The sequence below is a fragment of the Neovison vison genome, chromosome 2 (assembly GCF_020171115.1).
Source record: "Neovison vison isolate M4711 chromosome 2, ASM_NN_V1, whole genome shotgun sequence".
Lineage (NCBI taxonomy): Eukaryota > Metazoa > Chordata > Mammalia > Carnivora > Mustelidae > Neogale > Neogale vison.
The window spans coordinates 205576982-205698877 of NC_058092.1; the positions used below are offsets into that span (position 1 = coordinate 205576982).

At 38.0% G+C, this 121896-nt stretch overlaps 2 protein-coding genes and 1 pseudogene across 2 annotated transcripts; 1 reads left to right on the forward strand and 2 right to left on the reverse strand.

Annotated features, from left to right (window-relative positions):
• Window positions 1-11748: 11748 nt before the first annotated feature.
• Window positions 11749-12634, reverse strand: FGFBP3 (fibroblast growth factor binding protein 3). Its single transcript, XM_044236629.1, has one exon. The coding sequence runs from the start codon at window positions 12632-12634 to the stop codon at window positions 11879-11881; it is 756 nt and encodes a 251-aa protein (XP_044092564.1). The 3' UTR covers window positions 11749-11878.
• A 6846-nt stretch (window positions 12635-19480) lies between these two features.
• LOC122898974 lies at window positions 19481-20007 on the reverse strand (annotated as a pseudogene).
• Window positions 20008-23763: 3756 nt separating this feature from the next.
• BTAF1 (B-TFIID TATA-box binding protein associated factor 1) lies at window positions 23764-121004 on the forward strand. The gene is made up of 38 exons (XM_044240097.1): window positions 23764-24062; window positions 38641-38764; window positions 43638-43752; window positions 47241-47387; window positions 53050-53213; window positions 56349-56485; window positions 59165-59294; window positions 59543-59611; window positions 60882-60971; window positions 61651-61746; window positions 61844-62020; window positions 62999-63139; window positions 64337-64461; window positions 67407-67527; window positions 75853-75957; window positions 77232-77381; window positions 77661-77803; window positions 78061-78235; window positions 79736-79939; window positions 87074-87500; window positions 88601-88791; window positions 90425-90578; window positions 90657-90766; window positions 92311-92512; window positions 93584-93732; window positions 101095-101247; window positions 101471-101592; window positions 101684-101851; window positions 103695-103772; window positions 103909-104038; window positions 105211-105352; window positions 105440-105570; window positions 107900-108025; window positions 109739-109891; window positions 115820-116031; window positions 117234-117393; window positions 117794-117964; window positions 119454-121004. The coding sequence occupies exons 1-38, from the start codon at window positions 24049-24051 to the stop codon at window positions 119595-119597; spliced, it is 5550 nt and encodes a 1849-aa protein (XP_044096032.1). The 5' UTR covers window positions 23764-24048; the 3' UTR covers window positions 119598-121004.
• The last annotated feature ends 892 nt before the right edge of the window (window positions 121005-121896 follow it).

Here is a 121896-nt window from a genome sequence, read left to right on the forward strand (position 1 = left end):
GGGGCATGTTTGCAAAGTGCCAGGAGCTCTGCTTTCCATGAGCATCTCACTTAATTCCCCCAACAACCCTATGGGAAATTACTAGTATCTTCCTCCCTACTCTAAATGAGAGAAAACTGAGGCTCAGAGAGATGAATACATTGTCGAAGGTCACACAGTTGGTAAGTGGGAACCCCAAGATTTGGACCCATGCATATTGATCTCTGTCACCTAATCGCCTTTTGTGGTAGTGGAAGAAAAAATACCTAAATTATGCCTCAACCAAATGGAAATTGTTTCTTTTATTAAACTTGTGCGGCAGCTGTGGGGGATCACTGCTCAGATCTCCCCTTAAGTGAGAGCCCGGCATGAGTAGGGTAGTTAGCTGGCCATGTCCAGCAGCAGCGCCTTCAGAATCTACCACAGTGTTTACACGGAGAGCATGTTCCTCCCAGACTACTCCTGGCTGGTGGCGGTGCCTGCAGGAGAGCTAAAACCAGGCCATTCCTGTCCACTGTGGGGCTCCTCCAGTCTCTGTGTTGGGGCCCTGCACTGGCCTGGCTGAGGTCTCCTCAGACTGCAAGAGCCAAGGCTCTTCCCATCCAATCCTCTTTCCTTCCACTCTCCCTGCCTAGGATTCAGAGGTTTTCCCCAGCATGAAGCTCAAACTCAACCTCCTCAGAGATCAAGAGTAGCACAGCACGTTCCACTGACTGAGACAGCCAGGTGCCCCTGTAATGTCACTCTTTCCCCCTTTTTCTTTGTGTTGGAGTTTACTTTGTTGGACAGTAACCTAGCCCCTTGGGGTAGGCAGAATAATGGCCCCCAAAGACGTCCATGTCTCAATCCCCAGAATTTGTGAACAAGTTGCGTTCAACAGCTCTAGGGAATTAAGGTTGCAGACAGAATTGAGGCTGCTAATCAACTGGCCTTGAGATGAGGCAACTGGATAGGCCCAATACAGCCGCAAGGGTCCTTTTTTTGCCAGAGAGGGAGGCTGGAAAGTGAGAGAGCAGGAGATGTGTTAACGAAAGCAGAGGTCAGAGTAAGGTGATGGCTGACTTTGAAGATGGAAGGCAGCCATGAGCCAAGGCATATGGGCAGTCTCCAGAAACTGGAAAGGCCAAGGACATGGATTTGCCATTGTTTCTTTTTTCTCAGGTTGGCCTGACTGCCTACTGCTTCTTCCTTGACCTTTTTTCAAGGAATCTTGTTTTGTCTTTGAGCCTTGTCCTTTTGAAGTTTACCCTTAGAATTTTCTTTCTGTCATCAGAGTGCTGAAAATTAAGACAGATTTTTCAGGTGACAGTCTGCCCAGGTAATGAGATATGGTTGAAAGTTGGCATTTTGTGGGCCCAGTAATATTCCTGTACATATTTGCTTTTTGTATTGAAAATGCAGGGCAGGGGCGCCTGGGTGGCTCAGTGGGTTAAAGCCTCTGCCTTCAGCTCTGGTCATGATCCCAGGGTCCTGGGATCGAGCCCTGCATCGGGCTCTCTGCTCGGTGGAGAGCCTGCTTCCTCCTCTCTCTCTCTCTGCCTGCCTCTCTGCCCACTTGTGATCTCTGTCAAATAAATAAATAAAATCTTAAAAAAAAAAAAAGAAAAAGGAAAAGAAAATGCAGGGCAGACCAATGGAATGCCAAGTATAACATGACTAACCATTTCCCATGGGTGCCAAGCAAAATTACATCTCTAAATATCTCTTTCTAGTTAAATAAAATTGAGAGAGGAAAAAAATTAATCAAAACTGTATCCATAGGAAAAGGAAATATGTTTGTCTATAATAACAAAGGACTGATTTTTTTAAATTTATTTTTTATTTATTTTCAGCATAACAATATTCATTATTTTTTCACCACACCCAGTGCTCCATGCAAGGACTGATTTTTTTGTGGCAATTGAGGGGGCAGAGAGGTTTATCACTATATATAATGGGTTGAATTGTGCCCCCCCCATTCAGTTAAAGTCCTCATCCCCAGTGCCTCAGAATGTGACCTTATTAGAAATAGAATCATAGCAGTTGCAATTAAGATGAGGTCCTATTACAGGGGAATGGGCTTCTTATCTGGTGTCTTTTAGTAAGCTCTGGTATCCTTATAAAAGGGGACATTTAGGGGAGCCTGAGTGGCTCACTGGGTTAAGCCTCTGCCTTCGGATCAGGTCATGATTCCAGGTGCCTGGGATAGAGCCCTGCATTGGGCTCTCTGCTCAGCAAGGAGCCTGCTTCCTCCTCTCTCTCTGCCTGCCTCTCTGCCTACTTGTGATCTCTGTCTGTCAAAAAAAAAGTAGACATTTTAAAAAGGGGAGTACATTTAGAGACAGACACTTACAGGGAAAATGCCAGGTGAAGAAGGTAGGAATCTAAAAGCAAAGGAATGTCAAATACTACCAACAAAATGACCAGAAGCTAGGAGAGAAAGATGGAACAGATTAGGTCTTATAGTCTTCAGAGGGACCAAACTTGCTGATACCTTAATCTGGACTTCTAGACTCCAGAATTATGAGACAATAAATTTCTATTGTTTAAGCTACCCAGTTTGTGGTACTCTGTTATGGCTCCCCAAGAAAATGAATGTAATTACTATTTAAAGAAATGTAAGTGTAGAATATAACTTTATGGAAGTACTCAGGTGATTTCAACTTTGGGATCATTTCCTATGCAACTGAAGAGATTTAGTTTTTGTTTGTTTATTTAAATAACAATTTTTTTTAACAGCTTTTCTTTTTCTTTTAAGTAATCTCTATACCTGCGGTGGGGCTTGAACCCATAACCTGAAGATCTGGGATTGCACACTCCACTGAGCCAGCCAGGGCCTCAAGAGATTTAGTTTTGTTCATGAAGAGGGAAGTGGTTACTATGGAAAACAGTATGAAGATTCCTCAAAAAAATTAAAAATAGAAATACTATACAATCCAGTAATTTTGTTACTGGATATTTACCCAAAGAAAACAACACTGATTTAAGAAGATCTATACACTCCTATATTTATTGCAGCATTATTTATAAAAGCCAAGGTATGGAAGCCAAGATATCTATCGGTGAATGGATAAAGAAGATGTGACATGTTTATACAATTAAATATTACTCAGCCGTAAAAAGAATGAGATCTTGACATCTATGACAACTTGGATGGACCTAGAGGGTTTAATGCTAAGTGAAATAAGTCAGACAGTAAAATACCAATACCATATGATTTCATTTATATGTAGAATCTAAAAAAATAAAACAGAAGAACAAAGCAGAAACAGACCTATAAATACAGAAAACAAACTAGTGGTTGCCTCAGCAGAAGTGTGGGGGGATGGGCAAAATGGTTCAAGGAGCATGGCAGACACACGCTCCCAGTTATGAAATAAATAAGTCACAGGAATAAAAAGTACAACATAGGGAATGTAGTCAGTGATATTGTAATAGAACTGTATGGTGACGCATGGTAGCTACACTTGTGGTGAGCATAGCATAACAAAGTTGTTGAATCACTATGTTGTACACTGAAAACCAATGTAACATTGTGTGTCAACAGTACTCCAATAAAAAGAGGGGGGAGTATTAAGTACAACTATACTTATTTTAAATTCATACTTTGTACTACATACCAGTGAAAATGCCTGAGGTATAATTATATTCACATGTGCTCATTTAGAAACATCTTGAAAATAAAATTAAGTGAAAAGGAAATTGTGGGACGCCTGGGTGGCTCAGTTGGTTGAGCGGCTGCCTTCGGCTCAGGTCATGATCCCAGCGTCCTGGGATCGAGTCCCACATCGGGCTCCTTGCTCAGCAGGGAGTCTGCTTCTCCCTCTGCCTCTAGCCTGCCACTCTAACTGCCTGTGCTTGTGCTCTGTATCTCTCTCTATCTAACAAATAAATAAAATCTTTAAAAAAAAAGGAAATTGTAACATACTACATATAGCATGAGTCCATTTATGTAAGGAAAAAACCAGTATATTTGTACATACGTATATGCACTGATACTGAACAATTTCTGATACTTCACACATACCCTAGGTTAAGAACCCGGGACCACTTCTCAGTGGTCTAAATATCTATCACATCCAGAGGTGAAAAACAAAACCCTAGCGGTTCCCACCAAATTATAGCAGTTGGTGGTTACTGCTATGAAGAGGAAAGGGAGGAGAGAGACAAGCTGAAGAGATTTTCACATTTTAGTCTTTATACATCAATATTTTATTTTTAAATTATTACTATTTTTTAAGTAGGCTCCCTGTCCAATGTGAGGCTTGAACTCACAACCCTGAGATCAGGAGTTGCCTGTTCCACCAACTGAGCCAACCAGGCACCCCTACACATTTGTAGTTTAGAACATTTCAATGAAAATGTCTTTATCAGAATTTTGTTGGTACAAAGTTACAGAAGGCCTTTGAAAGGTCTCAATACCTTTTAAAGTCCTAAGGGCGGGGTTCCTGGGTGGCTCAATTAGCTGAGCCTCTGACCCTTGCTTTAGGCTCAGGTCGTGGTCTCTGGGTCATGCCCAGTTCGGTACTCTGTGCTCAATGCAGAGTCCACTTGGGATTCTCTGTCCTCTCCTTCTGCCCCTCCCCATGCTCACATGCTCTCTAAATAAATAATTAATTAATTAATTAAAAAAATTAAAGCCCTAAGGGCTTATGTCCTCATGTCCTTAAAGCCACAGATTCCATGTATAATAATTTATCTTGCAGGGGTAACTGGGTGGCTCAGTCTTTTGGCGATTGCCTTCAGCTCAGGTCACGATCCCAAGGTCATGGGATCGAGCCCTGCTTCGGGCTTCCTGCTCAGTGGGAGGCCTGCTTCTCCCTCTCCCCCACTTCCCCCGCTTGTGTTTCTTCTCTCTCTCTCTCTCTCTCTGTCAAATAAAATCTTAAAAAAAAAAAATTTATCTTGCAGATACAATTGCACAGGTGCACAATAAAATAATTTCAATGTTATTTTTATGTATTTATATTCGTTATCTATTGCTGCGTAACAAATTGCCACAGACTTAGTGGCTTAAATAACACATATTCATTATCTCGCACTCTGGGGGTCAGAGCCAGCTCTTTGGCTTCAGAATCTTTCACGAGGCTGCAGCGGAAGTGCCAGCCTGGGCCGGAGTCTCAGCTGAGGCTCAGCTGGGGCAGAATGTGCTTCCCAGTTCAGAGCTGTTAGCAGGATTTCGTTTCCTGCAGGTGGCAGATTGAGGGCTTCAGCTCCCTGCCGGGTCTCAGCTAGAGTCTGTTTTCAGTTCCTTGCCATGTGGGCTTTTTCTTTGGGTGGCTTACTTCATCAAATTCAGCAAAAGAGAATCAATAGAGAGTCTGCTAGCCAGAAAAAAAGTTGCAGTATTATGTGATTTGGTTATGGAAGTGATACTTCATGTCCTTTGTTGCATTCTATTGAGGCTGGAAGCAAGCCACACGTCCTGCCTGAGCTCAAGGAGAAAGGATGACACACGGATGTGAATCCCAGGAGGTGGGATAAATGTAAGTAAATATATATACTTATATGCTCATACACAGTCTGCCACAGTATATAACTCATAGAGTTGATAAAAAATAATATAAACATTTATTCCTATTTGAAGGATTTGGATTTCACTTTGATTTCCTTTAAATAGATTTTATTTTGTTTGTTGATCGTGGTCATAGGTGTTTAGATTGCAAAGACCAAGAACTTAGTTGTTGTTGGTTTTTTAAAGATTTTATTTATTTGACAGAGAGACACAGTGAGAGAGGGAACACAAGCAGGGGGGGAGGGAGAGGGAGAAGCAGGATTCCCGCTGAGCAGGGGGCCGGATGTGGTTCTTGATGCCAGGATCCTGGGATCATGACCTGAGCTAAAGGTAGATTCTTTTTTTTTTTTTTTTTTAAAGATTTTATTTATTTATTTGACAGAGAGAGATCACAAGTAGGCAGAGAGGCAGGCAGAGAGAGAGGAGGAAGCATGCTCCCTGCTGAGCAGAGAGCCCGATGTGGGACTCGATCCCAGGACCCTGAGATCATGACCTGAGCCGAAGGCAGCGGCTTAACCCACTGAGCCACCCAGGCGCCCCAAAGGTAGATTCTTTTTTTTTTTTTTTTTTTATTATTTTAAAGATTTTTATTTATTTATTTGAGAGAGAGAGACAGTGAGAGAGAGCATGAGTGAGGAGAAGGTCAGAGAGCGAAGCAGACTCCCCATGGAGCTGGGAGCCTGATGTGGGACTCGATCCTGGGACTCCAGGATCACGCCCTGAGCCGGAGGCAGTCGTCCAACCAACTGCGCCACCCAGGCGTCCCCCAAAGGTAGATTCTTAATGACTGAGTCACCCAGGCACCAAGAATTTATTGTTTGTTTGTTTAGTTTTGTTTTAAGAACTTGTTGTTTTAATATAATATGCAACTGTATGTTCCAAATGGAGGACCAAAATGTTCAGGATAAAACTATCCCACCTTGTTAAAAAGAAAATGAAAACTGAACTTCAAGCTTGGGAGTAAATAGTTGTCACATGGGATCCTTGCATTCTGCCAAGAAGTTTTTACTAACACCAACCAGTATTCTGACTCCCCACCCTCAGCCTGATTATATTTACTTATATACAGATATATATATATATATATATATATAAAACAACAATATATATATTTGTTGTTATTCGTTTCGCTTTATTTAACAGTATACCTATGCTAGTGTTGAATATCGTTTATGGTTTATGGAGAAATATTTATTATTTTTATTTTTTTAAAAAGATTTTATTTATTATTTAACAGAGACACAGCAACAGAGGGAACACAAGCAGAGGGAGTGGGAGAGGGAAAAGCAGGTTTCCCGCCGAGCAGAGACCTGGATGTGGGGCTCGATCCCAGGACCCTGGGATCATGACTTGAGCCGAAGGCAGACACTTAACGACTGAGCCACCCAGGTGCCCCAAATCTTTTGTTTTTAAGTGACCCCATAGTATTGTATTAAGTTAAACCATATAAAATTGTCATTTTTTTATAGGTCAAAGTGGTCCAATAATAGTTTCATACGTATTCTGTGAAAGTGAAGTGTATGCAAAATGACCTCCTGTGGGTGAAAGACCGTAAGAGGGGGGAAAAAAGGCCAAGAAGTCCAGTTTGACAACGAATGGCTTGTTAGGGGAACTTAACAGAAGCAAGTCTTGGGCTTTGCAAAACCAGTAGATCTCCTTGACCCCACATGCCTTAACACCTACTCTTATAGCCCTGGAGGCAGGGAGTACATGTGGGGGATCACCCAGGGGAAAAATGCTTTAAGAATAGGTGAGTGTCGGGGCGCCTGGGTGGCTCAGTGGGTTAAGCCGCTGCCTTCAGCTCGGGTCGTGATCCCAGGGTCCTGGGATCGAGCCCCGCATCGGGGTCTCTGCTCAGCAGGGAGCCTGCTTCCTCTTCTCTCTCTGCCTGCCTCTCTGCCTGCTTGTCATCTCTCTCTGTCAAATAAATAAATTAAAAAATAAAAAAAAAACTTTAAAAAAAAATAAAAAAAAGAATAGGTGAGTGTCATAGTCATATCTCCAGGGCAGAGCAAGGATGTTATGCCCCTAGGGTGGGCTTAAGGGTGTAGTTAAACAAAAGGAAAGAATGTGGGAGGGAAGGGACCTGTGCTCATGGAGTTCTCAGGTCACAGTACAGTCATTATGGTGGATTTGTCCCAAGATGGCTTTAGTTTGGTTCACACAATATGGTTCAATCTTTTTTTTTTTTTTTAATTTAAGATTTTATTTTATTTATTTGACAGAGAGAGATCACAAGCAGGCAGAGGCAGGCAGAGAGAGAGGAGGAAGCAGGCTCCCCGCTGAGCAGAGAGCCCAATGCGGGCCTCGATCCCAGGACCCTGAGATCATGACCTGAGCTGAAGGCAGCGGCTTAACCCACTGAGCCACCCAGGCGCCCCAATATGGTTCAATCTAACATAAATGAATTGCAACTTACTTAATGAATTTCCAATTGGTTGCAGTAGTTTCTAATTTTTTGCCAATATAAACAGTGTTTCCTTTTTTTTTAATAAGCTTTTTTTTAAAAAAAAGATTTTATTTATTTATTTGACAGACAGAGATCACAAGTAGGCAGAGAGGCAGGCAGAGAGAAAGAGGAGGAAGCAGGCTCCCTGCTGAGCAGAGAGCCTGGTGCGGGACTCAATCCCAGGACTCTGGGATCATGACCTGAGCTGAAGGCAGAGGCTTTAACCCACTGAGCCACCCAGGAGCCCATAAACAGCGTTTCTATTAATAACTTTGTATATGTTTCGATGTGTCCTTGTACTAATAAGCCTTAGGATGAAAATAGAGAACTCCCAGGTTAAAGAGTATGGATGTTTAAAATTTTGCTAAAATAAACTGCCAACTTGTCTTCCATTAAGGTTATACCAATTTATACTCCTGCAAGTGTTACCTGAGAGTTCTTGTTTTCTGGAGCCTTCTACAGTGTAGTATACATTTTTTCCTTATGCCATATTGAAGCACAGACATTTTTATGATTTGCCCAGAATGAGATCTAGAGGCAGAGCTGGGAGTTGGCTCAAATATTTCAGATTAATATAATTTCTTTTCATCATTTCATTTAGGGTTTCACACATTTTCTACACCTGTTTTTTGAGTTACATCAAAGTTTACCTCAATCTAACATCTTCTGGTGGGCTTCCCAGATAACCAAACCTACACTCACCTTTCATCTTTCTAATCTCTTACATGTAGAAGCCTAATTTCTTTGGTTGTTCTCATTGGTTTCTAAGGGTTTCATGGGGTAATCCCAAATCCCAGCTTGTTGAAGGCTACTACTCTGTCAGGGTACCCACTGTGGAGGCCAAGAAAAACTAAGGCCATCCCACCTCAGGTTTAGCTTTAGCATAAGTACAGCCATCTTAGCTCTGGCAGCCATCTCAGGCCCCTGTGTCCAAGGGCTGAACTTTCCCCTATTTTACTTTAGTTCTAAGGACCCCCACCCTGCTTTAGTAATAGGAAGCCCCACCCTGCTTTAGTTCCAGAGACCCCCCCCACCCTGCTTTAGTAACAGGAACCCATAAATACCCCCGCCTTAACTAAGCTTGGGATCCAAGTCCCTTCTCCGCTGTGTTGGGTATACTTGGGCTACTTCAGTTGTCTTTCTCTGGAGCTTTTCCAACTCTGTAACCTTTCTTGGGGTATAACATGTACTACTGTACACAGAGTAGTTGTTGATTCTCAAGTGCTATAAACACTATGCAAAATTATGTATAGGGTTCTGGAGTGCCAGTAGTATGTGGTAGGAACCTCAGATTTAACCTAGTCTAACTCTCCTCACTGAACACATTGGAGCCATTGGGTCTTAGTCAAAGTCATTACAGAAGCTGATGGCAGGATCTGTTGATTTCTCTTTCACTGCAAGCAGTTGGCCCCTATCAGTCAGTGTTCTGTTCTCGAGATGAAGTCCTGGTATGGTTCTTAAAGAGGAAAGGAGCAAGAGCAGTAGCAATCTGCACTGTGTCCTTGGGCCCGGAGTTTAGCTTTTCCTTCTTTTGTCGAGGTAAGTTCATTGGACTGTCACAGGGCATACAAGAAGGATTGACATTTGTCTTGTATGAAGAGGTAAAACTATCATTCTAGCTATGATTCTAGACAGTGGTGTTTCATTTCTAATACCCTTCTTTGGGTATTAGACACTCAAATTTTGCCAAACTTTTTAGAGAAAGTGTATGTTGGTCCTTATCTTTTTTTTTTTTTTTTTAAGATTTCGTTTATTTATTTGACAGAGAGAGGGATCACAAGCAGGCAGAGAGGCAGGCAGAGAGAGAGGTGGGGGAAGCAGGCTCCCCACCAAGCAGAGAGCCCCACGCAGGGCTCGACGCGGGACTCAATCCCAGGACCCCGAGATCATAACCTGAGCTGAAGTCAGAGGCTTTAACCCACTGAGCCACCCAGGCGCCCCGCTGGTCCCTATCTTAAAAGAGTGGTCTCTAACTACTCTGGACTTCCTCTCCTTGGCCAATATGAATATTATCTAATAGTCAATGTTACTCAGAATGTGACCTCATAAACCTGGCCTGGAACTACGTGCAATCTAAATATTTTGCCAATTGTATGAATACAAAAATGTACAGACTGGTAAGAGATAGTTAACATTACCAAGCAACTGGTCAAAGAGGAAAGAGTTCAGGAGATGTTTACTATCTGCAAGATTGTTGCATTTACCATTATTTAGAAGGGGAGGGTATGAGAACAGATGGTCAGCAAAAAGGTAAAAGCCTTATATATCTCACTGGCTTAAATGTCTTCTGGGCTCAGGCCTGTAATAGAAACGAATAAAGTTTACTGGTAAGATTTGTAGGAATCGTGGAGAACGCTAGAAAACATGCCTAATCTAAAGGGGGCAGCCAGTAGTCAGTGTCAGCCAATTGTTGCCATATGGGAAGGAACGTCCAAATGTTTATAGATCGCATTTTTCAAAAGAATTCAGAAATCTGAATTTTATATGAAATTATTTAATTTTTTTAAAAGATTTTATTTATTTATTTGATAGAAGACACAGCGAGAGAGGGAACACAAGCAGGGAGAGTGGGAGAGGGAGAAGCAGGCTTCCTGCTGAGCAGGGAGCCCAAATGCCAGGCTCAATCCCAGGACCCCAGGATCATGACCTGAACCGAAGGCAGATGCTTAATGACTGAGCCACCCAGGCGCCCCTGAAATTATTTAATTTTTAAATGTTGGCAACAAATCCAAATTGGGAGGGAAGACAAAGAGGAAAAATGAAAGAGAAACGTGGGTAGGCCAAGCAGAGCAATGATACAACCCAGGGTTTGCCAGTTTGTCACTCTTGCTTTATGCAGACTTCTTGTCTTTTCCTGTTAACACTTTGGGAGATGTTTAAACACTTACTTTAAGGTATATTCAGAACTTTATCATATGCAGCCAGAATTTCCATTCCCCTGCTAGTTCTTCAAATCTTTTCATAAAGTTTTTATTGAGCACCTAACATGTGCTAAGTTATCATTACATCTTACTTAAAATGAAATATGTTAATAATTAATTAAATAAAACAGATATAACTTGCATAATGATCCAAATGACTCAGAAATACATACTTAATTTCAGCTATTTTTAAAAAAGTGATAAAACAATAAACAAGTTTAAAAAAAAAATATGATCAAACACAAAGAATTCTTTTTAGAAACCGACCAGAGCACTACCATTCTTAAGAGGTCAATGGGAAAGTTTCAGAACATAAGGCCTCCCTGTATTTAAAAGTAGCACTTCTAAAAGAATCCAAGGGCAGCCAACCTGAAAATCTTCTAACTGGAGGTAATTTTGATATCTGAATGGCTTCTATCCCAATAGAGGTCATCTATGACACCAAGCAGTACCCAGGTTCATACTAATGCCAAAAGGTGGTGGTGGGGGGGGTAAGGTCGGAATCTTGTCATCTGACTGGGTGGGAAGTCACTAAACAATTCAGTCTGGCTCAGGTTACCAATTGCTGGTGATTACATTTTAATATAAGTGTGTTAAACAATATACATTGTATCCTGCTTCCCACATGAGACAACATAGCTTTCGTCACTTTTTCCCTCTTATTTTTTTTTTTTCCAGCCTTCCTCTGTACTCGCCTCTCTCCCAGTCCACAGTGTTTGTACATTTAAGGTATGCCTACTTCTGTTTCCACCATTTCTTCTGCTCTTCATCAGGATCGGACTTTTCAAAAAGTTAAATGTCTTTGCTATCTCAGAGATTCTCCGCACCCCTTACACTCCCAACCCAAGGCCCATGCCCTCCCAGCCCCCCCCCCCCCCCCACCCCCCAGCCCCCAGCCTCCAGTCCTCAGCCCCATTCTAGAACCTGGACTCTTCCCAACGCTCCATCCCTTATCTCTTGGCCTAAATTGCCCTTCAAGTCTCCTGCCCGGCTGCGTACCTTCCCCCACCCACGTTCTTCCCCAGGCTGGCAGCCTCAGCCATTCCAGAAATTGACAAAGAAGTTGCAAAGGGAGTGCCACTTCTCAGCACAGTAGGTCTCCGTGAGCTTCGCGTTCTCGCCCAACCCGTCCGGATCAGGCCGCGTCCCCAGGGGTCGCTCCTCTTCTGGGTCCGATGTCGCCTTCCTCTTGCCCGCTTTGGTCTTCTCAGAGGGCTTCCCTCTGGGAGACTTGCTCGCGGGAAGTCGGGACCCTCCTGCGGGACCGGGAGCGGGCTCCCGGAGCCGCCCCCGGCTCCTTGCTGGGGGCTCGGGATCCCGGGGGAAGACTGCCGCAGTGGGGCGCACGGGTGAGGACCCGTGGGGCACCAGGCGCAGCTCGGCGCCGTGACCCTTCTTGCCTGCGCACAGGCGAGCCTTGAGCGGAGCCGGGTCCTGGCACGGCCGCCTCTTCTTGCGCAGCCCGCCCAGCACCTGCTTCCAGTAGTGGGGGCCGCGGGCGACGTAGGCGGCGCAGCGCTCCGGCTCCCCGCGGTAGGCGCACTGCTGGAGCGCCCCGGCCGGGTCCCGGCAGCTCAGCGCCAGCTCGCTCCCCGCCGCGGGCCCTGGGGCGCGCGGCAGGAGCTGCCAGCTGCACGCGTGCCGCTCGGGGCTGACGAAGCGGCCGGAAGAGCCGCCGGTGGGACCCGAGGCCAGCTCTGCCGTGCTGCCAGCCGTGCCCTTGGCTCTCCGGGCGGCCACGAGGAGGCAGCCACCCAGCAGCAGCAGCAGCAGCGGCCTCAGAGGACTCATGGTCTGTGCTCAGGTCGGGTCTTCGGGAAGTCTAGGCGATTCAGTGGTGGCTGGGCCGGCAGAGCCACATCCCTCGGACCTGGGGACAGAGGCAGAGACTGCTGCTGCAAATGCGTCTTCCCACACCGTCTACCATTCCCACACGCTGGTGTGCAGTAGGCAGCAGCAGCCTGAGAAGAAACTCTCTGAGAAAATCGCTTACTGTCTAAAGAACCGTTTAATATCTTTTTGAAACCCGGTGCAAAGACGAAAACAAAGCGAGGCCTGAAAATTGCCACCTTCACCCCCTCCCTTCTTCACCCTCCAATCAACTACAAAATCATTTCAGATTGTTTTTTGGAAACATGCATTTTTACTGCACTCTGAACTTACCGAGTTCTAGGAGAGGTGGTGGAGTCCTAGCACGGTAGAGGGAATGACTGCATGAGAGAGTAGTCCGTTTTTGCCGGCTCCCAGTGAATGAACATGTAATGAATGGGACAGGAGGGGCCTCCCCCACTCTGCCCCTCCCAGACTTGTCTCCCACTGGGAGATTTCCCACCGCCACCACACGCAAAAACACACGCCCCAAATGTGTGAGAGAAGTGACACTGTGACATGAAATATAAATCTTGTATTTGCCTTCCAGTGTTTAAAAGAATCACGCAGATTTTAACAGGTCATTCTTTTCTTTCCAGTTACATATTTAATCATACAAACACGAAGTTAAACAGAAAGATCTAAGTTTTTAAGAGTTAAACAAAAAATGTCATATTAGAAACAAAACCACCATCCATATTCTCAGCCAGGCACTACATTCTCTTCATATCATTCTGAGTTCTGTGTTCTCAGCCAGACGTTGATAGTCTTTCTTATCCTAATAATGTAATTTTAATCCTAATAACTGCTAACTACTAATAAAAATATACCCTCATTTATTAACATATTATAGTGTCCCTCAGTTCATCCAGGGGTGGGCATTTGGGTTTCAGATTATTTTTAGATATTATAAATCAATTATAAACTACTTGCAAAAATTAGAAGTTTAAAAAATAATTTATTTAGATTATAGTTACAAGGTAACATTATCAATTCAAGCGGTATAATCTTTAAGAGTTATTGTGTTCTTGAATCTTGAGAATCTTATATTTAAGCAAAGCATAAAATATTCCATCATCTTTTAAAAAAATGTTCTCAGTAACAAATGTTTTTTTCATTTCAAGAGTTTTTATACTGCTTTACAATTGTTTTATACATGTGAGTAATTTCCTAAACTAATTACCCAAGATGTCAAGAAGTCTCGTTATATTATTTCCCAATGTTTTCTTGCAGACTATTTTCTATTACTGAACTCACTTTTAATATTGTATTTGAACAGTTACAATTTGAATACTACTATAAAAAACAAAATATTTCAGAATTAGAAGAACATATTTAAATATATATTAGCATATATTAAATATATAGTAGTGTATATTGACCTAAGAAAGGAAATTTTACTACTCTTGTGAGATTAGAAAGATTAAATGACTTACCAAGGTCACACATCATTTAGTGATAAAGCCATATGCCACCTGACTTTCAGTTATCAATAATCTTTACATTTCAGGGGTGCCTGGGTCGCTCAGTGGATTAAGCATCTGCCTCTAGCTTAGGTCATGATATCAGGGCCTGGGATGGAGCCCTTCATTGGGCTCCCTGCTTAGCAGGGAGTCTGCTTCTCCCTCTCTCCGATCAAGCACTCTCTCTCTCTCTCTGTTTCTCGCTCTCTCTATATCTCTCAAATAGATAAACAAAATCTTAAAAAAAAAACCTTTACATTTCAGCTTTGTATTATTACATCGCTATCATTTTCAAATGATATGTTTTTGTTACATCAAACTGATTTATAATGAAAAGCAATTAGTACGTATTAGGTTAATAAATAGTAATGTAAGTTTCATAAACAAGAGTAGTTCACTAATGTTCTTCAAAGATGCAAACCTTCTCCTTCCCAGAAAACTGTATCTGTGGGAGTAAAGGCACTGATGAGGAGAGTTAGAGGCTTTTGTCTGCTGCTTTGGCTTTACTTACTGAGATAGCTACCCAACTGAATTGGAAGAGTTTTCCAGCTAAAGAGTGACATCTTGTGACATTGCATGTTAATTACAATGAAAAAGTTCTTTACCTGGAAAGTCATCATCAAGAGGGAAATTACAGAGACCAAGTTTTCTGTCAGAAACATTGTTCTCTGAAGAAAGGGGACACACAGATGTGCTTTGCCACATCAGAAAGTGGTATGTCTTACCACAAGGTACATTTTAAGATTTTACTTATTTATTTTGAGAAAGAACTTGCGAGCGCAATCCAGTGTGGAAGGCAGGGACAGAGGGAAAGAGAGAATACCAAGCCGACTTTCTTCTGAGCACAGAGCCCAATGCAGGCTCAATCTCACCACCCTGAGATCGTGACCTGAGCTTAAACCAAGAGTCCAGCGCTCAACCCAGGGGAGACATTTTTAAAAATATTATTAATATTTTAATAATATTTAATAATATATTATATTACTTTATTATATTACTATATTATATAATATATTATATATTGATAATATATTAATATTTTAAAAATATTAAATATTTTTAAAAATATTATGATGTGAGATATGTAAGAAAGCATGAAATAAATATTTCAATATTAACTTAAAAATTAATCCTGGGGGGGTGCCTGGGTGGCTCAGTGGGTTAAAGCCTCTGCCTTCTGCTCAGGTCATGATCCCAGGGTCCTGGGATCGAGCCCCACATTGGGCTCTCTGCTAAGCGGGGAGCCTGCTTCCTCCTCTCTCTCTGCCTGTTTCTCTGCCTACTTGTGATCTCTATCTGTCAAATAAATAAATAAAATCTTTAAAAAAAAAGAAAAGAAAAGAAAAGAAAAAAATTAATCCTGGGATGCCTGGGTTAAGCGTCTGCCTTCGGCTCAGGTCATCATTCCAGGGTCCTGGGATTGAGTCCTGCATTGGGCTTCCTGCTCATTGGGGAGCCTGCTTCTCCCTCTGCCTACTGGTCCCCCTGCTTGTGCTTACTCACTCTCTCACTCTCGCTCGCTCTCTCTGACAAATAAATAAATAAAATCTTTTAAAAGAACTCAAAAAATGTTAAAAAAAAATCTCGTTTGCACCAACGATCCAACAGGTGTTTGGATTCATACCATATGCTACCTAATAGTTTACAAGAGGTGAATTTCGTGATAATTTTAGTGATTAATTTCTTAGTCCTGCCCTGTGAATAATAGGAAGGAAATATATTACCATAACAACTATGTTGCACCTCCTTCCCTTCTTCTAGAGAAGGTTAGCTGCAGCACCTGACCCACAAACTTCTATGGTGAATAGGCCTCCTGCCTCTTGGTCTTTCTTTCTTTCCCTTTCTTTCTTACTTCCTTTCTTTCTATCTCTATCTCTGCACCCATTGTGGAGCTTGAACTCACTCTGAGATCGAGAGTTGCGTGCTCTACTGACTGAGCCACCCAGGTGCCCCAGGTTTCTTAAGGCTACATAATTCTTTCTGCATGTAAAATCAGCTTTGCATAGTTCAAGAGTCTAATTTTCCTTGTTTCATCAGTATTTGCCTAATTGTGCAAATTATAATGTAAGCTTTTTAGGCAAGGATAACTTTTTTAGTTATTTTGTAACTAAAAGAACTCTTGTACCTAATACGATGCTCAAGGCAAAAAGCTGGTTGCTTGAACTCTCGCACACTGTTGGTCGGAGCGTAAAGTGGTGGAATCACTTTAGGAAACTGTTTGACATTCTCTTACGGAGTTACGTACACTATGATCCCAACCATCCTTCTTCTAGGTATTTACCCAATGCAAATGAAAACTTATGACAACAGCCATACAGGTAAAAGGATATTTATAGCACGTTATTCATTGTAATAGCCCCAAAGTGGAAACAACTTAATTATCCATCAACAAGTAGGTGGATAAACAAAGTATAATAAAAATCTGTTTTTTACTTAGCAATAAAAGGAATGAACTGCTGCAGCATGCCAAGAGTGTGACTTAATTTCAAAACCACTGTGTTGCTCCAATGAAGCCAGGCACAAAAGAGCCCATATTGTATGACTGAATCTATATGAAGTTCTAGAGCAAATGAAACTAATCAACCATGGAAAAAAATTAGAATAGAGGTGCCCTTGAGGGATGAGTGCTGCTTTGTGTTACCCAGGAAGGGATATAAAGGAACTTCCTAGGGGTTATATATGTCTATATATTATATATCTATATTCTAAATTTTCTGTATATATATATATATTTTTTTAAAGATTTTATTTTATTTATTTGTCAGAGACAGAGAGAGAGAGCACAGGCAGACAAAGAGGCAGGCAGAGGCAGAGGGAGAAGCAGGCTCCCTGCCGAGCAAGGAGCCCGATGTGGGACTCGATCCCAGGACCCCGGGATCATGACCTGAGCTGAAGGCAACTGCTCAACCAACTGAGCCACCCAGGCGTCCCTGTATATTTTATTTTGATAGAGGTTTAGGTTACACCTAAGATTTATACATTTTATTGTATGTCAATTTTACCTAAAAAAGAAGCCAAATAAATAATTATTCAACCCAAGTTAATGATATCAATGTTGAGTGTTTAGGGCTGAAGTGTATTGATGCTTCCAACTTGTTTTTTGTTTTTTTTTAATAAAAATTTTATTTATTATTTATTTGACACAGAGAGAGAGAGAGAGATCACAAATAGGCAGAGAGCAGGCAGAGGGGGAGGAGGAAGCAGGTTCCCCGCTTGATCCAAGGACCCTGAGATCATGACCTGAGCCGAAGGCAGAGGCTTAACCCACTGAGCCGCCCAGGCGCCCCGCAACTTGTTTTTAAATGTATAAAAAATCTGGACAATATGAATAGAGGGAAATAAATAGTAGTTATGTTATAAAGCTAATAGAGTAAAATATTAATTGTAGAATCTAGGTCATTGGCACATGGGTGTTCACTGCGTAATTTTTTCAACTCTTTCATATTTTTGAAATGTTTTACAATAAATGTAAAAAATAGAAAATAACAGAAACAATTTAAAAAATTATTTCCTATAATTAAGAATTAACATATATTAAAATCTTGTTATATTTGTGTTCCACATTCTTTTAAGGAAAGAATGTCACATAACTTTTCCATTTTCATTACCCCTATCAAATCCCATTTTCCTCCTGACCCACTCCCAGCCAGGATAACCTGCATTTTATCGTAAGTTTGGGGCTTATTCTTTCAATACACTTGTATTTTTAGATTGGTTTATGCACATATATGTAAAGCTCATGTCAAACATATTCATTGCAGGGGCACTTGGCTGGGTTCAGTCCATAGAGTGTGCAAACTCTTAATCTTGGGGTTGTTAAGTTCAAGCCCCACATTGGGTATGGAGATTGCTTAAAAATAAAATCTTAAAAAAAAGGATACTCATTTAACTTCATTTATAATAATGTAAAATTGGAAAAACCCAAGTATCAGTCAGTAAAGAATGAATAAATTATGGATTTTCATATAATGGACTAGATCTTGGAAACATAATGTTAATTAATTAACTATGAGCTTATAAATGATACTTTCTGTTATTTTTTTTAAAGATTTTATCTATTCATTTGACAGACAGAGATCACAAGTAGGCAGAGAGAGGCAGGCAGAGAGAGAGAGAGGGAGGGAAGCAGGCTCCCCACTGAGCAGAGAGCCCGATGTGGGGCTCAATTTGGGGCTTGATCCCAGGACGCTGGGAGCCTGACCTGAGCCAAAGGCAGAGGCTTTAACCCACTGAGCCACTCAGGTGCCCCAACTTTTTGTTCTTTATGGATACACATACATTAGCAAAATGATAAAAACATGGGACAGGAAGCATATACACAAACTTGGTAAGTTATACCTGGGAAGGTAGGGAGGAGAATGGTATTATGGCATTTTGCACCATATACATTAAGGAAAATTTGAAACAAAAAGAACTTTAGTCAAACTCTCTTCCTCCTCCAGCTTTATTGGATAGTTTAAAATTACATTTCTATTTTCTAGGACTTCAGTTGCTTTTTTCCATCTGACTTTTAAAAACTGAAACACAGTTGTCTAAGTGATATAGTATACAAAAATAACAGCTTGATTTCCGTGAAGATGCATTTCTCTGCAATTCCTGAATAATTCCAACTTATGCTAACTCTGAGCATAAATGTTTACTCTGGGTTTTAGATATAGTCTCTGAAAAAATGTGTTCTAAACCTTTGCCATCACCTTATGTATATCCAGCCTAATACTGTGATGAAGTTGTTCCTGTTTAAGCCTTTATCCCGATTTTTCTCACACAGCCATTAACACACATTTGTCTTTTTATTTTGTTTACTCCCACTCAACTGTATATTCTGTGTAGGGCCTGATACAGATGTTACTTGATATTATCTAATAACTACTGATGTCAGATAATCCAAGGCCAGTGTTATGCTAAAGTTAAAGTTATTTATGAAAACTCATAGATACTCCATAATTGGTTTACCTTCCTACATGGGAACATATCCAAGAAACCAAAACAGGCTTATTGGTCTGACTCAGCTCTTCCCATTCATCAATCCCTATTCACCAGTGGGGTGGAGAGGGGTTCTTTAACAAAGAATTATGCATAATACCTCTAGCAAACTCAACAAACTTTTTTGTTTTGTTTGTTTGTTTTGTTTTTGGTAGTTAAATGCAGACGTTGGTTTTTTTCCCCATCCTTTCTCTCCTTTTACATGGCAAGTAAAACTCACTGTCCTGGGAGTAGACTCTGCCAACCTTTGGCCAGTGAAGAGGATTCAGAGAAAATAGCGTGACCTTCAATCAGAAAAAGGAGAAGCAACAAAGGAAAATAATTAAGCTGTGGCTATAGTCATGCATTCCCGTGCAAGGTCTCCTCACTTGCCACAGTGGTCACGGTCAACTTCACTTGTTCTCCTGCAGTTGATGGCTTTGTAACCAGTCTCACCATACCTATCGCACTCACTTTGGGGCAGTCTTTTTGAATGTGTCCAAACTGTCCACAAGAATAGCGCTTCTGCTCATCCTTATGGTCACGGTCATGAGCCAGATGGCCTGGTCTGCTACAGCTGTAGCAGAATTGCTCTCTCTCTCAGGATCCTGGCAGTCCTTGTTTATGTGGCCACGTCTACTGCTATTATAGCCAGGCGTCCTCATGAAGACCACAATCATCTGCAAGATAACCAGACTCACCACAGTGATAACAGGTGTCTGGAAAAGATAAGGAACCAAACTGGAAACCTCTACCAAGGTTTCCACCTCTGCCATGGCTTCTTATTCCAAGACCACAGCCTCCACCTGTAGGGCATTCCTGGGCCTCATAGTCAGATCGTCCACACTGGAAATACTCATTACTGCTCATGGCTGCAGTTAGATCTTCAGTATCTGAGCAGGGCTGCAGTGGTGGACACTCAGACACAGGACCAGGAAGGCCTGCCATTGATTTTTTGAAACCACTTTTCTGGTGATAAAGTATAATAGCTAATATTTATTTAGCAGTTAGTATTTTTTAAGTGTATCATATCTTGCTCATTTAATCCTTACCATCACTTTACAGAGTACAGGTTCGTAATCCATTATTTACAATTCTGAAACTGGAAAGGGTCTAAAAACCATATTTAAAAAAAAATCATTTGGCAGCAAACCTGACCTGAACAACTATTTACAGTCTTTGATTTATTCATCTTAGTATGGCTGACTATTCATACCTTTTGCTGCAGAGCTATAAATGTATTTGATTATAGGATGCTGCCCTAGAAGCTGTTGGGGTATGATGTAATACAAGGTATATGAGCTGGATTACTAAATCCAATCAAAACCTAAAATTGAAATCGAAATCTAAAAGAATTCTTAATTCAGAAAACCACCTGGTAGGCATTTCAAATACGCATTGTGGACCAACTGATGATCATAACCATTTTACAGATGAGACACAGAAGTTAAGTCACTCACTCAAGATCATATAGTTAACCAAAAGAAAAATCAATGTAGTTAATAGTATTTTTGCATGTTTATTGTGACAGTCACTTGGTTAAATGCCTTTAATTCATTATCTCATTTAATACTCACTACCACAATAGGAGGTCCTATTATTTTATTTTTTAAGATTTTATTTATTTATTTGACAGAGAGAGAGAGAGAGATCACAAGCAGGCAGAAAGGCAGGCAGAGAGAGAGGGGAAGCAGGCTCCCCACCAAGCAGAGAGCCTGATTCGGTACTCCATCCCAGGACCTTGAGATCATGACCCCAGCCGAAGGCAGAGGCTTAACCCACTGAGCCACCCAGGTGTCCCAGGAGGTGCTATTATTATTCCCATTTCACAGATGAAGGAACTGAAGCTTAGAAGGGTACAACTCAACAGCTGTGTTAAATGTGGTGAGGAAGGATTTAAAAACAAGATAGACATCAATATATTTTATTATTACACTACCCTTGCAAACCTATGATACTAGCCATTTCCTGTCTTCTAAATGTTATTTTGAACTATATATCTACTTACCTCTGAATATTAAAGAGAAAGATTTCTTTTTTTTTTTTAAAGATTTTATTTATTTATTTGACAGACAGAGATCACAAGCAGGCAGAGAGGCAGGCAGAGAGAGGGAGGAAGCAGGCTCCCCGCTGAGCAGAGAGCCCGATGCGGGGCTCGATCCCAGGACTCTGAGATCATGACCTGAGCCGAAGGCAGCGGCTTAACCCACTGAGCCACCCAGGCGCCCCTAAAGAGAAAGATTTCTTTTTTTTTTTTTAAGATTTTATTTATTTACTTGACAGAGAGAAATCACAAGTAGATGGAGAGGCAGGCAGAGAGAGAGAGGGAAGCAGGCTCCCCGCTGAGCAGAGAGCCCGACGCGGGACTCAATCCCAGGACCCTGAGATCATGACCCGAGCCGAAGGCAGCGGCCCAACCCACTGAGCCACCCAGGCGCCCAAGAGAAAGATTTCTGATCAGATTATTTTATTCACATGTTAAAGCTCTCCTATGACTTCCTACTGCATCTAAGTAAAATCCAAATTCCTTACAATGGCCTCTACTAGTTCATCTCTCCACACAGCAGACTTCCCTTAGGCTTTTACACTTCCTCTACCTGGAATTCTCCCCAGATCTTCACACAGCTGGCTCCCCACTGTTTTTCAGGCCTGAGGTTAAGTGCCTCCTTGTTTTTTCCCTAATTACCCAGTCTAGAGTCTCTAATCATCCTATTTATCCCATCATTCTGCTTTACATGAAATATAAACATGACATTTTCTTGTTTACCTGTTTACCCTTTTTCCTTCCATTAGGATGTAAGTTCAACCAAATGAGTACCCTGAAGTTCCAATCTCTAGTAGAGTTTGGCAAACGGTAGGTATTAATTTTGGTTGAATAAATGAATGTAGTACACAATCAGTTAAGTAGTACCTGCTTTTTTGTTTCATTGGTGGGAAATATATTGAGAAGGGGGTGTGAGAAGACTGTGAAATGTGAAGATACTTGAACATCAGCTTAATTGGATTTTGTCTAACAGTACAAACAGTGCCTAGTGAAGTGTTAGACACAGAGCGGATGCCATATATATTTACTGAATGAATGAACAACAGTAAGTATTACTAACTTGGATCGTGGGCAAATTAAACTTTCTGAGCTTAGTTTCCTTACCTCTAAATTAAAGATTAATAGGGTGCTTGGATTGCTCTGTTAGTAGGGCATGTGACTCTTGATCTTGGGGTTGTGAGTTTGAGCCCCATGCTGGGTGTAGAGATTACTTAAATATAAAATCTCAAAAAAAAATAAATTGAAGGTTAAAACTTACTTTACCGGTTGGCCTAGAAATTATAGGAGATAAATCGTGCCAAATGCTTACCACATAGCATGAACTTGTTTGTTTCTTTTCCCTTACATTTATATACTACTTTATGCTTTACAAAGCTCTTGTAAGCTTTCCTAGATACATGACATCATTTTATTCCCATAACCTTCTATAGTACTTCTCACTAGCTTCATTTTATAGATGAAAAGCAGACTCATGTGTTGAGACATAGATTCTTCAGGTAATGAGAAGCCAGTGGGCAAATTTTATACCCAGAGTGACATGATAAAAGCAGTGGTTTTGTGTGTGTGTTTTAAAGATTTTATTTATTTATTGGTTAGAGCACAAGCAGGGAGAGCGGCAGACAGGGAGAGGAGCAGGCTCTCAGCTAAACAGAAGCCTGAGGTGGGGCTCATTCCCAGGACGCTGGGGTCATGACCCCAGCAGAAGGCAGCCGCTTAATCAGGCACCCCCAAAGCAGGTTTTTCTTTTTCCTTTTTTTTTAGTATATGTGCTGCCGAAGCGAGCACTTTCCTTTTTTTTTTTAATTCGGATCTGTTAGCGGCCTCAAGATGGACTTGACTTTAAAAGCTGGAGAAACAATACCTTAGCTACTATCATAAAAATCAAGTTTAAGATGGTAAGGACTTGCACTAAGTGACCGAAGAATGTTTAAAAGACTAATGAGTTAAGCAACTCAATAGCCAGATAAGCCGCCAAAAAAAAAAAAAAAAAAAAAGAAAAAGAAAAAAGAAAAAAGAAAAAAAGTCGTGGTGGGGGCTGGGAATTTTTACACGGGACTGAGAAAATCATCGTTTTTTATCTATAACATAGACAGCTGAGAAAACAAACTGGGTTTGGCAAAATAGCTGGCAGAAGACCTTCCCTATGATAGCAATGCAGAACTTCTGGCGAATATGGCTAACATTGGAGCCGTGCCCTAAGTGCCCCAGCAGATCTTCCCTGCTTTCACCCCTCCCACTGGCATCGCCCCCCTCGAATAGAGAACCTAAGGTCTTCGGGATCGTGTTTTCTCTAGCAGTCTGGTTGGATAAGGACCAGGACAGTAAGGAATTAGATACCAAGTTTTTTGAATTTCTAGAGTCTTGGCTAAATCGCCTTTCTTTTCTTCTCTAGGAAATAAGGGTACCCTTATTTATCCTTCCTGTCTCGTTAACGACAGATAACCACAAACTTTTTCTTTCGGGTGCACGCAGCCGAACAGAAACTACGCTCACGCCTTGCCCTCACTCGCACAGAGGAGGCCGTGGCGGGGAGCTGACGTCACTTCCGGCGCGCTGACGCTCAGTCCAGCGTGCCGACGCCTGCGTCAGCAAAGAGCGGGGCTGGGGGCCCCCGGTTTGAAGTCGTGCGGGTCGGAGGACTGCCGCCTCCGCCGCCGCCTCAGACCCTTGCTCCCCGGCCGCGGCGGGGACGAATTCGGGCAGGCGGCGGGGCAGATGTTCAAGGGCTCACGGCGGGACGCCCCGCGCCGCACCGGCCCTCTTCTCTGACCGGGGCCTGGGCCTTCGTCGCTCTGCTCTCTGGAAACTAGCGCCTCAGCGGTGCGGCGCGTAGCTCGCGGGGAGATCCGAACCGCCGGCGCCCGGCCATGGCGGTCTCCAGGTGGGTCTCGTTCCTTAAGAGAAGACAGGAAGGTAGCCCAGGCGAGGCATGGTCTCCTCTCGGTGCCCTCACTCCCAGAAAGGAGCGGTTCCCATTGTCACTGGGCTTGGGCGCCTTCTTCCACAGACTTCGGAGTTCGCTTCTCGGTCTCTGAGGGTTTGGGCTTCAGAAACGTCTTTTTCTTGTGCTCTGTGCCACGTTAGAACTAGTTTTTCTCTTTCCTCACCATGCTTCGCTTCTCTGGTTTCTCTTCCCCCTTTCAGTTCTAGAGCCTGTTACCTCTCTTAGTGCTTCTAAGGCTGATCCCTAACCTCCATTTCATGGGAAAACTTGGTAGTAACTGTCGAGGTCTGGGGGATTTGAATTACTATTATCCAAGTGAACTTCTAATTATATTAGAAATTATTTATGGCTTTAAGGATATGTTCTTTCCTGAGGACATTTTTCTTAGAGTATAATTCTTTTGTTTAGCAGTAAACATTCAGTCGTCAGCATTGAAATTTCTGGCAAGTTATTGTATTAGCAACGTCTTTCCTAACTAAGGCGTGAAAGATATCATAAATTTTGTTATTTTAAAATGTTACCGATCAACAGAAACGTCTGGGAAAACTGTAGAAAAGCCAATAAGACGTATAGCTATGGGAGGAAAGTCCTTTCCTCCAATATGACAAGAAGCGTGGGAAAACTTTTTGTTTTGATTGATTTTGAAAATGTCAGTAGGGGATGGTCCTTCTGATGTTACCAGTCAGGAATCACCAAGTTCGCTGGAGTTGATGAGGTAAGTGTTCATGGGAACTGGGTTTTTCTGTCAAATAGACTAAAGGAAGCAATGACAGTTAAGAAAATAAATAGTTTTCATTCATTTTTCACAATAAGTTGAAATTCATTCTCTTGACACAGTAGGTGCTCAAGCAAGCTGTTTTGCAAGCCAAAAGGGTAACCCATTCCTCACAGACTCACTAGATAACTGATGAAATAGTGTGTGGGAGAAGTCCATGGGAGTTGGTTTAAGGGGGTTGCTAGATACCTGTAGGAGAGAGCATCTAATTTTTATTTCATACATTAATTGAATCCAGTCATTGTGAGGAAAGTCTTATTTTGTGATATATAAAATTACCTTGAGAGAATAAAGTGGTAGTTTAACTTTTTGTAAATACTGAAAAGTGTATCTTCTCTAATTTGTTACCTTCTGTATAAATATATATAGGTTATAAATACATTGATACAGCAACTTAATATGAGATTTGTTTATTAGGTGATACAGTGTTTAAGAGAATGAGTAGCTCCTGGGACTCCACTTGGTGGAGCATGTGGCTCTTGATCTAGGGGTGGCAGTTCAAGCCCCATGTTGGGTGGAGAGTTTACTTAATAAAAATATTAAAAATCAAGATTAGCTCTTGAAATTCCTCTTAGAGCAGACTGTTTTCACAGTATTGGATATAGCTTTATAGAGACAAAATGAAAGTATTTAAAGAGAAACTGATCTGCTTGGCCTTTGCTAATCTATTTACAGAAGTTTAAGGCATGTAAATTTCTCAATGAATTCTGGGTTTTGAAAGCTACTGCCTTTTGTTCTTGACACTGGATTTCAAAGGGTAGTGCTCTTTTTTATGTAGATTTTTTGGCCAAAATTCTGTTAAATCCTAAAAAAACAAAACAAAGTCTGTCATGGTTTTAGGTAAAAGCTACTCCTGTGTATAATTTAGTAATATCAGGGTCCAAGAAAGACACTTTTGAGACACCTTCTGTGTTTTGGGGGATACTGTCAGTTCTCGCCTTTTTTTCATTTCCTTTTTCTTTTTCTTTCTTTCTTTTTTTTTTTTTTTTTAAAGATTTTACTTATTTATTTGACAGAGAGAGACACAACAAGAGAGGGAACACAAGCAGGGGGAGTGGGAGAGGAAGAAGCAGGCTTCCCGCTGAGTAGGCAGCATGATGTAGGGGTCAATCCCAAGACCCAGAGATCATGACCTGAGCTAAAGGCAGCTGCTTAACGACTGAGCCACCCACACGCCCTAGCTCTTATTTTTTTTTTTATTAGAAGATTCACTTCGAACAGCAAACTTTAATTTCAAGCTGCTCTTTTCCATACACTAAGCATGTTTCTTTACTAACTGAATTTTCTTTCTTATTGGTGTATGCTTGTAGAATACAGACTTATTTGAATTTTTTTTTTTTTTTTGACAGAGAAATCACAAGTAGGCAGAGAGGCAGTCAGAGAGAGAGGGAGGGAAGCAGGCTCCCTGCTGAGCAGAGAGCCCGACGCGGGACTCGATCCCAGGACTCTGAGATCATGACCCGAGCCGAAGGCAGCGGCTTAACCCACTGAGCCACCCAGGCGCCCCCTTATTTGAATATTTTATGCAGAATAGGTAGACGATAGCTCAAGAGATAAAAATTATATTTGCCAGAAACCAATCTAAAATATTTTTTTGCACTGTAATATTTTTAGGACCTTGTAAATATTTCCAACAGAAGGGAAGTGGTTAGTTAGTATCATCATTCCCTCAATTGCCAGGTTCAGGAATCTGGGAATAATAAATAATTTTTCCCTCTCCTCTTCCCGCCAATCCAGCCAGTTACCAAACCCAATCCTGTTAGTCTATTTTTCTAATCTTTCTCTGGCCAGTTGTCTTTCTTTCCATACCAGTTACCACAATCTTGCTCCGTGCCACCATCATCTCTGATCCAAGACACCTGCAAACAGCAGCCACTTGTTCTTCCTGCCTCCCATGGCATCTCTAATTTTTTCTTCACTTCAGCCATATTTTGCTAATATGCAAATGTAATGTCTTTTTTTTTTTTTTTTTGGTTAAAACCTTTAGATGTTTTCTTTTGCCTTGGCATATAGTCCAAATTCTGTAACAGACTTATCTTACTAGGTTCTTTGTGATCTGGTTTCTGCTTCACCTTGTGTCAGGTTCTCTCCATCTTTCTCCCTTTCATTTTGAATCTGTTCTCACCTTCCATTCTTTACGTCTGGAACATTCCTTTTTTGCCCTCCCACCACTCACCCCAAGTCTGGGTAACCTTAGTTTTGGAGTATAAGTTTATATGTCACTTTGGGAAGCTGTCTCTGGTTTTACCTCATCTGAGTTACTTGCACCAATATGTACTTCTCTCAGTCATTATATATTTCATAATTGCATAATTGTTCTCCCTGCTTGGATTTAGGTATGCTCTGGAGAGAAGGGAGTATGTCTGATCTTTCTCTTCCCAGGAGAGTGCTTGGGTCCTAGTAGGTCCTCTACACTCCTTTTTAAACGAATGAGTGATTTTGTTTCTTGTTTTAGTAGCTGTCATAATTTTACCATAGTTTATGAATGTAGTAGAATATTCCCAGGGTTTTTTCTGTGAGTCCTTAATAGTTCAGCTATAGTTTTTCCTTAGGAAGACAAACTTTCGCTATACCTTTGAATATTAGCCAGGATTATAATTTTAAAAAACACAATTTTATCAGAACTATTTTTAAAAAGTCTATAGCATATTGAATTCTGTGATAGTGTGGCCTTTTATAATCCAAATTAGATATAATACAACTTTGCACTCTGTGTGATCAAATTTTTTAGACCCTGCTTATAGTTTTTATAACGGTCTAGTTTTATCATACTTTGAATTGTAAGAATGTGGCAAAATTATCAAATACACGGTCAACTCTTGATTTTTGGGAGAGTTAAATCTTGCAAACAAATAAACTTTGAAACTCTTTAAAATTGCAGATATAGTTATAGCATTTGAAGTTCTGTAAAATGCAGTGAAGTACTACTGAAAAATGTATGACTCCTTTAGACCCTTAATAAGAGACAAATATACAAATGTAGGAGTAGAGAGCAATGTTGCCCTTGAGATATGAATGTTGGAAGGTCAGCTTAGTTCATTTACTAGCTACTTACTCCCACAAAACCAACTTCAGGAAAAAGACAAATTATATAAACAGTTTTCAGTGTTGCTTGCAAATAATTGAAATAGTAATAGTTAAATATCTTTTAAAATTTTTTATTTTTTTTTACTATGGTTAGCGAACGTATAGCATCGTTAGCTTTTTCTTTTCTTTTCTTTTTTAAGATTTTATTTGTCAGAGATTAAGAGAGAAAGCACAAGCAGGGGAATGGCAGAGAAAGGGAGAAGCAGGTTCCCACTGACCAGACAGCCTGAGGTGAGGCTTGATCCTAGGAACCTGGGATCATGACCTAACTGAAGGCAGATGCTTAATCAACTGAGCCACCCAGGTGCCGCACTGTTAAATCTTTGAATAATGCTGTCTTGCTTTGTGAGCCTTTCTACGGTTGGGGTTGGGCCATCAACAGTAAAGACAGCCTTAGAGGAACTGTTAAGATATGTTTATTACAGAAGATGGTGAATTTGTGACATTGTTGAGTACCGTGACTTACTACACGTTTGTTTGTTTGTGTGTGTTTAAGACTGTTTTTCATACCTTTGCCAGATTATGCCATAACTGGTTGAGGTGACTTTTGTGTATTGATTAGCTAATAGGAACATAGTTTTCCTTTGATCATACAAATTTAAAAATATTCTTCTTCAGTGATCTAAGCTATAGAGGCCATGTCTAAAATGTCTAGACAGTAGTTATGATTTGACTGCATTATTAGAAACTTTCTCAGGTCTGTGACATTTTTGCATTTGAAAATAATGCAATGTTCAGAAAGATTTCTGGAAAAAAGGGAGCACACCCTCTTATGGAAGAAACAAATTGCTACATTTGATCAGAACTTTGCTCAGTTTTGTTAATTCTCTTTGTATTGCTGATACTGTAGAGAAACATTGTTTCAATAGTCCTGTTCTACCAAACACAAGGAAGTTTCTTGAGGGGGAGGTTCCAGTGGATCCTTCCTGCTGATGGAGAAATGATAAAATGATCTTGATGATCTCTAGGACAGCTCAGGTTTCTTGTGTTTGTTAGGCCTCTTCCTCCGTTACTGCTAATTTCAATCAATTATAGGATTGACAGAACTGTTACAAATATTAATATGTCAAATTTTCATAATTAAAAGCCAGGAAAGGTAGAAGAGGTATATGGAAGCTTTTTCATTTCAGTCTGTATGGCAAATGCCTCCCTATTTCTTTGCTTTATTCCTCAGGGTACTTATATAAAGCATTTTGTTGTTTGGTTTTTAAATTATGGTAAAATACATATAACATAAAATTCACCATTTTAACCATTTTAAAGTGCACAGTTCTGTATGAACTTTTAAAATAACAGATATTTCTTTTGAAGAACCTAGATTTTATCTTTAAAGTCATGCAAAAGGCTGTAGCTTGATGGGTGGATCAAGAGTAGAGGTTAGAAAAAAAATGTCCTAAAGAAAATAACTGTTCGGTTGTACTATTTCAGCATTGATTTAATGACTAGTTATAGAATGCTTTCTATGTTCTAGGTACTAGAGATACAGCAGAGAACAAAGACAGAGTCCCCATTTAAAAAAAAAAAATTAAAGATTTTATTTGTTTCAGAGAGTGTGAGTACAAGCGTGATGGGGGAGGGAGAAGCAGACTTCCTGCTGACCAGGGAGCCCAGTGCTGGGATTGATAACAAGGTCCTGGGATCATGACCTCAGCTGTAGGCAGACACTTAACCAACTGAGCCACCCATGTGCCCCTAGAGTCCCTATTTTAAGGAATTAATGTTCTAGTGTGGAAGTAAGGGAATACAGTTTATTCTGGCATGCACCTGGCTTTGCACCTGGCTTTCATGTGGTTTCACATCTTCATATTGATTCTCAGTGTACTGTGTGGTGTCTTACTGTTCCTTGTTGAAAGAATATAACATTAGCATAGTTTCAGATTACCCACAATATAAATTAGAGGGTATATATTTAAAAACATCAGTCTAGAGAATTTCTTTGAAATTGTTTATTTTGACCATAACTTTCTTACTTAATGATAATATGTGAAACTTACTACAGTGTTTATATTAGATATTTACTTTCTTTTCTTATTCCCTAAGTCACACAGAAAAGTAAAAAAATTCAAATAGTTTCTGTTTTAAATTTTACTGTACTTTTGTTAAATGTAAAAAAAGCATTACAAAATGGTTAAGGTTAAGGTTAACATAGCTTTCCTTGTGAAGTGTTCTACTTGTTGACCTTATATTGTTTTCCAAAGAGATTAAGTTTAAATTTATTCTAAGAATACGGAGGTCGGAAGTAGATCGAAGAAGTTATATTTATACCTTTTTTTTTTTATATTTATACTTTTTAAAAAAATCTCTGCTCCCCAATGTGGGCTTAAACTCATGATGCTGACATGAGTTGCTTGTTCTAGTGACTGAGCCAGCTAGGCACCCCTATACTTTTTTTTTTTTTTTTAAATTTTCAAATGGTTTAGGAATGGAAATGCAGCATGTACTTGTTTGCTAATGATGAAGTAGTAACCTAGGACATAGTTCAAAATGCCTATGATTTCTTTTTGTATCTTTTTATATGTTTATTTCATGAATTATCATAATGCAAATAGCTGAAGAGAAGAGGGGTTAGATTGCAGCTGCCAGCATAATCTCTGCAAACTTTCATGTTCTCTTTCCTTTTTCTAAAGATTTTATTTATTTATTTGACAGAGAGAGATCACAAGTAGGCAGAGAGGCAGGCAGAGAGAGAGGAGGAAGCAGGCTCCCTGCTGAGCAGAGAGCCCGATGTGGGACTCGATCCCAGGACCCTGAGATCATGACCCGAGCCGAAGGCAGCGGCTTAACCCACTGAGCCACCCAGGTGCCCCTCTTTCCTTTTTCTAGTCAGTCTTTAGAGCAATTGCCTGAAGTCATAGTTTGGTAAACAAAATGTGAATCGTCTTGTATAATTCTCTCTGAATTAAAATCCAGATTGAAAATGGGCAGATTTCTTATCAGTAAATTCATAAGCAGTAGATATTGTCAAATATAATTGCCTTATATTTTATTTAAATTATTCTTCCAGTCTTTGGTACCTTTCATACAGCTTGACATCTATTCCCTCTTTCTCCTCCATCTATCTATCCTTCAAAGAATGAAGAATGGCATTTTTTTCCTACTAGCTGTTCTGCAAAAGAAGTTTTAGCCAAAAGAAGTATTGTGGTAAGTACTGTGTTTCCACAGTTAGCCCTTCTTTTAACTTCCTTTCTCTTCTGACCACCTAGCTTCTGTCACATTCTCCTTCACCAAGGGCCCTACCTGCTCTCCAACATAATTCTGGCCCTGTCTCATGCCCTTGCCCTTCCCCCCACCAGTTGCCATACCAGCCTTTTCCTGGTATTGTGTCCTGGCCGTGATGCTTGCCTCATAGCTGGCTGCCTTGGGGTAACAGGACAGATTGCCCTCTTGTCAGATCCTGGTCAGCTCATCCCTTTGTTCTTCCTTTTGTGTGGTGTTTATTCTGCCATTCTGGATAGAGGATGGGAGATCTTCAAAAAACCAAAGACGTATTCTTATATCCCCATTCCTCTATTCAAGGAGGCAAGTTTGGTTACCACCAACGTGGAAGATGTGAGGATAAATAGGCCTGGATTAGGTGAGAGAGTGGACTAATCTGTTATCCCAGGACAGTTGGCTGCTGGAGGAGCAGAGGTTACATGACACGGCATTGGAATAAAAGGCTTTGCATAAAGGAGAGACGAGGAACTGTGTGGCTATGAGACAGGATCAGCATTAGGTTAGAGAGGAGTCAAAAGGCCAGGAGTGTGGCTCTAATGAAGCTGGGAAGCAGGAGACTAAAGGAAAGTTTAGGAAGGGTGGAGATTTTTGAAGGAATACAGTGCCTACTTCATGGTCTCTTTCTCATCTTGCTCTTTGGAGCAGGTATAACTGCCTTGATGTTCTGAATGCTGGAATACTGCTGGGCTGATTTTATCACTTACTGAAACATTACCTTAGCATCAGTACTGTTTGTTTTTTGTTTTTCTTTTTTTTAAAGATTTATTTATGAGAGAGAGACAGAGCTCATGTGAGCAGGGGTGGGTGCAGAGTGGGAGAGAGAATCACAAGTAGACTCCCTGCTGAGTGTGGAGCCCAGGGCTGAGCCTGATCTCATGATCCTGGGATCATGACCTGAGCTGGATGCCTAACTGACTGAACCACCCAGGTACTCCAGTTCTGTTATTTTTACAACTTGTTTTTATATAATATAGCTATTACAAATTAAGGGTGTTTCTCAAAGGAAGCAAAAAAAATTCTAATATAGCTCACTTTTTTTTTTTAGCATACACTTTGTTTACTTAAAAATGATGTATAAACGTGGCCCTAAGAAGCTTGCACTTTAATACCAACTAAAGAATTGTTTTAATACTGAGCAAAGACATTGCAGAGGCACTGTGCAAAGTATTGTGGCAGAGAAAAAGAATCTTTGGAGGAAGTGAAGCCTCATGAGCATAAGACGTCATGGGATGAATTAGTGTAAGAGATGCCCCAAAAGAGCATAAGAAATACCAAAATGGTTATTCAAGTTGAGAATTCATGTAGATTTCAGAAGAGGAATTAATCTCTATGATACAGCAACCTGAGATAGTTTCAAGAGGGTAAAGGACTTTAAATCTTGATGGATGGGAGCTAGTTGAAGAATTGAGACAAGAAAAGACATTCCAAGTGGAAAATGGTATAGAAGAAATTGTGAAAATCATAAAGGTCCATGTTGGGGAGGTACTTAATTGTTTTTGATTACTGTCTGTTAGACAATGATGAGCTATTGACAGTTTTAGAGTAAGGTAATAATTTGATCAAAAGATGCTTTAGGAAAAAATCTGGCAATAAGATCACGTTACCTTGGAGTTAAGCTCACCAGGTAGTTGAAACTGTGGCTCTCATATGGACTAGATTGAGGATGATTTGTGATGTGTTATCGTTTAAACAAGTAACAATATAGTTTCCTCAGGGAACTGGTGAGGTGAGGAGCCAAGGATTGATTATGGGAGAATGTACATATTAAGAGTTAGGGATACCAGAGGAAGAATTGAGAATTCAGATATGAACAGGGTAATATAATGTGAAAACTTAGGTTAAAAAGTATCTTAAAAATGGGGTACTTACTGATATCAGATGTGATAGAAGAGTCAAGAAAATAGGACTTAACCAAAAGAAATTGAATTTGGAGTTTACAAGTTCATTGGTGACCATCAGGTGTGCCATTCAATAGAAGAGAAGAATAGAAACTTGACTGATAAGGATTAAATTGTGTGTAGTGAGGAAATAAAAGAAGTGATTTTTTCCCCCAGATTTTATTTATTTATTTGAGAGAGAGAGCAGAAGCAGGGGGAGCGGCAGGCAGAGGGAGAGGGAGAAGCAGGTTCCCCACTGAGAAGGGAGCTTGATGTGGGGCTTCATCCCAGGACACTGAGATCATGACCTGAGCCGAAGGCAGAGGCTTAACCGAGCTTCCCAGGCACCCAAAAGAAATGATTTTAAACATTTGTTCATGATGCTTGACAATAAAAAAGAAAAAGCATGCTAGAAGATGAAGGTCAAGCAGTTTATTTCCTTTTCAGAGACCTTTGCATATTTGAAGGTAGAAGGGAATGGGTTAATAAGGCAGTGATTTAAGGCATTAAAGAAAGGATAATTGAATGAAGATAGAAGGGGATGGTATCAAGGAAACAGTAGGATAATATCTAAGCCTTGAAGAGGGGTGAGGATAGTCTTTCCATTTGAAATAGAGAGGATGAGTGTAAAGAGCAATCTTTGGAGATAGTGAGGGGAGAACTTAAGACAATTTATGTTCCAAAGGCTAGAGATCCACTCAGTGAAGTATGTAGTCCATTCCTTTTTTTTTTTTTTTTTTTTTTTTTTTTTTAGTCCATTCCTTTTTAAGGCATAGGGAATGGTATTAGGGGCTTGGGTAAAGAGGATATGATTGGGGAGAACTTTGGAAACTGTCCATTTTCTTTTAACTTTTTACACACAGATTTATAAACAGGTTAGTATTGTCACTTCCTTACAGTGTTCATTTTGCAGCTAGTTTTGCTTTTGATCAAAAAGGCAGAATCTGGGATACCTGGGTGGCTCAGCTGGTTAAGTGTTTGCCTTCGGCTCAGGTCATGATCCCAGTGTCCTGGGATTGAGTCCCACATCAGGCTCCTTGCTCGGAGAGGAGCCTCATTTTCCCTCTGCCTACTGCTCCCCCTGCTTGTGTGCACACTCTCACACACACACAAATAAATAAATAAAATCTTTAAAAAACAAAACAGAGTCTCTGTAATGGAAAAAGAATTATGTAGTAGTTGAAATCTTTCTAGAGGTGAAGTCTAAGGAACTTGGCATCAAATAAGTCGAAGATATGACAGATGTTATGTTACATAAGAAAAAAAAGTGAAAAAAAAAACCCCTCACAATGATGCAAAACTGTAAAATACACTTAAATTATCTAGTTTTACCCTCCAAAGTAAGAGGTTAAGCGAAGTTAACTTTCTTAAGTCCTCCAACATGTGACAGAAGTAGGACCTCTAAAAGTCTCCTAACTTCTAGTGTAGTTTTCCATTTTGCCCCAGTTTTCTGGAGGAAAGTCCTAAATCTATGTAAACTGTGTCTATATATGAGAGGCCAGTATTGTGATTTTTTTTTTTTTTTTTTTTTAAAGAGTGGGAGAGAGAGAGGGGTCGGGAGTGGGAGAGGGAGAGAGAATTTCAAGCAGGCACCATGCCCACCGCGGAGCCAGAGACGGGGCTAGATCTCACAACCTGGAGATCCTGACCTGAGCCAAAATCAGATCACCACCCCGGTGCCCCAAGAGCCTGATACTGTTTTTGTTTTATTTTTTTTGACAGAGAGAGCAAGGCAGAGGGAGAGGGAGAAACAGGCTCCCTCCTGAGCAAGGGAGTCTGACACGGGGCTCAATCCCAGGATCCTGGGACCATGACCTGAGCTGAAGGCAGATGCTTAAGTGATTGAGCCACCCAGGTGCCCTGAGCCTGATATTGTTATAAAGAATACATGCAGCAAGTCCACCTACAGTAGCATAAACTTGATCTAAGACTAACCTGTTCTTTGTAATAAAACTTACTTAATTTTTGATAAATTTTCCTGCCATATAGTATGGAAGATTTTTTGTAAAGATTTTATTTATTTATTTTAGGGAGAGCACAAGCAGCGGGGAGGGGCAGAGGGAGAGGGCGTTGCAGACTCCCTGCTGAGCAGGGAGCCCAATGCAGGGCTTGCTCCCAGGACCCAGGGATCATGACGTGAACTGAAGGCAGATGCTTAAGAGACTGAGCCACCCAGGCATCCCAGATGTTTTGAAATTTCTTTTTTTTTTTTTTAAGATTTTATTTATATATTTGACACAGATAGATCACAAGTAGGCAGAGAGTCAGGCAAAAAGAGAGGGGGAAGCAGGGAGCCTGACATGGGGCTCGATCCCGGGACTCAGACCATGACCTGAGCCGAAGATAGAGGATTAACCCACTGAGCCACCCAGTGGCACCCCTCTTTTTTTTTTTCAAGATTTTATTTATTTATTTGACAGAAACAACGAGAGGGGGAATACGAACAGGGGGTTTAGGAGAGGGAAAGCAGGCTCCCCGGGCTTGATCCTGGGACACTGGGATCATGACATGAACCAAAGGCAGCTGCATAAATACTGAGCCACCCAGGTGCCCCTGTCTGAAATTTCTTTCTGCAGATTTCATGGACAATATCATACAGTCACAGCAATGTGCAGATGTTTGTTGTGGAGGTTCAGAGATGATCCTCAAGAACTTTAACATCACAAGTTGATTTTTTTTTTTAAAGATTTTATTTATTTATTTGACACAGAAAGAGATCACAAGTAGGCAGAGAGAGAGAGAGAGAGGGAGAAGCAGGCTCCCTGCTGAGCAGAGAGCCCGATGCGGGCCTCACTCCCAGGACCCTGAGATCATGACCTGAGCTGAAGGCAGAGGCTTAACCCACTGAGCCACCTAAGCGTACCAACATCATAACTTGATTTAAAGATGAAAATAATTTAAGGGGAATTCTGAGAGTTATATATGGGATGGGTAAGGGAAATCATTTTATGAGGAAGGGACTTAGTCTTAGAACTTTTAAATAACACCAGCTGTCAAAAAATTTTATTCTCCCTTTTCTTACTGTCTCTGAGTCACTGTTCACCAAATCCTGTAGCAAAACCTGATGAATGAATGGGTAAAGGCAAGTATTTAGATGGCCTTGAATTAATAAGGAGAAATACTGTGTTAGCAAGTGGGATGTGTCTGTATATATAAAGTAAATTAATTTTTGTATGTCTTACAAAAATTAATTTCTTTATAATCACTCTGTGTGCCGTTCAGTATATTGGAAGCAGGAACTGTTATATTACTCTGGTTTATGCCACTGGCTTTTTTATTACCTCACATATTTTTCTTAAAATTTGTCCTTCCTACATACCCTTAACTATAAATTTGAACCTTACCTCTTAGTGTTTTGTTCGGAAGCAGTTAAAAACTTTTTATAATACTTTAGCGTTCTTGAACACCAAAAGTGTATTTTAGTTCTATTTTTTATTAATTACAATGACTTTGTGCTTGTTAGTGACTGGCTAGTTTGATAAATATTATCAGAAAAAAGAAAAGAACAATCCTGTCCATTTCATCTGCCTCTAAAGCTTTATCTTTTCTTATAAAAGGTTTTCAGAGCTTTGTTGTGTAATTTTTTTAGCTCTTTGTGATAGAAAAATAACCCCAGAAGTAAAATATGAGCTTCATTGAGACCTTACTTTCTATTTCTTATTAGATAAAATTTGAAAATATATTCACTAAATCTTCCCTCATATAGGATTTAACTTTGCCCCTTGTCATCCTCTATCTTTTTAAAAAATGTTTTTACAATTTATTTATTTATTTTAAAGAGAGAGTGTGCAAGTGCACAAGTGCGAATGGTGGGAAAGGGCAGAGGGAGAGGAGAAGCAGACTCCCAACTGACTGTGAAACCCGACTCAGGCTCCATCTCACCACCCTGAGATTATGACCTGAGCTGAAACTAAGAGTTGGATGCTAAGCTGACTGACCCACTGGACCCCATCCTCCATCTTTTTAAAAGTACCCATTTATTCTATATATGAAATATGAAGCTGCCTTCTTCTCATTACCTACAGCATTCATTTTGCCTCACTAATTAGTAGTATGATAGGAAAGCTAGACTTATGATATGTGGATGGTTGGTGTAGTTACTTGTGACTTTGCCCTTCTAAAACCTTAGGATTTTCCTGTATTCCAAAATAATAGTAACACAGTGTTCCACTTCTTATTACCTATTTCAGGTATAAGGCACTGTGGTATTATTCCAAGCTTTATTCATTGGATAAATGGCAGAATTGGAATTTGAACTGTGGTGTTGTAGCTCTAGAATTGATGCCATTATGCTATATGCCTTTCGAAATATTTTACTCAGAGGTCTTATTTATTGTCATATTTGTTGCTTCTATACAAATGGCCCCATATACCTTTATACCTTTAATCTCAACTCTTCCTGAACTTAAGATCTCTATTCCAGCTATCCTTTTTGGTCTCTCCTAGCTATCTTGTCCCTGCCACTAGTAAACTTACCAGCTTTTCCCATGGTATTTTCTCCACTGTTTCTTCCCATTTTAAAAATGACATCTTTATTTTCTAAGATTCAGAGTTCGAGAGTCCTTTAATTTTCTTGACATTTCGTTATTGTACCATGTGTGTTTACTGTCTGCAGCCTCTCTCTCAATTTCTTCTTTTCTTTAATTTTAAAATTTTATTTATTTATTTGAGAGAGACAGAAAGTGTGCATGTGAGCAGAGGGAGAAGCAGACCCCCCCCCCCAGCAGGGAGCCTGATTCCAGGCTGTGTCCCAGGGCCCTGAGATCATGACCTGAGCCAAAGGCAGCTGCTTAACTGACTGAGCCACCCAGGCACCCCACTCCCAACTTCTTTCTAGGCTTCTTGCCTAGATGGTAGTTCAGGTCTGCACTTTTAACCTAAGACTCTCTTAAAGCTTTCTTCCATTACACTTCATGCTTCATACTGCTGCCAGATTAATCTTCCTAAAATAGAGTTCCAGTTCCATTGCTTTCTTGAACCCAAACCTTCATTCATGATCGACCTATTAAGGTCCATCTCTTTTTTTTTTTTTTAAAGATTTTATTTATTTGTCAGAGAGAGAGGAGCGAGAGTGAGCCCAGGCAGACAGAGTGGCAGGCATAGGCAGAGGGGGAAGCAGGCTCCCTGCCAAGCAAGGAGCCTGAGGTGGGACTCGATCCCAGGACACTGGGATCATGGCCCGAGCTGAAGGCAGCTGCCCAACCAACTGAGCCACCCAGGTGTCCCTAAGGTCCATCTCTTAACACCATTTATTTCATGAAGACTTTTCAATATTACACAGTTGGGGATATGTAGTATTTATTACCTCTGTTCCCACTCTTCAGAGCACGTTGTACTTCTTTTATGACACATATGTTACTGTCCCCTGTATTCTAATTATTCGTGTACTTGCCTTCCTGCTTATCCTGCCCCCAACTGCAGGTTCCTTAATCATAGAAATTCTCCCACAGCCCTAGAATAGGTCTTCTTCATTCATAAATGCTGAACACATTTATTGACTTAAACTTATACCTATGAGGAAACATGTTTCAGAATAATCATTATATTTTTGTTATTTTAGGCTTGATCGTCTTTTTATCTTACTGGATACTGGCACTACTCCAGTTACAAGAAAAGCTGCTGCACAGCAACTTGGAGAAGTGGTAAAGCTTCATCCCCATGAACTAAACAATCTTTTATCTAAAGTAAGAAATCTTTTTTAATTTTAGTATAAAGCGATTGTAGAAGTTTGTCTGTGGATAGGAGTAGAACAATAGAAATTGTCTTATTAGTGGCATTTTGTGGGTCTTCCAGTTCCATTAACTATCTTACTATTTCTCCAGATTTTTTTTTTAAATTGGTCTTTCTTTTTTATCACAAGATTTAAATTTTTTTTTCTTTTACATCAAGTTTAATTATCTTAGGGATTTGACAATATATAACCTTTTGCCTGTGGCACAAATTTGAATCTGACCCAATTTGGTAATGAACTAAGTTGTTAATCTAGTTTGTTAGTGGTCTGACTTGTTCCTAACGGCTAGTAATTATATCATAGTTGACAGTCTTAAAATGGATTGAGTACTCATGGGAAATAATGGAAATATATGAGAAACTAGTTATTACATTTTAAGTTATCACCTGTTTGAAAGTGGAGGTTTTCTGCTTCGATGGATCAGTGTTTTCAAAATACTAGCCTATATTCTTTCCCTAAGCAATGACTGTATTTTTACTGAACTCTGGGCTTGTAGAAGTGTGCTTGATAATGGTAAGCAGCACTTTCCATGTGTTTAATAATTCTCTGACATGCAGGGGCGCCTGGGTGGCTCAGTCAATTGAGCATCCAAATGTTGGTTTCAACTCAGGTCATGATCTTCTGGTTTGTGGGATTGAGCCCCATGTGGGCTCTGACCTCAGTGGGGAGTCTGCTTGAAGATTCTCTCCCTCTGCTCCTGTCCCCAACCCTCCCTCCTCATGTGCATGTACATGTTCTCTCTTTATCTCTCTCTAAAACAAATCTTGAGTAAAATCTTTTTCTGGCATACGAAGTAAAAACTGGAGTGCTTTGTGTGTTGGGGGTTTGGATTGGAAGGAGGGTGGGAATAGAGGATATGGTTGGGGTACAATATGGAAATCCCAAGGTCCCTTTCTTCCTGCTGGTCTTATTCCCTCCTTCCTTCCTTTCCACCCACCCACCATTTCTTCCCTCCCCACCCTTTCCCTCTCTCCCTCCCTCTCTTCCTTTCTTTTATTATCTTTACTTATGTAAGAGAGAGAAAACATATGAGCAAGGGTTAAGAGGAAGAAGGAGAAGCAGACTCCCCACCAAGCAGGCAGGGAGCCCAGTGTGGAGCTTGATGCCACAACCCCAGGATCACAACCTGAGTCAAAGGCAGATGCTTAACCGACTGAGCCACCCAGGTGCCCCTTATCCCCTCCTTTCATTCTCATTTGTCCCTTCTTGATTCATATGAGTACTAAGACCTTTTGAATATACAAATCTCTGTGATATGGTTCCCATCATGAGGGCTGACTAACTTTTCCAGTGTATTTACAACTTAGATATTATCAGAACTTTCTAACTAATACGTAGATGAGGAGACAGCTACTTGATAACCACAGGCTCCATGTTCTCAAAGTGAAGAGGGGCATGTATTAGACACTATTCTACTCATGCATAAGGTAGGGTATAGAGAGGCATACCCATTTCTTGTCACCCTAGGGTTTTCCCCTGAATGATCTGAAACTGGAAACAGCAGAATTAATTTGTGCTGAACTGAGGAAAGGTTTCCAGCCTTCTGAGTTCTGGTCTTCTTAACTTTGATCCTGGCATATTGGCTGCCCTCAAATAATTCCAAAAGAGGCAAAGTTTGTCTTTCGTACCTTCTCCCCTCTTACCTTCTCTTCTCTCCCCTCAGTGTTTTCCTGTTGCATTTTGGTTTTGTTTTTAAAACTCCTTGTTGTGTGATTCAATTGTTTTATCTTACTTGTTTAAAGATTTTTTTTTAAGTTTTTTTTTTAAAGATTTTATTTTCAAGTTACTTTTTTTAAGATTTTATTTTTAGTATAGTGCTTGTATTTACAGTCCCAAGACCAAGAGTCAGATGCTCCACCCACTGAGCCAGCCCGGTGCCCCTCAATGATTTTAGATACGTGCAATCATTACTGCAACGTAATTTTTAAAACATTTTTATTTCCTCAAAAAGAAACCTCATGCCCATTAGCAGTAATTCTCCATCACTCTCCCTCCCATACCTAGTCCTAGGTAACCCCTCATCTACTTTCTGCCTGTAGATTTGCCAGTTCTAAAAATTTTATATAAATGTGACCAGTTTATTTCACTTAATATTTTTAATTTTCTTTCATATTGAAGCTTGTTTCATTACTTCATTTCTTTTTATTGCCAAATAATATTCCATTTTATGGATATGATATGAATATATTATGTGGATATATCACATCTTATCTGTTAATCAGTTGATGGACATTTGAGTTGTTTCCCCTTTTTGGCCTTTGATGAATAATACTGCTATAAGAATTCATGTACAAGTTTTTGTGGGGCATATGTTTTATTTCTCTGGGGTTTATACCTGTGGATAGAATTGCTGGATCATATAGTAACTTTTTTTTTTTTAAAGATTTTGTTTATTTGACAGACAGAGATCACAGTAGGCAGAGAGAGAGGAGGAAGCAGGCTCCCCACTGAGCAAAGAGCCCAGTGCGGGGCTCGATCCCAGGATCCTGAGATCATGACCTGAGCCGAAGGCAGAGGCTTTAACCCACTGAGCCACCCAGGCGCCCCTATAGTAGCTATTTTTAACTCTATGAGGAACTGCCAGACTGTTTTCCAAGCTGGCTCCATTGTTTACATTCCTAACAGTAGTGTTTGAGAGAGCTGATTTTTTTTTACATCCTTGCCAATGCTTGTTATTAACTGACTTTGAATGTTCCCGTACTAGTGAATGTGAAGTGATGCGTCATTGTAGTTTTGACTTGCATTTTTCTGGTGACTAGTGATTTTGAACATCTTTTCACATGTTTATTGACCCTTGGTATATCTTTTTTGGAGAACTCTCCCTTCAGATCCTTCACCCATTTCTTATTTTTTGTGGGGGAGGGACAGAGGGAGAGAGAGGGAGAATCTTAAACAGGCTCCATGCCCAGTGTGGAGCCCAGTGTGGGGCTTGATCTCACAACCCCTGAGATCATGACCTGAACTGAGATCAAGAGGCAGACACTTTACCATCTGAGTCACCCAGGCTCCCCTAGATCCTTTGCCCATTTATTTATTTATTTTTTTAAAATTTATTTGACAGAGACAGCGAGAGAGGGAACACAAGCAGGGGGAGTGGGAGAGGGACAAGCAAGCTTCTCGCTGAGCAAGGGAGCCTGATGCGGGGCTTGATTCCAGGACCCTGGGATCATGACCTGAGCCAAAGGCAGACACTTAATGACTGAGCCACTCAGGCGCCCCTCCTTTGCCCATTTTTAAGTGGGATATTTGTTCTTTTAATATCGAATTGTAATAGTTCTCTATATATTTTAGATACAAGCACCTTATGAGGTATTTCATTTGCAAATATGTTCTTCCAGGGGGCGCCTGGGTGGCTCAGTGGGTTAAGACTCTGCCTTCGGCTCAGGTCATGATCTCAGAATCCTGGGATCAAGTCCCGCATCGGGCTCTCTGCTCAGCAGGGAGCCTGCTTCCCCCTCTCTATCTCTACCTGCCTTTCTGCCTACCTGTGATCTCTGTCTGCCAAATAAATAAATAAATAAATCTAAAAAAAAATGTTCTTCCAGTCTGTGGTTGTCTTTTCACTGTCCTGATAGTACCCTTTGAAGCATAAAAGTTACCAATTTTGATTTAGTTAGATTTATCCCTTTTTCATCCCTTTTGCTTTTGGGGATCAATATCTAAGAAATCTTGCCTAGTCCAAGGTCACAACAATTTACCCCTGTGTTTTCTTCTAAGAATTATATAGCTTTAGATCTTACTTTTAGACTTTTGGCTCATCCTGAGTTATTTTGTTTATATGTGTGCGGTATTAGGTGTTCACAATAATTATTTTGTTGCCCAAGCACCATTTGTAGAAAAAACTATTCTTTCACCCATTGAATTATCCTGGCACTCTTGAAAATCAGTTGACCGTAGACAGTTTTTTTTCTAGACTCTCAATTCTCAATTCCATTGGTCTGTGTATCTGTCCTTTTGCCAGTGCCACACTGTCTTGATTACTGTTGCTTAGTAGTAAATTTTGAAATCAAGAAGTGTGAGTATACCAACTTTATTATTCTTTTACAAGATTGTTTTGGTGATTCTCGGTCCCTTGTATTTCCATATAAATTTTGGGATCAACTTGCTCATTTCTGCAAAAATCTCAGCTAGGATTTTGATAGTAATTTTATTGAATCAGTAGATCAATTGAGGGAGTATTACTTAGAACAGTATTAAATTTTTAGATCCACAAACATGAGGGGAGGTGTCTTTGTGTTTGTTTATTTAGATCTTGTTTCATTTCTTTCAATGGTATTTTGATTTTTTCTGTAGTTTTCAGTATATGAGTCTTGTACTTTGTTAAGTTTACATTTAGATATTTTATGCCTTTTGGTGCTATTATAAATGGGATTTAAAAAATTTTATTTTTAAATTGTTTATTGAAAGCATTTAGCAAAACAGTTGATTTTTATATATTGATCTTCTTCTTCCAGTCCTGCTGAACTCACTTGTTCTTTCTACTAGTTTTTACAACTTAACCCTTTGCATTAAGTAATGGGACTTGATGAAAATAAACATTTTGTTTTTTCCTCTATTAAAAGGTAGGTTATTTTTTAAATGTATTAAGTAATTTTTAACTAAAAGTTTCCTGTTTCCTTTTTTTAAGGTATAGTGATATTTCCTGTGAGTGATAGAATTTGTAAATAATATTAATAATTCCAAGATGTTTTATATAAATTTGTATGTAAAGTCCCAATAGCTGCTAAATTATAATTTAATAAAAAGTAAATTTGTATTTCTCTGTTCTGGCTACTTTGAACAAACAATATTTTTGGTATAACTATTCTATCTTATAATTTTTTAAGGTGTTGATATATTTAAGGAGTACAAATTGGGATACCCGGATTGCAGCTGGACAAGCTGTTGAAGCTATAGTGAAAAATGTACCTGAATGGAATCCAGTACCAAGAACCAAACAAGGTGCTTTTAAGTGGTAAAAATAGTTTGCAGTAAATATCTACCTATAGAATTAACTATACATTTTATATTTTAATAATTTCAATTTTAATTTAAACTTAATTTTTTCAGATACAGTTTGTCAGTGATTTTCACGATGCTTTTATTTTTTTTTTAAAGACTTTGAGACAGAGTGCATGTGAAGGGTGGAAAGGGGCAGAGGGAGAGGGAGAAGCAGACACCCTGCTGAGTGCAGAGCCCCATGTGTGACTCAGTCCTAGGACCCTGAGATCATGACCTGAGCCGAAGGTAGATAGCTGACTGAGCCACCTAGGTGCCTCTTCCACCATGCTTTTATTTTATTTTATTATTATTATTTTTTAAAGATTTTATTTATTCATTTGACAGAGAGAGATCACAAGTAGGCAGAGAGGCAGGCAGAGAGAGAGAGAGAGAGGAGGAAGCAGGCTCCCCGCTGAGCAGAGAGCCCGATGCGGGACTCGATCCCAGGACCCTGAGATCATGACCTGAGCTGAAGGCAGCGGCTTAACCCACTGAGCCACCCAGGCGCCCTTCCACCATGCTTTTAAATAGCTACTAGATAAACGATGTTTTCATATATATATATATAATCAACCTGTTTTATTTATTTATTTCTTATTAACATATAATGTATTATTAGCCTCAGGGGTACAGGGTTTTCATATATATTTTAAAAATTATTAACTATACAGTATGCTTGATTTAAAGAGATTATTGCTTCTGTCAAGAATTTATGTCTTTAAAAAAGAAACTAAACCAGTGCAGTGTAAATATTTGAAGCAGTGTTTTTTCTTGTTGCTGGGAGAATAGTGTAATTATTTTCTAAATTTAAGCACATTTATGTATAGGTATTTGGAGGGGTCTTTAGTTTCTAATGATTCCTTTACATGTCTTTTAGTGGAAATTATATTTCTGCCTGCCTGGAATAATATTTAAAAATGAACATATGCTGGGGCGCCTGGGTGGCTCAGTGGGTTAAGCCACTGCCTTCGGCTCAGGTCATGATCTCGGAGTCCTGGGATCGAGTCCCGCATTGGGCTCTCTGCTCAGCAGGGAGCCTGCTTCCCTCTCTCTCTCTCTGCCTGCCTCTCTGCCTACTTGTGATTTCTCTCTGTCAAATAAATAAATAAAATCTTTAAAAAAAAAATGAACATATGCTTTTAAAAATTTGTAAAGGTATACATTTTAATTAAACAAAAAAAATTTTTTTTTTAATTTTTTTTTTAAAAAGATTTTATTTATTTATTTGACAGAGAGAAATCACAAGTAGGCAGAGAGGCAAAGAGAGAGAGAGGAGGAAGCAGGCTCCCTGCTGAGCAGAGAGCCCGATGTGGGACTCGATCCCAGGACCCCAAGATCATGACCTGAGCCGAAGGCAGCGGCTTAAACCACTGAGCCACCCAGGCGCCCCAACAAAAAAAATTTTTTTTTTTTTTTAAAAGATTTTATTTATTTATTTGACAGAGAGAGAGATCACAAGCAGGCGGAGAGTCAGGCAGAGAGAGAGAGAGAGAGAAGCAGGCTCCCGCCAAGCAAAGAGCCCGATGCGGGGCTCGATCTCAGGACACTGAGATCATGACCTGAGCCGAAGGTAGCGGCTTAATCCACTGAGCCACCCAGGCGCCCCCAAAAAAATTTTTTTTAAAGATTTTATTTATTCGTTTGTCAGAGAGGGGGTTAGAGTACAAGCAGGGGGAGAGGTAGGCAGAAGGAGAAACAGGCTTCCACCTGAGTAAGGAGCCCAATGTGGAACTCGATCCCAGGACCCTGGGATCATGACCCGAGCTGAAGGCAGACACTGAACTGACTGAGCCACCCAGACATCCCTAAATGAAAATTGTTTTAAAGATTTCGTTTATTTGTCAGAGAGAAAGAAAGAGAGCACGGGAGGGAGCACAATTAATTGAGGTGTCAGGCAGAGGGAGAAACAGGCTCCCCCCTGAGCATGGAGCCTGATGTGGGACTTGATCCCAGGACCCTGGGATCATGACCTGAGTTAAAGGCAGACACTTAACCTACTGAGCCACCAAGACGTCCCTTAAGTGAAAATTTAATGTGGTGCAACCTGATTTCATTTTCAAGTCATTTTGATAACATCACTTTTATCATACATTTTAGCTTGTCTAAAATTTTTGCTTTAATTATTTGGCACCTGTTATGTTGAGAGACTATTAATTTGTCCTCTCTCAAATAAAATATGTAACTAGAAGTTATAACTTGTTTTAAAAAGGAGCTCTTTCTTTTTTAGCTTATTTTCCCTGCTTATTTTGGTATATAGAGATATTAGAACTCAGATTCTTTTTATAAAACATTAAATTAGTTAAACCAGCATTAAAATTTATGATAAGGTTGCTTGTCATCACTGAAGAAATTAAAATAATTATAGTTTAGTTTAATAAATGGATTATATGCAAGTACTAGCTAAACTGCTAAATGAACAAGGTAATATATTTAAAAATTTATAATGGCATAACATTTTTGGGGGGGAGGAACGCAAAACATTTTATGATACTTTTAGGGATGAATATATAATTTTAGCAATTTATCAGGTGATTTTAATTTGCTCATATTATGAGGAGTCCTCTTGAATGAATAGCTGCTTCATATCATAGATACTCCTTAGGTGTAGGGACAAATGATGCTTATTAGCTTTTATATGAATAAGTCTGTTTGTTTTTCAGATTAGCACTGTGATGAACTCAGTCTGTTACCTTGGTAGTATTTTCAAACAGTTAAACAGTAAATGGATGGGCGCCTGGGTGGCTCAGTGGGTTAAGCTGCTGCCTTCAGCTCAGGTCATGATTTCAGGGTCCTGGGATAGAGTCCCGCATTGGGCTTTCTGCTCAGCAGGGAGCCTGCTTCCTTCTCTTTCTCTCTGCCTGCCTCTCTGCCTACTTGTGATCTCTCTCTCTGGGTCTAATAAATAAATAAAAAATCTTAAAAAGTTTTAAACAGTAAATGGAGATAATGTCTTTTAAAGATTTTATTTATCTATTTGTCAGAGAGAGAGAGTGCATGCACACAAGTGGGGAGAGCAGGAGGCAGAGGGAGAAGCAGTCTCCCCACTGAGCAAGGAGTCTGATGCAGGACTTAATTCCAGAACTCTGGGATTGTGATCTGAGCTGAAGGCAGATGCTTAACTGACTAAGCCACCCAGGCGTCCCAATACAATATAATATTTAACAAACATTTCACTATGGGATCCATTTCTTCTTAGAATAATGTGCTTTTGTAATGAAAAACAGCTATACATACACCCAGCAATATTCTCATAGTTTGTACAAGAGGAACCACCAATTAAATAGTTTATTCATAAATAAGTGCTGATTGTAAATAAATCCACAATAGTTTTTCTACTTCCTCTGCCTTTTACTTTCCTTAAAATGTTACATGGCCACCACAGGTGGCTATTTTCTTTCATTCTGCACCTGGTTTTATGATTGAATTAAATATTTTTCAACCTCATTTAGAATCTACTTCAGAAAGTGCTATGGAAGATTCACCTACTACAGATCGATTGAATTTTGACCGATTTGATATATGTAGATTATTACAGCATGGAGCATCACTTTTGGGATCTGCTGGTGCAGAATTTGAAGTACAAGATGAAAAATCAGGTATGTAGTAGTCTTGTAGAAGAAAGTTTGAAATGTTTGTGTTCAGGCTGATTTATCACTTTGTATGCTACATATCAGTCATGCAAAATCTTCATAGATGTTACAAAATATAATTTGATAGACATTTGCTGTTGGGGAAGGGGAGGCATAGTGGGTGGAGAAGACAAGCAAAAGTATTTGGTCTAAAACTATACCATATGAATATTTTCCTCCTTTTAAGTGAATATGTACCATAATCTATAAATTGTTAATAAGTTACATATTAGTATTTCAGCAGGCATTTTATTATAGAGAAATCATAGTGTATCCCAAGATCCTGGGTCGAATAAATTTTAAAAGCGAGGATTAGTACAGTTTTTGATACTGTTTTCATAATTCTGGACATTTGAGAGGCTTTATGACAGCTTTCTTTTTATCATGTGTTTTAAAAATTTAAATAATTGGATCTCATGCTGGTGACCAGAGCAAACACTAAAAATGAAAAGATAAATCTTGGAAAGGAAATCGTCCCATTGTCTTTAAACTTACAGAATCCATCTGGATATAAAATAAAATTTTTGGCCATTCAGAATTGATGCCTTGAGTAGAAAAAAATGATGTTTTTAATGGGTTTCTGTAAGTAAGTTGCTCTTTTGACTAAAACCAAAACAGAACAGTTTCTGTTGCTAATAAAATTAATTACTCAGACACATCTGTCTAGCTAAGTTAATGAAATGATCACTCATTCATCTTAAAAAAAATGTCAAACAGCCATTTACTCTTGCATAATATAGCTTCTATCGAAGGATCTCTGGTTAACCTCAGAACAACATAGGTTGTTGAAATGTGCAGGTCCACTTATGTGCAAATTTTTTTCGGTAAATTCAATACGGTACTGTAAATGAATTTTCCTTAGATCTTAATGTTTTCTCTAGCTTAGTTTATTTTAAGAATATAGTGTATAATGTACAGATAAGTGTTAATTAACTGTTTATGTTACTGGTTTTTGATCAACAGGAGGCTATTAGTAGTTAAGTTTTGGAGGGGTCAAAGTTATACACAGATTTTCAACTGCTTTGGGCGTCAATGTCCCAATCTCTGTCTTGTCCAAGGGTCACTTGTAGTTTACTTATTTTGGGGAAAGAAGAGGAGAATTTGGTTAAGTTCCAGAAAAGCATAGTTTTTCTAATAAGGGAGGTAGAAGTCATTTCAAAAACTTAGTGATTTGAAAAAAATTCTCTCTAAACAGTAAGTTTTGTTTACTGATTTTACTGTTGTACTCATATGAGAGATCATTGGCCCCTATCCAGGAGTAAAAGTCAGTGTCACCATTGTCACTTAAAAAAAATATGTATTTGGGTCTTATCCTTGAGATTCAGATTTAATAGCTCTGCAGAGAGTTCTAGGACATTGTATTTATTTAATTTTTATTTTATTTAAAAAATTTTATTTAAATTCAATTTAGTTAACATATAGTATGATAGTTGCCTGTAACACCCAGTGCTCATTATATCGAGTGCCTTCCTTAATGCCCGTCATCCAGTTATCCCACCCCCCACCCCAACTCCCTTCCAGAAACCCTGTGTTTCCTGTGGTTAGAGTCTCTGGTGGTTTGTCTCTCTCTCTGTTTTTATTTTATTTTTCCTTCCCTTCTCCTATGTTCATCTGTTTTGTTGCTTAAATTCCACATTGTAAGTGAAAACATGGGATTTGTCTTTTCTCTAACTTAAGTCGCTAACTAGTTCCATCCATATCATTGCAAATGGCAAGATTTCATTCTTTTTTTTTTTTAAAGATTTTTTTCTTTTTTTTTAAGATTTTATTTATTTATTTGACAGAGAGAGAGAGAGAGAGATATCACAAGTAGGCAGAGAGGCAGGCAGAGAGAGAGAGAGAGAGAGAGAGAGGAGGAAGCAGGCTCCCCACTGAGCAGAGAGCCCGATATGGAGCTCGATCCCAGGACCCTGGGATCATGATCCGAGCCGAAGGCAGAGGCTTTAACACACTGAGCCACCCAGGTGCCCCAAGATTTCATTCTTTTTGATGGTTGAATAATATTGCATTGTATATATATCACATCTTCTTTACCCATTCATCTGTCGATGGACATCTGGACTCTTTCCATGGTTTGGCTGTTGTGGACACTGCTGTTATAAACATTGGGGTGCAGGTGCCCCTTTGGATCACTGCATTTGTAGCTTTAGGGTAAATACCTAGTATAGTGCAATTGCTGGGTTGTAGGGTAGGTCTATTTTCAACTTTTTGAGGAACCTTCATACTGTTTTCCAGACTGGCTGCCCCAGCTTGCATTCCCACCAACAGTGTAAGAGGGTTCCCCTTTCTCTTCATCCTCGCCAACCTGTTGTTTCCTGACTTCTTAATTTTAGCCATTCTGGCCAGGGTGAGGTGGTATCTCATTGTGGTTTTGATTTGTATTTCCCTGATGCCGAGTGATGTTGAGCACTTTTTCATTTGTCTGTTGGCCATTTGGATGTCTTCTTTGCAAAAATGTCTATTCATATCTTCTTGGGTTCTTTCCATATTTTGACTGTTGTTGACATTGCTGCTGTAAACCTTGGGGTGCATGTGCCCCTTCAGATAATTATGTTTGTGTCCCTTGGATAAATATCTAGTAGTACAGTTGCTGTAGGGTAATTCTGTTTTTAACTTTTTGAGGAATCTCCATACCTTTTTCCAGAGTGACTGCATCAATTTACATTCCCACCAACAGTGTAAGAGGGTACTTTTCTCCACATCCTCACTAACATCTGTTGTTTCCTGACTTGTTAATTTTAGCCATTCTGAATGGTCTGAGGTGGTATCTCACTATGGCTTTGATTTGTATTTCCCTGATGCCAAGTGATGTGGAACATTTTTTCATGTGTCTGTTGGCCATTTGTATGGCCACTGTCTGGAGAAAAGTCTGTTCATGTCTTTGCCCATTTCTTGACTGGATTTTTTGTGGGTTTTGGGGGGTTTTGAGTGTGATGAGTTCTTTATAGATCTTGGATATTAGCCCTTTATCTGATACGTTGTTTGTGAATGTCTTCTCCCATTCCGTAGGTTGCCTTTTGTTTCGTTGACTGTTTCCTTTGCTGTGTAGAACCTTTTAATCCTGATGAAGTCTGAGTAGTTCATTTTTGCTTTTGTCTTTAGAGATGTGTCTAGCAGGAAATGGCTGCAGCTTAGGTTGCAAGGGTTACTGCCTGTGTTCTCCTCTGGGATTTCGATGGATTCCTGTCTCACACTGAGGTCTTTCATCCATTTTGACTCTGTTTTTGTTTATGGTGTAAGGAAATGGTCCAGTTTCATTCTTCTGCATGTGGCTGTCCAATTTTCCCAACACCATTTGTTGAAGAGACTGTCTTTTTTCCATTGGATATTCTTTGTTGCTTTGTTGAATATTAGTTGGCCGTAGAGTTGAGAGTCCATTTTTGGGTTCTCTGTTCTGTTCCATTGATCTCTGTGTCTGTTTCTATGCCAGTACTATACTGTCCTGATGATTATGGCATTGTAATACAGCTTGAAGTCTAGGACATTGTATTTAAAAGAAAAAAACCTCTACGGGTAACTAATACATAACAAGGATTGGGAACCCCAGTTTTTGGCCAGCTCAGATTTTAATGTTGTTAAGTTGCAGTTTGCTGATTAGTGCTCATTTAAAATTCTCTAATTAGATTTTTCTTACATGTCTTTTTATCTGTGTTTGTTTCCTCATACATGAAGGATGCATACATGATTAGTGTAGGTGCTAGGCTGATCTTCCTTTGCAGTTGTGTAGGTTATTTCCTCCTTTCCCTGGAATGAGAAGTCTGATTTTGGGTTCTGTGTGCGTGTCATGGACTAGTATTACCAAACCATGTATGTACTATTTCTTCCTATACATACAGAACTATGGTAAAACTTAGTTTATAAATTACACGTAAGAGATTGACAACAATAATATAAAATAGAACTATTATAATGATATACTTTAATAAAAATTATATAAATTTCTCTAGAAATGTCTTTCTGTAATATACTCCCCCTTCTTGTAATGATGTGAGGTGATAAAATGTTTAGATGATGAGATGAAGTAAGGTGAACGACATAGAGATCGTGGTGTAAGTGCTAGGCTACTATTGTTAGCCTAATGACCTTCTGACCATATGTCGAAAGCAGGATCATCTGCCTCTGGACTGTTGACTGTGGGTAACTGAAACCATAGAATGTGAGACCACAGATGAGTGGGGATTACTATACCCCAGTTCCCATTCCTCCCTCCCTCCAGCCCCTGGCAACCACCATTCTACTTTCTGTCTTTATGAATTTGACTACTCTAGGTACTTCATATAAGTAGAGCCTTAACAGTTTTTGTCCTTTTGTAATTGGGTTGGTTCACTTAACATAATCTCCTCAGCATTCATCTATGTCCTAGTATATGTCAGAATTTCCTTCCTTTTTAAGGCTGAGTAATATTCCAGTGTGTGTTTATACCACATTTTGTATATTCATCCATCAGTAGATACTTGGGTTGCTTCTACTTTTTGGTTATTGTAAACAATGCTGCTATCTTTGAACATGGGTATACAAATATCTTTTTGATTCCCTGCCTTTATTACTTTTGGTTATATACCCAGAAAAGGAATACTGGATCACATTGTATTTCTATTTTTAATTTTTTTAGGAACTGCTATACTGTTTTCCATAGTGGGTATACCATTTTACATTCACACCAGCAGTGGACAAGATTTTCAGTTTCAGGGTGCCTGGGTGGCTCAGTGGGTTAAAGCCTCTGCCTCTGGCTTGGGTCATGATCCCGGGATCCTGGTATCGAGCCCCATATTGGGCTCTCTGCTTGGCGGGGAGCCTGCTTCTCCCCCACTTCTCTCTGCCTGCCTCTCTGCCTACTTGTGGTCTCTCTCTCTCTCAAATAAATAAATAAAATCTTAAAAAAAAAAAAAGGATTTTTGGTTTCTCCATATCCTTGCTATGTTGGGGGCCCATAGGTGGTACTAAGAATATGAAGATTATGACCTGCTGAATGAGAATGTATAAACCACATGGAGTTGGCACGTAGCTCCCCAGCATCGAGTTCCCATTTGGGGAAAGTGAAATACTCAGGTTGTTTTGATTGAAGACATGATTTTAGTTCACTCGCACAAAGGAAACAAAGTCACATTGGGCATGGAGCCTACTTAAGAAAAAATAAATAAGGGCGCCTGGGTGGCTCAGTGGGTTAAGCCACTGCCTTCGGCTCAGGTCATGATCTCGGGGTCCTGGGATCGAGTCCCACATCCGGCTCTCTGCTCCGCAGGGAGCCTGCTTCCTCCTCTCTCTCTCTGCCTGCCTCCCTGCCTACTTGTAATCTCTCTCTGTCAAATAAATAAATAAAACCTTTAAAAAAAAAAAAGAAAAGAAAAAATAAATAAAATCAGTTTATTTCTCTAGGAATGGATCTCATTTTATATATATTTGAGAATTAACAGTAGGGCAATGGGGGGATAGGTCAATGAAAAGTCCTAGAGTGTTTTGTTAGCTAGAACACTATTTTTTAATCATAGTTAGGACTCAAAGAGATTGTGAGTATGGTTTGTTTTGTTGTAATTTCAATAGTTAAAATTTTTAATCAAGTTTGGTCTTCATTTAGTAGAAAACTTCTTAAATGAAATTTAGAGGAAATGCATTTCTTTTCTGTTTAAAGGTGAAGTGGATCCTAAAGAGAGGATAGCACGCCAGAGGAAACTGTTGCAGAAGAAACTTGGTCTTAATATGGGAGAAGCCATTGGAATGAGTACTGAAGAACTCTTCAATGATGAAGATTTGGATTATACACCAACTTCAGCAGCTCTTGTAAACAAACAACCTGTAGGTAAAATCTTTGGTTGTTCGATTGCAAGTAATAACACAACGGTTTTGGCTCATGTTGCCATTTAATTGCAGTTAAAAAAAAAATGCTGTTCTTCTGCTAATTGCTGCTTGTACCATCATATTTTAGTATCTTCTTAAATGGATTTCTAACACCAGATACTTTTTTTTTTTTTTTAAGATTTTATTTATTTGACAGAGATCACAAGTAGGCAGAGAGGCAGGCAGAGAGAGGAGGAAGTAGGCTTCCTGCTGAGCAGAGAGCCGGATGATGCACAGGGCTTGATCCCAGGATCCTGGGATCATGACCTGAGACAAAGACAGAGGCTTTAACCCATTGAGCCACCCAGGTGCCCCTAACACCAGATTCTTAAGAGACAGAAGTTCAACCTACCTTGCAGACTCTGAGTTGACTATTAGATAAAAGCTGTGGGGGATCTTTTAGGAGTTACTGCTGTTGAGAGATCCTAGTTGCTTTTTCCTTTGTTTTTTAGTGGGAAAAAAAATAGTAAAATGCTTTGAGAATGTGGAAGATAGTAAGGGCAAGTATGATGGTACTAAAAATCTTTAGAGCTATGACTTATTCTTTTATTTGAGAAAGTAACAGACATGGTAACAAGGACACTTTCAAACAGTGCAGAAAAGTATACAGTATGAAGTAAAAGAAGTTTTCAGTAATTGACTCCCATGTCATGTCCCACAGACAACCCTTTATAAATTACTTATACATATATACACGAGTATATGTGTCTTTTAAAACCATATTTACCTTTTCCCATTTCATATAGCTGAACGTATCAGCATATACAGATCGATTATACACATTTTTTTGATAGCTTCGTGCTCTGTTGTAGTATTGGCTGTACCATAACTTTGCTCTGCATTCCTCCCTTTTCTCTATTATTCCAATTTCCACTGGATGCCTACATGCTGCTTCTGCCCTTTTCTTTCTTTCTTGTTTTTTTTTTAATGTCGTCCCAACAGTAAAAGCTATGACTGTCTCCTCAGAAAAATTCACATGCAAATGAAATATTACCATTCGAGCGGTTTGGTATTCTTTCCTCTTGCCCCTGCAATATCTTTTAGGGTTTTCTAGTCCTTTTTAGAATTCCTGCTTTGTAGTCATGAAACATTTTACCTTCTATTCTTTTGACCTTTGCCTTTGCCTTTATACTGGATTCTCCGAACTATCAGATTTTGGTAGCTTTTTTAGGGTTAAGGGAGTATGTGTTATGAATAACTTTTGCAGACAGGAAAGTAATTGGAACATTCTAGAGGAAAAAAAGAGTATAAAGAGGCAGAAGGTATAATGACATCAGGAAGGAACAGAGAGAAATGGGGTACAAAGGGAAGCATAAGGTGTAAATAAATAAAGAAGACAATAGAATAAAGGAGGATGAAAATGTAGTAATGTGATCACAGTGTGGTAATTGTGTATGATACCAAAAAAAGGTGGGCCGGGTATATTAGAGAAAATAGGCTGTAGACGGAATAGTTGTATATGGAATGGACAACAGCCAGTTTAAGGTTTGCAGGATCCAAGTTGGGTTGGCCTTATAAGTTATGGACCTGTGGTAGGAGTTGTTTAATGTTGCCCTTTGCCCTAGGTTCATCACTGCTTATATTTATGCCAGTGGTCCCTAGACCAAGACTATAGCAGGGCATCCATACGAGTGACCCTGATTGGTTGTCAAAGTGTGAATTTCAGTTGACTCTTAATCTGTTGTTGAGAGCAGAGAGGATTTTTAGGCTTGAGTTCAAAGCATTTCTGTCTCATAGCCTTTATAATGTCATGAATGGAAAAGAGCAAAAACAGGAGACAGGGGCCCCTGGATGATGCAATCTGTTGAATGTCCGGTTCTTGGTTTTTGCTCCGGTCATGATCTCAGGATTGTGAGATCTCGAACCTGGTATCGGGCACTGAGCTCAGCAAGGAGTCTGCATAGTTTCTCCCTCTCCTCCTACTCTTCCCATGTGTGCATGGGTGTGCTCTCTCTTTCTTAAGTGAATATATAAATCTTAAAAACTCCAAAAAACACAAAAGCAAAAAACAGTAGACAGTGACTGCTTTAAGAAGAAAGGAGCAAGGGGCACCTGGGTGGCTCAGTGGGTTAAAGCCTCTGCCTTTGGCTTGGGTCCTGATCCCAGGGTTCTGGGATCGAGCCCCAGTTCGGGCTCTCTGTGGAGAGCTTCCACTCTCTCTCTGTCTGCCTCTCTGCCTATTTTGTGATCTCTGTCTGTCAAATAAATAAATAAAATCTTTAAAAAAAAAAAAAAAAAGAAAGGAGCAATATGGGCTAAGTTGACTATAGGATGCTGGATCACTTATGGCTGTAATTTTTAGTTCTTTCAACAGATAGCTATTAGTATATTGATGTTCTTTATTATAACTTATGGGTGGTGTTATGGTTGTTATTTTGTTTTTATTTTAAATCTGGTATAATTTAACATACAGTGTTATATTAGTTTGGGGTGTACAATTTATTGATTCAGCAATTCTGTACATTACTCAGAGCTCATGAAGATAAATGTACTCTTAATCTCCTTCACCTGTTTCACCCATACTTCCATCCACCTTCCCTCTAGTAACTATCAGTTTGTTCTCTATAATTAAGAATCGTTTTTGGTCTGTCTCTTTTTTTTTTTTCTTTGTTTTGTTTTTTAAGTTCTACATATGAGTGAAATCGTATGGTGTTTGTCTTTCTCTGACTTACTTTGCTTAGCATTATCCTCTCTAGATCCATCCATGTTACTGGAAATGGCAAGATTTCATTTTTTATGGCTGCTTAATATTCCATTTTATCTTTATACTGCATCTTCTTTATTATTGTGGTTATTTTGAAGTATCACCTTTTCTGTGAAAACCCTCTCTGTGGGTTATGATCCTACATTTGTGCCACATCTGTGACAATAAAAGTTAAGAACACAAGCATCTTTTGGGAATTGTCAGAATAGGGAAAAATGAAGAAGAGAGTGAAATTATGGTAGAGCCATACAACAAAATAGCATGATACTGTTAAAATGTGGTCAATTTGGATATAGTGAAATTTATAGTTATAGTCCTCTTCTGAGGCTAAGATTGTGGATATTTTTTTTAACTTCCAAAGTTAAAACAGCATTCTTTTGTTCTTTTAGACTCTCCAGGCAGCTGAATTGATTGACTCAGAATTTCGAGCAGGAATGAGCAATAGACAAAAGAACAAAGCTAAAAGAATGGCCAAGTTATTTGCAAAACAGAGATCCAGGGATGCAGTGGAAACTAATGAGAAGAGGTAGTAACCTTTTTTTGCTTATTCATTTAAAATCCTGATGCTTTGTAACTTAAATCTGTGTCTGCTTGATTTTTAAGAACATTTGCTGACATTGTCTTTGTCATGGAATACCATTTGGATTGTCGTGCTCAATTTTCAGAGATTATTTACTGGTTCTAGGGAGAAGGACAGCTTCCCCAGAATAATTTATATATGAAGATTTTTTTTTCTTACTAATTGACCTTTGGGTGGAGGCTAAAGCTCTTCCAAGGGAAGTGCATTCCAGGTAGAGAGAACAAGTATAAATGCCTTAATCATAGACTGTTCAAGAAACAGAAAGACAGTATGTCTAGGATGAGTAGACAGAAGTGAGGCTAGTACAGTGAAGTCAGAGAGAGATGGTCTAAGGGCCACAAGTTAAGAAAACTGCGTGAATATAGAACTGTCCCAGCATTACATCATCTATCTTCCAGCCTGGGGGCTAAGCCAAATAGCAGGTAATAATGTAGGTTGGTTTACCTAATCTTGTTGTAGGAAAAACTCCAGACAAAATCACTGTCCTCATTTTTTTTAAATGTAGTAATAAAAGTGGTATCTGTGTATGATTTGGAACAACATTTCTCAGAGTAGTTCAAAACAACCTTCTTCTGAAGCACTTTGAGGAATGTATTAAAATACTGTTTTTGATGCTCCACTTAGCTGTGTTGAATCAGGATCTTTAGTGGTGGGCTAGAAGTGTTTGAGTAAAGGATAAATTAAATGCTTGAGAACTTAAAAAGTTTTTTTGCAGGTGACAGAACCTTTTGTTTTTTCCATTCATATAAAGCTAAAAAGTAAGTGTCCATGCCATTTATTTAAAGACTAGGCACAAAGGGGGAATAAATAACAAAAATCTACTTGCTATACATTTTTACTTGGGGTTAAATTGTTTTTTTGTTTGGTAGGGGCTTTTTTTAGTATGAAAATTTTATGAAGCCTTATTAAACTACAAAGTTTTTTAAGTGAACAACTCACTAGGATTGTATATAGTAATTAATGTTTCTATTGGCTTTGTTCATATAAGCACATTTACAAATATTTGAATATTGAAATAGTTTGACCTTATTTTTAGAGTTTAAAATTCATTCATTCCACAAATATTTATGACTGCCTTCTAAGTGCTAGATACTGTTTTAGGCCCTCAGGATGCATTGATGAATAAAATAGATAAGAATTTTGCCTTCATGGAGCTGGTATTCTCTAGAGGGAAAAATAAATGAGGAAGATGAGGGGCACCCGGCTGGGTTAGTCAGTATAGCATGCAACTCTTCATTTCTGGACTGTAAGTTCAAGCCCCACATTAGGTGTAGAGATTACTTAAAAATAAAATCTTTTTTTTTTTTTTTTTCAATGATTTTTACTTATTTGAGAAAGAGAGCACAAGTGGGGGTCGGGGAAGAAGCTGAGGGAGAGGGAGAAGCAAGCTCCCCAGTGAGCAGGGAGCCCAATGTGGGGCTCAGTCCCAGAACTTTGGGATCATGACCTGAGCTGAAGGCAGACGGTTAGCTTAACCGACTGAGCCACACAGATGCCCCCAAAATAAAATCTTTAAAAAATATATATAATTAAGTAAATATACTATATATATGCATATATCCTGTTAATGATAAGGGTCAAGAAAGACAAAGGAGAAAAAACAAGGAAGGAACATGAGAAATGTTTTGTGGGGAGTTTGAAATTTTAGGTAGGATGGTCCGAGAGGGATTCACAGAGGTGGCTTTCATTAAAGATCAGAAAAGAGTGAGGATGCCAGTCCTATGAATATTTGGAAAAGACATTCTAAGTAGAGGAACAGCAAGGGCAAATGCCTGGAAAGAGAAACATGCCTAACAATTTCAAGGGCAGTATGATGACCAACCATTGTGGCTAGATTGGAGAGAGCTAGGGGAAGAATAATAGGGAGTGAATTAGGGGAATAATAATTAGGAATGATACTCAGGAGGGTCAGATTTCTTTCACCACCTTTAGAAAAAATGGTTGGTCAAATAAGTCATTAAGATGGGGAGGATATTTATAGAGAATAATGCTGTGTATACCTTAACCGTGCTAATTTTCCTTTCTGTTAATACTGAATAAAATAGTTTTTATTTACCTTCTCTTTTGTAATGCTTTACTATTTACTGAGGCTAGCCTCAGTATTTTTGTTCTAGTCATAAAATAATATTTCCTCCAATTTTCTGGAAACATTTTTCATCAGTCAGTTACCTCTATTTTTTCAAGAACTAGTATGATTATAGTATGTTACTCAGTGTATTAGTTCCTCCAGGGTACAAAAGCCTAGTAAAATTATGCTGGGCCAGATTTAGGTTGTTAGACCAAGACAGTTTAAAAAGGAGAAGAGCTGGTTGTTGAGAAGAAGTAAAAAAGACTTGTTAGATTTGAGATTCAGTTTGAAAGCAAGAATTCACAGATCTGTTTTACATTTAGCAGTGAGGGTAGGAAAATATAAATATAAATATATATACATATATATATTTTTAGGAGAATATATTTTACTCAAAACTTTTTAAGTGGTTAATCTTACTTGGTATATGAAATTTTAAGCAAACCGTATAAGTAGAATATGGCAAAACATTTGTTCAAATGATGAATTCTCTTATATTCTTTGTGGATCACATTATTCCTTATTCACTTTTTTAAATGGTGCCTTTTATTTTTTAGCAATGATAGCACTGATGGGGAACCAGAAGAAAAGAGACGAAAAATAGCAAATGTTGTTATTAATCAGTCTGCAAATGATTCCAAAGTCTTGATTGATAATATTCCAGACAGTTCTTCCTTAATTGAAGAGGTACTATTGAAATGTCCTAAGGTGTCTTTTGAAATTGTTTGTAATTTTTCATGCTAATGTGTCGATAGATAGTATTTAATAATCTAGCCATTGAGAGAAATTTTATTATAAGTATCTTTACTTCATTAGTAAAAAATTTATTTAAAATTTTAAGGCCTATTATTACTAGATCTACAAATAAATACACTTAAATCGTTAGCATGAAACAGATCTTTTGGATTAGTAGTAATTCTGTTTTTCTTATTCAGACAAATGAATGGCCTTTAGAAAGCTTTTGTGAAGAACTTTGCAATGACCTTTTTAATCCCTCCTGGGAGGTAAGATTTCTTCATTCCAGCTTCTCTCAGCTCTACTTTTTTTTTTTTTTTTTTCCTAATAAAGGGAGTCATGTCCAGCACAGTCTGTTTTGTTAGGGTCCCTTTTCTTCCTTGTGTACCTCTCAGAACCACTGACCCAGGCACTTCATATCAATCACCTTCTAAGTAGAAAACTTGAGACAGATTTTTATCTTCCATACACATTTTGGTCATATTTCTTTAGTGAATGTTCATTTCTTTTCTTTTTTTTTTAGCTGTAGTATAAGAACTTGCATATCTCTCCTAAATAGTAAAAACTTCTTTTTTACGTGGACAGTTTAATTAAGAGCAGTAGTTTCCAAACCAGCTTTTTAGTCTCAGAAATACTTCTTTCAGTCTCAGAAATCTTTTTTTTTTCTAAAGATTTTATTTATTTATTTGACAGAGATCACAAGTAGGCAGAGAGGCAGGCAGAGAGAGAGAGGGGGAAGCAGGCTCCCTTCTGAGCAGAAAGCCTGATGTGAGGCTCAATCCCAGGACCCTGAGATCATGACCTGAGCTGAAGGCAGAGGCTTAACCCACTGAGCCACCCAGGTGCCCCTCAGAAATAAATCTTGATCAGATCCCAATATGTAAAAGAGATGAAAGTGAAGTACCTCTGAGTGAAGTTGAGGATTGGTGGTCTCAAAGCATTCTGTCCTGCGTTGGTTGGCTTCTGGGTAATTTAAAAAGCACTGCTTTGGAATACCTTTTAGCATTTCTGTTCCTTGGTGTACTTCTGTTTAAAGTTATTCAGTTCTTAAATTGAGTCTTGAATACATGAGTGCAGCATCAGTGGCCCATTTCCTTCTTTCGATGACACTTCAGAAGGCCACGGGGTGACAGTGAGGCATTAGTCATGAGACAGTTGAATTATTTTCTTTTCACATTTATCCTGGTAGGTTTGGAACTTAGTTTTAATATATATATTTCTAAAATATCGATGTTGGACTTAGAGGATAATGCTGAATGCAGATAAAGGGTAGGGAAGTGACAGCCAAATAGATTATTATCCCAGAAGGATTTTAGAATAATTGTGTTCTTAGTTTGATTTTAGAACAATTTGACATAACCAAATTGTGAAATTAATATATATAATTTTTCTTAGATAACAGAAGAAAAACATTTTTTTGAAGTGTTGCTTAAGTTTATTCTGATTTCTTAAAAATGTAATATCCTTTTTCATATGGAAGAAAAGTTAAACTCAGTTTCTTAAGCATTTAGTCTCTGACATTTTTTTCTTTGTTTTTAGGTTCGGCATGGTGCTGGCACTGGACTTAGGGAAATCCTTAAAGCTCATGGAAAAAGTGGTGGTAAAATGGGAGATAGCACTTTAGAAGAGGTAAGTGTAGTAAAGGACTGGTTATTATGAAGTTTCAATAGTTGGCTTCTTTTCCCAAGACAGGAAAGTTAACAGAGTTTGGGCCATGACATAGAAGTGATAAATAGTTAATAATAAGAAATATGGAAAGATAAATATGAGGAAGAAAGTAAAAAGGTTAGGAAGAAGTCTGTTTATTAACAGAAAGAATGAGTTCATGGGAAAGAAGTTCAGAAACATTGAGTGGAAAAATATGTAGAAACAGGAGTATTTGAGCAGGATATAGTGGACTGGGAAGTAAAGTAAGGAATAAAAGAATAGTTTGGAGGTCACTGAGCAATATGGTGTAGCATGAGACGCTGGTAATAGGATAGATAATAGATACATGACAGATAAGACTGAAATCAGAGCAACTTTGAGTAGTTTCTTAATTTCTTTCGGAGTGCAAGTAACATAATAGAATTCATGAATATTAAAGATTTTGGTATGGTATGTTTGAACCTAATCAATCAACATATTTGTTATTTATGATGTGGTTAATATTAAAGGTAGTAATTGGGACTATGCTATGTTTTGGTTATTGTCAGACTAAAATAGTCTGTCCCAATATTTTAGATTTGATTTTGGACCTGATGTTTCCTCAATCCCCAATGTGAAGTACGATCTTGATCTGTTAACTAAAAAATGATTGTTTTAACAGATGATTCAGCAGCATCAAGAGTGGTTGGAAGACTTAGTTATTAGACTCCTTTGTGTTTTTGCACTAGACAGATTTGGAGACTTTGTTTCTGATGAAGTAAGTGTCACCAAAAGGAGGCTTTGCCCAATCAAATTTCAAATTCAGCAGAAAAAGTTTTTTGTAAATATGAGTTTTCTTCCTTTCTCATTCATAGGTTGTGGCTCCAGTTCGTGAAACTTGTGCTCAGACATTAGGTGTGGTGTTAAAACACATGAATGAAACAGGAGTTCATAAGACTGTGGATGTGCTGCTTAAGTTACTTACACAAGAACAGTGGGAAGTTAGGCATGGTGGTTTGCTAGGAATAAAGTATGCTTTGGCAGTTCGTCAGGTAAATACTTCAGTTTTTGAAGCATGTATGGGAGAGTTTTTTTCCCCTCTTAGTTTACTTTCATTAATTCTATGAAATGCTCCTAGATTCTTTATGTTACAGATAAGCCAGTATTTCAAGATTTGCCTTCTTGAGGGTGTCAAAGAACTAGGTGGAGCTAATAAGAATTAAAGTACAAATCAAAAGATGGTTTGTTAGGTTTGAAAACCTGTTCCTGTTTTATAGCAAGACCAGTTCTCAGGGAGGTTTCGTAGTGTAGGATCATACGAGTAGCCTGGGTGGGCTAGCTCTTTTGGGGAGATTGAAAAAATAGGTTGGAGTTAGGAGAAGCAGGAAAGGATGACTTCCCTGCCTTCTTCTCTGCCTGCTTTTGGTTATCTTGGTGTTGAACAAGGAGTAGAAGCTGAGGTTCCAGCACCTCAGTATAGCCTTACCTTGAAAACATGTCCTGATGTTTTAAGCCACATTGAATAATAAAGTACTTGGTACTGTTGTAGTCTTTTTCAAATGGGATTAGTTACACATAGGCTTCTATTAAGTTATTTTTCTTTCTTTCTTTCTTTTTTTTTTTTTTTTTTACATTTTTATTTGTTAGAGAGTGAGTACTAGTGGTCGGGGGAGCCAGAGGGAGAAGCAGACTCCCTGCTGAGCAGGGAGCCTGATGCAGGGCTCAATCCCAGGACCCCAAGATCATGACCTGAGCTGAAGGCAGATGCTTAACTGACTCAGCCACGCTGGTGCCCCGTGTGATTCCTTTTTAATAAAGATTGGGATTCATGAGGTGCCTGACTAGCATAGTCAGAAGAGCGGGTGACTTATGATCTCAGGATCGTGAGTTTGAGCCCTACGTTGGGTGTAGAGATTACTTAAATAAGTTAACTTAAAAAAAAGATTAGGATTTATAAATTTAATAAAAAATGCTTAAGCACAATAATTTAATTGGAAAAAATTAATTTATTTTGATGTACTGTTTTACAGGATGTAATTAATACTTTATTGCCTAAAGTTTTAACTAGAATAATTGAAGGACTTCAGGACCTTGATGATGATGTCAGAGCTGTTGCTGCAGCATCGTTAGTACCTGTGGTAGAAAGCCTTGTGTATCTTCAGACCCAGAAGGTAAATTAACTATTTTTCCATTTTCTTCTACAGAGCTTGTTTACATTCGGGGCGTAGAGTATTAGGAAAAACTGAGTATTTTTTACTCCTTCATCCTCTTTTTTTTTTTTTTAAATTTTATTTTTAAGTAATCTCTACACACAATATGGGGCTCAAACTTACAACTCTGAGTTTGAGAGTGTCATGTTCTACCATCTGAGTCAGCCAGCCACCCCATCCTCTTATTTATTTATTTATTTTTAGATTTTTATTTATTTGCCAGAGAGAGAGAAGAGTGAGAGAGTGAGTGAGCACAAGCAGGGGGAGCAGCAGGCAGAGGGAGAAGCAGGCTCCCCACTGAGCAGGGAGCCTGATGTGGGACTCGATCCCAGCACCCTGGGATCATGACCTGAGCTGAAGGCAGATACTTAACCAACTGAGCCACTTAGGCATCCCCCATCCTCTGTTTTTCTTATGATAGATTGTGCTCTGATGTGTACAATTTCACTTACATATTATTCTTGAAGGAGTGAACTTTGTCTACTAATCTACTTCCCTTCCATGTACAGAATATACATAGGGAACATCTTTGAGAATAAAGCAACCCTTTCTTCTTTATTTCACTTCTGGTTTTCAGACATACGGGATTCTTTTTTTTTGTTTTGATTTTGGTTTGATTTTTTTAATCTGGTTTCATTTTTTGAAATGGCCTCTTTTACAATCTGTCTGACTTTCTTTTCTATTATTAAAACCAGAACACATATATTTGGAAGTGCAGCAAGCAGTATTTACTTAAGAGCTCAAACTAAATTTGTCTTTTCATGATGATTAGTATTGTTTTAAATATATTAAAGTTACTTTACACAGAGCGTCATGTCTTGTGTGTGTACACTGTATTGTTTTCAGAGTTTGTTTTTTTACATAAAATAGAGTATTGGCATAAAATGGAGTGTTGGCTATCTTAATTCCTGAATTCTCCCTTCCATTATGAGCCTGGTAAGAAAGGGAAGTGGGAAGTGCCAAAGTAGAGTTGAGTGGCATTTGAAGAGGAATAGAGAATTACTAAAGGCAAATAATGTCTCCTTAATTTTGCTCAAAGCTGGTACTATCAAAGGCATGGGGATTGTAAATGTTTTTGAATCATTAGGGGCTACAGTCTGGCGTGGCTTGTGGATATTTTGTGTAAAATAAATGTTTTCTTAATAACTGATCTTATAGGTACCCTTCATTATAAATACATTATGGGATGCTCTTCTGGAACTAGATGATCTTACAGCTTCAACAAATAGTATTATGACTCTTCTTTCATCCTTATTAACTTATCCTCAGGTCCAACAATGCAGGTAATTATTTGTAGTTAGTGGGAGTAAAGTAAAAAGTGTTTACATACATTTCCAGATAATGAAACCTAAAAATGAAAGCCTAGCGTCTTTAAGAACAGCACCATAAGTTGGGGATGTCAAAGACTAGTATTTTCAAGCAGCCTTTTCTTTTACTCTCTAACCACCAGTATATTTGGGGCAGGAAGGTAAAAAGGTCATATTCTTTACCCTTGGGCTATTTTGGTTATATAATTTTTCATCTTGCTCATCCTATGATAGTTAACTTCAGAAATAGAATCACTGCATATTATCTTCATCTCTAGCCCCAGAATTTAGAATTTCAGCTTTATTTAGAGACATTTAGCTAAAGAATTATCATTGAATATCAGCATTATATTTTCCAAAATTTGCTCCTCTGTGAACTTTTTCTTTTTTTTAATGTCTTTTTTTTTTTTTTTTTAAGATTTTATTTATTTATTTGACGGAGAGAGAGATCACACAAGTAGGCAGAGAGGCAGGCAGAGGGAGAAACAGGCTCCCCACTGAGCAGGAAGCCTGATGTGGGACTCCGTCCCAGGACACTGGGATCATGACCTGAGCCGAAGGCAGAGGCTTTAACCCACTGAGCCACCCAGGCGTCCCTGAACTTTTTCTTGTAATGTTCCTTCCAGCTTTTGCTCTTGACTTCAATAATTACTCATCAGGAAGGGAATACATAATAATGTATTATAATGCCAAAGGTAGAGATTGAGTGAGGCCAAACATAAACCAAAAATTTTAAGTGTCACCTGTTTTCCTCTCCTGATAATTGAAATAAAGTTCAGCTGATTAATGTTTTCCCTACCTTTTAGATTGCCACTGAATTATACTGTTACTATTAACAGTATCTTTGGAGAAAAAAAAAATAGCACACACACACACACAAATAATATCTTTGGAGATATTGAAGAAAAAATTCATATGCAACTCTAAAAACCACAGATGAGAAAATTAAGTACTGTTCATTCTTAGCCTAGTGAGGATGTTTCGTAAATATTCATATGATTATGATTATAAATGATTTCTGGCCCTTTGAGATGTATTAAAAATATGTACAGAATATTTCAAATAATAACCTTCTGGGAACACTCTGTTAAATTTAGGCCAGTAGGACAGCCTACAAGTTGGGATAGCAAAGTAAGTGGCTATAAAAGCAAAGGAAGAGAAAAAGTGGTAGTGTATATATGGGATTTTATAATTTTCAGGTACTTTCAATTAGTAGTGAAAGCTATAGGGATTTTTTTTTTTAAAGATTTTATTTATTTATTTGACAGAGACACAGCAACAGAGGGAACACAAGCAGGGGGAGTGGGAGAGGGAGAAGCAGGTTTCCCGCTGCTCAGGGAGCCTGATGTGGGACTTGATCCCAAGACCCTGGGATCATGACCTGAGCCGAACGAAGGCAGATGCTTAACAATTGAGCCACCCAGGCACCCCAGAAACTATAGGGGTTAAATGAGTTCATCTATTTGAATGCCCTTTTCAAGCTGAAAAATGCAAGAGTTTTTAATTACCCTACATCAGAAGTTGTCAAACTTTTACTGCAAAAGCCCAGATGGTGGTAGTTTTGGTTTTGTAGGCCATATCATCATTGTCAAAACTACTTAGCTATGTCATTGTAGTGCAAAAGCAGCCATAGAGAGTACATAAAGGAGTGAACATGGCTGTGTTCCAGTAAAACTTTATTTAAAAAAAAACAGTGGGTGGAGTGGGTTTGGACTATGAGCCTTTATTAACAGCAACCCTAAATAAGGACTTAGGACTTAAAAAAAAAAAAAAATTTAATAGATAGTGTCAGGAAAGCTAGATAATATAAGAAAATGAAAATTCTGTTAATTCAATGTGAAATAATAAAGGTTTTAATTTTTTTTGAAGTTGCATTTTTGGAAAAATTGCTTCATATGTTATGTTTGGCAGATACTTTCCAGCTTATGTAAGAAATGCAGCATGTCTTTGGGAGCATGAGCAGTCATACTATTAAGACCTTGTTATAATGCTTTTACATGGATCAAGTCTGTTTTAGCATCTCTGTGCATGTGTTTAAGTTAGAATTTTATGAGTAAATTTACTAAATGTGTAAGTAAATGTAAGAAGTGATGTTGATATAAACCTGCAAGTAATGAGTATAGTGTTAAAAGATAGGCCTCCTCAGGAACCACAAAAGAATATATAGTTACACTTGCTGTATTTTTTATTCATGCCTTTTTCTACAGAGTTACATATTTCAAATGCTATTTATAGATCATTTTCTAATCTAAGGTAATTTTTATAAATGCTCATGGTTGTGGCAGGAATTCTTTGGTCCAAGTTATTAGCATTGATGTGGCTTTGCATGTTTTTCCACTTAAATTCTAATCTGTGAAGGAAGGTAGTTGAGGTTTCTTTTTTTTTTTTTTTTTAGGTTTCTTAGTAATGCTAAATCAAGATGAAAAATTTCAAAACTATTACCATACCACCTTTTGCTCATTTGATATGTGACAGAGGTGACCCCAAAGAGGGGAATGTAAATTCTGTGCATCTAATGATTACCCATTGGCATTCACCATGGGAAAGAAGAAACAATTAACAATCTTAATTTTGTGTAGCCTGATTGCCAGTTGAGATACATGTCCCATTTTCCTGAGTAAGGACAGATTGAAAATAAGGGTAGTTACATTAGAAAGTTCTTACTTTAAAAAGGTAATTCATGGCATTAGTGCCATAGAACTTAATGTTCATATTTTTTTTATGACTGTTGGCTCTGGCTACTCTGGTGCTATAGTAACAGTTGTGAATGAGGATTGTAAATGAATGTTCTTATGAAACTTGTATGTTTTTAGAATTTATCCATCAAGAAAGATACTAGGTTCACAAGGACATGTTTCAATAATATACCAACAGAGTTTCAGCTGAGAATGAGTAAGATTAATTTGTGTTTTCTTTATTAGTATTCAGCAGTCACTCACAGTTTTAGTTCCACGTGTCTGGCCTTTTTTGCATCACACTATATCATCAGTTCGAAGAGCAGCTTTGGAGACTCTGTTTACCTTATTATCAACACAGGACCAGGTAAGAACTAATAACTATAGTGATCTTGAAATTATATAAAATAAGGCTGTATTTGGAGTTCTACAGTATGACCCCTAAAGACTGATGATGAAATTGCTAGGCACTTGCCTCCTCTTAAGAATTACTTAATCTTGGGCGCCTAGGGTGGCTCAGTTGGTTAAGTGTCTGCTTTTGGTTCAGGTTGTGATCCCAGGGTCCTGGGATCACGTCCCGCATTGGGCAGGAGTCTGCTTTTTCCTCTGCCCCTCCTCCCACTGGTTCTATCATTCTCTCTCACTCTCAAATAAATAAAATCTTTTAAAAAATTATTTATTTGAGAGAAGGAGAGTGCGCACACAGAAGCAGGGGTTAGGATCAGAGGGAGAGTGAGGAGAAGATTCCCTGCTTCGTAGGGAACCTGGTGTAGGACTAACCCAGAACCCTGGGATCATGACCTGAGCCAAAGGCAAATGCTTAAGCACTGAGCCATCCAGGCACCCAAAAATTACTTAATCGTAAGAGCATGGTATTTCCAAGGGTAGTGTACTTCAGGAGTCATTTTCCCTTTTTAAAAGCATTTCCCCTGCTTATAAAACGTCAGATTTCTATTTTAAAAATGACAGTAGGTCAAACAGAATACTAGAATTTGGGGAAATACCATAAGGAATCCATTCTGACATGCTGTTATTTGTGGGTACTACAGTTTGAACCAGTCATATTTAAAAAGCAGTGGTTAATTATTTATTTTTTGACAATAGATTATAGTATGGGTATATGTCTCTCCTATGTTCACTAATCATGCATTCTCTGTGAATTAGGAATATTAAAAAAGGTGGGGAGATAGTCCATGTGGACTTGCTTTAATCTGCAGCACGGTACTGTGTTACACTTCTGTGACTTAGTATGTGTAAATTTTGTTTTGCCTTATTTTTAAAATTTTATCTAATCACAATCTTCTGAGGAAGAACTGTGAGGTTTGTTTTATAATCCTCAGTTGATCAGGCATGACAAAACTGTCATGTATTTTTCTGAATTTTCACTTCATTTCAGTTTTGTGTTTTTTTTTTTTTTTTAAAGGATTTTTATTATTTATTTATTTGACAGAGAGAGATCACAAGTAGGCAGAGAGGCAGGCAGAGAGAGAGAGGAGGAAGCAGGCTCCCCGCTGAGCAGAGAGCCCGATGCGGGACTCGATCCCAGGACCCTGAGATCATGACCTGAGCTGAAGGCAGCGGCTTAACCCACTGAGCCACCCAGGCGCGTTTTGCCCAAATGTTTTGATGGAAGCATTCTTAAATTTACTTTGGTTATTAGCCCTCTTGAAGTTACCAGATTTCTTCACTTCATGTTGTTCTTTATTATTTTTCTAATAGACTTTACATTTTTTCTTAAGATTTTATTTATTTATTTGACAGACAGAAATCACAAGTAGGCAGAGAGGGAGACAGAGAGAGAGGGGGAAGCAGGCTCCCCGCCGAGCAGAGATGTGGGGCTCGATCCTAGCAGGCTGGGATCATGACCCGAGCCGAAGGCAGAGGCTCTAACCCACTGAGCCACCCAGGCGCCCCTAATAGACTTTACTTTTTTTTTTTTTTTTTAAAGAATTTATTTGGTTATTTGACAGAGATCACAAGTAGGCAGAGAGGCAGGCGGGGGTGTGGGTGGGGGAACAGGCTCCCTGCTGAGCAGAGAGCCTGATGTGGGGCTCCATCCCAGGACCCTGAGATCATGACCTGAGCCGAAGGCAGAGGCTTTAACCCACTGAGCCACCCAGGCGCCCCTAGACTTTACTTTTAAGAGCAGTTTTAAGTTTACTGAAAAATTGAGTGAAAAATACATGGTTCTTTTTTTTTTCCAAAGTACATAGTTCCTAATATGCCCCTATATGCCTGTACACACACACACAGTGTGTATTGTAGTGTAGTACATTTTTTATACTTGATGAGCCAGTATTGATTCATTTAAAAAAATTTTTTTGGCAGGGGAGTGCAGAGAGAGAGAAAATCTTAAGCAGGCCCCATGCCCAGCATGGAGCCTGATGTGGAGCCTGATCTCACAAGTCTGAGATCATGACCTCAGCTGAAATCAAGAGTCAGATACTTAACGAGCTGAGCCACCTAGGCACCCCAGTCTTGATCCATTATCACTTAACTAAAGTCCATAGTTTACATCAGAGTTCACTCTTTGTATTGTAGATTCTATGGGTTTTGATAAATGCTGAGTGGTATGTATCCCCCATTACAGTATCATACAAAATAGTTTCATTGCCCTAAGAAAATTCCTTTGCTCCATCTAGGGATCCCTCTTTTCTTCCTTCCAAATTCTTAACAGTCACTTCTTTTTTTGGTCTCCATGGTTTAGACTTTTCCAGCATTTCAGATAGTTGGAATCATGTAATATGTAGCCTTTTGAGATTGGCTTGTTTCATTTAGCCATGTGAAATTAAGGTTTCTTTATGTCTTTTTGTGGTCTGATAACTCATTTATTTTTATCACCAAATAATGTTTTATTGTATGGATGTACCACAGTTCATTTACTTACCTATTGAAGGGTATCTTGGTTACTTCCTGTTTTGGGGAATTATGAATAAAGGTTTTTTTTTAAGATTTTATTTATATGGGAAAGTATACATGCACACGAGCAGAAGAAGGGGCAGAGGAAGAGGGTGAGAAAGAAGCAGACTTTCCTCTAAGTGAGGAGCCTGATGCAGGGCTGGATCCCATGGGATCATAACCTGAGCTAAAGTCAGACACTTAACCTACTAAGCCACCTAGGCGCCCATGAATAAAGTTTTAAACATTCACATGGAGTTTTTGTATGGGCACAAGTTTTCAGTGCACTTAGGTAAATACCAAAGAACACAAGCAGTATGTTTAATTTTATTAAAAAAGTGTCTTCCAGGGGTGCCTGGGTGGCTCAGTGGGTTAAAGCCTCTGCCTTCGGCTCAGGTCATGATCCCAGGGTCCTGGGATCAAGCCCTGCATCGGGCTACCTGTGATCTCTATCTGTCAAATAAATAAATAAAATCTTTAAAAAAAAAAAAGAGAGAGAGAGAGAAAGTGTCTTCCAGAATTGGCTTATCATTTTGAATTACCCTCAGCAGTGTGACTTTCAGTAGAGAGACAATCTGAAGATATAAGCTAGACAGAAATGGGAAATTTCATTAGTGATACCATTAAAAATTTTTAAGGAGAGATAAAGAAGTTAAAGGCATAGATAACTAATACAAAAGGGTATCAGAAACACAACAAACATTAAAACTCAAAAAATAAAGGATTATGCACATACCAGAATAACAAAGAAAAACACAAAAGCCGGATACATCAGTGTTTTATTTTTCAGAGTACAGGTCTTTCATTTCCTTGGTTAATTGTATTTCTAGGTATTTTATTATTTTTGGTGCTGTTGTAAATGGGATTATTTTCTTAATTTCTCTTTTGCTTCATTATTGCTTATAGAAATGCAGATTTCTGTATATTGATTTTGTATCCTGTGCCCTTACTGAATTCATTTGTCAGTTCTAGTAAGTTTTTGGTGGAGTCCTTAGAGTTTTCTCCGTATAGTATCATGTTATCTGCGAATAGTTTTATTTTTTTCTTTACCTGTTTGGAGCCCTTTGATTCCTTTGATGAGAGTATTTGGCACATGGCTCATCACCAGCCCCCTACAATTCCTTCTACACATAGCCATTGTCCTTCCAGAATATCATCTCTCTTTTTTCCTCTCTCTGTCTTTACTTCAGGGAACAGGTGCTGCAAAATAGTTCCAACTTGTTCAGCTCACTGTGATTTTTTTTTCTTTATCTGAAGTCATTAATAAGTGAACACTTAATGGCTATTGTTACTTCTGTGATATCAGCAACATTATTTGCTTTCTGAGAAAATAGACTAAACCATGTCTGATAGTTCTGTTACTGTATTCTTTGCCACAGCATTTTCCTGATGGTTACTCATGTTCTTAAATTTTTTTTTAAAGATTTTTATATATCTATTTGAGAGAGAGCGAGCATGCACATGAGTGGGGGTAGAGGCAGACTGAGAAACAGACTCCCCCATGAGCAAGGAGCCAGACATGGCACTCAGTCGCAGGACTTTGAGATCATGATCTGAGCTGAAGGCAGATGGTTTTAGCCATCCAGGCACCCCTCCTGGTAGTTACTGTTGATTGCTTCATAGCTGTCTGCAAACTATCTTGTAATACAAGTTCAGTCTCTTATTTGCAGTTTTGAAATCCAAAGATTTTTTGTAAGGTGGGTAAACTTACAAAACTGCTTATTGGTGGAAAAACGTGTTCATTCTGAAGAGAGACTGTTCATAAGTCTTTATCCCACTAAATGTGCCCATTCACAAATTTTGCTTCAGAAATATTAACATACTTTATTTGGGTGCTACCTCAGATCCTGTTGAGGATATTATATAGCATTCAGCACATACAACTTCATTATTCTAAAATTTAAAAAACTCTGAATTTAAAAACATACTTGGCCCCAGAGAATTTGGATGAGAGATGATAGACCTGTGGTGATAAAAATCTGTTCTTTAACTTGCCTTACTTATTCTGAGCTGCTTTCTATCACTATTGTTTCTTCAGTGGTGTAATGAAAAGATCGCATAACTAAGTAAAGAATCTGGGTTTTAAGCTCAGCTCTACTGTTTGTTAAATTTATGACCTTGGTCAAGTATTTTAAACCTTCTGGTGATCATCTCCATCCAGTCTTTCTCAGAGTTATATGGACTAAGTAAGAGAATATACATGAAAGTGATTTAAGATATTAATGCTATAAAAATATAAATAATAGTACATAGTAAGAACAATAATTAACACTTCTGGTTCTGGGAATTCTTTCCTAAACAGTTTGGAATTAAATATCATTCTTATGCCTCATATATAAATGAATGATATTTAATTATAGTAATAATCCAAGTTACTATTGAGGGCTTAATTTATGCTGTGAAACCTGGTAAGCATGTAACATGGGTGGCTACTGCTATTCCTGTATTGCAGATGAGGGAACTGATGACCAAAAATTAAACTTCCACAAGTTTGTGTACCTACACAACTCATAGTAAGTTATTTGGCTCAGACTCAGGTCCAGTTCTGGCTGACTTGCAGTTTTAAATTTTACGTGGATACAAAATGGATTAAGTATCTGTTGAATTGCTTTTTCACTTTTGTATATGAAGTCATCTTAAGTACAAAGTGAAAAAAATGAATCCATCTTTAAATTACTGGTAGTTCTATTCTGGTTTCATTTTCTAACTTCTCAACCCTTTCCTCTCAATAACTGCAATGTTGAGGCTAAGCCTGGCTGTTCCTCAGTACAACAATACCCCTTAAAGACTGATGCCTTTATTTCCTTGAAAGTATTCTGATTATCTTCAGTAATTTTTTTGTTATATTTTGCTTTATGAAACCGGAAGATTTTATAACAAGAATGTCCTTAATCTTAAAGTTTATCCCATGGTGAGTATGTATGTAGGCATGTACATCTCTAAAATATCCTTAAATAAAATGACAGTTAATACCATAGCATCTGTGATGTTAACATGTGAAAGTATTGGCAAACTTGGCTTCTTAGGGATCATTAAATAAGAACTTTTAGGCAAACCAAACTAGTTAGGGCATAAAATCAAGGTATAACTTTTTTTGTTAAACTGGCAATTTGGCAATCAAAGTGAAGGACTTTGCCACTTGATTTTTCCTTTCTGTATTGTCTCTTTAGCCTATGACTGTGTTTGTACATAAAGAGTATATCTATGAGTCTATATGTCTATCAGTGAACTACTTTACTGGAATATCAGGATAACTAGCATTGTTACCAATAAGTGTTGTAGCTAGAACTTGACTCCTCAATCTAGAAAAATATGTTGGACATCAGTCTTTTGTTCTCTTGACTGGGTCAACTTTTCCGTTCTGCTTGTATCACAGCCAGTTTATGAGTCATTCCAAAATTTCCATTACAATATTGACTTGTTTGAAAGGTATGCTTTAGCATGAAAATTTAGCATGAAAAAAATACATATATGAGATTAAGTTGGAATCTGAGGATCTAGGATGTAAGAAATGTCTCATAAGCATATGTAGAGAGGAAAAGAAAGACCAAAAGAACATATTTAACTAAGATTGGCGTTAGAGAACATTAACATAATTAGGTATTGGCCAGATTTTTCAAAGACATTAAAAGCCAAGAGCAAAGGTTAAATATTTAGCTGACTTTTAGTAAATATTGGTTGGGTAAATGAATAGAACAGGCATTATAAATTATGTAAACACAGAGCTTGGTTCAATTTTGTGTGTGGGTTTTTTTTTTTCTTCTTCTTTTGGCATTGGGCCAAAATGGGATTTCAGACCAAATTAATGAAAGAACTCAGTGTGATTCATCACTTTATGGTATCTTTTTTCCAAATCTCCTCCCTTGCAACACCAAATCATTTGATAGGGAGATAAGAAATGATGATGAATTTGCCTACAGGCAGGAATCAGCTGTTCATGTGAGTGATGATCAGACTGCTGCTGCTTTTTTCCACATCTGACCCTTTTGTTGGAAGGTAAAAGATGGAGTATAGGAAAAGGGTACTGGTAAAAGCTTACTCTGTTTGTCAATTTTGCAAATTAGGGGTTTATTACCAACTACAGTTGTGAGAGATTACACATATTACTAACTACTGTCTGACATGGACCATTTCCTATAAGAAATTATGGATTTATTCAACTAATATTTTAGTGCCTACTAGGTGCTTATCATTCTTTGGATACTGATCAGTGAAAAATAAGGTCTCTGCCCTCTGTAGAGCTTAAAACAGGAAACTAAACAAGGCAGGAGAAAAATAGACAACTAGACAAGCTCTAGTAACATAAAGAGGTAAGTACCTGGTAAGGGAAGTAGAGGATGCTTTTGGATCCTATCTAGTGAGGTGAGTGAAGGTTAGGGAAGGTACCCTTCCTGCTAAAAGTGAAGATTAAGCTAAGATCTGAAAAATGAGGAGAATTCTCATAGTAGCAGGTGAAGAACAGGGTCAGGAAGGAGCAGGATGTGAAACTCTGGAAGCAAGAGAGTGCATGATGGCACTAAAGAGAAAGTGAAAGGAAATTGGCTGGAGGGTAGTGTGAAGGAGTATAGATGGCTGGAAGTTTCACTTTGATTGTCTGGAACAGTGAATGGTCTGATAGTCCTCTATTTCCGTTTTCATCAACTCTATTCTGAGTTCCAGGAAGGCCGAATACAGCAAGGAACATCATTCTTAATAAAACAACTGGGAAAAAACTACCCCACCTGTGTCATACTTATGACCATCAGTCATTTTCTTCAATAATTCCCACAAATGCCCCTCTCCCTCATCTGATGCTCCTTACAAAAATGTTGGGGACTACATTTAGCACTAACATGAAGTGCTAGTAATTACTCTGTTAATTATTTAACACGGACCAAAAAATTTTTTTCAAAAGCCTTGTAAAGCTTAAATTCACTTATGACTTGAGTAATAGTGTTCCTGATTATAGTTAAACTTGGTCAAGTATACACACTGTGGTAGGAATTTTTCTGTATTTTAGTTTACACTGTGCTAGACTAATGCTAAATTATCATCAGCACTTTGTAGATATTCCCTAAGATTAGGGGGGATATTTTTGATAAGTAGAGTCCTACTTAGTAGCATATAAAAGTCTGTTAACGACTTTAAAAAAAGTTCCAAAGAGAGGAATTTCAAGGAGGACAATTTTTAAAGACTGATAAATAGTAATACACTCTTCACTGTAACCTGTTCCTTCCCCCACCAATCTAATTAAATAAACCTACAAATAAAAAGCAACAGCATTAGATCTCCTTCCTCAATAATTGTCTCCTGGAAGACAGATGCAAAATTAGTGAAAATAAGTGGGTCAACTTTCAGATTTGCAAGATACAGATTGGCCCTGGATGGTCCAGATTATACCTTGCAGTATTTTAAGATAATACTAATAGTGAGCTAAAGCTCTATTACTTTTTGCAACGATACTGAAAAGGAGATGCTTGCACGTTGTTCAGGTGAAGTGAATTTGGTCTTCAGATGTTTTCCCAGTCTTGTCTTGTATTTTCTACTAAGTGGTCTCCATGCTGTGCTACTAGAGAATCTGCATTTTAAAAATACTAGTTCTTATGATACTTAATTTCTCCAGACCATTGGAATAACAAATATGATACGGTTGCTCCAAAATCTTGTAAAAATTTATCACCCAGTCGAACCCTTTTGATAAAGCTATACCTACCATCTTTTTTGGTAACACTTGTATTATTTGACTTGTAGCTCTTCAAATAAGCTAACACCTAAGAATTCTATACTATAGATTTGATGCTGTTTTTGTTTTCAGAACTCTTCATCTTGGCTTATACCTATCCTGCCTGATATGCTGCGACACATTTTTCAGTTTTGTGTTTTAGAAAGCAGCCAGGAAATTCTGGACCTCATTCACAAGGTACACAGTGAATATATCGGTATTCTTTTCCCCAGTAATTTAGTAGATTTTTAAATTTTTTCATAATTGCTATACTGTTGTTGCTCAGAGATTTTAAAAAATTGGAAATCAACACATTTGAAAAGTGTGGAGATCTATGAGACAAGGAAATAGGATTCTTATGGAGTATAATAGTTAAGTCTATAAGTCTACTAGGCAAGTGTTTTAAGCACTTTCTTCTGATAGCCTCAATACAGAAAATGAAGAAAAACTTTTTTTGTATCACTTATTTTGCTGTGTATCTGTATGGTTATTGATTCTGCAAGTATCTTTTGGGATTCATTGGTAATATATATAGAATCTGATTTTTGTGGTTTAGATTTATTTTTTCCCCTTAGCAAGATTGGTTGTATGTGTTAGAATCCTTTAAAGAAGAGTAATTTGATATATTTAATAATGTTTATGGAGGGAGATGGTACTGTCGTAATTCAGTCTTGAACTGTTGTCACTGAGGCAGCTCATCGTTAATAGCCTTGGATTAGCAGTGGTGTTATTTCTGTTTATTTTTAGTTACATTTATGTTTGGCACCAAGAAAGGTACCTTATTAAGATCACGAATCAACAACTTTAAGTTGTTCTCTTTATTTATACTAGGATCTTACCACCTCTAACTTTAGCAGAGGTTATATATTAGGAACTGTTATATCTTGAAGTGTGTGTGTGCGTGTTTTGTTTTTTTTAATATTTATTTATTTGAGAGAGAGAGAGAAAGCATGAGTTGGGGGAGGGGAAGAGGGAGAGGGAGAGGACAACTCCCCGCTGAGCAGGGAGCCTCGCTTAGGGCTGGATCCCAGGACTGCAAGATCATGACCTGAGCGGAAACCAGATGCTTAACCGACAGAGCCACTCAGGTGCCCCCAAAGCATGTGTGTTGAATATAGGGCTGCATTAGTATCAAGCTTTATGATATATGCAGAGGATTTTAATGACTGGAATTTTGACAACTTTTATTGTTATGGGTATCTTATATTTTAAATTTAAGATTTTCACAAAATATTGAAGGAAATTCTTTCTATTCCTCTCTTTAAAACTTCCTTTTGTGTTTTTTAGTATACAGACCTATCAAGCAATATTTTAAAATGAGCCTTTATACTGACTTCTAAAATTCATCTATGTACTTTACTTTTTTTTTTTTTCCTTTTTTTTGCAATTCAGTGTCCCTAAAAATAAGTATTAGGTCTTATTAACCCTCACTAGGAAAATTTCACTTTTCATGTTTCTCTTTCACTCTGTAGGTTTGGATGGAACTGTTGAGCAAAGCTTCAGTTCAGTATGTGGTAGCAGCTGCCTGTCCATGGATGGGAGCTTGGCTTTGCTTAATGATGCAGCCTTCTCATTTACCTATTGATTTAAATATGTTGCTAGAAGTAAAAGCCAGAGCCAAGGTAAGTGTAGAGGACATAATGTATTTATATGTTCAGCTCTAATTAATACGGTAACCATGTAAGAAATTTGTATCTTTATTTTATTTTAATTAATGTACAGAGAAATTATTTTATGAGGAACTTTACAAATGCATAATAATTTTAATGTGTTAAAATTTTGTGAAAAGAATTATATTTTATTGGGAGAACAAATGAGAGTATTTTTGTGTACAGAGGAAAATTGCCTATTAAATTTGATTATTAATTTTTCCTTATTCTTTTCCCCCTCTTTCCCTCTAGGAAAAAACAGGTGGTAAGGTTCGCCAAGGCCAAAGCCAAACCAAAGAAGTCCTTCAGGAATACATTGCAGGTGCAGACACCATCATGGAAGACCCCTCCACTAGGGATTTTGTGGTTATGCGGGCCAGAATGATGGCAGCCAAGTGAGTATGCAAAAATTCAGAAGCTTTTTAACCAGAATATTCTTCTGATGTGTTTGTCAGTACTTCCTCCAGGACACTGGTTACAGAGTAAGAAGAAGTGTAAGAAAACAGTTTTCATTTTCTTAAAAGTTTGAAATGAGATATCTGTCTTCTTATGAAAATAACATAGGAGTTAGGTCTTTTGTGGGAAAAGTTATAGCTTCAGTAAGGGAAACTTTAAGTAATTTCTGTAATAACTTCTTTTTTCTCCCTCATAGATTGTTAGGAGCACTTTGTTGCTGTATTTGTGATCCAGGTGTAAATGTGGTAACCCAAGAAATTAAACCAGCTGAATCCCTTGGCCAGTTGCTGCTCTTCCATTTGAACTCCAAATCTGCCTTACAGAGAATTAGCGTTGCTTTGGTAATCTGTGAATGGGCTGCTTTACAAAAGGTAAGATTTTGCCCCAAAAGTAATGAAGACAAGGACAAGTAAATCAGTTTCCTTTAGCTGTTAGGATTATTTTCATTGTATTTTACAAACAGAAAAAAATTTTCTTTGTATAAAAATGCAACAGTTATAGAAAAGTATTCTAAATTATAATGTGAAACATAGTCTCTCTTCCACTTGCTTTTAACCTTAGACTTTTTTCTTATGACCCCTAATTTGGTACCTGAGACTACTAACTATGACCATACGTAATGAATGTTTGCTCTTGAAACTACAGTCTGTTAAGAAATGTCCCTCCTAAAAACACATGTTTAGTGTGGAAACAGTCTGGAAACTGTTGGTCATTCATTACTTTATATCTCATATGTTCCTGAAAACTATAAAAGATAAGAGGCTTTGAATAATAGAGATTCATTTGTTTTGAGTAGTAGCAAGGGCAGAATTTTGGGTCACAGGAAGAATAAAACCTCCACATTTAAATGAAAATCTTCATGTTTTCAAATAAGCCATTTCCTGCAGCCTCTTTACACCTTTAACTTCTAATAAGATGTGTGATTTTGTGTAAGACTGACTTCTGTAAATCAAAGAAACTTCCTGCTGGCTTTGTTTATTCCATTAACTGGAATTCTGGAAATTTAACTGTCTGCACTTGCTGTGAGAGTTTCTTGTTACTGCCTCTTAGCAGTTTGTCAAAGCTATAAGCTATGTCTAAAAGTAATTGAGCCATGCTCTGTTGCAACTGAGACCCCAGCTTTGCCTCTGGAAAGAAGCGAGGCTCATCTGTTTTTAGGCAGGACTCGATGTGCTGGAGAGGCAGTGATGCTGTGTTTTTGTGCCTCTCAGACTCAGCAGCAAGTGTTGACAGTTCGGTTTCTGGACCCTCACAGAGCTTCTCTGGACTTACTCTGTGAAGCCCAGGCTGATCACCCAGATCCCACAGAACCCCTCTTGGCTCACCACTGAGGCCATTCCCCCTCTGGTTGGGGCAGGCAACAACCAGAGAGAGTGGGAAGGGTTAGTTAAATTTGGGGGCAGGTAAGTAGCTTTTAAATTATATATCCATTTCTACAGTATGGCATGTGAAGCTATGGGTTCAGCTGTTAAGACATCTAATAATGAGTTTTCAAATAACATTTTTAATGCATGCTAAGTGTTCTTTTCTGACTGATTTCTTTTTACAGTTATAGATTTTTTAAAATATGTGCTATATGTATATAAACTTCATGTAAATTCAGAGTAAAGTAGGAGTAATTAGGTGCAAAATGTAATGGAATTGTAACAGTTCCATGTGCATGTTCTGGAGTCATTCATATTAAAATTTTAGAGTAGTTTGGGTGTGATACCTTTTCTCTGTGCAACTAACGATGATGTTCTGGGAGGTAACAACACAGATTCAGAATGAATAGGAATTTAGAACGTTGTAGTTTGCAAGTGAAGATGTATATATCTCTAGAGTTATGTTTATATATTTGCCCTGAATGTTTTTTGTCTGTTATATTTTAGGAGTGTAAAGCTGTTACCGTAGCTGTGCAGCCACGTTTACTTGATATCCTTTCAGAACATTTGTATTATGATGAAATTGCCGTTCCATTCACGCGAATGCAGAATGAGTGTAAACAGCTTATTTCATCATTAGCTGATGCACATATTGAAGTTGGTAATAGAGTAAACAACAGTGTTTTTACAATAGATCAAGCTAATGACCTGGTGAGTAAGAAAAAAATGACTTTCTTAATTTTAGATTGAGCATGAAATAAAGATTAGAAATTTGTCATGTGAGCTAACCGCAGAAACACTAATTGGTTGAATCTGTCTGTGGCCTAATAGCCTGCCATCCATACCTTGTAGAAAAGTTATTTCATTGTATTGACTTTTTTTGAACTTTGGGGATGGGGAAGGAATTTTCTTTAAATCTCTGATTCTGACAAACCAGCATATCTCTATCAGAGAAAGCTGTTCCATTTTGAGGTCATTTCTCAGTTTTGCCTAAAACTGGTGGAGTAGAGGGGTGCCTAAGTGGCTCAGTCGGTTAAGGGTCCAATTCTTGGTTTCAGCTCAGGTCATGATCTCAGGGTCCTGAGGTCAGCCCTGCATCAGGCTCTGCACTCAGCATGTAGACTGCTTGATTCTTTCCCTCTCCCTCCTCCTCTGTCCACCCTCTGCTTGTGCATGGGCTCTTTCTCTCTCAAATAAATAAAAACCTTAAAAAACAAAACAAACTCTAGTAGTATAGAAAAGACTGCTTCTGTGTAAGTTCCTGAGTGATTCTCCTCACTTCTCTCAACTTACAATAAAAATACTCACTACGTGGGACGCCTGGGTGGCTCAGTTGGTTGGACGACTGCCTTCGGCTCAGGGCGTGATCCTGGAGTCCCGGGATCGAGTCCCGCATCAGGCTCCCAGCTCCATGGGGAGTCTGCTTCGCTCTCTGATCTTCTCCTCGCTCATGCTCTCTCTCACTGTCTCTCTCTCTCAAATAAATAAATAAAATCTTTAAAAAAAAAAAAATACTCGCTACGTAAAGAAAAGGTAAGAAGAGAATTACACAGTGAACATTCATATACTCACCAACTAGATTGCATAGTTAACATTTTAGTAAATTTGCTTTATCACATATATATATGCAGCTATTTACTTACCCAGCCATCAGTCCACCTTATTTATTTGATGCATTTCTAAGTAAGTTGCAGATACTGGTATACTTCAACATGTATATATATCATTAACTAAAATTCAGTATTTGCTTTTTGCTCTATTGTGAGGTGAAGTTTATTTACTATGAAGTACACAAATCTTAAACTATTTGATGAATTTCAACAGATGGGTATACCTATGAAACCCAAACCCCTATCAAGTTACAGATATACACACTTCAACTCCTGCCTATCATGCTCTCAAGTTCTGATTTTTCCTCCACCATAGATTAGTTTTGCTGATTCTAGAATTTCATATAATTGGAATCCTACACTCTGTGCTGTTTGGTATAAGGGTTTTTTTCAGCATGATGTTTTTAAAATTCATCCATGTTGTTATGTGTATTGGTGATTCATTGTTTTTTATTGCCTTTTCTTATCTCCAAATTGTGAAGGTATTCACTACATTTTCTTCTGAAGTTTTGCAGTATTAGCTTTTATATTTAGATTTGTCATCCATATTGAATTAATGTTTATAGTGTGAAGTGCATGTTGAATTTTTAATTCATTTTTTATTTTATTTATTTTTTAAGATTTTATTTATTTATTTATTTGACAGACAGAGAGAGAGAGATCACAAGTAGGCAGAGAGGCAGGCAGAGAGAGAGGAAGGGAAGCAGGGTCCCCGTTGAGCAGAGAGCCCGATGCAGGGCTCGATCCCAGGACCCCGGGATCATGACCTGAGCCGAAGGCAGAGGCTTTAACCCACTGAGTCACCCAGGTGCCCCTTTAATTTATTTTTTAAAGGTTTTATTTATTTATTAGAGAGGGAGAGAGAGACAGAAAGAAGGAGCAGGGGGAGGGGCAGAGGGAGAGGGAGAAGCAGACTCCCCAGTGAGCAGGGAGCCCGACATTAGGCTCAATCGGAGGACTCTGCAATCATGACTCGAGTGGAAGGCTGATGATTAACTGATTGAGCTACCCTGGCAGGCCTCCTCCTGCCCGCCTTTTTAAAAGATTTTATTTGAGACAGAGTGAGAGAGAGAGTGAGTGAGCATGAGTGGGGGGAGGAGCAGAGGGAGAAGCAGACTCCCTGCTGAAGCTGCAGGGAGGTGGGGGGGCGCCCCGGTTGTCGAGGGTGGGCAGTCTGTCCTAGGACGACGCTAGGATCACGACCTGAGCCAAAGGCAGACATTTAACTGACTGAACCACCCTGGCACCCCTGCTTTTTAGTTTTGATATAGTCCCACTTGGTTTTTGGTGTTTTTTGTGTGTGGGTTTTTTGTTTGCTTGCTTGCTTATGTATGGAAATGTTTTCTTTTTAAATCTGTCAGGGGCACCTGGGTGTCTCTGTTGATTAAGTGTCCAGGTCTTGATTTCAGCTAAGGTCCTGATCTCTGGGTCATGGGATCCAGCCCCACTTTGGTCTCTGTGCTCAGCATGAGTCTGTTTCTCCCTCTCCTCCTGCCCCTCCCCCTACTCGAGCACAGGCTAGCTCTCTCTCTTTAAAATAAAAATAAAAAAAAAAATTAAATATTTAAATTAAAGTAAATCTATCAGATGACCCGTTCTTCAAGCTTTTCACTTTTCACTCTTATTCAAACCTTACTCTTCAGTGAAACTACTGTTTCATCAGCTTAATTAGTCCATGGTTTTGACCCGGCACATCAGAATCTCAGAAAGAAAGTATTGAGGGAAGGGCTATTTATTTTACTTTAAAGTTTTTATTTTATGCCTGCATACAAGAGTACATACTATAAGATTCCATTTATATGATGTTCTACAAAGGCAAAATTAACCTATAGAGATAGAAATTGGGAAACTGGGTTTTTTTTGTTTTTTTTTTTTAAGATTTTATTTGTTTGGGGCGCCTGGGTGGCTCAGTGGGTTGGGCCACTGCCTTCGGCTAGGGTCATGATCCCGGCATCCTGGAATCAAGTCCCGAGTTGGGCTCTCTGCTCAGTGGGGGACCTGCTTCCCTTCCTCTCTCTCTGCCTGCCTCTCTGCCTATTTGTGATCTCTCTCTGTCAAATGAACAAATAAAATCTTTAAAAAAAAAAAAAAGATTTTATTTGTTCATTTGACAGAGAGAGAGATCACAAGTAGGCAGAGAGACAGGCAGAGAGAGAGGAGGAAGCAGGCTCCCTGTCGAGCAGAGAGCTCAATGTAGGGCTCGATCCCAGGCCCCCGAGATCATGACCTGAGCCAAAGACAGAGGCTTAACCCACTAAGCCACCCAGGCACCCCATTGGCATCTGGGAAACTGGTTGGTTCTTAATCATATGGGAAAGGTGTTGACTAAAAAGTGACAGGACTTTCTGGAGAATTAAAATGTTCTGTATTTTGATGAGAGAGGTAGTTACATGGGTGTATCAACAAACTTTACACTTTTGTTTTCTGTAAATTATGTGCAGATCATTCTATATAAATTATATCTGACCTAAAAGTACTAGTAAATAAAAATACTAGTCTTGGCTCACTTAAAAAAAAGTTTTTGTTTTAATTTCAGTTAGGTAACACGGTGTTAACATTAGTTTTGGGTTTACGAGTGAGCACAGGCAGGCTGAGTGACAGCAGAGGCAGAGGGAGAAGCAGGCTCCCTGCCGAGCAAGGAGCCCAATGTGGGACTCCATCCCAGGACGCTGGGATCATGACCCGAGCCGAAGGCAGCTGCTTAACCAACTGAGCCACCCAGGCATCCTGTGGAATTTTTTTAACAGTAAAATGTTGCAAATCTTGCTACCATTTCCTTTCAGAAAGCCTCATATGTTTATCTTTTCTCTGATTTCATTGTCACAACCTGAGGACCTTAGTACTTTTATGACTAGGTCCTGAGTCATCTCTAAAGCTCCCCGTGATCTCTGGTCCATTTCATCTCCCCTGTTGTGCCAGGCTTGTAAAGTCCTTTAGTTCCACTCTGAAGGCATCCCTCTTCTACTTAAAAACATTATTTTTGTTTTCCTTGATTTTTTAGTTTTTTTCCTTTCTTTTCATACCTTCTCTAAATTCCTCATCTCTTTTCATTATTTCTCAAACTTTCGCCCTTTTAGCATAGTTCACGTTTTTCTTACAGAAGTGTACCATGCTCACTCACCTCTTGTGCCTCACTCATTCTCACTTCTGAGTCTGAGCTCCTGTTTCGTTTGTCAGGAATTCCCTGCCCTCAACCCTCTCTGTGTTTATCCTAGGTTCATCTCTTTAACATTCTTCCGTCTGCACCCTATACTCAGGCCATGATTAGCTGTTCTCAGTTCCCTGGACAGTGCCTCACTTTGCACTCACCACCTCACTTTCTTTGCCAAGATGTCCTTACAACTCTGGACTTAACCCATCCGTTAAGAACCATATCACAAGAGGCCACTTGAGTGGCTCACTTGGTTGAGCATCCAAGTCTCAGTTTCTGCTCAAGTTTGGGCTTGAGCTACCTTTCCCTCTCCTTCTGCCCTCTCCCCCTGCTTGCGCTTCCACCCTCTCTCCCTCTCAAATAAATAATTAAAATCTTCAAGAAAAATAAAAATCACAAGTGCTGACTTCATCTTGCAAGCGCCCACTAATCTTACCCTCTGAGAAAAGTTAAGCAACCCATGTGTCCCATAGTAACTTGCATTTATCTTGGTTTTATGTTGCATTCTTTTTACTTATACATCTTTCTCCCTTATTAGTCTCTGCATTTTTTGAGTGTGTGAAGACATTGGATCTTACTCATCTTTTAGTATTTTTCAGTAGATACTTGTTGAATGAGTGAATGAATTAATGAATATGGGGTTATTGGAAAGCTTTTCCATAGCTTAGAAGCATTGAAAATTGACAGAATCTTAGTATATTTAGGACAGCATTTTCAAACTTTAAGCAGTGAAATCTTGTTTCCAATAAATCTTAGGCAGAACGCAAATAAATAAAGTAGAAAGTATAAGCTATATTGATTGTGTTTCTTTGTAGTGAGCAAATGGACTAGGTCAAGCAGATACAGCTCAACTTAAAGAGTTTTGTATTTTATAGGCATAAAAGGAGATCTTGATGGTGTGCCTGTTTTGTTTTTCATAATAAGAGGACAGTATTATCAGTCTTGTTCATAATAAAATTATTTGTAAGTCTGAAAAATTAATTCTCCATTAAAATTTAAAAATTAAAAAAATAAATTAAAATTTTTTAAAAAATTAAAAATTTAATTTAAAATTTAAAAATTTAATTTAAAAAATTAAAATAAATTAAATTTAAAAAATTTAATTCTCCATTAAAAAAATTCTTCAATGTTACAGGCTTCTCTAATATTTATCAGACGGGATCTATTTTTAGAGTCTCTGTAAGATTACAGTTACCTATCAAACAAGAAGACTATTTTTGTTATGTAAGCCATTACACAGTCTTTAGATGTTAATTTAAAAAACATGCTCACACAAAAACTTGTACATGAATCTTCATAGACTCATCATTCAATATAGTAGCTAAGGGGTGGAAATGTTTTTCAACTAATGAATGGATAAATACAATATAGTGTGGGATATTATTTGGCAAGCAAAGGGAAAGAAATACCACATTCAGGATGCCTGGCTGGTTCAGTTTTGGTTAAGCGTCTGCCTTTGCCTCAGGGAGTCCCACATTGGGCTCCTTGCTCAGCAGGGAGCCTGCTTCCTCTGCTGGACACTCCCCCTGCTTGTGCACTCTCTCTCTCACTCTGACAAATAAATAAAATCTTTAAAAAAAAAAAAAAAACTATGAGAAAGGAAATCTCACATTCATCTCTACAACACTGATGAACCTTGAAAGCATACTAAATGAAAGGAACCAGTCACAAGAGATTCACACACTGTATTAGTCCATTCATATGAAATGTCCAGAATAGGCAAATCTATAAAGATAGAAAATATATAAGTGGTTGCATAGGGCTGGAAAGAAACGAGGAATGATTGCTAATCAGGTATGAATTTTATATTGGGGATGATGAAAATGTTCTAAAATTGTGATGGGCAACTCTGTGTAGAATAAAAATCGTTGAATTATACACGTTAAGTGGGTGTATTGTATGTAAAGTATATCTCAAATTGTTAAAGATGTATTGAACAGTCATTTAATGTGGCTTGTAAAGTAGTCTGATATCACAAGGTTATAGCTTTAGGCAACTCTTGGTGAGTAAAACATTCATGACTGTTGCATTAGTTTCTTTCCCTTTTTTTATGTATTCCCCCAAGCCCCCGGCATTTTCACGAGAAGGGAGGTCAAAGAAAGAATGAAAATAATGCAGTTAATACTTAGCCACTTACCGATAGCTGGCCCAAAAGTTTTTTATTTTTTTTTTTATTTTTTAAGATTTTATTTATTTATTTGACAGAGATCACAAGTAGGCAGAGAGGCAGGCAGAGAGAGAGAGGGAAGCAGGCTCCCTGCTCAGCAGAGAGCCAGATGTGGGGCTTGATCCCAGGACTCTGAGATCATGACCTGAGCCGAATCACCCAGGTGCCCCTCGCCCAAAAGTTTTTAAATTGAGAAGAGTATTTTTCCGTGAAAGGAAGTTGGTGAGATTTGGTATTTCTTAATTTAGTTTATATTTGCTGATAGATTTCTCATTTCACCAAACTACTGTGTTGGCATTCTGTGTAATTTTCTATTAAACTTATTAGATATATTTAAAGGATAGGTAATTTTGTTAATTTCCGTAGAGAGAGAGAAAAAGAGAGAGAGAGAGTGTGTGTGTGTGTGTGGTTGACACACCAGTGTTACATTAGTTTCAGGTATATGACGTAGTATAGGCTATGTAGTCAGTGGTATTGTGGTGGTGGTACATGAACACTTAAAGAATACGGTGTTATTGTTAAGTCAGATTAAAGTTTAAACTTGGGAGATTTTATTTTATTTTTTATTTTTTTAAGATTTTATTTATTTATTGGACAGAGAGAGAGATCACAAGTAGGCAGAGAGGCAGGCAAAGATAGAGGGGGAAGCAGGTTCTCCGCTGAGCAGAGAGCCTGATGTGGGACTCAGTCCCAGGACCCTGAGATCATGACCTGAGCCGAAGGCAGAAGCTTAACCCACTGAGCCACCCAGGAGTCCCTAAATTTGGGAGATTTTAGATATTTAGTTTACTGAATACTAAAATAATACTGGATATTGTGGAACTTAAAATTGAAACAAAGCTTGCTGTTGCCCTTTAGTTTACAGACTATTTAGGATTGATGTCATTAATGATTTTTAATTTCTCTTTTTTTAATAGGTCACTGCTGTTTTTAATGAAGTCACATCATCTTTTGATTTAAATCCTCAAGTGTTACAGCAGTTAGATAGTAAACGACAGCAGGTCCACATGACAGTTACAGAGACCAACCAGGAGTGGCAAGTGCTGCAGTTGAGAGTGCATACTTTTGCTGCATGTGCAGTTGTGAGTTTGCAGCAGCTTCCAGAGAAATTAAATCCTGTCATAAAGCCATTAATGGAGACAATTAAAAAAGAAGAGAATACACTAGTACAAAACTATGCAGCTCAGTGTATAGCAAAACTACTTCAGCAGTGTACAACAAGGACACCCTGCCCCAATTCAAAAATTATTAAAAACCTTTGTAGCTCACTTTGTGTGGACCCATATCTAACTCCTTGTGTCACATGTCCAGTACCAACACAAAGTGGCCAGGACAATTCTAAAGGTATATATCTAAACCTACATTTGGGGTAGAGAACCATTTAAATTTGTTTTCATTTACTGTAGGTATCATTTAAGCACAAATCCAGTTTATGTTGGAGTTTTTTCCCATTTTGCATTTACTGGTAATCAAGTAACAACCCTCTAAACTCAAACTACTCCTAGAAGACCTAAAAGACTTGATATTTCATATGACTGAAATCTCTGAGATAGGTTTAACCCTACCCTCTCTTTCCAGACCATTATTATAAGAGTTTACTGTTTATGGGACTAGAAAACGTAATTGTATCAAATGTTGAATAAAAATTTCTTCCTATAAAACTCTGGTTTCTCTAATTTAGTGCATGTCCTATAAGTGAACTCTGTTACCTTTAGCAAATAATGTGTAGCCATTCTGATTTCATCTGGAAAACAAGAATTGCTCTCTGCAGGCTAGTATCAAGGACCAGTGTTTTTTTACATGCCTTAATCCTATGTGATTTATTTTTTGTTTGTTTATAAGATTTTGGAAAAGCAAATTACTCAAAATGTAATAGATTTACAAGTTTGGCGCAGTGTAGGTCATAACAAAATGTGAACAAACTGGAAGAGAGGGTGGCATTTTGAATATCCTCATCTTAAAACTATAATAGGGTAACAATCTCCCTCTCTTCCCCCCTCCAACCCCTAGTATTATTTGAGCCAGTAATATTTTGCACAGTGGTCAATGTTTCTGAATTTATGGTGACCATGGACATTTTTTTAGAACTTGCTTGCAATGTTTTTTGTTTCTTTTTATGCCTAGAAGCTGTCATTTATTTTTAAAAAATTAACATACTTTAACTGAAGGCTCAAAATAATTTTTGCATGTCATATTTCTTATTAACATGATTCTATAATTTTATATTAAGTATGGTCCTATGCAAATATCAAAACATTTAACTTAATGTTGTAAATTATTGACTGTTTTGTTACTATCTCATTGACTAAAGAAAATGTCATCAGCTTATAAAAATTGAGGTTTAAAGACATAGTTTTAAAAATATGTTTTATCTCTTTTGGATCAGGAAGCATTTGGTCACCTCTGTTATGCTTAAAAAGTTATTTAATTTTTTTTCCTTTTAGGATCCAACTCTGAAAAAGATGGGATGCATCATACAGTCACCAAACACAGAGGTATAATTACACTCTACAGGCACCAGAAAGCTGCTTTTGCTATCACAAGTAGGCGAGGTCCTACCCCCAAAGCAGTAAAAGCTCAAATAGCAGATCTTCCTGCAGGAAGTAGTGGAAATATCCTTGTTGAACTTGATGAGGTAAATAGTTATTTTGGATTTTTCTGATGATTATGCTTTTTAAACAGATATCTTATAGGTTGAGAGCTAAATTGTCATATAAGCATCCATTATTATATTTTCAAGTGATAGAACTGGAATTAACCTTTTGTAGTAATTCCACAACATGATCCAGAAAGACTGCAAACTTCTAGTGCCAGATAATTATCACCTGCTTGACTTTTAGTCAGCCTGCAATTTATTAAATGTGTGATATGAGGGATCTAAATTTATTTTTCCATATGAATAGCTAGTTATCCCACTGTTGAATCCTTTCCTGCATGGTTTATAATGGCACCTCTGTTATATATCATGCTTTATATATGTGAGTATCTATTGGGCTTTCTTTTCTGTTTCATTGGTGTACTTGTTTACAGCACATTTGTCTTTAAGGATAATTAAAAAGTGGTTTTTGAAATGTTTATAGTCACAGTATTAATGGTAGAATGATGCTCTAGGTATCTCGTTTGGTTGGCATGACATAGAAACTTAGTTCAGGGCACCTGGGTGCCTCAGCTGGTTAAGTGACTGCTTTCGGCTCAGGTCATGATCCCGGGATCCTGGGATTGAGTCCCACATCGGGCTCCTCCTGCTTTGTGAAGAGCCTGCTTCTCCCTCTACTTCTGCCTGCTACTCCCCTTCTTGTGCTCTCTCTGTGTCAAGTAAAATCTTTAACAAAAACAAACAAACAAACAAAAAAACTTAGTTCCACAATAAACTACCAGTGCTAAAAGACATGTGTCTGATATATTTCTGTAAAATATATTTTAGGTTTCTTTTTAATTTTTTTTAAAAGATTTTATTTATTTATTTGACAGAGGTCACAAGTAGGCAGAGAGGCAGGCAGAGAGAGAGCCCGACACAGGCCTCAGTCCTAGGACCCTGAGATCGTGACTTGAGCTGAAATCAGAGGCATAACCCACTGAGCCACCCAGGCGCCCTAGGTTTCTTTTTTAAATAAAAAATCTTACCTTCTTACCTGTGTTTCTTTCAAAATATTCTGTATATATCTTTTTCACTGATTCGATTCTTACCATAATAATTTTAATTAAAAAATTTACTGTGATTTTGGTATTTATATCTCTATGGTTTATATAGTTCTTCCTTTACTTAAAAAATAATTGTAAAAATATATGCATCTTTCTGGGGGGGATCTTTTTTTGTATTAGGATGAAATTATTGCCAAGTAAGAGCTTATTAATCTTATTATTAGATTCAAAAGATGCTTTTATTATATCCTTTAAGTGAATATAAATATAAGGACAATTTATTTTATCTCCTTCTCCTTGGCTGAAGTTTCTTTGGGGCAGGGAGCAAGGGAAAAAATTGTCACTTAGGACTGTCTCTAGAAACTGCATATTCTTCTTCTCCTTATTTTTCAGCTCCAAAGGAGTATTTTACTTTGGATGGAAAAATCTAGTTTGGGGTTTTATGCCCATGTAAATTTAATTATTGAAAGACATTTGTAGTGATGAATACGTTTATAGTTGCTTAATTGGTGAATGGTCACACCATGAGTTCTTAGATGGTGACTTTTAAATTCTCTTAATAAAATTTCAAACCCATTATGCTTTTTTTTTTTCAAACTCTCTTATCAGCTAATATTTCATTTTAGGCCCAGAAGCCTTATCTGGTACAGCGAAGAGGAGCTGAATTTGCCTTGACAACCATAGTGAAGCATTTTGGTGGTGAAATGGCAGTGAAGTTGCCTCATCTCTGGGATGCTATGGTTGGTCCATTGAGGAATACAATCGACATAAGTAATTTTGGTGTGTACATATTTCTGAGTTGGACTTTAAAATATTATTTGCAAGGTGATACACACTTAAATCAATATATCTTAATAGATGGAAAGTCCCTCTTGGAAAAGGGAGATGGTCCTGCCCAAGAACTGGTGAATTCTCTGCAAGTGTTTGAAACAGCAGCAGCTTCAATGGATTCTGAACTTCATCCCTTGGTAACTAACTAATGCAAGTGTAATTTTCTTCTAATAAAACAAGTGGTTTTATTAAAAAGTCTTAAGGCTTAAAATGTGTAACTTTGATGTCATCCCTAGAAATTGCATTGTCTTTTACGTGGTATAATTAGATTCTTTCTTTATTGACAGCACATTTCTTGTGGGCTTTGAGGCAGAGTTTGGTGCATGAATGTTAGAAAACTCACTTTGGGAGCTTAGAATATGGAGCAGTGGGGACAGGTCTCTGATACAGAAGTCTCGTATAAACAGAAAGAAAGTTACAGCCCTATTAATTTATGCCATATATAGTAATATAGCTCCAAGAAAGGAAGAACACAGGTAATAAAACTTCTTCCTAAGATAAGTGTAAAGGTAGAGGAAGTTACCTGAGTTGAAGCTGTTCAATGGCAAAGAACATTGGTTTGTGTTTTTTGACTATTAAAATAAATATTTCTTTTTAAAAAATTGTGACAGAGGAGAAGAACAGACTAGAGAATTAAATATCTGGTTTTTCCATAGAAGGAAGCAGTATTCTTTCCATATAACTGTAGAAGGAACTCTGCAATTTACAGTGCTGTTAAGTGTGCTAGCTCCAATTCCCAATTCATATCTAACAGAAAGGGGTGAATCTAGGAGAAAGAAGAACAAACCTTTTCTGTTTATATTATATAGAGTAATGAAGGGGTGAATCTAGGAGAAAGAAGAACAAACCTTTTCTGTTTATATTATATAGAGTAATGAAGTTATATCTTTCTACTTGTTAAATTTTGCTGATTTATCATTAGTAGAGAAGGGCAGAATCCATCTGTATGCTCTCACCCTTCTATGATCAGCTTAACATTCATCTGAACTGTAAGGCTAGTGTGTTCACCATTAAGATTAATCCTGGTATTCCATGCAGCAGGCATTTTATTAATGAGATATATCATGCTTTTGTGATCATAATGCCTGAGGTAAGCCAGGAAGCTGAAGTGGGAAATACCTACCAAAGGATGGTGCCTAGAACAAATTAGGATCACTTAACCCAATGAGTAAAAAGTATGTATCTAGGGGTGCCAGGTTGACTCAGTTAGTTGAGTATGTGACTCTTGATTGGGGTCATGAGTTCAAGCCCCACATTGGGCATAGAGCTTACTTGAAAAAAGCAAAAACAAAAAAAACATATGTACCTAAACCTAGCCCAGAGCTACCAAGTTGGGAAGGGACTGGTGATCACGTGTGGTGTCATTTCTCCAATGTCAGGAGAATCTTACAGGTACCTTTTATGTGCACCCTGATACCTTAAGAGAAAAGAAACAGAGGAGAAGTGATGTACCTTTTCGTTTAAAGAGTTTCAGTACCTTAGATTGGATTTAGATTAATTTTTTTTAGATTAATTTTTTATTGAGGATGTTTTGACAATAATGTTTGAGGAGCTATTGGAGATATTCTTGGATTTGTCATTGAGAATATTAAGAACCTCTGAGTATGGGCTGTAGTAGTTATATTTTAAACCGTAGATCCCCTAATGAGTATCCTGATTGTCTTAAACTTTTTGTTTTTAGTTGGTACAGCATTTGACCCATCTTTATACGTGCCTTCAGTATCCCAGCACTGCAGTGAGGCACATGGCTGCTCGTTGTGTAGGTGTCATGAGCAAAATAGCTACCATGGAAACAATGAATATTTTTTTGGAGAAGGTTCTTCCATGGCTAGGAGCAATTGACGATAATATCAAACAAGAGGGTGCAATTGAAGCACTTGCATGTATCCTTTTTTATTTTTAAAACTTTAGAAATTGTATTCATTTTACTTAAGGTTGACTCTAGTTAAATTCATTAATTCATTTAAATGTTCATAAATAACCTGTCTTGTTCCAAAAAGAAAAATACTGTTATATATATATGTATATATATATTTTTTTTGCTTTCCCATTTTTTTCCAATTTATTTACTCTGTTATATTTTATTTTGAAGTATCTTTATATTACATTATAAATACATTGCAAATATATTTACATTTTATTTTGAAATTTTTCACAGAGTTTGAAGAATTACTATTGTAAGAGTTCTTTTTTAATAGGCAAAAATAATTTTAGGTACTTTATAAAATATATTTCTAGTAACTGATCTATTGGTTTATAATCAGTGTTGTATTAGTACTAATCAGACACTGTGTATGTAGTCTGTATTTTATAAACATAGTATGTTTTCAAAGTTCATTATATGGGTGGAAAATGACTAACTGTACTAAATAACTAGAAATACACAGACAAGCTTTTTGCTATGGGTACAGCATCCATTGGCATTCTTTAACTCGAAGTTACTGAAAGAAATGTGGATGGAGAGCAAATCAGTAGAAACTCTGATTCAGAAATGCTGAAGAGTGCAGGAGTACTAAACTTATTGGGCCCTGCTGTGTCCAGTTTATGACTGTCAGGATTTTGGTTGGAAATTTGGAATTAATCTTTGAGTGGCATTGAATCGTGCTCCCTTGCTTGCAGTGTTACTCGTTTTATTTTGGTATTGGAATTCTAGCAACGTATGAGAAAAACCTAGTTAAAACTTCCTCCAGCCTCTTTCAGGTGAAAAGCCTGATTTTATAGTCTTTATCAAGAGAAAGTTACATAATACTTACAAAGGAGAACAGTGTACAAATGCAGTTATAATTGAATCATAGATCTCAAGGGATAGTCTGTTCCCTTGTGATGTAGATGAGAAAATGGAGAACCATTTTAGAAGTTAAAATCTTGATATATTTTAATATATCAAAATATATATTTTGTTTGTGAAAACATTAACCTCAGAAGTTTGGAAATTTCCTTAATAACTTACTCAGGTGTAATGGAACAACTGGATGTTGGTATTGTTCCATATATTGTCCTTTTAGTTGTGCCTGTGTTGGGAAGAATGAGTGATCAGACAGACAGTGTAAGATTCATGGCTACACAGTGCTTTGCAACACTAATTAGACTCATGCCACTTGAGGTAAGTTGAAATACTTGGTTTATAGACTTAATGTTTTCTATAATTTCATCTGTAATAACTGTAATTTTTTTAAAACAATGTCAGGTTAAAAACATTGTGAATATGTGTATAAGCATTAGGAATTTTATACTTTAATGGAAATACATATATCTCTATACCCATATATATATAAATGTGTGTGTGTGTGTGTATGGTTTTAAGTAAAACTATGGTTCCTAAAAGAATGATCATTTATTGATGCTATTCTAGGAACAGAATTGTTCCTAAGTGTCCCTGGTAACATCAAGGTAAAGATTCTGTGCCATCATTTTCATGAAAGGTAAATTTGAGAGATGATAAGATATAAAAAGCAAATGAAGTGTCTGTGGGAGTGTGGAGAAAGCAGACTAGAAGGTTGGTTGGAGAATTTTGGAGTATTCGTGGGCTAGAAATAAAATATGTGGCCAGTATTGGAACTAGAAGTGGCTTGAAGCAAGGGAAGGACCAGGACCCTGCCACCAAACTACTTAAAATATTTTGATGGGATTTTTTAAAAAAATACATTTGAGAGAGATACAAGCACAAGCAGAGAGAGGAGAGCACAAGCAGAGGGAAAGGCAGAAGCAGACTCCCTGCTGAGCAGGGAGCCTGACATGGGGTTCAATCCCAGGACCTGGAGATCATGACCTGAGCCAAAAGCAGACACTTAACCATCTGAGCCACCCAGATACCCTATGAGAGCTTTACAGTTCAGGAAATCAGTAGATACACAATTCATCCATGTTGTAGTATGTATTAGTACTTTCCCTTTTTGGCCAAATAGTATTTCATTGTATGGATGTACCATATTTTGTTTATCTACCCACCAGTTGGACTTTTGGATTTTTATTACCTTTTGACTATTACAAGTAATGCTACTATGAACATTTACTTAAAAGTCTTTGTGTGAATATATGCTCTTATTTATTTTGAGCAGATGTCTAGAAATGGAATAACTGGATCATATGATGTTGAACTTTTTGAGAAATTGCCAACCTGTTTTCCAAACTGTACCATTTTCGATTCCTACTTCAAAGTATAAGCATAAGTTGGAAAACCTCTATTAAAAAAAAGTTTGCCTATGCGTGCCGAATTTGAAGATTCCTATCCCAATAACCCAGCAAATTCATCCTAGATATATAGCCTAGGGAAATTCATACACATGTAACAAGACCTATCTTTAAGAACATTTATTGTAGCATTATTTATTGTAGTCTAAAACCACTTAAATATTTATTATCGGTGGAGTAGATATGTTTAATTGGATGACAATGGTGATGATACTACAATAGAATGAACAAAATAGAAAAAACAATATTAATCTTAACATAAGATTCTGTTTTTATGATGTTCAAAAATAGGTAAAGGTACATGGGATGCATACTTATGGGATAAAGGCATAAAGAAAAGTAAGAAACAGGTTGCCGTGAAAGTCAATAAAGTGATTACCTCTTGGGGAAAGGAGAGTGGGTTGTCACTGAGAAGGAGCGTGTGGGATCTTCTAGGATTATGACAGGGCTATTTTTATTGACATGGTAATGGTTATAAAGTTGTTTGTTTTATAAAACTGTACATTTATTTATATATTTCTCTGTATGGCTTATTCCACAGTAAAAAGTATTAAAATAACTACTATGACAAAAAGAAATACTAGACTATGGGTGCCTGGGGTGGCTCGGTCAGTTAAGTGTCTGCCTTCGGCTCAGGTCACGATCCCAGAGTACTGGGATTGAGCCCCGCATCAGGCTCCTTGCTCAATAGGGAGTCTGCTTCTCCCCCTGCCCTTCACCCTGCTTGTTCTCTCTCTTCCTCAAGTAAATAAATAAATACTTTTTAAAAAAATACTAGATGACTCTATTGAAAGACACAAGTCATTTCCAGAATAGTTTCCATCTTCTGCTTCCAAGGTGTTACTTGTATTTTTTAATTCTTCGTCCTTGCATTCTCCTCTGTTTGTAAACTAAATTGTTAGTTCCCTTTGGCCCTTTGTCACTTTGGAATCAATGAGTGATAGGAAACCACCATGTGTTCTTTGAGCAATAGAGTAGATGCCGAAAATGGTGTTTTAGGAAAATTAATCTAACAGCTGAAAGCAGTTTAATAGTTATTAGGAAAATCAGTTTAATGGCTGTTTATGGATTAGAATGGAAATACCCCAAACAGTGCCCAGTCCACTGTGAGGTGCTAAAGTCTTTTTTAGAATTTATTTTTAAGTAATCTCCACATCGAACCTGGGGCTTAAACTTATCACACTGAGATCAAGAGTTGCACATTCCTGGGACGCCTGGGTGGCGCAGTTGGTTGGACGACTGCCTTTGGCTCAGGGCGTGATCCTGGAGTCCCGGGATCGAGTCCCACATCAGGCTCCCAGCTCCATGGGGAGTCTGCTTCGCTCTCTGACCTTCTCCTCGCTCATGCTCTCTCTCACTGTTTCTCTCTCAAATAAATAAATAAAATCTTTAAAAAAAAAAAAAAAAAAAAAAGAGTTGCACATTCCTTCAACTGAGCCAGTTGGGCATAGGAGTCTTTTTTTCTTTTCTTTTCCTTTTTTTTTTTTTTTTAAGATTATTTATTTATTTATTTGTCATAGAGAGAGAAGCAAGAGCAAGCACAGGCAGACAGAGTGGCAGGCAGAGGCAGAGGGAGAAGCAGGCTCCCCGCCAAGCAAGGAGCCCAATGTGGGACTCGATCCCAGGACGCTGGGGTCATGACCTGAGCCGAAGGCAGCCGCTTAACCAACTGAGCCACCCAGGCGTCCCTCTTTTCTTTTTTTTAAAGGCAGGGGGGACTAACAATATTTGGTAGCAGATTGGCAAAGTAAAGAGACTTTGACCTTTAGAGATTGAGAAAAGATTAGTAAAATTGTCTTTGATGTCAGAATTAAAAGAATGTGATCTGTATTTTACTTTTGGCCATGACCAAAACACAGGGACCAGGGCACCTGACAGACTCAGTTGGTGGAACATGCCGCTCTTGATCTTAGAGTTGTAAGTTCAAGTCCCATGTTGGGTGTACAGATTACTTAAAGATAAGATCTGCAAAAGAAAATAGAAAAACCAAATTTATCTTCCTATCTTAACTAGAAGACTAAACAAAATGAATTAAAAAGTGGTTTTCAGGTATTAAACAACAGGCAACAGAGGACAGTGATTCATGAGAGAAGAGAAACAAATGAAGTCGGGCGCCTGGGTGACTCAGTTGTTAAGTGTCTGCCTTTGGCTCAGGTCATGATCCCAGAGTCCTGGGATCGAGCCCCACATCGGGCTTCCTGCTGGGCAGGGAGCCTCTTCTCCCTCTCCCACTCCCCTTGCTTGTGTTCCTTCTCTCTCTGTGTCTCTCTCTGTCAAATTAATGAATTAAATCTTAAAAAGAAAAGAAAAGAAACAAATGAAGTGTCCTAGCTTGCTGCCTGGAGTGAGTTTCCAAGCCGTAGGATAGGGAAGTGAAACCTAAACAGAGCCTCAAAAGCATTACCAAGTTGAATGGTCAAGAGTTCAGAGTGTAGGTAGGACAAGATGGTTAGAATTTGAAAGGCAGAGTACCCAAGAGTAGTACCTACATGGAGAAGAAGCTCCAAAAGTCCACACTAGGGTTGAGTACTCATCTGGGCATATTTATGTTTGAGACTAGAAGAAAAGGATGTTTGAAAGGCATAGTTGGAACAATTCCCAGAGCTCACAAAGGGCTAGGAATAGTTTGTGTTTCCATCAGGCTGAATCAGAAGACCTTCCACCATTTAGAGCATTAACGACAGTCTTTAGAAGTGTATTTCCTGTGTAGTGGGATCAAATGAGCCCTTCGCAAAATGCTTATTTGGACCTACCTTAACAAAGCTTTAAAATAAACCTCAAAAGGAGGATTTAAATGATTTCAAGTAACTTAAACTGTATCCTAGAAAATAACTCCGATATTAAAACCAAAAAATCCAGCACCCAAGAACGTAAATGATGTTTGGCACCCACCAAAAAATGACCAAGTAAGAAAATATATCCAATAACCATCAGAAAGGTCAGTCAATAGAAACAAATGACCCAGAGAATAGAAATAGTAGACAAGGACATTAAAATATACCCCATGTGTTCAAGAAGTAGAGGAAAGCATGAATGTAATGAAGAAAGTAAAAGATAAAAGGACAAACCAAATTGAACTTCTTTTTTTCTTTTTAAGATTTTATTTACTTATTTTACAGACAGAGATCACAAGTAGGCAGAGAGGCAGGTGGGGCAGTGGGTGGGGGAAGCAGGCTCCTCACTGAGCAGAGAGCCCAATGCGAGACTCGATTCCAGGACCCTGGGATTATGACCTGAGCCGAAGGCAGAGGCTTTAACCCACTGAGCCACCCAGGTGCCCCCAAATTGAACTATTTAATGAAAAAATGTAATTATAAATAAAAACACTGGATGGGATGGATAGCAGATTAGATATGCAAAAGAAAAGATTACTGAGTTTGGGGACGCCTGGGTGGCTCAGTTGGTTGGACGACTGCCTTCGGCTCAGGGCGTGATCCTGGAGTCCCGGGATCGAGTCCCACATCAGGCTCCCAGCTCCATGGGGAGTCTGCTTCGCTCTCTGACCTTCTTCTCGCTCATGCTCTCTCTCACTGTCTCTCTCTCTCAAATAAATAAATAAAATCTTAAAAAAAAAAAAAAGATTACTGAGTTTGAAGATGTAGCAGTAGGAACAAGAATATCATGCAGGTATATTTATGTTCTATTGTATCTTGATTTCCTCTTTTACATCTTCATAGGAAGAATGTGTACTTTCTGAAATACACACTGAGAAGGATTCAGGGAATATCAACCAGTGATTTTGACAGAAGCTTTAATTCCCTGCACTATTAATAACTGTTGCTGATTTTACAGGAATTGGAATGAGGATGATACTCAAACAAGAACGATTCCTGGCACGGAGTAGCATTTATGACTCTTGGGCTTAGGGTTTTGTTGTTAGGAAATGGACCTCGTTATACGGCCTTATAGCTGGTTGTCACCTATTAAAAAAATTCCCTGAAGACAGATGTTTGAAAATTTTGTTACTTCTTTAAGAAGCACTGTGCTCATTTTGATGATTATCATTGTGCTATTGCTCTTAGATGTGCGAAAGTGTTAGTTTCTATCTTACTACATAGAGTTGTTAATTCCAAAACCTTTTGAAAAATATAAGGAAGCTATTTTTAAGACTCAGTGTACATACTTTTTTTTCTCTGATACTGTTTCTCATATTATATGGAATATATATTTTAATTGACTTTAATTGAATTGTTTCCAGAATTTTACATTTCTTTCTCCACCGCCCCCCCTCAGGATTTTGCATTTCTTAACTTCAGAGACACCACAGGGCAGTAGTTCTCAAACTTTTTTTTCTGAGGATCTCATTACATTCTTAAAATCAAAGACCCCAAAGAGCTTTTATTGTATTTTCTGTAATAGAAATTAAAACTGAGAAATGTAAAAAAGATTTATTAATTCATTTAATAAACCCATTAGATGTTACCATCGGTAGCATTTTTAAATGAAAAATAACTTTTTTCTAAAATGAAAATAAGTGAGAAGAGTGAAATTGTTTGATATGTTTGCCCTAATAATAGATAACTTGATTCTCGTATTTGGGCATTCACTCTGTTGCAAAAATGTTTCTTGGGTTGAGGGTATATGAAGAAAGTCAAGCCTCAGAGATAGGTAGTTGAAAAAGTGAGCAGTATTTTGACAGCCTTTTCAAATAATTGTGGATGTTCTTTTATCTGATAGCATACCAAAACTCAAAAGGAGAAAGCTTATTAAATTTATGTGCAGTGTGGAATCTAAAATCCTATCAATGACTATAAAATCTATGTTAAAATTTATTGGTTTATCTTAGACTTTTCAGTAGCTCTTTTACCCATACATGTTTTTTTAAACATAAGCATTGGTCATTTGGAAAACAGTAGTTCACTGAGTTATGTAAGTCTTTTAAAGTTGGTATATTTCATCCTAAAATAGCAAAAAATCCGATTCATAGTATCACCAACAGAAATTCTTTTTTAAGTATTGGGAAGTTTATACATAAATTCAGGTTCACAATGCTGTTTCTTTTGGAAGATTGAATTTTATGACTAACAACAAATCACGTTGTTTTCCTTGAAGTGACAGATTCATTTTTGAGAAAATGTTGGCCCAGTAGCCAAGTCAGAATAATTGTAGTTTGTCAGTCCATTCAAGTAAAATTCTGTTCAATGAAAAATGGCTCAGTCAGATCACTGTTTAAACAGTCTCACAAGTGTTTTTCCTCAGCATATTGTATTTTGATAAACAGCAAAAGTGCTTTATAGGAACTTCACGTTTTGTTGCACAGAATGTTAAGATGGGCATTCAAGGGTTGAGGTCTAATAAAATCATTTTTACTGCTTTAAGGACATTGTTAAGTGAAACTGGCTTTAAAAAAAGAAATGCTGGTGCATGGCTGTAACACAGTGCCTTGATTCATTCTGAGATATAAGCAGTTTTGCCCACCATCACTTTTGTGGCATCAGTGTAAATGTCAACACAGTGAAAAAAGCAAACAATGTCTTTCATTTATTTCTTTGATTATGAAATAGTTTTGACCTCAGTGACCCTTTGAAAAAGTCTTGGGGATCCTGAGGGGTCGGTAGAATACATTTTGAGAACTGATACCCTTGGGGGATCATAACACTAAAATTGAGAAGCTCTAAGGTGCCTCGTTAGCGCAGTAGGTAGCGCGTCAGTCTCATAAAATTGAGAAGCTCTAGTATCAGCATTGTATTTAAAATAAGTTACAGGATTCTATCTGCCTCTTTATCAAGTAATGCCTGGTGTGGGAAAAAAGTTGTAACTGTTCTTTAAAAAGACCTCAGATGTGTTTATTTAGTAGTCCCATAACACTTTTTTTTTTAAGATTTTATTTATTTATTTGACAGATATCACAAGTAGGCAGAGAAAGAAGGAGAAGCAGGCTCCCTGCTGAGCAGAGAGCCTGATGTGGGGCTCGATCCCAGGACCCTGAAATCATGACCTTAGCTGAAGGCAGAGGCTTATTAACCCACTGAGCCACCCAGGTGCCCCCCCCATGGCACTTTTAATACCGTCAAATTTAAACTCTATTGTCCAGTCTTTAAAAGTATTTATTCTTTATTATTGGGGCACACTTCCTCCGCACCCCCATGTGCTCTCTCACACGTTCTCTCAAATAAAATCTTTTAAAAATATTTACTTCTTGTTATTGCTATTTTTGAATTATTTTTTTCTCTACATTTATATTTTAGTAAGATTTGAAATTATCCATAATCTTGAGTATGAAAAAATTAACTGTGGTAAATAGTTTTAATACTCTTTAAAAAAATCACTTCAGGCAGGCATTCCAGACCCTCCAAATATGTCAGAAGAACTGATCCAATTGAAAGCCAAGGAGCGACACTTTTTGGAGCAATTATTAGATGGGAAAAAATTAGAAAATTACAAAATACCAGTACCAATCAATGCTGAACTCAGAAAATATCAACAGGTAAAGTTTTATTCTTATAAATAGTGATTATCCCTTTCAATGTATTTTGAAGTTTATAAAATTGACTTAGTAAAAGGTTGTATTTAGTGTCTTATACCCATTTATTATTTCTCTTTTGCCTATAAAAATAAAGATTTTTGGTCTGTACATACATGTTTTACAAGAAAAAAATTTTTATGTTCTGTTCATATTTCTAATTTTCCTCTTTCTCCCAACCTTTCAGGATGGTGTGAACTGGTTAGCATTTCTTAATAAGTATAAACTTCATGGAATTCTGTGTGATGACATGGGCTTAGGAAAAACTTTACAATCCATCTGCATTCTTGCAGGAGATCACTGTCACAGGTAATTTAAAATACTATTTTTTAAAAGGAGCTTTCAGATGCTAAGAAATGTAAACAAGCCAGTTAATTCCTTATGTTCTATTGTTGTAAAGGGCCCAGGAATATGCAAGATCAAAATTGGCAGAATGTATGCCACTTCCTTCCTTGGTGGTTTGTCCACCAACATTAACAGGTCACTGGGTGGATGAAGTAGGTAAATTTTGCTCCAAAGAATATCTCAATCCATTACACTATACTGGACCTCCTACTGAAAGAATAAGGTAAGAACTGTACAACAAAAAATGTTTAATCTTTTGCTTGAGATCTTTAAGATAAAATTTATTTTTTTTAAAGATTTTTTTTTTTTTTTTAAGATTTTATTTATTTGTCAGAGAGAGGGAGAGAGGGCGAGCACAGGCAGACAGAGAGGCAGGCAGAGGGAGAAACAGGCTCCCTGCTGAGCAAGGAGCCCGATGTGGGACTCGATCCCAGGATGCTGGGATCATGACCTGAGCTGAAGTCAGCTGCCTAACCAACTGAGCCACCCAGGCATCCCCTAGGATAAAATTTATTAAAAATTCTAGTTTTTTTAGTTGTCAGAAACTTTCTTAATTTAAGAAAGATGAATATACATTATAAAATCAGTGAGACTCATCAAAGTTTAAGGACTTAAGCCATTGTTAACAGTCAATTGGGCTTTTAAGTATTTGACCTAGGAACTCTGCCCTTCTTGGGAGTCTTGTGATCATAGCATAGCTTTCTCTAAGAGCTCCCTAATCCCCAAAATGCTTTGCTTCATAGTGACTGCTCTGGCTGCCTTGATACCATAGCATTGCTAGAGTTCTGTTAGCTTTACCCTTTCTCTCTTAAACTAGTACATCCTTTATGTTCCTAAATACAAATTTTGAAGAGCAGAATTTCATTGATTTCAGTTCATCTTTTAAAGCATGGAGAATCATAGGTTGCTGATTAGTCCATAGATTTGCTGTGTCTCTGTATCTGTAAGAGCATTTATTAGCCGGGCATTATTCTTAGTAGTTTCAAATTTATGTAAAATTATGTATTATGTATTTGTACAATCACCATATGAGGTATGGTTATTATTTTTGTTCCCAGTTTACAGATAAAAGTCTAAAAAAGACATGGGGCCTGGGTCCAAGGTCTTACAACTAATTTAATGGGCAGAGTGAGGATTTGAACACAGGCAAGTCATCAGCTTGCACTTTTAAAAGAATTTACTGTAGTGTCTGTCAGAACTTATTAAAAGTATAGAAGCTCAAACTAGCTTAAATAAGAAATTCATTAATTTACTAAACTGAGAATTTCAGGGTGAATTATTGCTTCAGGCACATCTAGATTGCTCTCATTTTCTCTTCCTCCCCATTCACAGCTTGTTTTATTGGTCTCTGCTGTTGATGGATAAGATGACCATACTTAGGGGCGCCTGGGTGGCTCAGTAGGTTGAGCGTCCGACTCTTGATCTCTCAGGTCTTGATCTTCAGGTTGTGAGTTCAAGCCCTGTGTTGGGCTCCGTGCCAGGCATGGAGCCTACTATTTAAAAAAAAAAAAAAAAATGACCATAGATAGTCTTAGAACCACATTCTTCTGGCTTGGCAGCTGTAGTAAACAGAAATCTTCTCTCTCCCATCATGATTATATCAATACTGGAAATGACTGACAGGCCTTGTTTGGGTCATGCTCCCAAACCAGTCTTTGTGGTCAGGGGATAAAATATTGTGAATGGCTCAACCTGATTTAGTGCTTTATCTCTTTGGTGATTATGGGCACACGTGGCTTCCCCTCATCCTCCAGCACAACGTGGAGTTTGGAAGGAATAGTGCCTTTAAGGAAGAAATGTTAGCAAATAAAGTGTCCACCACAGTTTGAATCAGGTACCAATCTCTTTTCTAGCTAGACTGAGTTAGGCTAACAGGACCAAGTCAAAAGAAGAATGGTCTTCAAGTGGCAAGGTCATGGATGTAGAACAAGCACAAAGGAATGTTGGGCTCAGTAGGCATATTGAAAACACCCTGGAAGATGGTAGCAGTAGCATCCACTTCAAAGTTATATTATGGACTTTGCAGGTTCCTTGCTTCCGATTAATTTATTTCTTTTTAAATACAGGTTACAGCATCAAGTAAAAAGACACAATCTGATAGTGGCTTCATATGATGTTGTGAGGAATGACATAGATTTCTTTAGGTAAGAATTAAAATTTTTTTGTTTAGAAAAACAGTATCAAATTTAAAGAGTTAATATTTTCCTGCCTGAAAGTCTCTTCGTATAGCTCTTGCCATATACTAAAAGACACTATATTTTTTTGCTTATTCTCCCTTAGAAATATTAAATTTAACTACTGTATTCTTGATGAAGGCCATGTCATCAAAAATGGAAAAACAAAATTGTCAAAAGCAGTAAAACAACTGACTGCTAATTATAGGATTATTCTTTCTGGAACACCAATCCAGGTAGTTATTTATTGTGCTGTCTCTGTATGTATTTGCCATGTGGAAAGAAGGCTTGATTTGACATTTGGCAGTGAATTAAAGAAGTATTTTCCTTTTCTTTTCATTTTTTTTTTAAGTTTATAGGAATGATAGCTTCCAGTAATTGCATTTTGTAATGGTTCATTTGGTACGTAACAGTATCTGAGCAAACTGGGTTTTAAAAGCAATATGAAGGGATGCCTCGGTGGCTCAGTTGGTTAAGTATCTGACTCCTGGTGTCCACTTAGGTCATGACCTCAGGGTCATGATGCTTGTGCACGCTCACTCTTTCTCTCTCAAATCTTTTTAAGATTTTATTTATTTGAGGGGCGCCTCGATGGCTCAGTCTTTGAGTGTCTGCCTTCAGCTCAGGTCATGATCCCAGGGTCCTGAGATTGAGCCCCGCATCGGGCTCCAGCTCCTGCTTGGTGGGAAGCCTGCTTCTCCCTCTCCATCTCCCTGCCCTGGTTGTGTCTTCCCCACCCCACTCTCTCTCTGTTAATAAATAAAATCTTAAAAGATTTCCTTATTCAAGAGAGAGAGCACAAGCAGGGGGAGGGGCAGAGGGAGAAGCAGACACCATACTAAAGCTCCACATGGTACCTTAGGATCCACACATATTGGGAATGCATCTAAAATGGAAAAGTGCTGATTTTTTTTCCTTTTTTTAAAATGAAACTTCAGCAGTAGAATTGGAAGGAAACTGTGCCTGTTTCATGGCCCTTGAGTACTGGCTAGACTTGACCTATAACGAAATTCTTCTAGGTTTTCCTTAAATTGTGATGTCAGCCAAGTTCTTTAAATTTTGCTGTTAATTTTAGTGTCAAAGATAAAAGATTCAGAAACATTCATCTTTCTGCTCTTCTCTTTATTACCTGATATATGCCACCAGTAGAATTTAAACACCATGGACCAAGGCTTATTTTGGTGGAAGAGGCTTGAAAATTCCACCCAGTAGAATAGAATATTTTCACCAAGGATACTGATGTGAATTTTACATATTAAAATACAGACTTACACAATATATATAAAAATGTGATTGATTACCCCTCATCTATGTCATCATAAATGGGCTTTCATTAATGTTCCATTTTTCAAGTGTAAGGAAATAATCCCAGTACAAAAGATAACTGACATTCCTTTCTTATATTCAGAACAATGTTTTGGAGCTGTGGTCATTATTTGACTTCCTCATGCCAGGATTTTTGGGGACTGAACGCCAGTTTGCTGCTCGATATGGTAAACCTATATTAGCAAGTAGGGATGCTCGAAGCTCTAGTCGCGAACAAGAAGCAGGTATGAAAAAGATATAATTCTATACCACGCAAGTGACTTTATCTTATTCCTAACTCTTTTGAAGCCGTTTTCTCTTACTGTTAAAAGGTGTTCTTGCGATGGATGCACTGCATCGCCAAGTCCTGCCTTTTCTTTTGAGAAGAATGAAAGAAGATGTTTTGCAGGATCTTCCACCCAAAATTATTCAAGACTACTACTGTACTCTCAGTCCTCTCCAGGTTAGAAATCTGGTGATTGTGGTTGGTGGTGGTATGTTTATTAGGAGAATGCTTTGAATAAGCCATGCAAGTATTAAAATAAAGGGGATTAGACTTTGGTTTTATCACTCAAATCTAGCTTCTACTTTCATAGACTTTAGGAAGATTCTGTTCCAAACATATAGAGATAGCACCTGAATGAATCTGTTTTGACATGTGGATATACATTTGAATATATGCATTTTGAATATGGCATCAAAATAAAAGCCAGTATTGTAGTTGCTTTCTTACATGTTGAATTAATTGGAAAAGTTGCAAGGTTAAATTGTTAAAGAAATGAGTGAATATTTATAAGGGCCAAAAATCTACTGTAATGTCATTATATTTTCACAACAGCATTATAGGAATTACCAGTCTCCATTTTTGCAAATAAGGAAAGGGGAGATCAGAAACATTAAGTAACTTGCTCAAGGTTATATAGCTAATAAATATCAGGGCTGAGTTTCAAACCTGGGAAGTGGACCACATCCCTTTAAAAGTACTTCTGCATTGCCAATAAATTTTTGCAATAAGACTTGGCTTTTGTACAGTTCTGATTTTATACAGAGACCATTACCAAAGGAATTTATTTTTTTTTCAAAGGAATTTTTTGTATGCCTTTCCTTGTGTAGTATTTTGTGAGGGGAAACTATCCCTTGTCTTAATAAGACATGGCCTATAGTCAGAATTTTCTGTTTTTTAACTTCAGGTTCTAGGTTAGTATGGCATCCATTCATCCATTTCAGTATTATGTGTTGATTTAGTATAATAAAATGAATAAAAGATACACAGACACACTCAGAAACTTGAGTTCTTTCCTATCTATACAACTTGAGTTTAGAGCTTAGCAGAACACTAATCTAGATGCTTAGATCTCTTATGACCATTTCTATTATCTACCTCATTTGTTTTGCCTCCATTCCTCATCTGTAAAAATGGGATTGGTATTTCTTGAATATTTTAGGAGCAATGAGATGAAGACTTTTTGAAGTAAGTACAATAAAGGAAAGGTGCCGTATGAAAAAAATTCATGGCAGGGGCACTTGGTCTGCTCTTTCAGTAGAGCATGCAACTCTTGATCTCAGAGTTGTGCCCCACGTTGGGTGTAGAGATTACTTAAAAATAAAATCTTAAAAAAAAAAAATCCATGGTATGATGGTGGTATAAAACACATTTAAGTAGCCTGAAGAAGAGGAGTTGGGAGGGAAGTGACATTTGGCTTTATTTAGCATTCATGGGTTTTTATACTCTGATTTCTGTTTCTTGGCACTTCCCTTTCATAGTGTTTTATAGCATGTACAAGGCAGGAACCCAGACCCCAAGGTAATGTTTCAACGTTCATGAGTTCTCCTTTTAGGTAGCAGTAGTATTCTCTTTTACCTTTTTTTTTTTTTTAAAGATTTTATTTATTTCTCTGACAGAGAGAGACACGCAGTGAGAGAGGGAACACAAGCGAGGGCAGAAGGAGAGGGAGAAGCAGGCTTCCCGCTGAGCAGGGAGCCCGATGCGGGGCTGGATCCCAGGATCCAGGGACCATGACCTGAGCTGAAGGCAGACGCTTAACAACTGAGCCACTCAGGCGCCCCTCTCCTTTTACCTTTTTAAAAAAGTTTTATTTATTTCAAAAGTAATCTCTGTACCCTGCCTGGGCCTCAAACTTACAATTCTGAGATCAAGAGTCACATGTTCAACTAACTGAGCCAGCCAGGCACCCCAGCAGTAGTATTCATTTAAAACTTGGGTCTTTTGGAATGTACTTACAGGGCACCACATACCTTAGAGAAAGTTTTCTCACTTGTAGGGGTTCAGGTTCTCTTTTATTGGTAATGTATTTGTCTTCCTCAACAGAGTGGAAATACTGAGTCTAGGACTGTTTGACTAGTTTTTAATATTTTAGCAGCCAAGCTTAAAGTGTTATACTTATTTTCTAAATGTAATTTTTTAAAAAAAGATTTTATTTATTTGACAGACAGAGATCACAAGTAGGCAGAGAGGCAGGCAGAGAGAGAGGAGGAAGCAGGCTCCCTGCTGAGCAGAGAGCCCGATGCAGGGCTTGATCCCAGGACCCTGGGATCATGACCTGAGCCAAAGGCAGAGGCTTAGCCCTCTGAGCCACCCAGGCGCCCTTCTAAATGTAATTTTAAAGGAATTTACCAAGATGCAGTGGGTAATTTGTAATCAGGAGTAAAGCATAGATATCATACTTTAATGAGGACTGGTCTGAATCACTGCTCTTATTGGCATTTGCTAGCTATGTTTTGAACAGTTGAAAATAAATATACTTACTGCTTTTGGGGGTACAATTTTACAGGTTCAGCTCTATGAGGATTTTGCTAAGTCTCGTGCCAAGTGTGATGTTGATGAAACAGTTTCTTCAGCTGCACTTTCCGAAGAAACTGAAAAACCAAAGCTTAAAGCTACAGGCCATGTATTCCAGGTAGAGATTATAGTCTTTTTTAATTCTTAAAGAATCATGTTCTTCAGTACAGCAGTTTTTACATGGAATACTGAGTATAGATTTATTTACATTTTTTCAATACTGTGTATACATTCTTGAAAATAAAAGTACTAATTTATTTTCATAATTAGAAATAAGTAATTTAATATTAAAATTATACAAAATGCTGGAACTGGAGATTATGCTAAGTAAGTCAAGCAGAGAAAGTCAATTATCGGATGGTTTCACTTATTTGTGAAACAAGGAATAGCACGAAGGACATTAGGAGAAGGAAGGGGAAAATGAAGAGTGGGAAATCAGAAGGGGAGACAAATCATGAGAGACTATGGAGTCTGGGAAACAAACTGAAGGTTTTAGAGATGGAGGGGTGTGGGGGGATGGGTTAGCCTGAGGGGGATGCATATTAAGGAGGGGGCACGCATTGCGTGGAACACTGGGTGTTACATGCAAGCAGTGAATCATGGAACACTACATTAGAAACTAATGATATACTGCATAGTGACTAACATAAAAAAATGAATAAAATTATACAAAATGCAATATATTTTTGTATATTACATGAAAAGAGTTTTTAGAGATTCTATTGCTTTACATTAAAAAAAATTGGAATGCCTGCTACAAGGCAGTAATTTCAGGGGTTAAAGCATTGGAAAAAACAAATTCCTTTCTTTATAGCGTTGAAAAAGGAGTAAGTAAAATACATATTATGTAAGAGAAAATGAAGCAGCATATGGTGTTATATATTATAGGAGTTGTGGTTTTTAGTACAGGGATCAGGAATGGCTTCATTGAGACAGTGACATACAAGCAGAGATCTGGAAGATTGAGGCATGCAGATATGTGGGGGGAAGTGATTCCAGGCAAGGATACCCAAAGTACAGACGTCTTGAGTGTGTGCTCAGGGGAATAGCAAATGAAAAAGAGAAAGTGTCAATTCAGTCTTTCTGTCCCTTTTGAAATTTTCTACCAATATTGCTACCAATAAATTAAATACTGTAACCTTTTTAAAGATAAAAGACGGAGAGAGGTAGTTGTGAAGGCTAATACCTCTCCTATAGTTTCTATTATAGTGTCCAGAAGTCTCTTGAGCCTTGTCAGTCGAGCTAATAGAAATATCAAGACCCAAATAATAAGCCAAGTAAAAGGCAAGAGAAAGAATGTAGTTGAATTAGAGAAAAGAAAGAAGGACCGTATAGGGTTCTGATTCTTAACCAATTGATATAACCACCTCGTTCCACCTTCCCCTCTCCCTGCTTTGCTGAATTAGAATACTGTGTAGGGGAGAGATTTGCAGATCTATAAGGTCCTCAAGAAATTTCTGTACACACCGAAGTTTGAGAAACCCTTAGGAAATCTTAAGAAAATGTTGCCTTATTCCAAAAGCATCTGTAAGCATTATCAGGCACTTTGACTGGGAAAAGGGTCTTTTTGCCATGAGCAGCTCATTATCTAGTGAGGGAGACAGATGTAAACTATAAAATTTATACAAGCTATAAATGCTCTCATATACTGCACAAGAAGCACTGATGAGGGCATCCCAGATGAGACATTTGAATTAATTTTTGTAGAATGAGTAGGAGTAGCAAGAATAGGAAAAAGGGCATTCTATTGATGGAATAGAATAGGAAAAGATATTGAGACATGACATTTGTGGCATGTATGGACTTGTATATACTTTTTCCCCCCTTGAAGGCATTACAGTACTTACGTAAACTGTGCAATCATCCAGCATTAGTCTTAACACCTCAACATCCAGAGTTCAAAACTACTACTGAAAAACTGGCAGTTCAGAATTCTTCTCTTCATGACATCCAACATGCCCCTAAACTCTCAGCTTTGAAACAGGTAAGTAGGTCTCATGAGTGTTAGATGTGTGTTACATATTTTTTTTTTTTTAAGATTTTATTTATTTATTTGTCAGAGACGGAGAGAGAGCGAGCAAGCACAGGCAGACAAAGAGGCAGGCAGAGGGAGAAGCAGGCTCCCTGCTGAGCAAGGAGCCCAATGTGGGACTCGATCCCAAGACCCTGGGATCATGACCTGAGCTGAAGGCAGCTGCTTAACCAACTGAGCCACCTAGGCATCCCTAAAGAATTTATTTATTTATTTATTTATTTGACAGAGATCACAAGTAGGCAGAGAGGCAGGCAGAGAGAGAGAGGAGGAAGCAGGCTCCCTGCTGAGCAGAGAGCCTGACTCGGGACTCGATCCCAGGACCCTGAGATCCTGACCTGAGCCGAAGGCAGAGGCTCAACCCACTGAGCCACCCAGGTGCCCCACATATTCTTGATTGTAACACTGGGTAAATTTGATTTTCCAAAAGATTACTGATGTGTTTACCATTTCTTTTATTTTTTAATTTGTACCATTTCTGTCTTGTTTAGCTTTTTTAAAGGGCAAATATATATAGTATAAAATATGCCATTTTAACCATGTTTAAATGTACAATTCTGTGTCATTAATTACATTCACAGTGTTGGGCAGCTATTGCCACTATTTCCAAAATTTTGCTATCACCTAAACAGAAACTGGGTACCCATTAAGCAATAATAACTTCCTGTTCTCCTTTCCTCCAACCCCTGGTGCCCTTTAGTCCACTCAATATCTGTATGAATTTACCTAAATACTTGCACTAAATATACTTTAGTAAGTACTTGCACTAAATACTTTAAATACTTGCACTTTTGTGACTGGTTTATTTCACTTCATTTTTCAAGGTTTGTGTTTGTAGATGTATTAGTACTTCATTTTTATGGCTGAATAATATTCCATTATTATTTATATATCACATTTTATTTATCTGGTCATATGTTGACGGACACTTGGGTTGTTTCCACCTTTTGGCTATTGTGAACGATATTGCAATGAACATGGGCTAATAAGTATCTGTTTAAACAGCCCCTCTTTTCAGTTCTTTTGGATGTAGACTAGGAGTGGAATTGCTGGATCATAGAGAAATTCTATGTTAAACTTTTTCAGGGCCCCTCAGATTTTTCCACGGTGGTTGTACTATTTACATTCCATCAGCAAATATGTTAGTGTTCCATTTTCTCCATATCCTAGCCAACACTTTTTTATTTATTGTAGCCATCCCAGTAGGTATGAAGTGCTATCTCATTGTTGAAAATGCCTTTTAAGTTCTTGGACCATTTTAAAAAATTGTATAGTCTGTCTTTGGTTGAGTTTTAAGAGTTCTTTTATATTCTAGATATTAAGCCCTTATCAGATATATGATTTTGCAAATATGTTCTCCCATTCTGTAGATTATCCTTTCACTTTCTTCAATAATGTCTTCCATGGTTTCTGATGAGAAATATGGACCTGACTGAGATCCCTTTTACATGACGAATTCACCTTTTCTTGCTGCTTTCAGGACTCTCTCTGAATGGTTTGATTGTAATGTGCATCAGTGTAGAGCTCTGAGTTTATTGGGAGCTGACTACTCTGCCAGTTTGCTCATGTTGCTTTCTGGGTATATAGCTTTCAGAAACAGAATTTTTGAAAATGCTAAGATTTCAAAAGGTTAAACTTTTTTTTTTTGTTTTGTTACTTATTTATTTGTTAGAGATCACAAGTAGGCAGAGGGGCAGGCAGAAAGAGAGGAGGAAGCAGACTCCCGCTAAGCTGAGAGCCCAACTCGGGGCTAGATCCCAGGACCCGGGGATCATGATCTGAGCCGAAGGCAGAGGCTTTAACCCACTGAGCCACCCAGGCACCCCCAAAAGGTTAAACTTTATAAACGAACCAATTTCAAGCACGAAAATGTTAAGGCTAATACATTTAATTCTACGTTGTCTTAAAAATTAAGAGCTTAGGGGGACGTCTGGGTGGCTCAGTGGGTTAAGCCTCTGCCTTCAGCTCAGGTCATGATCTCAGGGTCCTGTGATCAAGCCCCACATCAGGCTTTCAGCAGGAAGCCTGCTAGGGATCTAGGGATGCCTAGATGGCTCAGTTGGTTAGGCAGCTGCCTTCAGCTCGGGTCATGATCCCAGGGTACTGGGATTGATCTCCCCCGCATCGGGCTCTCTTCTTGGCGGGAAGCCTGCTTCTCCCTCTCCCACTCCCTCTGCTTGTGTTCCATCTCTTGCTGTGTCTCTCTCTGTCAAATAAATCTTTAAAAAAAATTAAGAGCTTACTATAAAATCTGGACTTTAGTAATTTAGTAATTGTTCTTGCTTTCTGTAGTCATTCTGGCCTAAATTTCATTGAAAATAACTAATGAAAGATTTTTTATTTCACGTTGGTTAATATAGAAAATGTTAAATAATGACATATGACATCAGGCATGTATCCTTATATTATTAAATATAAAAGAATGCATTTTCCATAAAAAGGAAGAATGACTTTTGTGTTTAGGTGGTTTATATATGGAATAGTTTTATTTGACTAAACTAAATTTGTATATGAAGTGTTCACAAATTTCTTAACATAGCTGATACATTTTTTAAAGATTTTATTTATTTGAGAGAGAGATCACGAGTGGGGAGCAGACTGCCCACTGAGTAGGGACCCCAACATGAGACTTGATCCCTGTACCCTGGGATCATGATCTGAGCTGAAGGCAGATGCTTAACTGACTGAGCCATTCAGATCCCCAACATAGCTGATATATTAGATAAAGCTCTAAGATATACTTAGTCAAGGGATCCGCTAATTAGATTTCAAAAAAATGTTGAATTTCATCTACACTTTAATTATAAGCTTGAAAATATTTTTAGTTTATCCTTTTGCACATTATTTTTTTCCCCTGCAGTTATTACTTAAACTGATCTCTCTCTCTCTTTTTTTTTTTTTTTTTTGGTGAGTAAAGTGACAGATTTATTAAGATACTGAAAATGCTCTTAAGAGTGAGAAGGGTCTAGACAGCATTCTGATCTCTCACTTTAAAATGCTTCTTGTCATTCTGAAGTGTCTGGAATTAAGATGCTTAGGAACTCTGCAGCTTAGACCCATATTATTTCTGGCCATACTTATGGAGGGCTTTTCTAGAACCTGACTTTTCTATTTTCCCAGTTCTTTTCAGCCATTTAGAGCAATGTTTCTGCCTTAGGGGATAGAGAACTAGCTTGCTTTCTTGTTTGCTTTCATCTAAAATATGTCTATTCTCTGAATTAGGGGAGAAGTCATATTTACTTTTTAAAAATCTGGCACTAAGGGATGCCTGGGTGGCTCAGTGGGTTAAAGCCTCTGCCTTCGGCTCAGGTCATGATCCCAGGATTCTGGGATTGAGCCCCGCATCAGGCTTTCTGCTCAGTGGGGAGCCTGCCTCCTCCTCCCTCTTTCTCTGCCTGCCCTTCTGCCTGCTTGTGATCTCTGTCAAATAAATAAAAAATAAAATAAATCTGGCACTAGAAATACAGAAACATGTTTATAAGCAAGTAATAGTGCCAGAATTATCTAATATTGCCAGAATTTTAAAATTTCAGGATACTGGAAGGATAAACTGAAACTACAGGTGAAATTTAATGGAAATAAGCAAAGTCAGTTTTAAAAAACTTACAGATTCTGTCAGACTTGGCAAACATTTCATATAGTGTGAAGTTGCATTTGATTTGATGGTAGGTTCACTATAAACTTGTCATATGAATTAGTTACTGGTAAGTAAAGCTCATGTGATCTTGGGCAGGATTAATAATAATATAATGGCCAAAATGAGGGCATCACAGTTTCACTGTCTTTTATATCTGTCACACCAAATTTTGAGTATCATTTATGGTTCTGGGCCATAAATGAGGAACAGTTTGAAAAACCTGGGTTAATTTAGCTGTACCGAAGTTAGGGCAAGATTAAATTGCTTTCTAGGAAGGCATTTGGCCTCTCCTACACTCCTATCAGGGGGCCTTGGTAACCATTTTCCTAGAGTCTAGTAATCAGCTCTTTAAGGCTGCAAACTAGATTTTGCCAGAATACTTGGATTTCATCAAGCCTCTCAGAGCAAACTCAGGTTATAAGACATTATTGGGAAAACCAGAATGCCAGTTCTGCTGCCAGACAAGAATATTTAATCAAATGATATGTCCATATATCCAGTAAGATAATGCTACACTGAAAGAAGATATCAGGAAGATTGTATGGTAAATATGAAGTCTTAGATGGATGTTCTTAATATGAATGGTTATCTGTAGGGTTTGATATTGTTGCCTAAAGGACTAAGATAATTGAATGTGCATGGCAGACATTCTGATAAATTACTATCTAGAGCTCCTCTTTTATACAAAGAAGCCATGTAGAATTTCCCACTGGTATCACATTCTTTATACTGGATACCACCTAGTTATAGTCTTTTAAAACATCCCAGATTTTTAAAAATAAAGATCGTAATATGATTGCAGATTTAGAGGCATGGGATAGAGATAATTACATTCATCACATTTCTTTATTCCACCTGGAGGAGTTCCTTGGTGTAGTATACTATGTACTTTATATCAAGGAGGGAGGGAAAGCTTAGGGCAAAAATTTACAACTTAAGGGCTATTAAGGTAGAAGAGAGAGAACATCTGTTTTTCCCCCAGCATCAAATTATGACAGTACATGTGAAATATTACTTAACAGGTGGGCTAATTAGAGACTCAATGCCCAGAGTTTTTATTGGCTCCGATCATGTAGATTCTCTCTGCCTAGTATATACCAAAACCCTAGACTCCCAGAAAGCAAGCCAGTCTCAGCATAATCATATTGTTTGTACAACTGTTTAAGCACAATAGGCCATCCTTATCAGGTAGGGGACAATGGAAAGACTCAAAACCCAAATTTCAAGACTTGTTTCAGCCAAGGACAGACCGTGCAAGCTGGACTTTCTAAGAAAAGCATTTCAGGTCTGCTGTGTTAACTTTTTTCTGCACAATAAGTTTTACACTGAATTTGGAGTTTACCTGGGTGCCCTTTTGGTTATCTTGTCCAGCTGAGCTTTTGGTTTTCTGAGTAACTTTAATGAGTAGAAAGGAGAAAGCCTCCTGCATTGAGGTCTTAACGTTTTGGGCAGAATTTACTATCTTAAGGTCCTAGGAATGAAGTAGAGTAAATACTGGGTACTTTAGTTTCCCAAACAGATATACACATGATTTTCTTGGATTTTGTTCACTTACTTGGATATTTATTCATTTGTCATACCTGCTATATGCCAGGCACTAAACCATAATGTAGCAGGAAATACAAAAGATCTATAGCAGCATGGTTCTTGCTGTTAAAAGATACTGGTCACTAACTATATTGTAGTAAGCTCAGAAATCCAGATCTCACTAGATGCTTTTGGTTCTCTTTTCTGTAATTTTGATTTCTGCCAGATTTCGCTGCTATGTTATGTTTTCTTCATACTGTTCTATCTTTTCTTTTTTTTTTTTAATTAAGTAGGCTCCATACCCAACATGGGGCTTGAACTCATGACCCTGAGATCAGGAGTCATGTACTCTACCGACTGAGCCAGCCAGGCACCCCCACTCTGTTCTTTTATAACTTTTCACGAATCATTTGCCTGGAGGTCTTCATTTTCAATAAACATTTATTGAGATTCTACTGAGCCTCAGGTAACTCAGGAAAGGGGAGAGGGGCCTATCAGAGAACCTCCTGAAGAGGTGATGAGGAAATTCTAAGCCTGAACACCTCACAAACTAGTTCCAGAGGCTGCAGGCTAACAGATTACAACCCAGAGTGCCAGTCTGCTTCCCAGGTGACAGATGAGCTTAGCCTTTTCTTACCACAAGAAGTATTTGTCACAGTGAGATTGGTTGCCTCCTTTATTGGACACCTGTGTAACAGCTGATTCTGTTTTTCAAGTTGCTGTTGGACTGTGGTTTGGGAAATGGCAGCACTTCAGAGAGTGGCACAGAGTCTGTTGTGGCCCAGCACAGGATACTGATCTTCTGTCAGCTTAAAAGCATGCTTGATATAGTGGAACATGATCTTCTCAAACCTCACTTACCCTCTGTTACTTACCTGAGATTAGATGGCAGCATACCTCCTGGTCAGAGGCATTCCATTGTTTCACGGTAAGTGGCTTCTAAAACTCTTAGAAAGCAAGTTATAGTCAGTTGTTATTTACATAGAAGTTTGCCTCATGAAACATTTTCTTTGGCTAAATATCTACACATGTGTTTTGTTATGGTATGATTCAGCCCAACTAAACCCATTTTAAAATATAGAACTCCAAAAATAGAATTGATAGTTTTAACTAAAGAAAAGAAAAAGCATGACAATATTAGGAAGGCACTCTGAAGGGCATGGAAGAAATTTAAGGCATCAACAGAAGATAGAGACAATGACTTTCCTCATCTTTTTTGGGAGGTTAGGGTAGGAGGAGGCACAAACAAGTGGCTTAGCTAAGATCTCTGACATCCCTGTGGCTCTGCTGAGAACAAATTGGAAGCTGGCCTAGGTAGAAGGCAGAATTGGTGAGTGCAGTGTTTAAAGGTTGTCTGCATTCTCTACTTTAGAAACCTTAGGGGTTTTCTAAAAGTAGGGGTTTCTTTTAAGATTTTACTTATTTGTCAGAGAGAGAGAGAGAGAGAGAGAGAGCACATAAACAGAGGTGGAAAAAGAAGCAGGTTCCCTGCCGAGCAATGAGCCTTATGTGGAATTCAATCCCAGGACCCCGGGATCATGACCTGAGCCAAAGGCAGCAGCTTAACCGACTGAGCCACACAGGCATCCCAGGGGTTGGTTTTTTAAATGCAGATTCCTATGTTTTGTCTCAGACCTGCTGACCATAAGAGTGAGCATTTTTTATAAGCATCTCTAAGAGATTATTAGGCACAAGTTTGAGAGACCCATAAAGGGGCTTTGCAGGTAGAAAAACCCAGGTTTGACTCCTGACTCTAGACATGTTCTGTTGGGCTTATTTATCAAAATGATAATATCTATAAGGACAATGATAATATCCTAATAGAGCTATTATAACAACATAATGCACACAAAGTACAAAAGCCCATCGTTTGATTCATGGTGAAAATGGAATAAATGGTAGCTTGGTGGTAATGTTAGTTTTTCTTTTTCCTAGAAGCTCTTAGATGTCAGAACTTTTATCAGTATCTTCTAGGATTAGCATAATAGTAGCAACCACCTCATCCTCTGATTTTCCTGACTGAGCTAGCCTTTCCCCCCACCTCTTCTGTATCTACATGTTAAAGGCCCAATTTGTTACAGAAACCTTAGAAATATACTAATTTTTTTTTTAAAATATCTATACTTTCAGGTTTAACAATGATCCATCCATAGATGTTCTTTTACTTACAACTCATGTTGGCGGCCTGGGGCTTAACTTAACGGGCGCTGACACCGTAGTATTTGTGGAACACGACTGGAATCCTATGCGTGATCTACAAGCCATGGACCGGGCCCATCGCATTGGGCAGGTAAAAAGTCATCACTCACAGGTGTTAACTTGTACCCTGGGAAAAATACCCAAAAAAGCCAGGAAGCCTTGGTTTAAGTTTATTCTCGGAAGCTAAGTGTTGTGACCTTAGGCAAGTCACCCAATCTGTGGCACCACCTCCTCATGTATTAAATAAGGTACTTGGGCTAAGGAAACTTGGATACTGTCCTTTCCTAATACTTAATTCTCTGCAAAATGATAAAAGTTTAAGCTCATGAAGCCTGTTAAATAAAGAAAATCCAATCCTAATTAGGTAGTAGTTAAGTACTTGGTTCAAGTATGCAAGCCCCCTGACTTGGTGAACCTCAAAGCTTATTTTGTTTAAAATTTTGTTTAAAGTTTATTTGTGCTACAGTTGTTTACTTCTTCTTGTCATTCAGAAACGTGTGGTTAACGTGTACCGATTGATAACCAGAGGAACATTGGAAGAGAAAATAATGGGTTTGCAGAAATTCAAGATGAACATAGCAAATACTGTTATCAGCCAAGAGAATTCTAGTTTGCAGAGTATGGGGACAGATCAACTTCTTGATCTGTTTACTCTTGATAAGGTAAAGAACTTATACAATTTGCTATATCTTTAATGTGTTCAGGGACTTCCCAGGACTGCTTGGTGAAAGTATTAAGGTAAGCAGCAAAAGGCATTCACTTTAGTATTATTGAGACAACCCTCTGAGGGATTTTTGATATCCAGATAAAACTCTTAGATTTCTCTCTTTAGTGTCCTGCCTCGAGGTTTCTTAGCCCTTTCCTACTAAAAGACAGCTATCACAGGAGTCAGCTAGATGTGGGTCTGTGTTTCTTGCCCTGCCTCCTATTAATTGATGACCTTTGGCAAATTAACTTGTCTGCTCAGAGACTTCTGTGCCCGTGGGAGGATAAAAATGCTGGTATCACTACATCGTTGTAAAGATAAAGTAAAATAGAATATGTAAGTGCTTAGAAAAGGTACCTAGTATAAATTCTCAAATAGAAGCCATTATCATTATTTTGGATGATGGAACTAAAACATCAGATAACAGTCCATAATCAAAGGATACAACATCTTAGAAATATTGGTGTAATAATGTAAAACCAGTAGGGTTGGATTTAAAGTCCTGCATAGGTTCAGAAAAATCCACTGCACACTTAGTATAAATTATGGTGAGAAATGGCCTTAGATAATTAAATGAGCTGTAAAGAATTACAATGTCCAAATATGAGAGAGAGTAGTTCCATTGTATTGTGTGTGTGTGTTAAGTCCACATTTAGAATATTGTGTCTGGGGCTGTGTTTTAAACAGTAATTAGTAAGTAAGTCCCCAAGAGATGGCCCAGTGGGGGGAGGTTCTTCAGTCACATCATGTAAGTAAAGTTGAATAAGATACATGTAATCTATAAAAAAGAAGGATCAAAGAAACCTGGATTCCTGTTTTTAAATAGCTTTTATTCTCTTTGAAAGAATATTCTTATGGGTGACTTTTAAGAAGCAGAACTATGCTCAGGAGATATTTCAAGGAAGCAAAAGCCATTGCGGTAAAGGGCCTTACTGTGACAGTTGACAAAATTTGAATATGGACTACATAGCAGTATTAAGTTTAATTAAAATAAAATTGTTTATAAGTAATTATAATTATAAATAAAAATTATAAATATATTAAGTATAAATGAGCATTATACTATGATTATGTAAGAGAACATCCTCGTTCTCAAGAATACAGGCTGATTCCTGTCTAGGGATAAAAAGACATAATATCTACAACTTAACTCTCAAATGGTTTGGGAGAAAAGCTGATTTATATATCTAATATATGTAAATACACAATTAATGAGTTTTTTGTAATGTTCTTATAATTCTTCCTAAATAAACAGCTTAAAATGATAAAACTGTTAGGACTGGGAAAATAAGAATTAGGTTATGAGATCACAGATTTACGTATTGCTTGAAGTGTTTACCTGTTGAATGAGTGCAGTGTTAGAAACAAGTATGATATTTTAAAGTAGAATATTATTTCTGAAGTTCATAATCTTACATTTTGTCTTTCTGCCAATTTTTCTTAAGGATGGCAAAGCAGAAAAAGCTGACACCTCTACTTCCGGAAAAGCAAGTATGAAATCAATTCTTGAAAACCTGAGTGATCTTTGGGATCAAGAGCAATATGATTCAGAGTACAGCCTGGAAAATTTTATGCATTCTCTCAAGTAACTATCAAATATTGTAAATGCAATTGCTGCTAGTTCAGTTACATTTCTGCTGATATTCAGCAAATTTCAAAGTTTATGGTGAACTTTTAGCTCAATGTGTAAATAGATCTGAAGAATATTCAGCATAACGCTGGTTCTTGTTTCACTGGGGGGAACAAGTTATTCTCAAATATTTGCACTGTATTAAATTTAAATGTTAATGTGAAATGGTTTAAATTTTACATGCTGAATAGCTGCAGAGCAGAGGAACCAAACCAGGTTTACATGTGCTACCATGAGGTGTTCTTACTGGGAACGAGCCTCTTATCTTTACATAGTCACTTTGTACAGGATAATATCCATGAGTACTTTAGTGTTCATGTACATTTTTTCTTTTAAATAGAACTTGTTTTTATAAATGATTAAAAATAGGGCTTTTTTTGTATAAAAGCCTTAATGAGCCATAATTTTAAGAATAATGACTGATATTGGTCACTCTTGGAACATGAAAATCTTAGACAATGAATTGAACCTGGCCCTTGGTGGAAACCTTTATATATTTAATGCAGATGCATAGTGTTTTTCAAATCTTTAACATCATTTTGTCAACTTTTAAAATATATCAACTATTCTAAATACAGGTAATGGTCTATTTAAGGCTATCATAACATCCTATTAATAGGGTGTTTTTTTAATTTATCTAATGGCTAGGATATAGCCAGATTCAGAGAACATATGTACTCAATAGGTTTCAATCATATATATATAATATATTTTTTGTAACTATGAACATATACAGTTTTCCAGAAGTAGATTTTACACTGTTTAGAATTCTAAAACCTATGGTGAAAAGACTGTTTATTGTAGTAATGCATGACTGAAGCATAAAAGGGATAAATAATTCCTTTATATACACAACATACATAAATACACATATCTATATGCACAGACATACCTATCCTGCATCCTGTAAGGTGCTGGGTATTGGCACTAAAATCATGTAGTTATACTGGGCAGCAATAATAATTGGGCATGAAGCTGATTAGTGTTAGAAAACTGAGCTCAATGGTGAGGGTGGGTATATGTATATAGATATGCATGTATGTGTATGTATATAATTTTATAAATTTCACACATAAATTAATATGTGCCTGTGTGCATATTTATGTATGGGATATATTTGTATATACATGTACAGGTAATAAACATCCCCAGGGTTTGTGGCTGGCCATACACATAGGCATCGGTTTAAAAACCATCAGACCTCAGCTGTAAAGTAACAACTTTTTTGTTTAAAATCATTAAAGTTATACTGTTCTGCAGCATTTAGACATGGACATTTGTCACATTTCAGTAGCTTTGACAACCATACTGTAACATTAAACCTAGCATTCCACAGAGAATAAAAAGTAAGATTGAAACTGTAAAACATATGCAACTGTGTGTTATTTGTAGGAAATACCACTAGAAAAAGCAAAAGCCTAAAATTATTCAGATATAAGGGTTCTAAAAAAGCTTAACATCTTTTTTTTTTTTTTACTAAGTAGTTATTTCTTCACTGTTTAGTATTTATATTCAGATTGTAGAAGACCAAAAGGAAACTCCTTTCTAGAACATCCATCGTAATATCACTGGGTAGCTGAATGGGTATACCTGAGTTAAATCTTTATTTGCCCTTTACATAAGCCAGCTAATTAACATAGCTCATAATGTCTGATGTTTTCTAAGAATATGTAGGTGACAGTATATAATTAAATAGGAAGGGGGGAGAAGAATTCACAAAAGTTAAAGGTCTTTTTCCAATTTGAAAGGTTAGATATTTAGGTAGTTTAAATTCTCAGAGTAAAATATTTCTAGTAGCAAGCATAGACAGGAAAATGATTGCCTCTCAATGGAAAAAGACGGGATGGAGGTCAGGGGAAGACTTAGTGTGACTGTAACATTAAAAAAATAACCTTCTGAATTGTATAAAATTAAATCACTCATTCCAGCTTTCCAAATTAAACAGGTAAGAACTAAGTGTTCTCAGTTAATTGACCCCATTTAGAGTCGCAGCAGTATAGCTTAGGAATAAAGGATACATAGGGAAAACTGAATAAGAAAGTGTGCATGTGGGATACAAAACAAGCATCAGAAAATGTTGATAATATTTTTAGCTGAGTAATAGGTTCATGGATAGTCATTGTACTAGTTCCCTTGTAGGTGTTTTTGACTTTTTAAAATTTTCCATAATAATCAGTAGTATTTCCTATAGGAAAATCTTAAATTTTTTAGCATTGAAAAAACATTAAAATTTAGGGTTCTGGGTATAATTTTTGTTA

Excerpts from the sequence above, each read along its gene's own strand:
- FGFBP3 (XM_044236629.1), bottom strand. The coding sequence starts at position 12,634 with ATGAGTCCTCTGAGGCCGCTGCTGCTGCTGCTGCTGGGTGGCTGCCTC.
- BTAF1 (XM_044240097.1), top strand. Across the intron at positions 101,852-103,694 it reads CCTCCTACTGAAAGAATAAG|GTTACAGCATCAAGTAAAAA; the intron begins GTAAGAACTGTA and ends TTTTAAATACAG. Across the intron at positions 105,571-107,899 it reads GTACTCTCAGTCCTCTCCAG|GTTCAGCTCTATGAGGATTT; the intron begins GTTAGAAATCTG and ends ACAATTTTACAG.